Source organism: Lygodium microphyllum, chromosome 5 (assembly GCF_053477565.2).
Source record: "Lygodium microphyllum isolate KBCC chromosome 5, Lygodium_microphyllum_v1.1.10, whole genome shotgun sequence".
NCBI lineage: Eukaryota > Viridiplantae > Streptophyta > Polypodiopsida > Schizaeales > Lygodiaceae > Lygodium > Lygodium microphyllum.
In genome coordinates, this window is record NC_141139.1 from 76,394,160 (window position 1) to 76,538,338 (window position 144,179).

The following is a 144,179-nucleotide window of genomic DNA, read 5'->3' on the forward strand; positions in this document are numbered from 1 at the left end:
TCTAGCTTGTCACCGGTCAATAGAAGGGCATATGGGGTTCCTTAATCTTTTGAGAACTCTCCCACTAGTATTTCCTTAACTTCTCCTTTTGCACAATTTTTGAATTCAACTTTCATGCCACTATAGAGCAGAAGGAGATTGGTTTTGAAGTCCTTCAAGTTCATTCACCTTATAATAACCATTGTGACATCATTGTGATAATACCAGCTCTTCTAAGGGTCTCATTAGTGTAGGTTGTGAAGAAACTGTGATCCACCAACTTTGAATAATGTGCCAATTGGATGAATAGGAGGTTATCAATTCACCATGCCTCCCATGTTTCCTATTGTTAAGCATCCACCACTAGAAGGTTCCAACTCTTCCTTGTTTTTGTGAACTTTCATTAACCATGACTCTTGAAACCTCATCACAATATCCCACTTAATGTTGTTTGGTAAATCCTCAAAGAAAGACAAATCCACCATTGCCAACCATTTTCCTCACTTTTGTTTCTTCGTTTCATTCCCAAATAGTTGGCTATAGAACATGGAGCTCCTGAGGAGAACACCAAGAGAGGGGATATAACTATAGCATATATTATCCTTCATATTCACAAACCACAAAGTAAATAACATATCCACAAGCTAAGATTCAACGAAAAATAATCCCATAGTATTGCAATGATTGTCTTCAATAGAACATTCATAGTTCTCTTCTCTTTTACAATCCATATTGATCTCAAAAATGGCTATCTATATCTCATAATCTCTCTCACATGCTATCATACAATGATACATTAGAATAATAATACATAACCTTTGTTGGTCATGGAGCTACCCTCCAAAGGGTATGTTTGATCCAAAGAGGGACAAGGGGTACTATAATATTCCCTTCACAATGAACTACTATCATTCTCACTTCAAGACTTCAACTCTAATCTTTAGCTACTACTTTCTTCACTTAAACTAGCCAATAAGGGCTTCCATTTTCCTCTTTCCAAAGAAGTAAAACATTTTCTAGCTTTTGGACCATCACACAAAGCCCATAGAAAATGTTAGGACCAAAAATGGGCCCAGCATTGGCTCTAGGCTCTAGCTAGGCTCCTATGCTTGCCAAACCATCCTTGTGGCCTCATGCAGGTGGGAGCGTCTAGAGGCTATATGCTACTCTAATTAAATCATTCATTTGTATCGATTTGTAGTCCAAAAAATTTTTCCATCCCAACTCTAACAAAGGGATTAAACCATACACATAGGTGATCAACACATCGTCGCATATATATACAGAGCACCCCCTAGCCAACTATTGTGGCTCCTATAGCTCTCCTACACTGCGAGGGATTGGCCCAAGGATATGCCATCTTAAACATAAAACACAAGCATACCATTGTCCACTCTTTTGATAAAGAATCCTAGGAGATATTTTTTCTTACTCACATAATCAGTCCCCAAAGAAAATGATTCTATCATATAGCTCGGAGATCCTCGCACTCTCATCATTGGTTAATCATTTTAGCAACCAATTCCAATGCATCCAAGAGACTTCCTATTTCTTGATACCTTGTATAAGAATGCAAATGCAAGGTGTAATTCCATATAGTGCTCAAACAAATTAACCAAAAATCAATCAACACATCGTGTGAAAAACATTCTTTCAATTATTTCATTTCTAATGTATTACTTCATTGCTTAGAAATAATGTCGAACTAATTCGTGTTATTGTCCCTTTAAACTTAAATAAAGTGAGTCATATATGTCATAATATGCACGAAAATCAAAATTTAATTGATACTTAACTTTTCATAACCCCTTTTCCCCTACTATTTAGGTTTTGCAATCGTGTATAAGTAAGATGGTGTCTCATGTCATTTTTTCCATATAGAAAAGTAATAAACATACTTTCATATAAAGATGGAGGTAGGTTGAGGAAAATCCATATGCCCTACCTTTAACATGCATCAACACACATATACCTAATTTATAGTAATGTTTTATGGATAAAAACTAATTTTTTTCATCAAAAATATCTTTTTCATAATTTTTCATCATATATTTTAATATTAACCGTTGTTATTTTAATGTGATTCAGATTACATTCAATATAACTCCATACGAATACCATTTGAACCATAAAAACCCATGAAATTATCATTTTTCTACTGAATCCTGCATTGTAGGTTTTATGGTTTTGCTTTTCATTACATAAATTATTAGAAATTATTGATTATTCTATAGTTTCAAACATATTCAAGCATATTCAATCATTTTTTATCATAAGAACGAGAGATTCATCATAAATTTTAATAAAGACTACTTCCTCTATAATCCACATATGCAATGCATCGTATTTTAAAAATTAGAAGCCACTGGTGCTCTTTTACAACCACACTGACATGTCCACATCCTTCATTCTATGAGCCATTATGTATAAAAATTAGAAGCCACTGGTGCTCTTTTACAACCACATTAACATGTCCATCCCGCATCCATGAATCCATCGCCTTAATCCTCCCTCTCTCTCTCAAATACAGCCATAGAAACAAAGAACAAAGAGGAGAGAAAAACATGAGACACAAAGACTAAATTTCTACCTTTTCATTTACTACACCAAATCATGCATGGTCTCGAGCAATCTAAAGTGAAGAATTGCATGAATCCATGGTGGCCAAGAGGAGGAGCCTGATTCTAATAGGCAAATAAACCAATTTTTTTATAGATTGAGGGATCGCGAAAAAATGGCACCCCCCTCCCCCCCCCCCCCTTCGTCATGTTTCTTGGTTACATGCTTCTTTTAAACACATTAGTCTTTAATCTCTAAAATAATCGATTCACTTTCTTCCGTTCACACTATCTCACAACAAGTGGTTTCGGGTTGGATGGAGAGGCAAACAACATTTGATTTGCGATCCAACTGGATGGGCAACTTCCTGGCAGCATCACTTGCTTTCTGGCTTCCAAATCAGGTAGCTGCTTCATAACACCAAACCTTGTAGCCATTAAATGGGGGGCCAAATGGACTCTGATCGACAAACAGACACTTGCATTGGATTCCCAACATCGAAATGCATCTAGATAAACTCTAGCTCCTTAATCTATGATTGTTTCATTTTTCACCAAAATTGTCTCTTTTACAGCTCTCCTACCATTTTGCGCTTTAAATTTGACTCTAAAATTCAACTCTCATTGGCAACCATGGGATAGGTGACTCTTCCCATCAAACCCAAGAATTGATATGCTTTAAATTTGACTCTAAAAGTCATCTCTCATTGGCGACCATAGGATAGGGTAACTCAGCCCGTCAAACCCAAGAATTGATTTGCACAAATATAAACCATAAAGAGCATTAACTTGCTACAAGTAAAATACACCACAAAGCACAAACACAACCCTCACCTTACTCCTTGACAAAAGCAAAGTATGAAGTCCATAAGGGATAGGCCATAATTGACAAAGATCTGGAGCTAGTTGCTAACTGACTGCTCCAATACAAACCGGCTAAAAAGAACTATCAAAGAAGTCATCCTAAGTAGTGGTCTGACCTACCTACCTGACCTAGGACAATTGAACCAAGAACTCCTACTAGGCGAGAACTCCTATAGCCTGGTCTATAAAAAGTCACATATTTTTCATTTTACCACATTTTTTTTCATCAGTATTCTATACTCATGCATGTAAAAAGGAGAGAGCTAAGCATATTGTGACCAAGGAGAACAAGACATCAGCCTCAGGTACTATCTCAGTACCCAAGAACCTACCAAGCTCTCGCAATGACACGAAATTTTCCTTTTTATTCTCGCTCACTTTTTTTTCACTCCAACCATACTTATTTATTTTTTGATTAAATGCCACCTCCAAAAAGACAAGGCATCGACTGACTCATCCCTAGGAACCTACCAAGCCTTTGCAAGGCAATGAACATCTACTCTTGGAATTCTACTTTCTTTATAATCTTATTTCAGGTATTATAACCCCTTTTTACACACCTTTGTATTCTATATATTTTAAATATATTCACTATTTTTTCCTCTCTTTTTTTAGGCTTCCCTAGCTACCTCACAATTAACAAGGATTCTTCATCCACTTGGGAACTGACTATGGTATGTCCATTTGGAAATCTTGGCTTTTCATTTGACACAACAGCCACACTTTTAGAGATTTTGGGCCTCCAAATCCATCTCATAGTCCTCTTCATATTCTTACACTACTTCAATTTTCCACATTGGTCTAGTGGACTAAATGTGGACTTATTGCTATGATCAAATAGTCTCACACACTTATGACTTCCATCTAGCACAAGTAGACCTTTGGCATTTTGCATCTTCTTCATACGAGATACCTTTACTTGCATTTTTCCACACTATGACTTCTCACACATAGGCACCATGCTCTTACTAAGGAGAATAACATCTATCCAAAAGCATGATTCACTTATAGATGGAAAAGGTCTCTCAAGAACCTTTCCAAAAGTAGAATGGGAACCACTCATCATAGGATGCTCATCCATACTTGTAGTCCCAATGGTCCTATCAATTTTTCCTTCACTCACACTTCCACCTCTCATGGAAGTGTTGTAAGCCTTACTAGGAATTACTTGTCTTGGACTCTTTCCACCAAGAGGCATACTATCACTACACCTAGAATTCGCATTTCTTGCATAGAGATTTTGACTACCAAGATCCCCCGTAGAGGTTGTCTTGCTATTAGCAAATGAATTATCTCCTTGCAAAAAGGTTGGATTCTTGGATGCACTTGCAATGAGTGGGAAAAACTCAAAAAAAATTCCCAATATGTCTGAATATGCTACTCATACTCAAATGCCTACATTTTAGCCTCACTTGGTGACTAAGGGTCTTGCATCCTCACTTGGATTTTCATATTAATCACTAAGCCACTTATAAAGAGCTCACACAGCACATCATTCGGCAACACAATGGCTCTTCTTGGCCAAAGCCTAAGAATATCATCAAAGGCTCTACCATATTCTTTAACCGAGGTATATGACTCTTGTTGAATCTACATAAGTTGCCCTAAGACTTGAGTCATGGGAACCTTCTTCTCATACTCATCTAGGAATTTATCACAAGCACCTCGAAGGTTCTAATTAACCTCTTGGGAGGCTCCAATACCATTTCATGGCCTCCCCCTTTAGAATACTCAAAAACATGACCATCCAATATATATCATCAAAACTACTCATAAGGCAAGTTAAGCCATACTCTTTTAAATGTAGCATCAAATCCTCATACGACAACCCATAAAACATTGGGAGATCCCTATAAGAAGGAGGGCATTTAGTCCTCTACTTTCGAATCAACATTGGATCCTCCAAATCTTCATACTCACCTTAACCTAATCCTAATGTCTCAAGGTCTCTAATATCTTTCATTTCCACCTTTATCAGTGTAGGAAGGTCAATATTTCCACTAGCATCCCTTTTTGCAACTCATAGAGTGGTCTAGGGAGACCTATGCTATGCAACATGAAATCTACTCCATCTCCTACTATTGGTGGCACTTTAGCAAGTCTATTCTCATTTACCATTCTTTCCATAGAACCCCAATCAGTTCATATCTCATGATTACCCAAATGTAATGATGAGTTATTTTCGAAGTGCTGATGATGAAGAAGAGAGCAATGAGCAAGCTGAACAACAAGACTGGGATAATTAGCAACATGATCAACAAGAAGATGAGCAAGAAGACCAAGAAGATGTACAAGAAGGGAACAATGAAGAGCAAGATGTACAAGCTTATGACATCTTAGATTATGAATCACATGAGGCACTCCCAGATGTAGATGCTTATGCGTAAAGTTTTAGACTCTTGGAGAAATCTCATGATGATATTCTTGAGCATCAGTTTACACTTAATCAAGGTTTACAACAACCATTGAATGCATTTGATAATGAGTACCTTGATCATGGTTATGATGACTGGCATATGTCCGATGATGATATAATACATGATTTGGGCATACATGAATATGAAGATGGCATTGTGCTTCCCTATGATCCGAGAGATTATGGATGTGATTATGGACTTGATTATGGGGATACTTCATTGTATCCATTTGATCTGGGTGGATTGGAGTGTGTGGTTGATGGCATTCTCTTCTCTTGGACAATCATTATGACGGAATACCTTTTGATCTAGGAGGTTAATGGATTGCTTGCGATCTCATTTAGACAAGCATCCATCTTTTTTGGTACTCTTTTGGCTGAAGATTGGTTATCTATGGCCATATTTTAGTGCAGGGAAGATTGCAGACAGCTCACTGTTTTACACCATATTTTACTTTGAACTTTGAACAGCCAAACCCAACCTACATGCGCTGAAAGAACTTACCAAGAGCTCCATTTTGATGTGTAGCATTCCTCGATTAGAGTCTCCTACAGAAAGCTATGATAGATTTACTATAGCAGGGCCGTGTAGTAAACTGCTTGATGTCCATTGTCTGCATCTTGCATTTACTCAAGATATTTGGGTCAAATTTTCATTTTTATAATTCTGCAATAAGGCTCATGTATCGTACATACCCCAATGATCCATCATATGCAATAATACCTCTTCATTCATTAGTATACCCCTGTAATAATGTAGCAGAGTAGTACTCTGATCTGCTCCTACCTAGTTATCATAAGTGCCCAAATTGTTTTTGAGGGCAAAAGCATTCGGGTGGAGATGGAATGTAAGAGAGGGGGATTTAATAATGGGAAAATACTAGCTACACTAGTGGCTGGTATATAAGGTGTTAGGGACTTGATTTTTCACCATCAGATAATAATACAAGCCTCCTTTCATCTTCACCTCTCTCTCCAAGCTTTCATGGCTTCTTCCTCCCTCTTTTTGTCTTTCTCTCTCCTTTTCTAGTCTTTCTCTCTCCTCGTCACTCTCTTTCTCTCTCTTCCTGCAATCTTTCTCTCTTTTCTACACTCTCTCTCTCTCCTCTTCTTGTCTCTCCTATCCTCTTCTTGACAAAATCCCTAGCCAAGGCCCACAAGGTTAGATGAAGTTCAATCACACAGAGACAAGGAACAACATTGTCAATTATGGCAGTGTGCTCATCTGGTCATAACTATCAATTTAGGAGTTTCACTTCACAAAATCTTATCATTATAGTTTGCTTGTTTTCCTACACCATCAAGGGACTTGTCTAGAACTTAAGAAAGGAAAAAGAGATAGAGATAAGATATAGAAAATCCCAACCCTAATAGAGAAGAGGAGGAATGAAGCTCAATCTCAGAAGAATCTAATGAAGGGGAAACTGAAGAGTAGGTTGAGAATCTGTGTTGCTAAGAAGAGGTATAAAATAGGAGTGGAAAATTATAGAAGGTAGGATAAAGCATAGCCAAGAGGAGTATGAAAGGGACATTAGGAAATATTTCAAGGAAGCAAGGCACAAAAGGATCCAATCTATCTCATAATAGGTAGCTAAAATCATAGTTGGAAGAGGAAAGAGTGGTTCTAGAAAAAGAAGGAGAAAACATGAGAAGAATCACAATCAAGTAACTCAAAAACTCTCTATGAATTGATGACAAAAATAGGGTACATGCAAGCATATATTATTGAGCTTATCAAAGCAAAAATTACTTAGGAAGTCATGCCTATAACCTAGGAGGAAAGGCATCACCTTGTTGAATCCAACAAGAGTACACAAGAGCCTCCTAGAGGACAAGGTATAGTAGGTGGATTAGGACACTTGTAGAAATTGTGTGAAGAGCTTAGAAGGGACAAAGAAAATACAATCAAGACCAAACAGAAACTTTAAGATGGATAGATGAGACTCAAAAATCCTATAAGAAGTTCATTGTGCAATAAGTTGTCAAGTACAGGAGCTCTAGGCTCAACTCAAAGAGCATGACTCGGTACTTATTAAAAGCTAAGGAGGTAGAAGTAGAAGAGTTATAAAATAGATATTAGAAATCAACAAACGATTGACAAATGTCACATTTTCACTTGCTCAGTGTGAGAAGGCAAAGAGAGCTCTTCAGAGAGAGAAAATTAGTAGCATCAGTAGATTCAAGGTCAATGGAAGGCTGCATACATAAAGCCTACAAAAGAACATAGTTGCTAGCCTAATTAGAGCTATTGGCTTAGCATAAATTGAGACCTAGAGACTTTATGAAGGAACCTTAATGAAGATATCTACTAACTTAAGTGTAGCACTATATAGCGAGAGCTAACACAAAGTCCAAATGGATGTGTATATATACGTCATGACTAAGCAACAAGAACTATAGGGAAGCTACATTCTTGGCTCACACTCCATAGGCAGAGAATCTCAAAGGAACTCAAAGCTTTATTGATGTTGATCACATGAACCTTAGAGAGTATAGAATGTATTCATGAGATCAACCTATTATCTCTGGAGCACACTTAGGAGGACTTAGTCCATCACTTAAGGAAAAAAGGATATGAGGACCAAGACTTGAAGGCAATTAGGTTATGAAAATTGAAAACATCTCACCAAGGATCTTCTTCTAAAGCTATAGATCCATCCAAAATCGTGGTGTCCTAAGTAGACCTATTAGAACCACTAGAATTTGATATAGATAAATGTGAAGAGCATCCAACAAAAGGAGAGGATCAATAGTAGATTGAGACATATGCTACTAAGGTGTAGACCTCAAGTTCTCAAACGCAAAATGTAAATGAATATCCTCTTACCTCTCTGATCTGCTATGATAAGAAGAATAGGAAAATCTAGAAGAAGTTATATAAAGATACCACGAAATACATAGAACGTGATTAAGCTTTGTAATATTTAACTTCAAGATGAATGAGGAAAGCAATTTCAACAGAACACTGACTCTATGCATAGTATTATTGATCATTTGGGTAGTAGCAAGTAAGTAGGTCAACCAGATGGATCTCCTAGCCTATCACAAGACTTGTTGTGCACAAGGAAGTAAGAGTAGATATCTCAAGGAGAAACCAAGAAAAGATGGCTAGGCATACTAGATTGCTAGCAATCACCCATCCTCCAAACCAAAAAAAGGGCATAGAAACCTTACTATTACTCACATCAAGATGAAAAGAAAGATCCATTCTATTACCCCTATCCACGAATGCACATCAAGGAGTATAAAGAAACTAAGCATGGAAGATAAAACTTTCCTAGGATTTCAAATGTAAGGGCTACCCATCTAAACAAACCTACTAGTTCTAGCTTTTAGACTTAGTGCCTTCATTTAGCCACTTTGTGCGAGATTTTAGCAACTACTTGGATCCCTCCTTTATCACAACTTGCAATTACCTCAAGCTTGTAATCAAGCTACTACAATAGCCAGTCACACACCCTACAAAGAAGACCTCTTGCCGTTATTCTTTGATATAAATGTAGGTATTGATTGTGTAGTAATGGTTTGATCCACCTCTAAGTTGTGTTGTTGCCTTATTGTACACAATTGCTAAAGGGTAACCCTAAAAACTTGTATATAAAGGCTTTTAAAAAATGGAACAAGCTATTCATGTGACTTCAAATTTTTATTACTATCTTCTAGTCTTGTGCCTACAACTTTTGATTACTATCTTCTTTCTAATCTATTGTCCGTGTGTGAGAGTGAAGAAGAGAGAATGTGTGGAGTTGAGAGTGTGAGGGAAGTGGCAACATGAAGTTCTCTTCTTCTCTTCATCTCCTCAAGCTCATCATTTGATAACTCCTCTATTTTATGGGCAACAACAATAGAAGCAAGATCATGACCACAGGGACATGCTTGTGGATTATGGAGTGATGCTTGTCAACACATCTTGACTACAACATGCTAAGCATTGATAAATGCACTCGACACGTTCACCTTGAATCGACCTAGCATCTAGCAGATTAGTTCATTTTGCTTATGTATGTGAGTAGACTGTGTCAGAGATAGCTTTATACTTTGTATATTCAACCCCTGGAAATAATAAGGGTGTGTCCAATGGTCGTGTGTTGAGCTCATAGAGTGAAACAAAGATCCTACTAGAAAATATAGATAACTTTACTTTTTATTAACAAAACCCTACCCCATTATAAAATACAAGTTTTTGTGTCAAAGTGGAGTACAAAAATTAGAAGAAACCCTCTTTTTCTTTGGAAATGATGTATAGTCTATTTTCATACTTATACAACTACCTTAAGCAAGATCATCCCCATTGCACTAACCCACTAGAGGAAACCCTTCATGCAACCCCTATCTACTACGACCTTCACAAGTTATACTATCCATTAAATTTCTTAGTCTAAAGATTCTAAGACCCTCAACAAGATGTTACGTAACTACATAATGGTTTCCTTTCCAATTAGGTGTGGAAATACATTTTGGTGTGATAGGATAGTTAGTACTTTCTCAATAGTATTAATGCTCAGACAATAATTAAAGGGTGGTAGATTTAAGTTTTGACTTTAACGTTGTATGAGATTGCAATTATCATGTGTGAATTTTTGTTATAAACAAAAACATGTGTAGGATTTTCGATGTAGATTAGTAGCTCTAATTATATCTCCTGTGCCTACTAGACTTATGATGCTAAAGTGACCAAACAAACTATCTAAATAGGAAAAAGTTGGGAAAACTTTTGTACCTATGCCACTATAAGTTGATCACTAGGTCTCATTCTTGAGATGTATGCATTCAAGTTCTAGCACCAACAATTGATATTGTGATGCAACTTAAAGCAAGCTTCCTAGGTGGAATGAAGTGCAACTATAGGTTGTTTTCCATGGGAGTGAGAAGGAAAATGTAACCAAGAATGAGAGTGGTGCAGCAAAAGTTGCAAGTAAATTGAAACAAAATCAGAAAGAGGGTCTCAATTGGAGCAATTTCTTCATGTTTCTTACTTAGCTACTTTATGATGGACATCACTTGAAAATGGAGACAAAAGAGGTTCATACATTTTGTGCCTAAGATGTTATAATTAGAATAATCTATTTTCAAAGGGTGTTACAAGGATTATAGCGTAATGAAAAATGAAGTTGAAGAGAAACAAAGTAAGGCAATAAGAAGCAAAGGCAAGAACAAATGAACAAAAAATTAAGAAGCGGGCAAGAAGGTTGGTGTATGCATGACAAGGAGATATGGAGGTGGCCCCATTGGACTCTTAACTCTTTTTTTCATTATTTCTTGTAAATTCAAGAATCAAACTCTCTTCCCCGTAGATTTTAATTACAATGAAAAACTACATAGACAAGTTGTGAAGGCCTTGGCTTAGGACTAGGCATTGTAAATACATAAGAGACACAAGAGCGTTAAGGATGCGCAATAAAAAGCCCATGTGTTTAAGGTTCAAAATGAATAGAGAGTGCTTATCCTTGTGTGTGTGAAAGTTTCGGAGTCTACTCTATCTTTTTCTGTTCATCTTCAATCCACCATAGCTTGTAGAGTGTGTGAGTGTGAGTGTGCATCAGAAAGGGATATTGAGTAAGTATGAGAAAAAGGGGAGCTTTCCTCCTCATCCTATTCTTCTATTCTTGCTCCATGGGGATTGAAGCTTGAAGCCAATGAAGCTTGCAATTTGAGAAATTGAATCTTGGAGAAAGAAGCCATTGTAGGCCACACAAGGATTGGGGAGGAGCATTGAATCTTTTCATCCACATCTAGACTACAAAGGAAAGAGCAATGGATTGATATGCATCGGATTTCTCACTTAGGTTGATCTAACTTAACAATAGCATGCTTGCTTGAACATCAGAGAGAAGAAATGAAAAGCATACTAAGTGAGGAATTTACACACTTTAGGTGCAATATGCATTTTACTTGCATGGTGCATACTTGCATTGATGTGTCACAATTTTCTCTTAGTCTTGGCACCACAATATCGTCTAGTTTGCTATTAATATTGTAGTGGTCAAACCACTACACCTCACAATGGACATAATCTTGAAATACCAAAAATTTACATTATTCATTTACTTAAAGTGTTATTCAATTGTACCTCCTTGGTGACTAAAAACATGGTTGGGAAATTGTGGGTATGCCTTAGCCATGCTTGATTTAATCCTAGGTACACTTTATATGAGTATGATATTGCAAGGGATCAAACCATTGTAACATTGCAATAAATGGTTCCAACATCACAATAGTCTACTATGAAAGGATTTTAAGTCACTTGATTGACCAAGGAAGGTTGATTACTTGCTAAAGATTTCATCTTTGGACCTTAAGTCACCTTGGTTGACCAAGGAAAGGTGATTACTTGCTAATTATTTCATCTTCAAACCTATGTAACTTAAATTAGTACATCAACCTCAATTTTCATCAAGATAACTGATAGAGAACCCTCAAAATCTAGCAAGGTGTAAAAATGTGTGATTTTTTGACATGATAGTGAGCAAACCACTATGATATCACAATGATTTCATCTTCAAAACTATGTAACTTAAATTAGTACACAAACCTCAATTTTCATCAAGATAACTCATAGGAAGCCCTCAAAATCCATCAAATTGTGAAAATTTTATGTGATATTTCGACATTATAGTGAGCAAACCACTATGATATCACAATGATGAGCTCAATATGACATCTTAGTGAGCTAGGAAATATTATAATACTAGGGTTAGTAGGCATTAGAGGCCAAAATCTAAGCACCTTAATAGCTAGGTAAGTAGAACAAGCATTTGAATTGATATAGATTTTACAAATCCATAATTGTAAGCAACTGAAATTGACCTTAGAGTATCTTGTAGCCAAAAGCATTCAATTTAATCAATTAGTGTTGAAATATGAGAAGATAAACAATTAACCTAGGTTTCATAACTGGTAAATCTTTAGTGCACCAATATCTAACTAAGCGAGGAACTCCATGGCCCCATTGGATAGGTAGATACCATAATTGACCTAGAGCAACAAAATTCTAGAAATGAGGTTGATATCTTTGTACACTCATGTTGTTTTAGATGAGGTGTAGGCAAACTTGATAAATTAAAAGATCTCATCTTACTCAACACCAAATCCAAGTACTTGGAGACAAAGTAATACACCTCATGAGCACCACAAATAATGTCATTGCAAAGCTTCTCACACTTATCAAAGCAATAAATAAGAAAAATCGTTGGTGTGATGGCTTAAGAGAACTTATATGAGATGTACCTACTTAGGAAACCCAATGAGTAGTGTTGTGGGATAGTCGCCTAGTCACTTGTCCTAAGCATCACCATCTAGATCCCATGAAACATACTAGCTTAGATGGTTAGGCTACTTATGGGTCTACCTCACAAGGGAGCATCTAGCTTGACCAATGAGGATTGACATGAAGTAGTAATGACTCAACTACATGCTCTCTAAGAGTATTCTAGCATTGAGTTAAGGAAGTCACTTATGTGAACAATCAAAACTTGAAGCACGTAAGCAATGCACTTGGTTAAATGAGAGTGAGAAACGAGGGAGGTTAGAATGTTGATCCCTCTACCTATAAGGCATACCAGCCCCCTAAAATGGTGCTATATTGGGTTCTAAGGCTTGGACCCTAAGGAAGTCAGCCTTTAGCTTTGAAGCTAATTGTTGAGAGGCCACTAGATTAATCTAGTCCAGACAACCATAGGATAACTCCCATTAGAGAAGTCATCCTCCCACTTCCCATGCATGCACCCAAAACATCTCTACGACCCTAGCACACTTAGTATAGATATTTAAAATCAAATTTCTCAATTAATCCTTTAGCATAGTTTCATTACATGCATTTAAATCATGCAAACGAAAAAAATTCATTTTATTCCAAACAAGGTGTACCAAGCCGAAAACCACTTCAGATAGACCATTGATATTGAGCATACTGCTTTGGATTGGGACTATTGGCACCAAGAGTCACTACCCTAGATAGACTGTCTGATACTAAGAAAATTGCTCCAAAATAGAACTATGAATATCAAGCCTTCACCCAACTATCCTCTAACTAGTATAGGGACCTTTTAGAATGCATTGGGGCTCACAAGTCACTAATCTCACCTTGGCCCATTAAAGTCTCCCTAGAGCACTGTTAGTCTCATATGAAATATTTTCCCAAGAGCCCAAGAGGTGGCTAGCAAGCAATTGCAACAAGAACTACTGAATATGGTGGAAATCCTTAGTCCAAGACTAATCTACAAGCCTAACACACAATTTAACTACTATCAACAGACTTGCATATTAGAAATTTCTAGAATCTATGAATTAAAGAATTTTTTATAATTGTAGAAGCACAATACGTAGGTATGTGCCTTCAAAATAATTATGACAAAAATTGATATCTAATAAATTAAAAAATTGGTTAGAAAATGAGATTATTACTATCCTTACCAACTCCATTGGAGCAACAACTTAGCATCCCTCATGTTAGATATCAACCCATTAGAACTTTGAGACAAGTTTCCCCAATCACCTCCAATTGATGTGCCTATCCTTTATGTAGAAGAACCTTTACAATATCACTATGTAGAAGAGCCTTTATAAAAATACATTTATACCATCCCATAGATGAACTAGAGGAACCATGGATTATTTATAAAAAGGATGGAATTAACAAGGAAATAATCCTATTAGACATGCAACCAACTCAATAAGATGTTGGGGTGAATAAGGACAACAAGCTCAATAAATGTTGCAAATAGTGACAATTAACTCATGTTAACAGCAATGGAAAAGAGGAATGCAAGTCAAGTGAAAGTGCAAGGTGACAAAACCAATGCGGGAAGGTTTATATTTTTTTAATTGTAATATGTCATTTTAGGCACTATTATCCACCACCATGTATAATCATGATGTAACAATATCTCAAGAGTCAAGCTCGCTCTTATGAAAATTGTAAAAAACGAGAAGAGAAAACCTCCTACTTTCACAAAGGGTGGTTCAAGTGGGAGGAGACACAAGTGGAGGCATGGAATTTTCAAAGATGCACAAAAGAGAATAGAGGCAACTGCTTGCATGGTTGTGACCTTCTTGGAGGAGATAGTGAAACTTGAGAGGTGGCATTCAATATTTCAAGTCTTGACAGAGAGCTATTATGATGTGCGCATCAAAGAAGAGCCTAGGTGCACTTGTCCTGATTTCAAAGAGGAGAATCTATTAATCATGTGGCCATTGTTGAGCCTTTTCTGGTATATGAAAATAAAAGAGTGAGCCTACTTTAAGCTCTCGTTGTTTTTTTCTCTCTTTCTTAGGAGAGTGAGTGGTGGTTAGATCAAAGTGTGAGTCAACCATGTGAGAGAGGCAGTTGAGTTCAAGTGCATTAAAGCCCTTGAAACAATAGGAGTTCCATTGAATTTCAGCATGTCATATGTGTAGACCTCCACACTTTTGTTTCCATTGCTAGAATATGGACAAAACAATCACTCTAGGATGCTCATACTCCCATTGAGCGGCAAATAGGAGGTGTATATATTGAGTTTGGGGATTGAGAGGTGGGACACTAATCTCCCACCAAGCTCACCTAGAACTTGGATGGTTAGGATAGAATAGGGTAGGAGATTTGAATTGGGAGAGAACGAATGAAAATGGTTTAGTGTTTGGAATAAGACTTTAGTGTTTGGAATAAGACAAATTATGAGGGACTTCATAGTCAAGAGAAAAAAACTTTTAAAAACTTAAACAAATGATTCCTTGACTTACTATGGTAGAGCTTGGGGAGGTGCATGTGATTGCTATAGTGTAGCACTTCAAGATTGAGTGCATTAGAGAAGAAGATAAAGTGACTTAGGTTGGAAGAGCATGCTTTAAAATGCTCTCTATATAACCATCCTATAGGTTGCACTTGAGTGCTAACATTTGAGCATGCTTGAGCCTAGGCACTTGAGTGAGAGTGTCAAGAGAGAAAAAGGTCAAGCAAGAGTACCTAAGTGCTCTATCCTTCTAAAATACCAAGAACTTGTTTTGGAAGAATAGGGTATGATTGAGAGAAAAGAAGAAAGGGGGATTTTAATGATAGGGGGCTATAGATGATTGGCATACATGGAATGAGGGTTCACCTTAAATGAGTATCTTAAGGGCATATCCAAAATAAATTACTAACCTAATGCCAAATATTGGCCTCATCATCAAGCCACAATTGTTGACATAAGAATTAAGGTCAGTTAATATATTGTTGTCAATGCTCATAGGATGGGCCTACTCAACTCGAGTGGAAGAGAAATAAGTGCCTCCAGTTTGAGAAAAGTGGGTTCAAGGAGCAAGGTGACTTGAGGACAAAAGGGAGACCTAGTGCTCAAATACCCCCACTCGAGTAAACAAAAAATAGCATATAGCATGTTTGACTCAAAGGTGCCCTAAGTATGGTGCTTGAGCATTCAACCAAAGGGAGGCACTCAAATAAAATTTTCATAGCCCAAGAAAGCTTGACAAGTTGAAGACCAGCAAAGCATGGAAGAGGAAAGGAAGAGTAGAGGTAATGGAAGGTGTTCGGGAAGAAGTGGACACAACTAGGAGAAGGAAAAGAGAGTGAAAGGGGCAAAAATAAGGATTGGGTGAGGCCTTACGAGAGTAGGGTCGAGAAAACATCAAGGCACCTCACCTTGCTTGTGTCTCTCTGAGGGCATGCATAGGAGACCTCTACTCACACATTAAGAGCTCACCCATTTTTTTCCCTCTCTACTCACACATTAAACCCTCACCCATTGTTTCCCTTAGAGACACCCTAGAGAAATAAGGAAAGGAATGTTGGGTTTTTACTTGCTAATTTTAATTGCACTCGATTCATTCCACTTTATCTTATAGCTTGATCAGCTCAAGCCACATCATTCACAAGTCATAGTGGTACATGTCACTCAACTAAAGTCATGTCATTGCACATCCTCACAGAGACTCAAGAGAGGACCATGATTGATTTCCAGCACAGTGACATCAAACCAAATCAAGCATGTTAAATCCAAGTCCCTTTCCCCAATCCATTTAACACTCAAGCTCTACTACTAAGCTACCCAACCTAAGATGGCTCTCAAGTCAAAAACTTGACTTAAGGGAAAGAGGGAGTTTAAAGGTAAAGATGAATTGCAAAAAGGCATGGAAGATTCAAACATAGTAAATGGGAATATGAGGAGACTAGATTCAAGTATAGATAGCTCAAGCGTACATATAATCTCAAGTGTATTTAGTCCAATACATGATGACTAACTCTACTCGATACTAGACCATGGCCAAAATGGACCAGGGGTGAAATAGAGCTTTGATATAAGGCATAGGGTAAACAAAACAAGGACATCTTGGACATAATAATAGGTGTGACCCTCTCAATCTAGAAAAAAGGAGAAAATATATAAAAGGACATGAGGTAACTATATGATAACCCTAGATGGCCAAATCCATAAAGGAGGTGACTACAATATCTTGGAAGAAAAGATTAAGGGGACCCATTGGAGTTTTTCGAACAAAAGTGCTTGTATTAACACTCCACTTTAGAATGGAATGATAGAGGATCTAGTGATGATTCAACTGAAACCATAGGAGGCAATATTGGAGTCTAGAAAATGGAGGCTACCAATGTTGACCCTAAAGATGAAGAGCTTACACCATTGACATATCTCACAGTCAAGTTAATGATAGATCAAGAGGACATGATTGATGGTCTTATTGATGAGGGTGCAAAAAACAATATCCTAAACCATGACACTTGGATTGTAATTGGATGGTTTGAGGTCACTTCCACAAATGCTAAAATCCACCGTCCTCATGGTAGCCTTATGTATTTCCTCTTGGGAAAATGTAAAATCTTGACAATCATTGATACTGAAAGCATGCCAAGCATGCTCTATGTACTAATGCCCAGTCACAAGAACATAGGGAAGGAAGTTCTACTTAGACAATATTTCAAATATCCAACCAAGGGTTGGTTTTGTCAATTATATGATGCGACAAATACACTTGACCTTACCAAATGTCAAGATAATTGTAGCTACTTTTAGCTCAAGTGAAAGCACCCATCCCTAGGGAAAGGGCAAGGAACCGACCCTTGAGTCAAAATGTGAGAGGAAAGAAATTTTGGGATGCAAGACAAAAGCTATGTAGTATGAGAGAGAGAGAGAGAGAGAGAGAGAGAGAGAGAGAGAGAGAGAGAGAGAGAGAGAGAGAGAGAGAGAGAGAGAGAGAGAGAGAGAGAGAGAGAGAGAGAGAGAGAGAGAGAAGCTATAATGGAGACCTAGGAGAGAGAAGAAGAAGAAACAAGACTATAGAGGAGAGAGAAGAAGATAGAGAAATATTAATAGAAGAGAGAGAAATATAGGAAAAGGGAGAGAAAGAGAGGGGAAGTCATGAAAGATGCAAGGAAAATAAAGAGAGACTTGATTATTGATAATTGATACCCTAACAGAGACTCTTGAGACCTTAAATACCCCGCCAATGTAATCGGGTATTCCTATGATAACCTAGCATGTCCTACTTGTCTATCCCACTCTTTTACATTAAATCTAGACCCCTAAGGTCATTGCCCTCAAAAACAAAAAGAGGACTTCTTGGTGTGGCTTATAGTAGGGTTGTAGAGTACTACTCTGTTTAGCATTACAAGGCTAATATATGTATGTGAAAACTTAATCTTATGTGTAATTGGGGTGTATAGATGTATATGGAATATGTACAACATGTAGGAATAGATTGTGTATGAGTTTGACCACCAATTATTGATAGTTAGGATCTATGGACAACATCCTATCTAGAATAGGCCTACTAGAGAAAATTGGTCATAACTTTTTATGGGCAGCTCCGATTGAGACATGTGACATGTCATGAAATGTACTTTCAAGATATAGGTTACATATGACTATAATTAGTGTATGGTCAAAAATTTTCTAAAACAATGTGATGTCTACATGCCAAACTAGGCCAAAATGAGCCAAAATCGCACTCTTTAGGTGGGGGAACTCCTCTAAGATTATTACTCACCTCTAGGAGGCATCTTCCAAGGATTAACCCTACCATTTAATTAGATATTTATGGATGGATCGAGTCTCAATTTATTTTCTCTTTATCCAATGACTACCTCAAGAATGTACTAGATGATACCCTCTTCATCTATGGGTGACAACTCCTCCACATAGTCTTTGGCAGTCCAAAGAAAAGGTTTCAACTTACTCACATGAAAAAAATTATGTATTTTAGTGGAGGAGGGAGGGAGTTCGAGATGATAGGCCAAGTTTCCCACTCTCTTGACTATCGTATAAGGCCCATAATAGCAGTATGCCAACTTATTGCTAGAGCCATCCTTTAGTATGGAGTATCAAGACTTGGGTAACTTTTCAATAGAACCAGCTCACCTTCTTGAAACTCAAGGGAGTGCCTTTTTTAATCAACATAGAGCTTCATGTATTCTTGGGCCTTCCTGAGATTCAACTTACATTACTGAAGTAGGGCTTGCATGTGGTCCAATTCTTCTCTTCCATCATGAGGGTGCAACTTCTCACTGAATATGACCATAGGAAGGGGCATCATATACCCGTACATGGCCTCAAAGGGGGATACTCCAATGCTAGCATGAATGTAGTTATTATAAGAAAACTCAACCAAAGGGAGCCACAAATCCCATACATGCTATAATGACAAAAATGCCTCAATTATGTCTCAATCCACTTGTTTACCCTCTCGATTTGACCATCTCTCTCGGGGTGGTATGCTATAGATAGAGCTAATTTTGTCCCCATGGAACTGAAAACTGTCTACCAAAAATAGCTCATGAATTTGGCATCCTTGTCATGCACAATGACCTATGGAAGCCCATGCAACTTAAATACATGCTTCATAAGCTAGCTAGCTACTTGAGCTGCGATATATTGTGTCTTGGTGGGGATGAAGTGGGCTGCTTTGGTGAGCCAATCCACTACCACATAAATGTTATGTCAACCCTTCTTAGTCATAGGCAAGCTCATGATGAAATCCATCATAATATGTGTCCATTTCTGCTCAAGGATAGGCAATTGCAACAATAAACCCCCTAGCTTAAGAGTGTTATCCATGTTTTGTTGGCATGGCACCCATCGACAGACAAAGTCCTTAACATCCTTTCATAGGCCTTTCTAATGGAAACTCTTTGCAATTCAATCACATGATCGATGCCCAAATAGGTAAAGAATGCATCTCTTCCATTATCTTCTGTGTAAAAGAAGAGGTGTGAGGGATTACAATCTTGCCATGTGACCGAATGAGTCCATTTTTTAGTTGATACTCGCAATTCTCTTCCATGATACCTTATTGTAATTTTTGAAAATAGAGCTAAAGTCAATCGCTAAGCAAGTAGGCCTCTTAAAGTTCATCTATCCAATCATTGTGAACATCAGAAATAGATGATACTTTACTTACCCACATCTGAGAGAGAGAATCAACCGTAATATTATACTTTCCTCTAGTATAAATGATCTCAAAATCATAATTCTATATAGTTGCCGCCCACCTTCTTTGCTTTGAAGTCTGGTTTGGCTATGATAGAAAGTACTTGAGCACTCGATGATCACTTTTCACTCTAAACAAGTTACCATAGAGATACTAATGCCACTTCTTGATAGCACAAAGGATGGCCAGCATTTCTTAGTAATAGACATGCATTTGCCTCTCTATTTCATCCAATTTGCGATGCTTAAATGAAATGCCACCATGTTGTTGCAACAAAACAACACATATAACCCTTCCACTAGCATGACATTATACATTGAATTCTTTAGAGAAGTCCAAGCAAACAAGTATGGGGCTTGAAGTAAGCAATTCATTTAGTTGGTTCAAGTTGTGAGATCACTAGAGCATCCCAAAAGAAGACCTCCTTTTTAAGCTTATCAAGTCAAAGGTGTCGTGATTGTTGCATAATGGCAAATAAATCTTTGATAAAATGAAGAAAGAACAAGAAGCCCTCGTAAAGAAATGGTATTAGTTGGCATGGGCCAAAGAATCACTTAAATACAAATTTACTGCAATATTCAAACTTGCATTTATATTGAAAGTAAATAGATATTTTCTTTAATATTCTTGTAATATATAATTTTATATCTTCTCTTTGTTTGTGTGTGTGTGTGTGTGTGTGTGTGTGTGTGAAGTTACTCATTCATTGTTAAGTTAAAATGCCAATGAACATGGCAATTCGATATCTTCATTCTATAAATCTAGCCTTGCTTTTGACGTAGTGTATATGATAATCCAATATTTAGTATCGTAATAATGTCCTCATTGAGCTGAATATCAAGGTCTACTATAGGATATCTGCTAAAATCCTCAATATTCTAATCCAAAAAGCAACTAAACTACCACCAACATAATGCTATCTATTGTAATAAATGTTAAGGATAAAATTTTGAGTAGCAAGCATGTATTTGCAAGCAATAGTCTTAATCTATCTTGCAAGTTAACTTTTTATCATGGCATCCTACCCATTGTCAAGAAATTGTAAGATATGATCATATATCAACCTCTTGACTAACAAGAAAGCATTTGATCTTATTATCTCTGCATTAAAAAATAAATTAATAAATACATTAATAGAAATAAATAAAGTAATCTTCTTAGTCTACTTGAGATATTATGTTTCAATGTTCTCTATATCTTAGAAAAGATTTTACATCTATAGCTCTTACTAGTGACTAGACTTAATAAAAACCACTCAAGGCTTATAAAATCGTGTTAAAAGAAGCAAAGATATTACTCCCTATTGACCATTATACATAGGAATAATATATGAATGATCGTAAAAAAATATTGCATTCTTTGCGAGCTATATTTTTCTCCTATCTTTGAATATAGTTTTTCTAATCGGACCATACATAACATCAATAAAAAACTCGATTGACTATCATTCCTCAAGATTAAAAGAATAAATATTTATAAATAAAAATAAAATTTCTTATAATAAAATCTAATACAAAGTTTAATTTTAAAAAGTATTGAAAATAAAACACTTACAATTCGATCTATATAATGGAAGCTGAAACTCTAAGTTCCAAATGCAACTCTCTATGTATAAATACATATAATACTAAAACCTTTTTTATGTTTTTCTTATTTGCTCCAAGTCTAAAATCTTTGATTCTACCTTCCAAGCAAAGATGAAGAAACTCTCATGTCTCTATCTTTTCCTATGTTTTTCTTGTTGCATGGTAATCTGGCTATGTATCCTACTAATGGTAAGAATCCATCTTTCATCCATTTTTTAATAAATTAAATACAAATATGGATGTGATTTCAAAGCTTAAGCACCTTATTGAAGGTCAAATTTCTATATACATAGCAAAGAGAGAATAAAGAGAAACAAGCTACTGCCAAGAGAGAAAAAAAGTGAGATTAATAAAAAAGATTAAAAAATAATAAACATTACGATGTTTGATAATTTAAACTTAATTTTAGTTGTCATTATTATACAATCACATATATATTATTAATGTAAAGTAACCCAAACCTTGTCATTAATGTAAAGAATATTATAATCACAATCATGAGATAAAAATAGATACTCATAATAAAAACTCATCTTAATATTATATCCATATCTATTTATAAAATTATTTTTTTACTTTTTCAAAAATAAAACTTTCGTTACGAAAGCTTTGCTCTCATTGGTCTAAAGCACACACTTTCTACATCTTAAAAGGCATTTTTGAGACCTTGAAACTCCCATAATGTCTTACATATGCAATCACCTATCATGAAATGTAAGGAGCTTCATACCCAAAAAGCTATTTTGTAAATAAGAGTCACATTTGCTCCAAGACTTGTATATGTAATATTATCATGGGTGACCAAAAGAACAAACTTGCAAATAGTTTGATTTTTAGATCCATCAACCTTCATTCAAATGGCATTCATAAGACCATGTTTCTACACAGAGAAAATTTTGTACAATAGGGAAAAACAAAGAAAGACCTTTTGTGCTTACTCCAAGTAAAATAATACATCGTGTTAATTCCTTTCAAAGATTATTATCAATATCATATTCCTTATTACTAAACTAACACAATTTATTTTCCTCATGTGTACACATAAACAAGGCCTATAAAGGAGAAGAATCTTAACAAGGTATACATAGCAATAGGTGATATCTACTAATTTGCAATACAAACAAAATTAACCACACCAAACTCTCCACGCAACTAAGAATCTAAGCAAGGTATACAAAGCAATAGGTGATATCTTTTAATTTGCAATACAAACAAAATTAACCACACCAAACTCTACGCGCAACTCTTCAAACCACAAGACCTCCCAACGCTTCATTACACTTAAATACATTTGACAAAAATAAACAAACTCCAATTGCAATATTCTTAGCAACAGTTAAATACGCTTCATTACACTTGAATACATTTGACAAAAATGAACAATCCTTCAAAAAACTGCAAGAGCACCAGTTACACAAGACATTGGCCCGAGCTGCCTTTCCAGAAGGATAATATATATATATATATATGCTCACCACACGCACTTCAAACTTGCTGGGCTGGCTGTTTGAGCAGCATTCAGGATCATGACCTTGGCCCCATGCAAACAGCGCAGTAACAGTTAAAATTGAGAAATTTTGAAAAAGTCCTCTGGATCCAATACAGGACAATTGGCGCTTCAATTTAAAGGGAATCAACAATATTCAACAAGCAGCCGCTTGAAAATATTCAAAGGGTCGAGCTTCTGTCATTCAATGCAGCTCTAGAAAGTGATGTCCTCAGATTTCAGCAATTTGGCTCCAGCCTGTACTCGATAGCAGAAACAACACCAGAAACCCAAAACCAGCATCAAAGATAACTATCTTAGGAGCAGATTTACCTTTGCCAAATGTCCCACGTTGAAGATGTAGCTGCAATGGATTTAGGACCAGAAACTGCAAGTGAGAATTAGGATTTCTTCCCAGTCACCAACTCCGTGAGAGGGCTAAACGGTGATGGTAGAGCGTATGCTTTTGAATCCATTATGCACATATTCCCTGCAAAATCATCTTTGTGCTTCAGATGCTTGAATCAACTTAAACGCTTTGAAGTCTCAACAGCACAAAATAACTTCAAGTGATTTTTTACTGATCCAAAGCACAAAAGATGCCCCGCCATGAAAACGATAGCTAAATTGGGTGAAAATCTGTGACATGTCCACAAGCAACATTTTTACCACCAGCGAGAACACATTACTCGTGCAAAAAACATGGTACCTAGAGACTCCTGATAATCTTCCAAGCCTCTGAACGTGAGGCTCCTAGAAGGTCAGAACCTGCCTACTAGGGAGAGCCTCCAGCCCCACTTCCAGCACTAGACTCACCACCTATAAGAAAGATGGTATCCTACATAGCAGCCAGTCGAAAGCCCCTCTAATGCAATCCAAGCTCAGCATTCTGCAAATTCCTCTCTAAATGAATCTGAACTTCTGTGGCAGCACTACAAATAGAAGCTGTGTTACTTATTTCATTTTTCTACTTAACTCTAAACTGACCCAACATTAGGTTTGGAAACTGCTTTTCTGTTAGTTACAAAAAATGAGTTGAGGCCATTGCAGCACCTTACACAAGTGAAACCGGCCTTTCAGTGTTCATTTCACATATAAGCTTACAACAGAGTAAGTTGAGATTTCCTTACTGCTGTCATGAGAAAATTAGGGTTTGGTGGACAACCCTGCTAGAAAGTCAATGTTCTATTTACCATTGCCTCAACCTAAGTTGGGATCAATAGATACCTTCTCCCACCCCTTCTAGTTAAGGAGGCCTCCTACATAGGCTGCCCCTTCTTGATGGCTATTAGATGCACTCACAGCTCTTTGCTGACGACAATTTAAATTCAGTCTGAGAAGAAGAATGTGGAAGAGCTCTCTGGGTTGGTGATCAGTGACGTAAAGACCGAAATACTAGTCCTGGACCTTGAGGCCCCTCCAAGGTGGATTCTGCAGTTAGGATATAAGGTGGTACAGCCAGGAAAAGTCTTTCACTACTTGGGATGTCTGCTTGGGCTTGGAATATCAGCTTCTCAAAAGATGCAGTGGATGCTGGAGAAAGTGGCGCGCAAACTAGCTAAATTCAGATCCTTTTCCCTGCACTGCTGTTTGCTGCTGCAGTTACACCCTTCTACAACACTCAATGGGAAAAAACTGACAGGTTGCTAAGGAGTTTATATGAAGTTTTGGACCAAATGGTATATGGCACTTCATATCCTAGGAGGTGATCACTGCTGCTAGAAAAGGGGGAGGTCTCAGGCTCAAAAAGGTAGCTCCAAGCTCAAAGGCTTGCCTTTAAGCTGTTGCCACACACTAGTGGTCATGAACGGTGGGCCGTTATTACAAGGCATTTGATTAGCCATGCCAATATTCCCAAGGGCCTCTAGGAAAATCTCACATTGGAGGACAAGATAGCAAAGTTCCACGCTCTACCACTGTGCAGGCTTTAGTGGACCAGTGGACACTGGAGACAGGTGATCAAGCAGCCACATTGGAGACCCAAAGAAAGCCAGAGAGGCCGCACAGCATTCCTGCAAATCTTTAGACATTCCTAAAGCATATGCTGCAGCCTTCACTCCAACTACACATAAACCGGTGCTGTCTAAGAAGCGAGCTGGTAAAGGGTTAGTAAGACAGATGGATATATGGGACAGGGACAGCCAGAAGCTCATGGAACTGTTCTTGATCGTCACCTGATTTAGTCCATGGTAGTCGATGCAGAGATGGAGGATTCCATCCTTCTTCTTTTGGAACAGCGCACTGAAGTTGAGTGGCTAAGGAGGGTGCTGCAGAAGGAGAAGCACTGGCCACCAATACGCTGAAAGGCTCAAACAGGCTTTGGAAATCTCTAGTCGATCACAATGGAAGTATGGCCTGCAAAGTCAAGAAAATATTGGACTTCCAAGAAGTCACAGGTCAAATTTTTGGACGAGTCAGGGAAGCCTGGAAATCTGCCTTCCCCCCATAATACAGCACATGTTGAAAAGAAGAGCAGTTTGTGTATGGACAGCCACACCTAGTCAGCATTTGAACCTACTGCTATGGAGGATAGTTACCAAGAAGCCCACTGCCAAGGAGAGGACTGCCAGATTCAAGGGAATACATTATTGCTGTCCTATGTACATGACCCACAGAAAGATGTGTACACCTTTTATCACTGCAGAGAGGCCAGAGGTACTTGGAAGAGATTAAAGATTGGGTCCATCAAGCAAGCTTTAACACTATAATCAAAACGTGGACGGCTTTGTTTGGAGATATATGTGCTCTTGATGAGAAGAGCCTGAAACTCAAATATAATAAGAGCAGTGGCATTAAAGAGCCTCTGGTCCAATAGAAACAAAGTGCTGATTAGGAAAGAGAACAGAATAGCATTAGATGCAAGTTTTAAAAGTTGCCATCACCTATTTTTAAAGAGGACACTAGGCAACTGGGGGCAGACGGCAGCAATCGGATCGTGAAGGTGATTGGATGAAGGAAATACTTGAAAGGAACAAACCTGACTGGCCCACATCCCCCTTCCTGAAAACATGCCACCCGTTTAAGACCATGGCCACAGAGAAAGGGAAATGTCTCTGGGACGCTGCTAAGAGGAAAGACTTTGAATGCTATGAAAGCAGACATACACTCAAGCTGTCTGAGTATTTGAAGAAGCTGTTCCACAGGCCAAGCTCAGAACGTGGAAGAAGAGAGTGAGGAGGGTTTGGAAACAAAAACCCTCAAGGAGATTAAACTTTTATTTATGGAGGACCTTGCTGAATAAATTCCCAACTAGGGAAAGATTGGCTAAGGCCAGAAACATTTCCTCTATGTGCCCCTGTGCAGTAGGCCAAAGAATCACTGTTACATCTGCTGTGGAAATGCACGGAAACAAAACCTCTTGGGAGGAACTGAAGGATTGGGTGGATAAGGCAGGTTTCCATGGGCTTATTTCCCCACAGTTGATCTTGTTTGGGGCCGAAGGTAAGTTGAATGATGCATCATTGGCTATGTGGGACGGGATCCGTGGGGTTGGCATCCAGTATATCTCGAATTTTAGAAATAGCAGTCTTTCAGGGGACTAGAAGATTTTATGAGCTAGATGTTGCCATTGCAAGCAAGAGATTTTGGCAGCCTTTAGGGGGCTGGGGAAAACAGATAGAATGTTCAAAGCCTTATCTAAGGCAATGAAGGCTAATTGCCACGCTACAATTCATCTCCACTATGAGGTAGAGTAATGTAAATATTTATTTTTTTATATCATAAGTTCTAAAATTTGTAAAGCAGAACTATTAGCTATCTTCAAGCCTCAAGGCCTTTAGGAACAAGGACCCAGTTTCAAAAATGATTTCAGCCACTTGACCAAGTGTTGGGAAGGGTTTTGGGTTATGCTAGTTCATCTACCTTTGATGTAGATATCTTACTAATATTATTTCAAACTCACATTTAAGAAACACAACTAAGACAAGTTTTTCAATAGAGACATACCAAGCCACAGTGCTAGTGCGCAGCTGATGCCAAGAAACACAGGCCCTGCAATACACTGGTTTCTGGTCCAAAAAAAAGTAAAACAACAATTAAATGAAAAACAAACCCATACAGTTTCTTTTTGGTGTAACATAGTGCTCATTTATATTACTATACAAAGAACACTATGCTCAGGGTGAACACAGCCAATGTCAAAAACAGTGGAAAAAAAACAAAAACTGATCCACACATATGCCCCCACCTATGGACAACAGAAAGACAGACAAGGCTTTTAGTTAACTTAGACTTTTACTTGCTTAGAATAACTCAAACCAAATTCAAAACAAGCAAGTCCATATCGTTGACTTGCCTCCAAATGCCAACAAGAACACATACTACCATATACTTACATGTACATGCTTAAGAGGATCCCCCAACCTTGCATCAGCGCACCCCATGAAGACCCCGTGAACCTAAATAGCAAAACAGCATACTTCTCACCAAATCATAACAAAACATTTACACCATTCAACCGTTTTATGACTGGATTTGTTTAACTGTAACAAGGTTAAACCATAGTTTTTTAAGAAGCAAAGGATACCACATCAAATCCCGGGTGAAGAGGGCACGAGGAAGAAGAAGGCTGTTGCCAGCCATGGCCAGCAAGATTGTCAAAACAGATAGCCCTTTAATGTTTGCAGGATTTATAAAATTGGTCCACTGCATAGGCAGAAACATCAGTCGCTTTAATTGCTAAGAAGATTGAATACAACACATTTGTTCTTTCTAATTAGAAGCTTACCATTTGAGCAACAGGACCCCACATGAACAAAAGAGTGGCAGACCATGCTGCAACACCTCCCATAAATTTTGACATTTGGGGTGGTAATTTTTCCAAGCGGCCCTGCAGAGAACTCAATGACACAATTTAAACCAAAGTGACTGCTTGTCAACAACTAGATTACAAAATGCATAAAAACCAAGTACAAGTACATTTGAATTTTGCATGAACACAGATCAATCAGAGGCGCATGTAACTTGCTCTGTAATCTGTGGCAACCTTTTAAGAAGAGGACACAAATTAAGTTGCAAATTCCCCATGTCTAAAGATGCCAAGCTTGCTCGACATTAGAAATAGAGATATTGAAGGTAGCAGGCAAGCTGCCACTGTCATTATCTTGAAGTTGAGTTATTGATTGATTTCTTGACTGGCTTGTCCCCAAAGTGAGGGTGATCCTAGGATGATAGAGTCATGACTGCAGTGAGCATGAATAGTCAAAATGTGCTTCATATTCCATGCAAGTCACATTAGGATGTTGTGGAGGTTGCATAGTTGTTCACTAGAGAGACTTTAAGAGAGCATGGCTTGAAGTTCACCAGCTCTCTTTGAAAGGATATCTTTTACAGGCTTGGCAGGAGTCCTCCACAACTTCTCATCCATAGGAAGATAAGTAGAAAGAGAACTTTTAACTGACAATGATTACTTTCCCTAGGTGCTATTGCAAGGATCATTAGTTGGGGTAGGTGGGATGGGAGGAGTTCTTGCCATTTGTTCAGCAGTATCAAGTGGATGCCTCTCAAGACAGCATGGTCGTTTCAGTCTAGTGGGGGCATTCCACTTCTTGAGGAAACCATACGAGGTACTTGAGGGACAAACTTAATCCCTTTGGAGACTCTCCAAGTCCCACACATAGCTACCACAATATTGGAGGGATTAAGGAGGACCATTACTTCATCTTTCCAAAGGAGTTATTTGAGGTTGAACAAGAGTTTGGGTTCTTGGTAGAGATCCTTCTCTTCTGAGTCAGCATCAGCACACATCTAACACAACTTTTGAAGGGAGGGAGTTTCTCTCCATCCTCCATTTTCAAAGCCTTCTTGAACAATTTCATGAATCTGCATTGAGAGGAGGACGCTTCTTTACATCTGAAGCTTTTTGTGCCTTTCATGTAAATTGCAGCTTCATTTGAGTTTCTCAACATCCCAAAACGTTGCCAATAGGAGAAGTTGAGATAGTTTCTCCAACTTCATTTTGGGCATGCTCATAGTATGTCTGGGTGACCGATTATTTTACCAATTATGTACATGGACACACCAACTCCATGTGGGCATGCCCACATTTCAGGCTAGGTAGCCCACCCAGTTGTGCATATTGACACATGAATGTTTGCTCCCTATCAGTCTATATATATATCACTCAACTGTAGCACTCAAATTACTTAGTCTTATTTTTCACATGTAAATTCACATTCTGTCTCTCCTGCCTTCGTGTTTGTGAACTGAGTGTGGGTGTGTGTTCCCTTACCAATTTTTTTTCATGATCTACAAATATTATCAGTGATTTTCCTTCTCAGCACAAACCCATATGGTGTTGAATGCAAGCCCTCCTCTTGCAAAATGTAGCACCATTCTCCTAACAAGCACGGGGCATCCACGAATCATTTAGCATGTATAATCCCAAAATAGGGGCAAAAACACGGTCAGATAATGCTAACCATGAGATTTAGGATTTCTATCCATTAGATAGCTGAATGGGTGAAAAGGAACCTGAAGCTGTTCAGCTTTAGAATGCTCAACAAATTAGGAAGCAGAGAGGTGGGGGGAAAGTCCCAAGAGACTCCAATTCATAAGATGCAAAGTCTCCCCATCATGCTTTTGATCCGAAGGAAAAGCCGACAACACATGGACCTGCACAAAAACAAGGGCAGTCCCCTTTGACTCCTCTGATTGATTAAAGTCTTCCTTCTAACTTAACCAAATCATAAGACTCCAGTATGCCAAGCATCATTATGTGCCAAATATGGTAATTCTCCCCATCATGCTTTTGATCCGAAGGAAAAGCCGACAACACATGGACCTGCACAAAAACAAGGGCAGTCCCCTTTGACTCCTCTGATTGATTAAAGTCTTGCTTCTAACTTAATGTATTAAATTGTGAAGAGGCTCTCAGCTCTTTGATACCACTCTGCCTCAAGAAAGATCTGTTGGGGATCTCACCCTCCCGCTTCCCTAAATTGGTCAATGCACTGTGCTAGCTAGGGCTTCATCCACTTTTCCTCAGAGAGTTAAACCTCCATAGAGGATGAAAACTCAAAGTCTGCGCCAAAAGGCTGAAAACACAGACCAATATCACACAATGAGCCTCAAACCTCCATGTCTTTGGTGGACTGGAGATGAGGTGAGCAGGAAGAGTTGGATACACTGATGACAACTCCCGGAATGTGTCATACCCAGGACAGATCCCAAAATGCAGCAGACAATCTCTAACGATCTCTAAGAACTGGTGACAGCAAAGTGTCAACCCAAATTGCTGAAAGTCTATCTGGTCCAATGGTGACGTCAGCTAATCATGACAGCAGCTAGTGACTGGGTAGCAGTAAGGCAGCTTGCCAAGCTGGAAAACACAGGGTCCAGCAATGTCAGAGATGAGCTAGTGGTAAAAACACAGCTGTTCAACTGATGCCGACAGCTGGAGAAGAGACATCAACTGTCAGATGGCCTGAAACAGCTGAAAATGCAGCTTGTTATGGTTGGAATAGTTGTTGGATCGTCCTTGACTGATGGCAACAGTTCATGTGCTGAAAATGCAAGCTGGAAGAGTGGCTGGAAAGGTCACCTGGCTCGTAGAAGGATGGAGTCAACAAGGACAGCACTCTGAGACCTCCACAAACTCAAGTATCTGTCGGGAGAGGTGTAGACACTCTCCGTGTTTCCTCTTTTCTACTGTTTTTTCAGTATACCTTTATGTAAATACTAACTCGTGCTATTGTCTTTTACAAAGATCAATTTGGGCAAGCTTGGATAGGTGCTCATTTCTTTCTCTCTCCCGTGTACTCACACACTCTCTCTTTTTTCCTCTCTGCATTATCCCTTTTCTACTATCTTTACAATAGGATTTGATGCTAGTTCTAACTTAAGGAACAATTGTTGTTGCAACACTTAACACAAGGTAGAGCAAAGATTTTGTAGCTCAATTTACAGGTAAATCTGCCATATGCATTTGACATACTGCCAAATATAAGCCATTTAATTTACTTAATCCACATTTTGTGCTTTTGGAGCTGGTTTAAAGACGCTTAATTATGGGTGTAATTAAACTGTATTTTGAGTGGCTCAAACCCTTCTCTCAAGCGCATAAGGATTGTGCCCAAGACAGGATTAGTGTTAGTCTCTACCCTCTTTACAATAATTGAAAGACCCCACCCCAAAGCAACTAGGGTATCCATCCAAGGGTGCACATCAGCTGCTCATGAACCTACCAAGACTACAAAAGCAATCAACATGTTCTTTCAAATAGCCCTATTGAAAGTCCTAATATTTTCCTTTTCTTTTCTTTTCTTCTAATGGCTTTTAATGACAACCATGGAGAAAACAAAACATACTCCATAAACAAGGTAAGGTAGGTTGAAAAAGTATATGATGATGAAAATTGTGAGAGTAATGGGTGCAGGTAATGGGTAACAATGAAGTAATGGTAGAGGTATGTGTTGCATGCTTCCAATATACTCTACCATAGGAGACTACCATGTGAAAGTCACAAATATGGTGGATCCAAGGTTATCCACTCTTTGAGAAAGTTAGAGGGAAGCATGCATAGATGCAAGTAGTTCTCATCCTTGGCTGGGCACCTACAATATAGGTTTTCCCCTTATCCAAAGTGCTCCATTAACAAGGCAAGGGATAATCTAAGGCATTATGCTTAAATAAAATGCTTATACAAAGTGCAATGACAATGCCCTCATAGGAAAATTGTTTCACTTACCCAAGTGCCATTTTACAAGTATAATCATCAATGCATACACAGATAATGATACAAAGAGCATATGTAAATGGAGTAAAGGAGACCAAATTCCTATAAATACCAAGAGAGAAACCATCTCCCTACCACCACCAAATGGTGAAAGGGAAAGCTATCTGACCCCCTCTCCCCATCATGCCAATATCAATGGGGAAGAGTGTCACAACTCTATAGAAACAGAATTTGTATCCTTTTTCATTAATTTGTCCATATAATGATTTATTAAATTTGTTTCCTTTGCACTAATTAGATATAAAGAAAAGTGCATTGGAGCTGGCCACTGATGAGTGGTCACAGGTTATGGTGGACCCACACGGTGGGTTAGAGAAAAGATAGTTCACACTTCCACCTATATGGCCCGATTGGGCGCCTGTGACCAGAACTCACGCATATCAGGGTTAGACTCACACACAGAAAGGATTGATGCCTTGAAGTGTGGGCTAGATCCACTAGAACTGACGGTTACAATCAACAAGATGGCATGATCATGAAATGCTTGTACAATGTGCATGTGTGGGCTGAAAGCTTAAAATGCACATTTCTTTGCATAGGAAAGTCACATGAAGATTCTGATACCGTTTTTGCGATGTACACAGATAAAGCTTTCATATGACACCCATATTGGGGGGTCCCTAGATTTTAGGAGGTCCCTAAATTTTAGGAGCCTCGAATTAGCCTAAAAATGCTAGTCCTAAAAAATAGGGATGTCATTCTAAAAATAGTAAATTCTATACTCTGACTGTGCTTACTAAATTTGGTTGTTTCTATTCTTGACAGTATTCAGCCCACAAAGAAAGGCCATAGAGAAGAGACAATTTGTCCCACCACTTGTCACATGTCATGACATGTGGCTGAACACTTGTCTTGTGCTACTCCACTTTCCCCTTTTGTACTAGCTCTTCCCTCTCCTATAAATAAGAGCTCGTTTTTCTTCATTCAGCATCATTTTTCTTTGCTGTAAACTCATGTACAACACCCACAGATAGCCAAAAGCTGGCCCCATCCATCCCCATCATCATCCCCCACTTCTCCATTATCAAATTCCTCCATATTCCCTCTTCTATCACTGCTGTTTTACAGGACAGCAAGCCTGTAAATTCATTACAGCACCTCCTTCTCGAGCTCTTTCTTCCATTTTAGCAACAAGAAGCAAGCCCTATCCATGTACTGCTGATCAACGACGGAGAAAGGCTGATTTCTCCTCTTTTCTTCTCTCATATTGTAAAGAAATCGGTTCTTATCATTGCATAATAGATAATGCATGTGTGTTTGTACATCTTTGCATGATCTTGTGAGAGTGAGAATTACTTCTCCTCACTCTCAGGTTGATTGTAACTGAGCTCTTCCCTAAGGGACTTGGGTTGAGCAGAAATACATTCCTTCGGGAGGGGGTTGCCCATCTTCAACCCTCAATCTTGTCTCCATTACTTTTACATTTTCATGGTTGTAATTTTATGAGTAATTTTCATTTTCAGCTTTAAGTGTTCATTCTCTTTTATATTAAATCTCGAAAACAAGCGAATTTCATAATTATTAAGCATACTACGTTGTTCGGGGCGTTACAGTGGTATCAAAGCTTTGGCTCGGTCCTCACCTCAACACTGGTAGTGCTTACAATTATAAGTTTATTTGTTTTCAGCCCTTGCATTGAGTGCTTGAGCATATTTTTCTTAAGAGTCTCAATGGATCAGTCGAGTGCTATCCTTCAAGCCATTCAAAGTCTTAGAGAGGAGAATCAGCAAATCCGTGAGCAACTTCTCAAACTAGAAAAAGTTGAGAATCCCAAAGAATTCAAGGAAAGAAGCCCATCTGCTTCAAGGAGACAAATCCATACCAATGAAAGGAGCCGATCAAGAAGTCCAACTACTTCTAAGAGGCAGTCCCATTCTGCTTCAAGACAAAGAAAGAGATCGCGTCGAAGCTCATCCTCTTCTTCGAAGTCATCCGGCGCCTACTCTGATGGACCCTCTTCGAGTGACGAAGAGTCACATCCTTCTCGTGAAAGACCTCATCATCGTCAAAGGCGTCGACATTCTTCACCCTCATCTCCATCTTCATCCCCATCAAGCACTTCATCATCTTCAACCTCAAGATCCGGGCATGGACGAAGGCATAAGAAGAAGAAGAAGACTAAGTCACTATCTCAACTTGAAAAGAAGATCAAGTTCAGTATGTATGATGATTCTTGAAATCCTAATCTTCTTCTGAAGTTTATTCGTCAATTTCAAATTTTGTATGGTCGTGACAAGTATAAATAAAAAGAAAAGATTAAGTTTACAACTTTACATTTGACCGACTTAGCCTATACTTGGTGGACGGGGTTGGAATATGATCATGCTGCCCCAAAATCATGGCGGTCCTTTGTTCGCATGATACAAAGCCAATTTCTTCTTGTTCATTTCAAAAGAGATGTAAAAATGGTATGGGATCGGCTTTGGCAAAGGAAAAATGAGTCACTTGGTGACTATACCAAGAGATTTTGGGAGCTACTTTTGAAGGTCCAATATTTCAAGAAGATCAGCAGTTCGGAAAAGCTTAGGAAGTTTCAAGGAGGTTTGCATTTTAAACTTCGTACTGCTCTTAATCATTATCATTGTTCTAGTCTCAGGGAACTCATTGACCATGCTGAGACATGGGAAATGGAGCACAATGGCAACAAATCATTCCAAAAGAATGATAAGAAGAGAGTAGCTGATGATGAGGAGTATTCAGCCCCAAATGAAGGACAAAAACAGCGGCAAAAGCAGCCATCAAATCAAAAGAAGATGAAGCCCTATGCACCTCCTAATGCTCCTCAATTTCGCTCCAATCTATACCCACAAGCAAAGCAACTTTCCGAAGAAGAAAAGCAGCGCTTCATGAAAGAAGGGAAGTGCTTTAAATGTGGACAAACAGGCCACATAGCGAAGCAATGTCCAAACAAAGGACAAAGTAAGGTTTCTGACAACAAGTCTAAGTCGCCAGTGAAAATCAATGCTATCAATGATGTAGTTGCAAACACAACTCACACTCCAGAGATGCGCAAATTATTAAAAGCTTGGGGACAGTTGCAAGGTAAGCAAGCACTATTCTTGATAGATCTTGGGGCGAATGAATGTCATTTCCTTGCAATTAGCTAGAGAGCTTGGATTAAAGAATGAAGAGATGGACACTCCGGCAGAAGTTCGCCAAGCTTTAAATGCCGATGAAGGTGACACAGTGAAGACTGTGACACCCTACATTGGCAAGCTCAAGTTTCAAATTCAAAGCTACAGTGACAAAGATACCTTCTGTATCGGAGACCTTGATGGTTGCGATGTGATTCTTGGCATGCCCTGGAATCATAGAGTAGATTCAACCATCTTCTCTCAGAAAAAGAAGGTAAACTCACCAACAAAGGCAAGAAGTACGAGATCCAAGCTGGAGTTTCTGGAGACACCATACCTATGGTAAGCCATATGCAAGTCTCTAGAGCAATTAAGGATTGTGTTCAATGTTGTTTGCTTTATGTCACTGATGTAAAAGATAATATGAATGCTGAAAATCAAGAGCGACTTCAGCTCTTGGAAAAGTATAAAGATTGTTTTTCGGAAGATCTTCCTTATCAGCTTTCCCCAGAAAGGCCAGAAGACCATCATATTGATATTATTCCGGGCAGTTCTCCTTCTAATATAGCACCATACCGTGTGAGCCGTCCTCAACAAGAAGAAATCACAAAGCAAGTCGAAGACCTACTCAACCGTGGGCTAATTAGGCCAAGTAGCTCACCATTTTGTTCACCGGTTCTTCTTGTTCAAAAGAAAGATGGCACATTCAGGATGTGCATTGATTATCGAGCCCTCAACAAAATCACTGTGAAGAATTGGTTTCCTATTCCCAGAATTGACGACATTTTGGATCGTCTAGGAGGCTCAAAGGTTTTCAGCCGCATTGATCTAAAGAGTGGTTATCATCAAATTAGGGTAATACCACAAGATGTACACAAAACTGCTTTCTGCACTTCATACGGTCTTTATGAATTCTTGGTGGTTCCTTTTGGATTAACCAATGCACCAGCCACCTTTAATCGAATGATGGAGCGCATCTTTAGAGAGCATCGACAATATGTCGGTACTTTCTTTGATGATATTCTTGTCTTTAGCAAGAATGAAGAGGAGCATCATCAGCACTTGGAGATTGTTCTACAATTACTTCAACAAAATCAACTCTTGGTAAATGGTAAAAAGAGTGAATTTTTCATGCATAAAATAAATTACCTTAGGCATGTCATCTCTTCTGAAGGGATTCAGATGGATCCTGAAAAGATCAAGATAATCCAAGAATGGCCTCATCTTCATGATGTACATGAGGTGCAATCGTTTCTTGGCTTATGCTCTTATTACCGCCGCTTCATCAAGCATTTTGCACATATGGCTTCTCCACTTCATGACCTTACAAAGAAGAAGACCTCTTTCCAATGGAAGGAAAAAGAAAAGGCAGCCTTCACAAGGCTGAAAACAACTCTTACTTCTAGACCTGTTCTTATCATTCCAGATTTGGTAAAACCATTTTGGTGGAAGCAGATGCTTGCGGTGATTGTATTGGTGCAGTGCTAAATCAAGAAGGCCATGCCGTATTGATGCAGTGCTAAATCAAGAAGGCCATGCTTGCGGTGATTGTATTGGTGCAGTGCTAAATCAAGAAAGCCATGCCGTAGCCTTTGAAAGCCGCCGTCTAAATGATGTGGAGAAAAGGTATGACATTTATGAAAAGGAGCTCTTAGCAGTAGTTCATGCTTTGAAGATATGAAAACATTATCTTTTAGGCAATGAATTCCTTATTAAAACTGATCATCAGAGCTTGAAGTATTTCAAGACTCAAAAGCATTTGCAAGAGAAACATGCAAGATGGGAAAATTTATTGTCTATGTTTCATTTTCAAATTATGTACACTCCAGGGAAACAAAATGTAGTTGCTGATGCACTTTCTAGAGTGCCTCGCATTGCAACTATTACAATGGCTCATCATGAAGATTTTCAAACGATGAAGAATACTTATGATGAAGATACTGATTTTGCAACAATTTGGTCAAATTTACAGCAAGGAGGTTCTCATCCAGATTATTCCATCAAAGACGGTTACCTTCTCATGAACAATCGCCTTTGTGTCACTCTTCCTGTTCGACAAAAGGTGCTTAATGAAAGTCATGAACCCCCTTATGCAAGGCATAGAGGGAGGATAGCCACTCTAAGTGCAATTGAGCGCTACTTTTATTGGCCAACATTACGAAGAGATACACATAACTTCATTGAGGCTTGTCTAGTATGCCAAGGCAGAAGACTCCAGGATTGTTGCAACCTCTTCGAGTGCCCAAAGATCCATGGGAATCTATCACAATGGATTTTATCTCAGGTATTCCAAGAACACCTCAAGGTCATGATATCATTTGAGTCATAATTGATCGATTCAGCAAGCAATCACATTTTATTCCATGTCATAAAACATTGAAATCCGCATAAGCTGCAAGACTTTTCATTCAACATATCTTCAGATTACATGGTATGTCTTCTGAGATCATTTCAGATAGAGACTCCAAATTCATAAGTAACTTTTGCCGTGCTTTATTTGAGAATTTGGGAACCACTTTAAAGTTCTCCTCAGCTTTTCATCCTCAAACTGACGGCCAAACAGAGGCGATGAATCTCACTCTTTTGGATATGTTGAAAGCTTATGTTAGTGAACATAAGTCACAATGGGAGAAATATCTTCCATTATTGGAGTTTGCTTACAACAATACAGTGCACTCATCCACAGGAAAAACTCCAAATGAAATAGTACAGGGTAAAGTGATTCCTCCTCCAATTATTCGCACTAAAGATAAGATTTTTGCTACTAATGAGTTTGCTTTAGATTTAAAAACAGCAATGGATCAAGTTCGAGCCACTATCAAAGTTACCCAAGAGCGACAAAAGAAACAAGCAGATAAACGAAGAAGACCTTTGGCTTTTGAAAAATGTCAATATGTCTTGCTAAAGTTTAATAAAAGCAGGCTCAAACAAGGTTTCGGTCAAAATTCGTCTTTTCCAAAGCTCTCCAGTAGATACTTTGGACCCTTCAAAGTGATTGAGAAAATAAATGAAGTTTCTTATCAACTTGAGTTTCCTGCTCATTGGAAAATACACAATGCTTTTCATGTAAGTTTGCTAAAACCTTACATAGGACCAGAACCAAAGGAACCCATTACTGAAGATCCCCCAGAAGTTGAAGAAACAGAGCAACTCTTGGAACCTGAACAAATTTTGTTTCACAAGGATCGAACCACGAGAAGTGGCCTTGTGACACGAAAATTCTTACTAAAATTCAAGGATCTACCCACAACAGATATACAGTGGGTAGATGAAAAATTCATGAAGGATTACCCAGACATTCTTCAGCCATATCAAGAAGCTTTTCAACAGAGGACAGCTGAATAAAAGCCAGAGGGCTGTCACAACTCTATAGAAACAGAATTTGTATCCTTTTTCATTAATTTGTCTATATAATGATTTATTAAATTTGTTTCCTTTGCACTAATTAGATATAAAGAAAAGTGCATTGGAGCTGGCCACTGATGAGTGGTCACAGGTTATGGTGGACACACGCGGTGGGTTAGAGAAAAGATAGTTCACACTTCCACCTATATGGCCCGATTGAGCGCCTGTGACCAAGACTCACACATATCAGGGTTAGACTCACACACATAAAGGATTGATGCCTTGAAGTGTGGGCTAGATCCGCTAGAACTGACGGTTACAATCAACAAGATGGCATGATTATGAAATGCTTGTACAATGTGTATGTGTAGGCTGAAAGCTTGAAATGCACATTTCTTTGCATAGGAAAGTCACGTGAAGATTCTGATACCGTTTTTGCGATATACACGGATAAAGCTTTCATATGACACCCATATTGGGGGGTCCCTAAATTTTAGGAGGTCCCTAAATTTTAGGAGCCTCAAATTAGCCTAAAAATGCTAGTCCTAAAAAATAGGAATGTCATTCTAAAAATAGTAAATTCTGTACTCTGACTGTGCTTACTAAATTTGGTTGTTTCTATTCTTGACAATATTCAGCCCAAAAAGGAAGGCCATAGAGAAGAGACAAGTGTCAAGACACTTTGTCCCACCACTTGTCACATCTCATGACATGTGGCTGGACACTTGTCTTGTGCTACTCCACTTTCCCCTTTTGTACTAGCTCTTCCCTCTCCTATAAATAAGAGCTCGTTTTTCTTCATTCAGCATCATTTTTCTTTGCTGTGAACTCATGTACAACACCCACAGATAGCCAAAAACTGGCCCCATCCATCCCCATCATCATCCCCCACTTCTCCATTATCAAATTCCTCCATATTCCCTCTTCTATCACTGCTGTTCATCATTTTTCTTTGCTGTGAACTCATGTACAACACCCACAGATAGCCAAAAACTGGCCCCATCCATCCCCATCATCATCCCCCACTTCTCCATTATCAAATTCCTCCATATTCCCTCTTCTATCACTGCTGTTTTACAGGACAGCAAGCCTGTAAATTCATTACAGCACCTCCTTCTCGAGCTCTTTCTTCCATTTTAGCAACAAGAAGCAAGCCCTATCCATGTACTGCTGATCAACAATGGGGAAAGGCTGATTTCTCCTCTTTTCTTCTCTCATATTGTAAAGAAATCAGTTCTTATCATTGCATAATAGATAATGCATGTGTGTTTGTACATCTTTGCATGATCTTGTGAGAGTGAGAATTACTTCTCCTCACTCTCAGGTTGATTGTAACTGAGCTCTTCCCTAAGGGACTTGGATTGAGCAGAAATACATTCCTTCGGGGGGGGGGGGGGGGGGTTTGTTTTGCCCATCTTCAACCCTCAATCTTGTCTCCATTACTTTTATATTTTCATGGTTGTAATTTTGTGAGTAATTTTCATTTTCAGCTTTAAGTGTTCATTCTCTTTTATATTAAATCTCGAAAACAAGTGAATTTCATAATTGTTAAGCATATTACGTTGTTCGGGGCGTTTACAAGGAGGAAGCACCAACACTGATCCGAGAAAGAAGGTAGTGAAGGACTAAGCACTTGACAAATTTGGTCAAGATGCTAATGAAGTTATCTAAAAAAGGCACAAACTCTAGTTCAATGGTACCCAACTCTACTTGCTCTCTAGGCAAACGATAATGCACTCCAAGGTACTTTGTCTTCAAGCTAATGATGAGATTACCACTAAGTGATATCATACTCTAGTTATCACAATACATCACTGTCTGTTGTAATGGAATAAGGAAACTGAAGCTCTACCAACAACCTCCTCAAGTAGATAGCCTCTATGGTACTATCATATAGAACTCCATACTCCGCCTCGGTAGAAGATGCAGCAATTGTATCCTATTTATGGCTTGACCAAACTAATCAGAGCTGAGCTTAGGCAAAACATGTTGCCACCATGGTAATGCCAGGTTACTGGGTCTCCAACCTAATCAGGATCAATGTATCCCTATAAGGTTAGTGACTAGTCCTTTGCCAATATCTTAAACACATGTAAGTGGCAAATTCAATGTTAATTTTTTTGTGCCTTAACTAACTGAATGCAAAAATAGAACTCGCTAAGTTTGGCCTGGTGCAAATTAACCATAAGAGCTTTCCTACTACCAATCAATAGGTATGCTCATTGAAAGATATGTATCAAATCCTTCAAAAGCTTCACAATGAAATCTAAGGGAGTCACACTCCCGGCCGTGTTTCATGTGCACAATTTTGATCCAATAACTGAAGTCCATATATTTGCCAAGATACAAAGATCTAATCCTCTATACTCATTGAAAGGATGTGTATGGAATCCTTCAAAAGCTTCATAGTAGTGAAATCTTAGGGAGTCGCTCCTAGATGTGTCTCATGTGCACAATCTTGCTCAAATAACTAAAGTCCATACTTTTGCCAAGATACAAAGATATCATCCCATGTTGGACAACCTCCATGCCCAAAAAATAAGATAATTGACCAAGATCTATCATCTCAAATACTAAGTAGAGTTGTGACTTAAGACCTTCTATAGAACCAGTATTAAGTCTATAATCAATAGAATCTACATAATTGACCCATGCTCAGAAAATAAGATAATTGACCAAGATCTATCATCTCAAATACAGAGTAGCGTTGTGCCTTAAGATCTGCTATAGAAGCAGTACCAAGCCTGTCATGAATAGAATCTACATAGTTGAGCCCCTCCAATATCATTTTTATGTATCAGTTATAGGATCATAAGGGGTAGAATGGAAACCTTGAGATCTAAGAAATCATCCATCCTATGAAACCACAAATGCGGTGCTCACTTCAGCCCACAAAGGCCTTTCTGCAAATGAAAGACCTTATCCTTACAATCTGGAAGAGTAAACAAGAGGAGCTGCTCCACATAGACCTCACCCAAATTACCATTTAGAAAGGCACTTCTGAAGTTCATCTAATAGATAGGCCAACCATGATGAGAGTTGGCCATCTCATGGGCTACCTATTGATACCCTTTCTCCCTTGGCATGGGCTTACTAGCTATACTAACTATCACTCATGACAATTAAGACAGTTTGGTACAGCTGGCACAATTAGGGCTAGGGTTTCATAGGGCACTTAGTGCAACACTTCTAGGGCTTTCTGTAAACAGCTATTTTGTGCATTTTAGCACATCAAGTGTATAGACATGTTTAAAACTCCTATCGAATGCTTGTCATATAATACATGAGATCTCTATGATCCAAATAAATGGAAGCATTTTTGGCATTATATTTACATGATGCATTTGCATATTGCTTGTGTACAAGAGCACAATCAGCATGCTTTGGCTTGTTAGTCAGGGTTCTTTGACAATTATGGTATCTTTGATACCGTTTCTAAACAAAATATTCGTGATGGGCTGTTCTTGTAAGGCATGAACTACAACATGACATTGCATGACTCCTTGGGCAGATGGTTGTCGTTCAATGTCATTTATAAGGTTGAAGTTTTGAATTGCAAGAGTCTATACTTCTCAGCTCTCTAGAGAGCGCTGTATGTGACATGATTTGCAGAAGTGTTGAAGAGGCATAATTGGGTGGAAAAGATAGTTGAACTAAATGCTCTGAAGCTATGGCACCATGTTTGTCCTAGTGATCCAGGCTACACATTTAACCATAATGCTTTCAAACACGTCTAGTATGCTTGGATCATCTATTGCATGTTGGTCAGCATGATGAATTCATGTGCTAACTTTGGATAACCACACTCAGCTGCTTTTGGATCATGCTCCTTTGGAAGTTGGATCTCTTTTTCTGCTATGTCAAGTTCAATTGCTTGGCTCTATTCCTCTCATTAGTAGGGAGAATCTTCAAGTCCCACAATGAGCAAAAGGCATACGCTTCCACTAGTGGGAAAGAGTATAGGTGGTTTAACATGATAGCTTTTCCACCTCTCTCCAAGCTTGACAGGTTCCCACATACGTGCCCAAATGTCACATTTTGTGAATTTCAACAACTTTCATGGACATTCACCTTGTCTGTAAGGCCTTACTTAGTAAAAGAGGGCTTCTGTTAGCTTTGTTCCATCTGCAAGTTGCACCATGAAACTATATTACTAAGTTTTGGAATGCAAGGCTTTGAAGAAATTTTGGTTAAAAGCTAGAGCCTTTATATGTAAAGTTTATTGGACTGAAGCTCTGTGGAAGAAGTTCACGTCAGGGGGTTGTTCTCATCTTGATGGTGATGTTCAACATACTTATTCTTTCCTTGAAGCCCTAGAAGTATGGAAACACATGCCTTTGAGAACAAAACTTAGTGAGGTTAGTTGCCTAAGATAGTTATTCATCTTAAGTGGTGTATAGATAATGAAGTTGGTTTAAACTTATGGTCAAACAGTTGTAGACCCCACATCTCCTTAGGCATTGCCCTGCCACTACAATATTTGTGGATAGGCTCTCTTAGCAATGTTAGCCAAATTTCCTGCATAAATATTTGAGAAATTTTTCTTGCTATGTGGCAAATTTTCATCTCAACTGTGCTCCAAATCTTTTGATTGGATCAAATTTTGAGCTTTGTGGACAATGGCAGATTTTCATCTCGATTGCCATACTCCAAATTTTCTAATTGGATCAAATTCCGTGCTTTTTGGACAATTGGGCTCAAAAGGACAATCCATTTTTGGAAGTTCCATCAACCAGTCCTACAGCTATTTTCAATGAACACTACAGTCTACAACAATCTTTAGATAACAGCTGCCATGTGGGTGACATAGACACTTCTCATATGGATGTGTTTCACCAATGTTTTTTGTTTTTTTCTAAATAGACTTAGTCATGAATACTATTCTCCTTGTAAATTAATGAGACAGTTAACAGAGGTTTCGCTTAAAAAAGTGTCTCTCTCTCACTATACACACATGCCCACATGCATACACATCAAAGTCACTAGGCATGTAGCATGATATAACTTTGGAGCTAAAATACCTACCAAAATGACCATCAAGGTTGCCAGAACCAGAAAGAGAGTCCCTGGCAAAATGCTTGAAGGCACATAAGGCTCAAACGTGGTCCACATAACCTGAAAATCAACAAAACACACTTAGTGCACCAAATGATGCTCTGTGTCCATCTACAAAGAAATACTTGTAGAGTCATGAGTTTGCACAAAACTGGCGGCATCTCCTTATACGCAAACTCGTTTTTGTCTGAAACCAATGTCATCAATCAACTCATATTGCAATTAATGAAGTGCAAAATGCATTTAGTTGAATAATCTCAAAAACTTCAATCAGTACCTGTGGGAGTACAGAAACACCACCAATGCTGATTATTTCTTGCCAGGCTCTCCAAACACCAGCATTCAACATGCTGTAATAATTCAGAAAATTAACGGCAAAGCCTGCTAATACAGCCACAGCTGTGGCTGTGAAAACTGGCCTGGGCATTGCCCCTGCAATGGCAAGTTGAACCAACACAATAAATGTTGATAAAACACCAACAGCTTGCACAATTGTAGCACCCCTTTCCTTCTTTCCAGCAAAATAAGAAAGAAGGGACAAGTTTCCCAGTAATCCTGTGAGCAAACCCTAAAAGCAGAAACGCAAAAAAATGAACTGGTGAGATGCATGCTGCAGTAAACATCTCTTAGAAACATACAGTTTACTATGAAAACATGTCCAACACAAATTACTATGAAAACATGTCCAACACAAACAACAAATACCTTCATACAAGCTGATGTATACTTGAACAATTAGATTTCATGATTTTGAGATCTGAGAACCCTAGGAAAAAAAAAAGAGATGAAGCTTCAGAACAAAAATAAAAAACACTGAAACAACGAGGTGTGCTAACTATGAGCGGCCAACTGAAGTGTCACATGGGACGCTGTGGGAGACACCAACTTCAGCATCATTAAGGTTTCCCAGATTGGACAACCAGTTGAGTTGTTTTCTCAGTTACTCTTTTGCAATGGTGATTTGCCATTCTGATCCTAACAAGCTTGGCATGTTACGCATATAGGAACACTGTCATTTTATGGGGATAAAAATGCACAATTCACATATGCACAAAACCTTTGAAGAAAGTGCCCTTTGCTCTTTTGATGAATTAGAAATGTATACAAGTATCCATCCATGATGATCAAGCTTCTCATCAAAACTAGAGCTGTGATTGTATCCAAATGTATCCATGTCTTGTCTGCTATGGTCACTACAATTGTAGATTTCTTTTTTGCACAACTTCCATAATGCAAGAAACCTACATCCAGCTCATCCACTAAATCAACATTGCTCTTCAAGTTGCACAAAAGTTACCATCTTGATATCCTTGTTATGCTAACCTAGACAGAGGCTTAGGTTACTTGTCACAAATTGTTAGCAATTTTCAATATTTGCATTTTGTTGGTTTTGGACCATCAGAAGGTCAAGCCCAAGATGTCACTATGAGCATACATGTACTTGTTATTGTCGTTAAGTTGCAAGCTATAAGGCAATATCTACTACGGCAACATTAACATACAGAAGTAGCAAGCTATAAGGCAGTTTTTACTACGGTAACATCAACATACAGAAGTTGCACACAGCCCTTCCAAATCTCGTTGCACCTAGTAGGCAGATCTTTCTCAATACATCACCAATTCATTGATAACACCCACATAGATCCAACCTGCATAGATGGTATGACGCATTCCATACCACTATACATACAAAGCATAGAAGGATGAACATCGAACTCCCTCCCAAATATGGACCCGGTAGGAGATCTCCATCAAGCATGGATTGGATTGGTAGCATGTTGGGTCAAGTTTTCATCAGTAGGACCAGTGTCTGATACCACCAACCAACACCATCTAAGTGTGTAGATGAGATCACCAAAGGGCCTAGAGCCCAACTAAGGTGATCACATGAGATGAGGCACAAATGGACCCCTAAGTCCCTTCTATGGGGCTCCTCAACCAACCCTAGCATTTAGAGCCGTGCACACTTGGTTGTATGGATGCTATTAGTTCTTGATATCATCTTTACCTTTTGGGTTAGCCAATGCTCTGCCAACAGATTTCCAAGCAGAAGATGAGTGATTCCTTTCATTCTAGCAAGCTTGAGCGTGAATTTTTATGACATGTTGTTTTTCTACAAAAGAAAATTCTATTAAAAGACACCTCATTAATGATCAGTATTAAAGTAGATAGACATTGTACAAAATATGAATGAATAACTCCTTAGCAATCTACAATAGGGAGCCAAGTTTGTAAGGCCACCTCACAACTCCTAATGATGCAATTTGCAATAAGTAATTCCTAGTAAGTTATTGGAAGAACGAGCACTATAAGTTATAACTATCTCTAAATTAACGTTTAACAAAAGTTCTATGTGAAGAAATCCAAGAGTGGTTTTTTATCCACACAAAGGATTTGTTTCTTGGCCATGTCATTTTGACCATTAGCATCTAGACAAACCCCGAAAAGTGAGGGTAGTGCTCAAAATGGCCTACCCTTTGTACCATACAACAAGAAAAATAGCTTTTAGATTCACCAACTCCTTTCAAAATTTAATCCAAGACTATCCTAAGATTGTTGAGCCCGAACACATTTACTTAAGTGTATAAGCAACAATGAGTACAACATCTTTCTTTATAAGGAGAGAGAGAACAATTATATGTTGCTTGCGATCTACCACATTGCCCTTGAAGCCTTTTCTTCCTCTAGCTTGATCACAATCATTCTTCACTCTTCAAATGCCTTGAATTTGTCATCATTCTTTGTTCCATGTCCCTGACCTGCATGCCTTTCATGCCACCTATTGGCACAATTGACACCCTACTAGGCTGTTCAAGCATCCCATTTGTCACTTGCCACCTTGGTCACGCTTCGATGCCTACAAAGAGCCGACACCACCTTTCTACTCATGGACCTATCACCACATCTTCATTGACAACCAACACACTTTTCAATCTACCACCTTAAGCCCAACACTTTTGTCATGACATCCATCCAAAGAGAAGGATTGGGAACTTGCAGGTTTCTAGGCATGTAGGACAGCCAACATGGCTTCCATCCATTTATTACAACTGGGCTAGTATTACATGGAGTGGGGCTAGTTTGTGTGATCAAGCCTTGTCAGAGAGGGCTGCATCTCCTTGTTGGAAGACCGATGTCCAATAGGCTTCGCAACATTCAAGCTGAATGTTAGAAATAAAGAAAGAAAGAAAGTAAACACAAGACAATGAGCAAGAGTGAACAACAGTTCCACACTCAAAAGATGTAAGTGCTAGGATGATAGAATGAAAGTACAATAGATCTTAAGTAAGTTAGACCTATCTCTAACTCAACTAGAGTTCATTTAACTCTAGAAGTGGTGACACAACTTACTAATGTAGTTGTGTTCACACTACAAACCAACTAACTAAAATATTGGACACTCCCATAGAAATGGCAAATTCTAACACCCCTCTGCAATGCCAATGTGGTAGAAGTGTAGGAAGATCAATAACAAAAGGGTAGCAAGTTCAAGGACTTTTGAAAAGCCTCAAACTTCTCACAAGTGCTTTGGTAAAAATGTCTACAACATTCTCTTGTGCAGGGACATACATCAAACTGATCTCTCCTACATAGCATCTCTCTCTAACATAATGGTTATGTACCTCTTCGCACGAAACACAGGATTCCATGCCACTACAATAGCACTCTTGACTGTTAGAAAGAATGGGCGTAGAACCCTCCAAAGAAATCTATACATTAGCCAACAATCTACGCAGCCATACACATTCCACTATTGCGGTGAAGGCTGCCCTATACTCAGCCTCACAAGACGAGGTAGCCACTATAAGCTATTTCTTACTTAGCCATGAAATGCATGGGCAGCCCAAAAAGAAACAGTGTCCACTAGTAGACTGCCTAATGTCTACATCATCAAACCAATCTGAATCACTATAAGCCTGTAAATGCAAGTCTCCCCCCTTGGGAAATAATAACACATGTGACTAAGTACCTTGCAAATATCCAAAGATCCGCCTAACAGCTTGCCAATGTATGGTCCATGGACTATGCATATACCTGCTCACCTAAGATACTACATACCAAATGTCAAGGCATGTGTTACAAAGATAAATAAGACAGACCCAAAAGCTTGGCTGTAAATTGCAACATCAAACATCTCTTCACAATCAAGCATAGACAGCTTTAAGCTTGGCTCCACAAGAGTACACATAGGTTTGCAACCTTGCATATTAAACCTATGTAATAGTGTATCCACATACTATGATTGTGACATGATGATACCATGCTGATTTTGGATGAACTGAATCCCCAAATAATAGTGTAGCAACCCATATTTGACATAGTAAATTCATGTTTTAATTCAGCCTTAAAATCTGCAATTTTTCCCTCTGTAGGTCTAGTGAGCAATATGTCGTCTACATAAAGAAAGATAATCAACAAGTCCACCCCTTCATTCTTAATGTATATAGAGTGGGATACTATTTTTAAACCCTTTGCTGGCCAAATAAGTATCAATTTTAGAGTACCATGCAGGAGGAGCCTATTTGAGACCATAAAGAGTCTTATGCGGCTTGTATACCATGTGCTCTTTCCCTTTAACCACAAACCTTGGAGGTTGTGACACATAAACATCCTCATGCAAATCCCCATTCAAGAATGTGTATCAATTTTAGAGTACCATGCACGAGGAGTCTATTTGAGACCATAAAGAGTCTCATGCAGCTTGCATACCATATGCTCTTTCCCTTTAACCACAAACCTTGGAGGTTGTGACACAAACATCCTCGTGCAAATTCCCATTCAAGAATGTTGTCTTAGCGTCCAACTGATGTACTTTCCTGCCATAATTTGCAGCCATAGCAATCACACATCTCACCATACTCATAGGATGTAGATGCAATGGATTCCTCATAATCTATGCCCTTCTTCTATGCATAGCCTTTTGCTACCAACCATGCTTTGTACCTATCAATAGTGCCATCACTTATGCGTTTGAGTTTAAAAACCCATTTCGTGCCTACAGCCTTCTTACCAAGTGATAAATCCACAAGATCCCATGTAGAGTTAGTGGCAATGGAGTCTAACTCCTCTTGCATAGCCTGCATCCAATGTACATCTTGCTAAGCTTCATCCAAGGAAGCAGGCCCATCCAACAATGAGTTCATACACACATGCTCATCACAATCATCTACTTCCCTTATATCAATCAAATGCACCCTCCTTGCATCATGTGCTACACATGCATGGCAGCCCTTCTAGTGCCCTGAGCTAATGGGGCTTCCATTTTACTCTCCTGGAGAGTTTGTAACAGCCGTCTCAAGACTATTTTTGCTGCATTTACAACAGCCCTTTCATGCTGAACTACTACCTCTATTGCATGTGACAGACCCTCATCACAATACTTTACTGTTCAGGAACATATGGAGCAACAACAACTTGTTGTAACAAGTCTGTCTTGCCATTTATTTATGATTTACAGTAGGCCCAGACTCCAAAGAAAGTAGGCCTTCAAAAGCATCACCAATGTCATGTGTGACTGGCATTTGAAACTGGTCATGTCAAAATACTGCATTTTCAACAAATATGACATCTCTACTAACAAAAACCTTCTTCGTGCATGGATCATGCGTGCAATAGCCTTTGCTTTCCGAACTATAGCCAATGAAACTACATTTTACAACCTTATCATCAAGCTTCCCACGAAGCTCTTTCAGAACATGCACGTAGGCTATGCAGCCAAACACCCAAAAGTAGTCAACTTTGGATTTCTTGCCATGCCAAGATTCTAATGATGTGATCGTCTTCAAAGCCTTTGTAGGTACACAATTCAATATATGATTGGCACACTGAAGCCCTTCTAACCAAAATTTATGTGGCAGCCCCTTGCTTTTCAACATACAACAAATTGGTTCTATGAGAGTGCGATCCTTCCTTTCAACAACTCTATTTTGTTGAGGAGTCATTCTAATAGTGGCTTGATGCGTAATGCCACCATCCAATAAGTATGTCTCAAATGCAAGAGACATGTGCTCCGCCCCTCTATCTATGCGAAGTGTCTATACTTTTAAACCAGTTTTAGCCTCAAGCTTTACTACAAGATGTTTAAAATGCATGAATACATCAGATTTAGCCTTTTGCCCACACACCCATGCATACCTCAAGTAGTCATTAATAGATGTAACAAAGTAAAGATGACCCACAAGTACACATGTCCTCATGGGACCACAAACATCAAAGTGAATAAGTTGCATTTTTCGGACATGACACTACATCTTCCTTTTTAAAGGCAAACCTGTGCATCTTGCCAAAATACATCCTCATATGCATGAGGGGATGGAGCCTCCATTGGTGGCAATGCATGTATTGTATGACACCTCGAAGGGTCATCAAACTCCCAAAGCTCATATGTCCAAAACGGGCATGCCAAATCTCTACATTCTACATAGCAAATATAAGACCAGTGACTACCAGAGCATCATGAGACTATCGATCATAAGTGTCTAACAAGAATAGACCCTTGTACAAGATACCGGACAGCCTAAGTGCATAGTCCATCTCTGTATCTCTGACAATACATTTGTCATCCTCAAAGATGACCTAAAAGCCATGCTTATTAAAGGCCAAAATAGACAACAAGTTTTTTGTAATGCCAGATACAAATAATACATCTAGAAACGTGAAGTCTAAACCATCTGCAACAGTAACAGTGATTGTCCCATTGACACAAACATCATAATTGTTGCCATTCGCACATGTGACATGCTTCCCAAAAGGGGTTGAATACAAAGAAGTAAACAAGCACTTTCTAGAAGTGATGTGCTTTGAAGCACCATTGTCAAAATACCATATTTGTTGCGTTTCAGCAAACAGTAAATGCTAAATGTGCCATAGAAAAATCATAATTGCATGTGAGAAATGCATAATCCTACTCTACCAAGTTGGTTGAAGCATCATCATCTACTGATTTGCTAGGTAGCTGATGCCTCCTAGATAGCCAAACCGAAGTCTTTCTTCTTCTCCTTGGCCAATCCCTTATGGCACTCATCCATATAGTGACCAAGCTTCTTGCAATAATGGCATTTTCCCTTCTTTTTAGACTTACATGATGTTGAGCTAAAACATGCATTACTTATTGATTAGCCTCTTAAACAACCCCAAAACACACTAAAAAATGCTCTTTTAGAGTAAAACCCTAAAACAGGAAGCGGTTCGAAAGAGTTCAACGGAAACCCTAATTTTTGGGGCACCCTTCCACAACTATAAATAGACAGGCTGCCCCCATTCAGCCATTATTCCATCTATGCAAGTTTCTCACTCCACGTGCAGATTTCAGTCATCAGTCTTCTCCCACATGGCTATCCAGCCCTCGAGACTGCTGCCAATCCATCCGTGTTTGCTTCTGCTGCTGGCGCTTCATCCATGCTGATGTCAGCTACTAGCGACATCATCATCTGCTGCGATTTGATCATCCAGTCATCGCTAGCCACATCAGACACTGTTTCAACCTGCTGTTTACAGAAAACTGTGCACAGTTTCCAGCCTCCGATGGGTGGTACACTACTGCATTTACCAGTTTCCAGCCTCCAAACTGCTGCGTTTTGGTGATCAGTATACTGCCATTCACTATTCAGCACTCCTACACTCCGATTGGTGGTCACAAACTTGGGATCTGTCTCTGATGAACGTCACACTCCGACATTGCTCTGCCCTTGAGCACACTCTACAGTCTTACATTCATTTACAGCATTCATTCACTTCAGAGTTGTGTTCTCTCTCTCCCTTCTTCTATTTGTGTTTGAGTTTTTGAGTTTTGCGTTGAGGATTTGAGTTTTGAGTTTTGCGTTTAGGGTTTGAGTTTCTCCCTTTGTGTCTGTGTCTGTCTCTTTGTGTTTCTGTCGTGGTTGTACACTTTGTGTGTCCTCAGTGCAAACCCTAGCAGTTTTCTTCACATGGTATTAGGGCCGGTGCTCTTGTAAAGAGTATCCTGCAGATATTGTGGAGAGCTAGTCTTTATGCGAGGCACACAATACAACTCGTAACCAAATCACAATGTCCCAAACACCTTGTCCAGATCCTATGATGTCTTATAAGGCTTCTCTGTCATTGGAAGGCCTAAGACGACATTATGGACTCCGTGAGGAGCACGACACTCCACCTTTACCAATTTCACTAACATGACAAAGGAGGACTTTTAGGAGTACTATCGCAACAAGTACGGTGATGTTTATACCCCTCCTACCAGTTTTGCTACCACATTCGGACCGGTTGGTAAGGCTAGCCACCTCTCCGATCATGGAGGACATACAGCATTCGGAACGTCTAGCAATCCATCTTCATCATCTCAGCCAGGTCCAATGTCAGGTTTTTATAATTCTTTTGTGTTGCATGAATCAAAACCCTCCCCTGTTTCTTCTTTTGAGGTACAGGATCCGGATGGCTTTGCGTATGTGAACTTCAATAGAGGGGGCTCACGAAGCAGACGAAATTCAGGTACATCTATAGCTTCTGTTTCATTCGAGCATGTCACACACACTTCTCACTTCCCTCCCATCCCACCCTCTTCTATATCACACCTTGATCACCTCTTATCATCTTTCCAAAACCTTGGATTACACTCCACATCTGCATCACACACCCTAGGGGTTGGATCTTCCATTTCCGCTCCTAGCACCTTTTCCTCCCCACCCCATTCTCTACCTCTTTGCACCATGGTACTTCATTAGGGGGAATGCCACCCTTAAACACAGTGCCTCTCACCTTTCAGCAAATGAGCACACCCATAACTCCTGGGTCGATTGTGATGGGCATCCCCCTCACTATCCCCAACTTCATATCTCACATGACCACTCATACGTAGAGGTTTCCATCCTCAGCTTATGGTGCATCTTCACACTCTCCTTGGGTTACACTTATGCAAGGATTCCCATCTTCTGCTCCCCGTGTTCCCATCCCACCTCCTTGGGTTTCTCATGTGGCTACCATGCCCATGCCTAGTTAGCCCATCCCTACCTATGGATCCACCTTGCACACTACCCACATTCCTGGTGGGCACTCTGGGGCCCATTCACAAGTATACTCCACTCTCCCATCCGACCCACACTACACTTTTTCACACTAACCATCTCCTAGCACTACCACTCCTATTGTAACAGCCAAGAATGCCTTCACGGATAAGACACGTTTTAACGGGTTAAATTTCACCACTTGGTCTAATTTCATGCAACAAGTGCTTGAGTCTCGAGATCTTTGGGACCTCGTCATTGGTCTAGAGCCTATGGCGGACCCTTAACTAGCTCACCCTAATTACATCCATCAATGTAGAGCCCACAATGCCACAGTCAATGTTGAGCTAATGCAAGATTGCTAGGGATTGCTTCTTGAGTTTCACTCCCAATTGCAGCACTTCCCTCTCGCGTCAAAGCGTTGAAGTCACCTTCTCGACCGCTGTGCGGCTCGTGATCGTACTCGGCGCATCAATCTCGACTTTGAGCTTTAAATGAGCCATACTCGGCGCATCAATCTCGACTTTGAGCTTTAAGAGTTCTCTATTAAAAAAGGGGATGATCTGAAAGTCAAGCTGGCTGAATATATGCAGTTACTTGCCGAGTTCGCCACTACTGGCTCTCCAAAGTCAGATGACGATCAGGATACATTCTTCTTGAATAAGTTGCCCGAAAAATACTTCAATTTCATTCAACACATCATCTCCCAACCTCGATTGCCAACCTTCTACAAGTTTGAGTGCCAGTTCTTGCGTTCCGTAAGGCCGCATGATCAAGTCCACAAGAAATCCTCATCACAGCCTTATTCAGAGCATAGGGGGTTGGTTGCCTCTTCTTCAAGAGGGAAAACCACCAGTGGCAAGAACTCACAAGATGCGAAGGCAAGTCAATCAAAGGGTGACTCCTCTTCCTCAAATGGAACCAAAGAATCTAGACCTATCTGGCAACAACTCCCTAAGAAAAACTGGTTTTGCACACGCTGCCAGAGAGCAGGCCATGTGGACGAGGAGTGTCGCTCCAAGGCCCAAGGTCTTCACCTAAAAAGCCTCCACAAACCACTGCGACTGCACAGTCCAGTAGGGCTACACCTTCCGCTCTTGCTTCATCTGCTTCTTCAACACCTGCCGTTCCTGTTGGAGATGTGGCTCGAGTACAGCCTCAGCAACCCATCTCTTTCACTACCCCTGAGGGGCTGACTGATTGGTCTGCAGGTTCCAATCCCGTTGCACTTCATGCATCTATCTCACCTTCCTTCCCACCTGGTCAGGTATTCCCTTGGCAAAGCCCTACTACGGGACGTATGCGATGGTAGCCATCTTCTTAGACTAGCTGTCCTTAGCTTTTTCATTCTTTTGTCTTCTGTTGCATTTACTCACACATACACATTCATTGCAATTATTTTGAGTTAGATTTTCTTTCTATTGTATTTTGCCTTGGAGCATCTCACCACTAACCTCTTTGTTTGCAGATTCTCATCTCTTTTGCAAGGTTTTTTCTTTCAACGTAGAGCTAACTTGCAAATTGCTTTGGTCCTATCCGGACTAGAGACATGGAGATGCGCACCGTTCCTTTCATGGTTTCATCACCTAGAAGTACTTGCTTTTCTTCCAACATGGCAGTTTCCCCTCCTGAGGCGGATCGTGCAGCATCTCTCTCGATGCTATCATGGCGGTGACTTCTACCTTGCTCTTCTAGCAGGGTGCTTCATCCACTTCCTCTTCTTTCATTCATTGTGGTTCTTAGCACCATACGAAGACCGACATTAGGCTCCTCTTTCTTCTTTGGCATCTACATCCAGGTTGAGAGGGGGTTCCTACCCTTCTTAGTATTCTACCAGCTTCAGCACTTTGTCTTTGACATCGGCTTTTTTCCCCTGTTATACCTTACTCTTTGCATTGCATGATTTCATTATCTTTGTACTAGGGCGCTTGGGCAAGTGAACAATTTTCCCATGAGGGACACTGTCCAAGTGGCACCTGCTGCATGAGCATTCTTCAACATGTAGCATACTTTGCATCTCATTGTGCAGAGCACCACTTGAGTGAATCCTAAGCTGTTTCCACCGGTGGCTATTGTTACCACACCACCATCCTTCTTTATCACATGGATACCTCATCACCTATTTTTCCTCGTTATCGACACCCTGAGTGTATGGGTTAGCTTGTACTGTTTTGTGATGTGTTGGATGTACCCTCTCTACTCCCATTTTTTGGGTCACTATTACTCAATCGGCCACACTTATAATGGACTTAGGCATGCCATGATGCTTGAAAGCATGAGCAATGAATAGCTTAGGCTTTGGTTGTCTTTCGCATAGGTATAAAGTGAGCTTACTTACTGAATCTATCAATGATAGTCCAAATTGCATCATTGCCTGCTTGTGTGCGAGGAAGCTCCATGATAAAGTCCATGGCTATACTTTCCCAAGGCTCATTGGAAATAGGTAATGGCTTCAGTAGACCAGGTGGTTTATGCCTATCATACTTTACTTTTTGACATATCTTGCACTCACGTACATATCTTTCAATGTCAGATCTAAGAGTGGGCCAAAAGAAATATATTTCCAATGCTTGAGTAGTGGGTAGAATACCCCTATGTCCAGCGTATGGAGATGCATATGCTTCATCCACTAACTGCTCTCCGTTTTAGGGTTTCCATTGAACTCTCTCAAACCGCTTCTCGTTTTAGGGTTTTACTCTAAAAGAGCATTTTTTAGTGTGTTTTGGGATTGATTAAGAGGCTAATCAGCAAGTAATGCATCTTTTAGCTCAACACCCCCTCTCAGGCCCAAAATTGAGCTGAAAGGTTAGGCCAACCATTGTGATGTTTATTTACCCCAAGGCGTCCCACCCCAAAGCAGCCAGGGCATCGGACAAAGGGTACGCGTCGGCTGTCTAGTGGCCTACCAAGACTACAAAGGCGATGGTTATCTTACCAAGGGAATCCAAGTAGTCACCCCAGAGAGGACAAGGCATCGGACAAAGGGTGCACGTCAGCTGCCCAGTGGCCTACCAAGCCCTACAAAGGCGGATGGAATCACATGGAACTTTTTTTTTGTTTGACAGGGGAAACCCTAATTTTTGGGACACCCTTCCACATCTCTAAATAGACAGGCTGCTTCCATTCAACCATTATTCCGTCTGTGCAAGTTTCTCACTCCACGTGCAGATTTCAACCATCAACCTTCTCCCACGTGGCTATCCAGCCCTCGAGACTGCTGCCACTTCATCCATGTTTGCTCCTGCTGCTGGCGTTTCATCTATGCTGACGTCAATTGCTGATGACATCATCATCTGTTGCGATCTGATCATCCAGTCATCGCCAGCCACATCAGACACTGTTTTAGCTTGCTATTTACAGCAGACTGTGCACAGTTTCCAACCTCCGATGGGTGGTACACTATTGCATTTACTAGTTTTCAGCCTCCAAACTGCTGTGTTTTGGTAATCAGTATGCTGCCATTCACTATTCAGCACTCCACTCCGATTGGTGGTCACTGACTTGGGATCCGTCTCTGATGGACGTCACACTACGACATTGCTATGCCCTTGAGCACACTATACACTTTTACATTCATTTACAGCATTCATTCACTTCAGAGTTGTGTTCTCTCTCTCCCTTCTTCTATTTGTGTTTGAGTTTTTGTATTTGAGTTTTTGAGGTTTGCGTTGAGGATTTGAGTTTTGAGTTTTGCGTTTAGGGTTTGAGTTTTGCCCTCTGTGTCTGTGTCTGTCTCTTTGTGTTTCTATCGTGGTCGTATACTCTATGTGTCCTCAGTGCAAACCCTAGCAATTTTCTTCACACAAGTCTTCCGACAACCTTGTTTAATGGCTGTACATTACCCTTTTTTTGTGCATTTTGTCTAGCTTTACCCTTGCCTTTAAACTTGGAAAGCACAGCCACATCACTTGAACGCAATGCAAACATTCTTTCGATTCTACTCCTCTTGCAAGAAGAGGCCTTCCAACTCCACAAAAGTAAGGGGCTCCTCTCCCCTCTGTAAAGAAATACTCTGACACAGAGACACAAATAACAATCGTACGACAAAGCACAGACTGATAAAAGAACACAGTTAGGGTTAGGGTAACTCAAAGACAACAAAAACAGAAAATAACTGAAGTGATATAATTGCTGAATATACAATGCTCGTGCAGCAAACACACTATGCATTGAATGAATACTAAACCTCGAACTCCTGTATCTCAAGGATCATGGCAGGGGTAATGAGCTCGAGAGTGTGTCGTACTCTGAACGGATCCCGAATCGTAGCAAGGCAACCTCTGGATGTCGGACACCAACAAACGCAACAATGAGAAGCTAGATCTGATGCAGACAGCATTAAAGAGAGAGAAATACTAAAAACGCAAACTGCAAGAGAGACTAAAAACGTAGACATGACAGCTTGCACGAGAGAGAAAGACTAAAAACATAGGCAAGACAACCTGCAAGAGAGAGAAAATTGTCAAACACAGCCTGGCGACAGCTAGAGAAGAAAGAAAACTGCCAAACATAGGCTGCAGATGGCGTGGCAAGCAGTATGGCAGCAGGTCTGTGCAAGAACAGCAGTCGCCTGGCTGGGATCAACTCCAAACTACGAGAAGAGAGCTGGAAATCAAGTGCCAACTGATGTAGATAGCAATGGACAGCTTCGACTGAGATGTCCTCCGCGAACGAGATATGGGCAGCAAGCTGAAACACCTAAAATCTACAAAAACGAGATTGTTAACTGAATGGAGAGCAGCATACGTATTTATAGAAAGTTTGGGTCCTCCCAAGTGGGTTTGTGCTTATGGGACACAGAAACTCTCTAGGATCGCGTTTCTTTTAAATAAAATAGGTTTCTTCATTAATTAAGCAAGTTTTAGGGTTGTTTAAGTAAAGCTAATGTATTTCTAGCTCAACACCCTCTCTCAGGCCCAACACTGGTGCCACGAGAAAGATCTTTTATCCCAAGGCATCCCACCCCAAAGCAACTAGAGCATCGGACAAAGGGTGCGTGTTGGCCGCCCAGTGGTCTACTAAGACTACAGAGGTGATGGTTGTCTTACCAAGGGAGCCCAAGTGATCACCCGAGAGAGGACAGGACATCGGAAAAAGGTTACACGTCGGCTGCCCAATGACCTACCAAGACCTAGAAAGGCAGATGGAATCATCTATGGACTATTTTTCTTCTTTGTGTGTTTTTTTTTTTAAGGTTTAGCATTTAGTGGGGGTTCAAATCAGCTTTTGTCCTATTGAGTATCCGTGCCCCAAATGGGAGAATGATAAAGGAAAACCCAAGACCTTCACAAAACAAGCATACTAGCCCTACCATTACTGGGTATCAGTGAAGAAAAAAAATGTCTGTGGGTATAGCAAATATGTGAAGCAAGCTAAGGAAAATCTGCCTCGAAGACTGCCATGGATAATGCCACGAATATGGTGGATCCAGAGTCAACCACTCCAACAAACCAAAAAGAGATAAATGCGCATAGATACACGTTTACCAAAATGTCAATGCATGGGGTAATGCAAAGGGTGATGCAAGATGTCATGCCTATGCAAGATGCAATGCAACAGTGCCACTTGGACAATGCCCTCGCAAGGGAATTGTTCACTTGCCCAAGCGCCCTTTTACAATCAGGTCATCCTCACAGTGCAGATGAAGTAACAAATGTCCATAATACAATACAGAAGAATAAATGAATAAATGTCTAAAAAACCGTAAGCATCATCACTGTCACTGGCAAGAGTAAAAACCGCCCCTCTCAAACTGGAAGGGAAAGCAAGAGGAAAGCATCCTCTCCCCGTCAAGCCGAAGAAGTAGGGAAGGGTGTACCCAAACCGATGTTGGGTAACAAGTACTGCTAAACCGGCCGGTTGACCACTTTGGTCAAAATATCTACAAAATTGTCGAAGGTGAGCACAAAATCTAGACGGATAGTGCCTAGCTCTCAACCTGCTCTCAGAAAAAATGGAAGTGGACTCCCACATGCCGCAGATGTGGTGTAATGATCGGATTGCCCGCAAGGGCAATGGCACTCTAGTTGTCGCAGTAGACAACAGTGGAAGAGTTGCATGGGAAATAAAGTGCCGCCAGTAAACTCCTCAAGTAGATGGCCTCGGTAATGCCATCGAAGAGAGCCCGGTACTCGGCCTCTGCCGTGGAAGCCGCCACTGTCCCTTGCTTACAGCTTGTGAGAGCCGTGCCCAAGATAAAGAGGTAGCCGCCATGGAAACGCGGAGTGTCGGGATCTCTTGCCCAATCAGAATTAGTGTACCCTTGCAAACATAAACCAAAACCATATGTTAGGCCATAAGAAAAAGTACACCATAAATAACGCAGCACACGAAGACATGCAAGTCAATGTGATATCCTATGTGCTGTGAAATACTGCCTGAGTATGCTAATTGAGTAAGCTAAATCTAGCCTAGTATGAATTAACCAAAGAAGTTTTCCTACAATAGAGTGATAGATATATGCATCGAAGGGTTGTCCTAGAGTACCGTTCGACAAGTGGACAGTAGGATCAAGAGGCGTGGCCACTGGCCGTGTCTAATTCGAAGTGTGTTGTTCCACTAGCTGAAGTGCGTACTTTTGCTGTAACACAAAAATGCAACCCCCACAACGAACTACCTCCATCCCCAAGAAATAAGACAACAAACCAAGGTCTGTCATCTCAAAAGTAGCACTAAGCTTTGCCTTGATATCTACTCAGGCAGCAGAATCTGAGCCTGTGATGAGTAAGTCGTCAACATATAGCAGGATATAGCTAACCCCCTCTACAATAGATCGAACATATAAGTTCAGGTCATAAGGGATAAAATGGTATCCATGATCCCGTAAGAACTCATCCATCGTATCGAACCAAGATCGTGATACTTGCTTCAACCTATAAAGAGCTTTCTGCAAGCGGAATATCTTATCCCTCGGGATCCCTAAAGGAAATCCCGATGGCTGCTCCACATAGACTTCCTCCTCCAAAAAACCATTCAGGAAGGCACTCTTGACATCCATCTAATATATCGGCCAACCGTGATGAGCGACTAGCACGAGAAGCAACCGAAAAAATATCAACCGCGCAATAGGAGCAAAGGTCTCTTCATAATCACTACCATGTTTCTATCAAAACCCTTGCACAACAAGGCAAGCATTGTACTTATCTAACGTCCCATCAACTTTTAGCTTGATCCTAAAAATCCACTTTGTTCCGATGACTTTCTTGTGGCTTGGACAATCCACCAATGTCCAAGTCTCATTTCGGTCAATACTCTCTAAATCCTTCTCCATGGCTTCTCACCATTGAGGGTGCTGAAGAGCCTCCTGCCATGTATCCGGCTCAAAATGTGCTATGTAATCACCTATAAACAGCGATGCAAATGAAGCCTGAGAAGCAAACTGGGCAGATCTTCTAGGTCCCTCTGGAGTAGAATCCGGTGATAGGATCCCTAAATCCTGCATGGTCTACTGGTACTAGCAAGGTAACGGGTCTCGTAGAGGGGACCTAGGAGATGAAGAATCTATAGGAATGTCAAGAGCCGGAAGTAGACCGGGCTCAATAGGCACAATCTCTGATGATGTGAAAGGAGGAATAGGATCAGAATTCTGTGCAGAGGATTGTACGATATTCCTCTCGTCGAAAACGATATCCCTTCCAACAATCACCTTGTTTGTCCGAGGATCGAACAAACAATAGACTTTTGCTTCAAAGGAATATCCGACAAAAATAAGGAGATCAGCCCAGGAAGCGAGCTTTTCTATCTTATCATCAAGCGTGTGTAGGCACAACACCCAAAGACTCTGAAGTGAAAAATGGCAGGCCGAGAGCCAAAAAATGCCTCATACAGGGTCTTCTGAAGAAGAGCCGCAGTCGGGCACCGTTTGAGGATGTACACCAAAGTGTTAACAGCCTCGATCCAAAGGCGCTCAGGAAGCTTTGCTGCGAACAGCATAGAGAGTGTCATTTCCATGATTGTCCAGTTCCTACGCTTTACGACTCCATTCTGAGAGGAGGAGTTCATAGAGATGAGCTGGTAAGAGATGCCATGCTTCAGTAGAAACTCAAAAAACTCGAGGGAGATAAACTCACCATCGCTATCACTCCTCATGCAACAAACACGACGACTAGTCTGGTTATGAATCAACAGCACTCAAGCAAAAAAATAGATAAAAGCATTGGACTTATGCTTCAGAAAGTACACCCACATGTATCTAGAATGATCATCCACTATCAAAAAGAAGTACAACGCGCCATTCAAGGCAACAGTGGTGGATGTCGACCCATAAAGATCAACATGAATCAATCTAAGAGGCTCCTCGGCACGATGTGTGGACTACTAAGGGAATGGGGTACGGTGCTACTTTCCGAGCTAACAAGCTTTACAAACATCACGAGCTAGTTTTAAGCGGAGAACACCCTCAACCGGCTGACGGTGGTATAACTCATAAAGAGAATCATAACCAACATGCCCTAAGTGAAAGTGCAAAAGATGCTCATTGTTCATAGACTCCCGAGATGTAGCTAATGTCTGGAAGCTGTGGAACATGGAGCCCTCCCTTATCAGCTCGGTCACAAAGAGAGCCATGTGGTAAAGGCCATTAGGTTGTGCCTCACCGCGAGCAATCACTAAACCAGTTTGAGAGCCAAGGATCTCGACTATGGTTGCTATAAAGAAAACTACTCGCCCCAATTGGCAAAGCCGCTGAACAGATAAAAGTTCACCCCAAGCTAGGAGACATGGTAAAAACATTGTCCAATAAAGCCAGATCCGGACACTTATCAATGGCAAAACCGATGCTACCTTGAGCCTGAATCTTGACCGAGGAGTTGTTTCCTACGCGGATCCGTCTGACTGCACGGGCTCGGGTACGAAAAATATCCTCTGCATGAGTCATATGATGTGTAGCTCCACTGTCCACAATCCAAACAAGAGCTGAAGTACTCGGCTATGACGAGTGGGCCTCTACGGTAACGTCGTGAGGAGGCAACTCAAATGTTGACGAGACTCGCATCTGATGTCTCTATGGAGACGATGTGGGCCTCTGCAGACCAATCAAACAAGCCCTTTGGAGTTGAGAACATTGTCGACTGAGATGGCTGAGCAGTGGCAGTATGAGTCTGACCTTTAAACTACCCCTTGCCATCATCCTGCTTCCCCTATTGGGGATTGCTCAATTGAGGAGCGAGAGTCTGAGACTTAGATTTAGGTATTGTGCCTCTGGCCTTTGATCAACACTCGTCGTCAAAATGACCAGTCTTTTGACAATGTTGACAATATATATTCTTTTTAGGTATATTCTGCCACCCTTGTTTAAGTTGTGACTAGGAGTTTCCTTGTGATTCCTCGGATTGATTTTGTTTTGGAATGTGAATGGAGGTTTGATTTTGTTTACCCTTTTGAGAATGAGCAACAAGAGCCCTCTCTGAGAAAGAGTTTATATGAAATTGATCGAACAACAATGTGTAATGCAACAGCTGACACTCAAATTCATAGAGAATAGCCATGGTAGGCTTTGAAACTATACCTTCCATAAAATTGAAGTGCTTCTCGGGGAGTTTGTTCAGAAATAATGTGACTCGATCGTCAGAGGACTTGGGAGTCCCCGTAGTGAAAAATTTGGCAAGAAGTCGTCGATACTCAGTCAACTTGACTTTCAAGTCATCCCGGTCAATGATTTTAAAGAGTTATAGCTCATGGTCAAGATTTATACGACGGGTCCTATCAGTCAACTGTGCTCATCACTCTAACGCTAAGACAAAATATTGAAGCTGAGAACGACGGGTCCTATCAGTCAACTGTGCTCATCACTCATCACTCTAACGCTAAGACAAAATACTGAAGCAGAGAATGAAACTCAAACAATAAGCCCCGCATCAACTCGACAATAGCGAAGGCATTCCTAGCCTTCCATGAGCGGATAACCTCGTATGGAACAAGTGAGGGATCAAGTTGGGGTTCCAACCCCTGCACAAGATCCCATAGGTTCTAGGAGTCAAGGACATGTCTCATCAAGTTCGATGAAGTGGTAAAGTTTGACCCATTAAAACGAGTCTTATCATTGAAAGCATGCTTTGCAAAAGATGAGCTCGAACCATGAGGTGTCAGGAAAGTGGAATAAGATGGAGGTGGAGAGTAAGATGGTGATGGTGGTGGGTGTGTCTGATAGGAAGAATGAGGGGAAAAACGTGGATAGGCAGAAATAGACTCGGAGTGTCTAGTGAGTGCCAATTGATGCGGAGGCATTGGAACATGAATGTTTTCATAAGGTGCTGATGGAGGTGGAGACACTGGGACACATAAGCCATGTCCAAAGCTTGGTTTGGGCACAGCAAATGACCAAGAGGTCCACTAGGTAATGCTATAGAGACAAGCTGTGGTACCAACTCATCCACACTCGGGAGAGACTGGGGAGGATACCCAAGCTCCAATGATCCCGAAATTGTGTGTGAGAAATAGATGGAACACCACCCGATGGAGGAAACGATGAGGTCCTAAAGGAGATGCCTATGTTTAACTCCCTAGTGCGGCGTGATGTGGAATATGAGGTGTTTGATAGAGGAATATAAATGATGTGAAGGGAAGTAGCAATGGAAAAATGTGGTGGAATGGGTGGATTTTGAATTTGTGGTGGAAAAGATGCAAATGCATTTTGTTCATTTTTACCATTTAATGATTGAAAATGAAATGATGATCATGATGCACCATGCAATGTAGAAATAGGAACACCAAATTCATTCTGATTTTGAGAAGTAAATTGAAAAGAAGGAAGATTAAAAGAAGAGGTACTTGGCTTTTTCTAATAATCCCCACAACGTGTATTAACATACAAGAATTGGTCCTCAAGAGAACCTTTTCCGTAGTCAACAGATTGTACTCTATCTTCCTCATGATTTCTACCAGTATATTGCAAAACAAAAGAGGTAAAAGATGAAGGAACAAAAGATGAATCTAAAGTACCTTGCACCGGAGTGGTCAGAAGAGGATGAAAGAATGGAACATACTCCGGATCTTTTTCTCCAACAAGGAGACCCATCCCTAAGGAATATCTCGACGGCCTTGTAATATCATCAAATTTATGTGCAACAACTAAATAGAGAAATTCATGCATACCTTCATTGAGGAGCTTTTCCTGAAGGGCAATCCTTCAATCGAGCTTCTCAATGTTCTTTCATCTAAAGTCCATGATCACATGATATTCTTCAAGGGAAAGCTTGTATAGCCTTTCTTCCATGTCGTCAAAAGTGTCTTCCAATATGTCAAAACTTTGTGAAGCAAGCTGTTCTGCCCACTCTCGCTCCGTTCTCAACATAAGTTGTTCTCGAGACTGAATTGGTGTTGATGTATTCAAAGTCATTTGAACCTACTATTGTTCTTGCTTCTTGCGAAGATCTTTCAGATCAAAGGACTAGGTTTCTCAAAGAGTACAAAGTTCTGATATCATATAAAGAAATACTCTGACGCAAAAACAGAAATAACAATCGTACGACAAAGCACAGACTGATAAAAGAACATAGTTAGGGTTAGAGTAACTCAGAGACAATGAACACAGAAAATAACTTAAGTGATATAAGTGCTGAATATACAATGCTCATGCAGCAAACACACTATGCAGTGAATGAATACTAAACCTCGAACTCCTATATCTCAAAGATTAGGGCAAGGGTAATGAGCTGGAGAGTGTGTCATACTCCGAAAGGATCCCGAATCGCAGCAACATAGCCTCTGGATGTTGAACACCAGCAAATGCACTAGTGAGAAGCTGGATCTAATGCAGACAGCAGTGAGGAGAGAGAAATACCAAACGCAAACTACAGGATAGAGAAAGACTAAAAACGAAGGCATGACAGCCTATAGGAGAGAGAAAGACTAAAAACGCAAGCATGACAGCCTACAAGAGAGAGAAAGACTAAAAACGCAGGCAAGACAGCTTGCAAGAGAGAGAAAACTGTCAAACGGGCAGCTTGGTGAGAGCTTCCAAAAGCTAGGTGATAGCTGGAGAAGAGAGAAAACTATCAAACACATGCTACAGATGACATGGCAGACAATATGGCAGCAGGCCTGTGCAAGAACAGCAGTCGCATGGCTAGGATCAGCTTCAAACTGCGAGAAGAGGGCTGAAAAACAAGCGCCAATTGATGTAGACACCAATGGACAACTTCGACTGAGATATCCTCCGCAAACGGGTTGTGGGTAGTAAGCTGAAACACCTGAAATCTACAAAAACGAGATTGTTAACTGAATGGAGGGCAACATACGTATTTATAGAAAGTTTGGGCCCTCCCAAGTGGGTTTGTACTTATGGGACACAGAAACTCTCTAGGATCGCGTTTCTTTTAAGTAAACTAGGTTTCTTCATTAATTAAGCAAGTTTTGGGGCTATTTAAGTAAAGCTAATGCATTTTTAGCTCAACACCCTCCCCACCTGAAATCTACAAAAACGAGATTGTTAACTGAATGGAGGGCAGCATACGTATTTATAGAAAGTTTGGGCCCTCCCAAGTGGGTTTGTACTTATGGGACACAGAAACTCTCTAGGATCGCGTTTCTTTTAAATAAACTAGGTTTCTTCATTAATTAAGCAAGTTTTGGGGCTATTTAAGTAAAGCTAATGCATTTTTAGCTCAACACCCTCTCCCCAATGACAACATCAAAGAGGTGTGAAAACCAAGATATGACTCTGAAAGAGAGTTCAGTGTGATGTTCACTAATTCAACATCCTGAACATTGAGCAGCTACTCATGCAAATCCCTTATCTGAGTAAGGTGATTCATCATGCTATCACCCTAATCCATGTTTACATTTGCCAAATCTCTACAAAGATAGGAGATCCTGGCCTCATTGCTAGCAGCAAACATACGCTTAAGTATGTCCCATGCTGATTTTAAGGACCTGCAAGACCGAATATGAGGAATAATGGCCCTTTTTATTGACAATGCTAGCAAGGAAAGTGTCTAAGCATCCTTCAAATCCCATTTTCTCTAATCCTCCGTAGGAGGGAAAGGAGAGACTCCAGTACCAACAACCTATCCTCGAGCATGACATTGAGGTGTCTAAGATGCGAGACCTCCTAGTCACTGCAAGTCACTTGTAACATAGTCCAACAAGTCCTTCACAACAAGAAGAATGAGGACCATAAAACTCCACAATGGCTAGTTGGAGCCATCAAGCTTGTCCTCCTAAGTGAGGACACTAAGGATGCTGCTCTAATCATTGTTTCCCTAGCATGCCATGCTGTCAAGAATGACCAAAAATCTGTAGCCAAATACTTCGATGCTGAAGTATAGTGTGTATATTCCTCAAAGTACCAGAAATCAGTACAGTGTCACCCAAATCAACACTCAGCCACAAGAATAACAGCAATGAACTGCTGTACACTACTATAGTACACCTACCTCGTAATGCATGCCCACAAAATTACAAATTCCAACAATTTAATGCCAATTCTCACCAAAACTTTTGAATTTTTCCCAAATTGACTGCTCAATCTGAATGCTGTTGTACCACTGATCTCCAGCCTTGGGATACGTGTAAGGAAAAATCTCCAATTTTCATCTGAAATTTCAAAAAAATTAAATTTTTACCTTATAGTCTGATTATTGTTGAAGATGGCTGGCAGTGCATCTACATTTGACACAAAGAATCTCTTTGAGATTCGTATATTCGATGGCAATGGTTTTGATCTTTGGAAAGATCATATGCAGGGTATACTCTTTCTAAAAGATTGTGATGATGCTTTACCAGAACATAAGCTTGTTGCTTTGTCAGATGAGGACTGGGCTAAAATGAATAAAAAGACCATTACTTACATTAAAATGGTCGTCACAGATGATATCTTGGTTGATATAAAAGGGCTTGATACTGCCTATGTAGTTTGGAAGAAACTCAAGGCTACTCATGAGAATACAACTCCTGTCAATCAGGTACATCTCATGCCAAAAAACTAAAAACCCCAAATTTCTCACACCAATGTTGAAGAAATTATACAATGTAGGCAATTTCAATGGAGATTCATGCACGGGAACTCAAATTGGCAAAAGGGCAAAAGCCCCAACTTTTCTCAACGAAATTTCGAGAAAGTTTAGAAATTTGAAAAGTTTGCCAAAAATCCCAAATTTCTTGACACGGAGTGTGAGAAATTGAAAATTTCTTCAAAATTAGACGAGCAAGGCAAATGAGAAACCTCCAAATTTGGAAAATTAAGGTTCTTGTATTTTTTCCCACATCTACAAAAAATGGTGGGCAAGGCTTAGAAAATGACGAGCAAGGCTAAAAAGATGATAGGTAGGGGTAAGAGAGGCTATATGTGCACACATGCATGGAAGACTACGTATGGAACTGCGTGCAAGCTGAAAGCAACAGCACCTCCTCCAAAACAGCAAATTCTCTTCCTTGGGTTGAAAGTCAACTGGCTGCAGTAGGACCTTGGGAAAGAGCGGCACCGAGCTGAGAGTGGCTATTCAAAATGCACACATAGAAGTTGTTCTAAATACCAAATGTTAAATAGAGAAGAGAGAGAGAAAGTGAACACAAGACAATGAGCAAGAGTGGGCAGCGGTTCCACACTCAAAAGATGCAAGTGCTAGAATGATAGAATGAAAGTACAATAGGCCTTAGACCTATCGCTAACTCAACTAGAGTTCATTTAACTCTAAAATTAACTCTAGAAGTGGTGACACAATTGATTAATGTAGTTGTGTTCACAGTACAATCCAACTAACTAAAACATTGGGCATTGCCCATAGAATTAGCAAATTCTAACATTGAAGACACCGTTCTTGATGGACCACCAATTTTTTCATTTCAAGTGAAACCTCTTCTTCTTCCTTCCTTTTCCATTCTTTGATCCAAGCTCCAATTTCTTTCGCAATTTCATCTAGAGGGAAACCATTGAAGATAGTATCTTTCATCTAAGAGAGGATTGCAAATATTTCACCAACTTTCTATCTAAGTATTGCTTTCTTCTACTCCTTGTTAACACTATAAGGCAAGTGTGCAATTTTCATTTTGGCTTCCAACTTCGCGATGAGCTCGACATGTCGTAGCACCTGCAAGAGAAAATTAAAAGTGAGATTGATCTAATAAGAATGTGTATCCCCTCTGAACACTGAGGCGTTCCTTTGAATATAGAGGTTCCATAGGAATTTTCCCCTCAAAGAAGTCCATAATGTAGAGGGTAAACCGTTGGATAAACCTAGTCAAAGCTTCTTCCAATTGAACTAATAGGGCTAAAGGTGTTTGACAACTTTGTACAGCCACTGCATAAGATTCTTATTAGCAAAGCAACTGATAAAAAGGTGAGGAAGAGTTTCGATTTCTTTTACATAGCCAAGGCGTATTCCTATACCAACCCCAATATTCCTTGCTTTTTCTGGAGTCCATTCACCTATATGGAGAATGAGCCACAATAGGCAAGAGATTTTTTATTGGATAGCCAAAGACCAAATTTGACTAAACCTAAACTCCTATTGAGTTTTTGTCCATGAGATTTTCCATCCTTTATTGAGTTTTTTAAGCACCAGGCATTGGAAGGAGGGAAGTTGAGTATAGGGAAAAGTTTAGCCTACATCTGCCAATTAAAAACATTAGGATTACATTGTAAATCAAGCTGAATAAGCAAAAGACTTTGCTATAGCATTTTGTTGTCTAGCCAGCTTTTAGAGGGAAGTCCCAAAGATCCTTCCACACTCGAATACCTTTTTGGTTGAATCGAGCTTCCTATTTTAGTAGGTCTAAGGGGATAGGAGATATAGTTAGACTAAGCCATATGGAGATTTGGGCTGACCAGCTCATTGTTTTGGGGCCAAGTTGGATCTAGAGGAGGGGTTCAAATTTCAGCCATGCATCCCATAGCTGTTTCACCAACGGGGAGGCTCCTAAGGGCGTAAATTTAGTATTTGCAAAGATCACTATGTGAGGGGGGAAGGTTGTGCATTCTTGGGTAGGAGGAGGCTCTAAACTTGGTTAGAGAGTGTGTGAAGAGAATTGTCTAGTCCTCATGGGGATAAGGCATGCATCTAAGGACCCACTTCCTACTAGTTTGTCTTCCAAAGAGCGTACGTCAATTATGCCAAGCCCCCCAAGTTTCTTAGGCAAAATGCAAGTCTTTCATGCAACTTTCGGTGTTTTGAACTTTGAGGAGTCCCCTCCCCAAGGGTAATTTCTGCAAAGGGCCTCCAATTGTGAAACAAGATGGATTTTGGAGGGTGCCAACAGGAAAAAAAGTATACACATGAGGATAGAATGATGTGGTTAAGTATGACTATTCTTGAAGTAAACCCCTTCTCCAACACTAGCACCACCTTTCGCTTCCACATCAAGAATTGGCTCTCATGATGCCAAATCCTCTTCCTTTTCCACATCACTCTCCCACTGAAGAGCAAATTCGATGGGATGGTCATGATACCCAGGCGCATGCCCTGATTGCTTTATCCATGAAGAGAGCCATCATTCTACACATCTCTTCATGCAAGACATTCAAGGACGCATGGGATAAGCTTGCATCAATATATCAAGTGTGCATAAAGGACCTACGTAAGCAAATGGAAAACATCCACATGGAAGAAAGAGGTAACATAGATGCCTATCTCACTAGTATCAAAGATCTTATTGAGCAATTCTTAAACATCGATGAAGAGGTCCCAATAATAAACTTATTTCCATCACTCTTAATGGTCTACCGAAGTCATATCAAGATTTTGCTACCACTTTGCGGTTAGTAATTATGGACAACCAAGTTCCCTACTATTTTAACCAGCTTGTGTCTTTTTTGTTGCAGGAAGAACAAAGCCATCTTAACCGCAATGGTACCATGGCAACAAAAGATGCCTTTTCCCCCCATCATCATGGAAAAACCAAACCAAAAGTAAAAAACAAGGTTGCTAGCCAAAAATCAGTAAACTTTCATGTTGCTCATCTTTCTGCTTGCACACCTTTTCCATCAAAGACATCCTTCAATGTTGGTCCCTCAAAGAGTACAGTCAACAAACCCAAGAGGTGTAGTTAATATCGAAAGACGGGGCACGACATCACTGAATGCCATAAGCACATTGCATCGAAGAAGAATAAGGAGCCCAGTCTCGCTCTCACACATGAGACCATGAACTATTCTCAATTTAGGGATTGTACTTTTTTCATTCAGTGTCAATATAATCCTTCTATTCATGATACTTGTCTTTTCTATCACTCACGCTGCTTCTACTTGGTCTTTTGACAGTGGTGCATCTAAGCACATCCCCTCTTGCCGAGCATTCGTTTTCTCTCTCTCTAATGTACCTAAGGGGGATACAATCATGTGTGCTCACAACGCCTCTTATATAATTAATGGCATTGGTCATCTACAGGTTTTCTCTGTTTTGGGCACTCCTTTGACATTGCACAATATTCTCATGTACCCACTATCAACGGAATCTTATTTCCATTTCAGCCATTGCAACTTCAAAGTTTCGCATCATGTTTTATGGCCCTCAATGTGCAGTATATGATGATCAAGTTTTTCTTCCATTGGCTTGGCATGCACCCTTACTAAAGGTCTCTATCATCTTGATACACATGATCAACAACTTGCTGAAAATCCTATTGAAAGTGCCATTATTAATAACTGAATCTTTCCAAGATACACATTTATGGCATCAAAGGCTAGCTACATAAACTATCAAATATGGATGAAGCTCTAGTCAAAGTATATGGTCAAAGATCTTCCACAAATTCACTTTTGCTGAAGCCAACCTTCCTTCTTGGAAAGGGTAAATTCCCTAATTAAGCACTTAATAGCAACAATCAATAAATAAACATATTTGAAATGTACAATTTTCCTTAATAATCTTGGACAATAGACACCCAGTTGGCCCTAAAACCGGCACCCCTTTTAGTATTTTTTTAACTTTAATTGCTAATGGATTGGGTACAACTTGAGATTCCACAATCTCCTTTGCTGATTCAAAAGCCCCTTGCTGTACATATAATCAGCAAGCAATTTGGGCCAATTATCACTTGATACAAATGGAACCACCAACCAGCCAAATGTTGCCCCGATTCACAATGGATGGCTTGACATTTGAAATCCTTGTCAATTCCACGAATTTGAAGTGCTAATTTTAGTGTACGATGCCTTTTTCTATTGGCACAGGTCTCAAGGTGGCTATTAAACCCTAATTTATATAGAAATTTAGGGTATACAATAGAGATCTCTCTGCTCTACCAAATTTGGTTACTCCGAATGGTTGAGAAATGCTGAGATCTCTTGAAAATGGATTGGAAAAGGTGAGAGAAAGCCAAGATGAGAGAGAAATCTGATTTTCTTTACGAGAAAACCCTAAATTATGTCTGTTGTCTACTCCAGACTGCATTTAATGCAATTGTCTACTGTTAAGCACCTCCAAAATGCTATCATCTTAACAAATATGTTGTTGCTTGCCCTAGAAGGTAACTCCCTGTTGTCCCTTGCCTGTTGAGGCCCCCAGATGGCTGTCTTCCACAGCAAGTTGTTGTTCTCTGATCAAAAAATGGACCAACAACTCTCTCTCCCTCTCCCAAGCTATAAACTAATTGAATGGCTAAGAACCAACCCCCAAAAATGTTTTCTCAGTTTGCATGGGCATTTTTGCCAAGTGCTAGCCTTTTAAACTAAGTTTTTTGCATTATTCAAACATTTAATTAATTTTTAAAATTAAATAATCTTGAAATTTAATTTCAACTCTTCTGACCCTGTCTAAAATTAAATATATCCATCCATAATTAAATTGGCTAGGTCATTTGCAACCTAGAGTGGTCCCCAATCTCTGTGGACCCTTAGACTGGCATTAATTAATTAATTAATGCTAGTCCCTAGTGCCACCACCGACACTTATTGGCCAAATAACTGTCCCAGGGAAATTGGCAACAACTAACTCGCAAAGCCCAACTAGCATAACTTATAGCAACTTTTGTCTTGACACCCACAGTATCCTCAAGATCCTTGGCCTATTACCATAAAATAATCGCCATGTGCATCACATGTGCTAAAAAATCTTACATATTTGATTAATAACTTCATCAGATGTTATCACCAAGATTAAAGCATCTCAAAATTTCACGTCCTCATGACACTTGCCATCGAATCACATTTGTGTAACAAACCTTTTATATATCAATTGTTACCAAGACATATTGGCTCAATGATTCTAAATTCACTTGATGCTTGTGTACTTTGAAAGGTGATTTATATTATCTAAGTGTTTCAAAATATGAGTAAATGTTCAAGGGTGGCCAATGGCCAAAATGCCTAATTATACTTGGGTCGTCATTGACAAGATACCCAAGAGAAATTAAAAGTTTAATCCGACGGTCAAATTAACCAGGAAGCTCAAATGACTAAGACTTAAATACTCAAATTGTCACATTGACTAGAAGCCCATGTAATGAGTGGTTTCAGAAAGTGAAACCAGATGCTCATGATCAAAGAAACAAACCATGAACCGGTGAACCTATATAATGAAGCTCTCCAGAAGCTTAATTTGGCGACTCCTAAAATTTAGGAGGTTACTATTTTTAAAAGTTGCTCAAATGGAAAGTATGTTCACATCAAAGACTCCCAAATTTTGCAAGGAACAATTTTGTATTCAGCAACTATCTCAAATTCTTAACAGTTTGAGAGATTTTTTAGAGAAGGTTTGGAAGCTTCTTTCTCTAGAAAAGTGACATATGGAATCTAAAAGAGGGCATGTGACATTTTGAAGAGACAAGTATATGACCCTACACTTGTCATTTGTAATCTCTATTTTTCACTTTTGAGCACCCAAGCCCCACATCTATATATTGGAGATCTCTCTCTTCATTTAAAATAAGCTCTCATACTGAAATTTCAACCACATGCTTTATATTATCCTATCTATCTCTTATCCAAAAAGCACTTTCTACTTAGTTTGATCTAATCCAAGCACTAAAGAAGAAAATCAACTTATTGTTGCCCAAGTTTGCAAAAATTAGGGTTTCAAAACCCTAATTTTTAAAATTGCAACAAATCAACCTTTTGTATATGGTTCAAGCACCTGGTGCCCGTGGTTTGTGTCGACTCCTCTCTCTCTCTCTCTCTTTTTTCGTAAAAGGTAATTGTATTAATTACGAAAAAGTACATGTTTACATGATTACAAGATACACAATGACTCTACCCCATCGTGTGTAAAGAACACACTGTCTCTCTACAATAACCAGGCGACCTAAGTGTTACAAAGTCATGGCAAAGACATAGAGGAAATTGCCATATGCCAAGGACGTAAGTCCTCCCGAGAGAGCATATCAGAGTGCCGGAGAAGATCCATCTGCCAATACAAGAGACCCTTAAGCCTAGCAATATGCCGCTGAACATTATAGGCAGAATCAAAAAGAAAAGCATTCTGAATGGTCCAATTATACCAACAGCCCCAATATCGAAGAAAGTGAAACACGATCTTCAAATGTGGCTATGTCGGTGTGGGGTATTTGGGCTGCACAAAAACCCAATCAAATGGGCGTAGCGAGAAGCCAACTACCACTCGCCAAACGGCTGACAAGAATGACCAGATTTTCTTAGCGATGGGGCAAGAAATAAATCAGTGACGGGCAGATTCCACACTGGTGGTGCAAAAGAAACAGTTGCCGTTGGAGATTCGACGCTTGGAAAGAGTTGAAGCAAGCGGAAGACCACCAATCATCACCCTCCAAAGAAAGACCTTATATTTGAAGGGTGTCTTGTTCAACCAGCCCTCCATCACAATTGCCCTCCACCATGACCGGGATTTATGCAATCCCCATAGAGTATTAGCTTTAGTAACCAGCCATTAATGATCTTTAATCAGAAGATGATACACCTGGTTAGCTGAAGCCTTATCTAAAAGCAGCCTGCCTGCAAAGTCCCAGTCTTGCCAGGGACGATCCGAAGCAAAGGCAAGAAAGGGTTGTTTGCTCTGGATCACCATCAAAAGTTGTTCCCATAAATGCCTGTAACCACGAGGGATCCTGAAAAGCCTCCTAGCTGTACGAAAGGATATCAACACATTGCGACTGGTAAGGGTGGCATCCATGACTGAAGTTAAGCCCAAATGTGCCATACGGTTGAATTTTGGTTGAAGCTCATGTTTACCTTCCCACGAAAGTAACCGCAAGACTGCCAACAATTCCAATTGAAAAGAATTAGTAGCCAAGCGATCCTCTGTTGGATGCCACTGAGCCTTCCGGAGGACCGGTATCCAGAAACATACCAAATGGGCAAGCAGAGATGAAGGACTGGAGAACCAAGAATCCGCATTGAGAACATGCCACCAAGAACTCCGAATTTGGGTATTTTCATGCAGAAGCCCATGATCCTCAAGAAAATAACGGGCTATAATGACCCATGGGTGATGATTCGAGCGCATGGCGCGGAAAAGAGACCAACGGAGCGCCAGCATATGAGTTCGGGCATCTGAAATAGCCCCTCCACCCATGCGTTTGGGGGTGCACGCATGCGACCAAGAAATCCAAGAAATGCCTGCATGCAAGGAATCCTTCTTCCACAACATGAAACGAATAGACTGAGTAAGAGCATTCAGTGTAGTAGTAGTCCAGGGCAGCAATGGCAAGAAATATGTGAGCATTGGCAACATAATTGTCTGGGCTACTTTGAGGCGCACATGGAAGGGCCAGGCCTGAGACTTCCAATACAGAAACGTAGCCGCCAGGTTGTGTGAAATCCACTGGAGTGGCTGCTTTGGGGGAACATCAACACCCAAAGGGTACCCAAGTTGCCTGACAATGGAGCCACGGGGAACAACCATACCCTGCCAGTCCAATGACTACAAGTCCGACTCCGTGCAGCTGAGAATGGCTGATTTCAAAGTATTGATGCGAAGACCTGAAGCTTAACCAAAGAGAGCCCAAACATCGAGTGCTTTACGAAGGTTATCCTTGTCCGCACACAGAATCATAAAGCTATCATCAGCCAAGGATCGACTAATGAAGTGCTGTCCAGAAGGAAGCGACAATCCAACCAACTGAGTAGAAGCTGCCATATGAGATGACATCGAAAGAACTGGATGAGTCGCAAGGGCAAAGAAGAGAGGACTCAAAGGACACCCCTGTCTGACAGAGCGGGCAAGGACAAATGGCTCGGTAACGCCTCCATTCAGCATGACTTGCGAAGACGCCGCAACACTGATGGTGTAAATCAGACGAGACATCCGAGCACCAAAGCCCATAGCAGACATAAGTTCTGCAATGAAAGACCAGTCCAGATAATCAAAAGTCTTTTCCAGGTCCAATTGAATCAGTACGACCTCGTGATTAGAATGCCTTGCATAATCAATCGCCAGTTGCGCATTTAATACATTGTGCAGAATGTTTCGGCCCTTAATGAAACCATATTGGAGAGGATGCACAATGGCAAGAAGATGCTTATGAAGCCGATTCGCCGTAACTTTGGAAAAGATTTTATACATAGAATCCATCAAAATGATTGGGCGCCAATGTGTCAACATAGACGGCGAAGGAACTTTTGGAAGCAATTTAATAAGTCCTTCTTTCCATGAGGCAGGCATGATCCCCGTTTCCCACACCACCTGCTGAAACAAATCTGTCAATGGTTTCGCCAGTTGGGCAGCAAAAACCTCAAAGAACTCATTGGTGAGGCCATCCCAACCAGGACTTTTATCCTTGGGCAAGTGTAACAAAACATCCATAACCTCCACCTCACAAATATCTGACTCCATAGAAGCTTGCATGTCCTACGGAACCTGATTGCGGACCATATCATAAAAGACTGAACGAGCATGAGTAATTTGGCCTGAAGGTGGAGAAGTGGAACCAAGAAGGTCGAGGAAATAATTCCTACACATATTCACAATAGTCTGCGGATCATGGACCATTTGACCTTCTGCATCCTGGAGTCTAGTCATATTCTCTCGAGCAGAAGAAGCATGGAGAGCTTGAAAGAACTTATGAGTCTCACAAGCACTATCTTGCAAAGTCTCCGTCAGATGTTGCAATTTGGCCTGCTGATAAGATTTCAAGTGAAACTCTTTAATGAGATCAGCCACACGCATTGCCAAGGACAACAGAAATTCATCATCTGGAGTACCACCACCAGAGAACGAACCAAAACCAGCAGGTCCTCGGCTGCTTGTCGACGCCGCCGATAAAGAGAGGCATGATGGATCCCATACTGCCGAGCAAGCCGCTGCACATTAGAGAGCAATTGTTCAAACGAAGCAGTGCCCTGAGAGGAGAAGTCCAATAAGAATCTATCAATTAATTGCTGCATATAGCCCTGAAAGATTGCATGCTTCAAATAAGACGAGTTGAAACGCAAAGGGAGTCTCTCCAGAAATTGCTTAAAGGGTGCAATGGGTCATGTAAGCAACTCAAGCTGTAGAGAGAAATGGTCCGACAAGGCATATTGCTGCAACACTTTCATTTCGAGCATCTCAGGAAGGAAATCATCATTTTGCATGACGTATATGTGGTCCAACCGCGACCATGTTATTGCATACTGGGCAGAATGGAAAGTAAACCCTGTAGAAGAAGGGTGTAGCCAAGACCAGAGATCTTGCTTAAGAATGGCAAGAGCCAACTCATGCCACCTACGACTTTCCGGCGCATCCATTACCGAATGCTCCGATGTGGACTGCGAAGAATCAACACACATACTGAAATCCCCCATCAAAAAACCCTGTCTGCCAAGTGACAAGGAAGTCTGCAAAGTATGCCAAAGCTCTCGGCGAGATAGAGGATCATTCGGAGCATAGAGGCCAAGTAACCATAAGATCTCTCCTTCAAATAAAATTTCGATCACCACAAAGCGGCCATGTACATCATTTTTAATAAGAACAGGCTGATATTTTTCATGTACAATCATGAGCACACCAAAATAATGCATGGCATGTGTCCCTGCATAGAACAAACGAAAGCCATGGCAATCCACAACTTTTCCTGCTTCACCGTGACTCTTGTGCTCAACAACACACAAGACATCCCACCGATTCTCATGCAATACAATCCACATGGCATGTTGCTTGTGGCAAGAACAAATTCCTCGCACATTCCACGTGGCTATTTTCATGTGCATTCAAAAGAAAAGCAGGTACGAGGCACAGCTTGCCTCGATTTGACCTTTTCTGCAAGAATGTCCAGGACTCCGTCATCCAAAAAATCAGCCAACACAGCAAAAGAGTTCTGACGGCCAGATTTGGAGGTAGACGGCATATCCGCTGTCTTGGGGATGGAACGGGGATAACAACGATCCCATGGGGTGATGACGTTACCTCTAGTATCAAAAGCCAGCTTTGCAGGTGGACCCTTTGGACCATCCGAATACACTCTCCTAGTGGGCTGTTGACGGGGAGCAGAGGAAACCATAGCAGGAGCAAAGTGCTCTGGAGCCAACATTTCTTTCCTGCGCATATAAGTACGCATGGAATCTTGTGGGGCAGTAGGCACAGCATCCACCATGCCAGTAACAAACCTGTTGCCTTTTTTTGCGCGTACATCAACCAAGTCATTGCCATGGGAATCCAAACCCGAAACCTGTTGTTTACCTTTATCCAAACCTTGAGGTGGCACGGTGGCTTCCTGCAACTGAGCATCACACACCATATCTTCCATGGGCAGCACAACATGCTCAGCTTCTGAAGTGTGGTACTTCTTTGGGCATTCGGCCATAAAATGCCCCAATTTTCCACAGGAAAAGCAATGTCCTGCAAAGTTACCCCATTTCAAACGGAAGTGTAAAGGATGCATGCCAAAGCAATTAAGACGTAACCAAGCAGGCCTTTTCCTAGCAGTGTCCCATAACATACATAAACAGTTGCGATTCACAGCCCTTAGGCTTGGGGGGACCAGAACAATGCCCACAGCGGCCATGGCGTCCTTTAACAATGGCCAATAGACAGCCGGACAATTTTCCACTTCAACCCACACAGGGCATTCACGTTGCAGCAGGCGCTGAAAATCTGCCATTGGGCGCCATGGCACAACATGGACCAAACGGCGATCAAAGAACAAAGGCAGTTTGGACAGAAGAGCAGCACGGTGCGTCTCAGATTTCAACAGCACCTCAAAAAAGCCTCAGGGCCTAACAAAAACCTCTTCAACACATTCCCCTTGAAGCAGACAATGCAGCCACTGGCGAATATGGGAAAGTTGTGGGATCCTACCAGTGAAGAAGAGTATCACAGCACGTTCATAGAACACTGAAAAGGAGAGCAAGACATTTTTCGGGTCCACAGTGGCTTCCAGAACATCTTCAGTTGCAAAGTCAGAAAAGACTTCCTGATTATGTTGAACATAATCGCCAAGCAAAGTGTTGGCAAACTCCAGTAAATGCTCCCAGTCAACATCGTGAGAGTCCACAGAATTAGAAGCAACCTGAGCATAGGAACGATCCTGACAATCCATTGTCTCTTCTGAAGTATGCTTGGTGCGTTTGCCCACAGGCTGGAAGTCAGGACCAGGGGGCATCTCTTCTGTGCACAGAACCATATCCTCTGGTTCCTCGGTGTCTAAATCTGGACCAAGAGCGGCCACCGTTTGGTCTATAAAAGCCAGATCCAGACCAGCCATATTGTACCACTGCGTATACCGGTCAAAGGCCGAGTGAGGAGCTCCCGGGAGGTAGAAACGCACAGGCCTCTCTCTCTCTCTCTTAGGCGAAGCAGGCCCTGCATTGGACCAGCGGCTTTAGTCGTGGCCTGTCCCAACAACGCGAGTGACAGGGCACAACCCTAACTGTGCAGGTGCAATAGGGCGAACCACAGGGCGGGCAGACGATGGCAGGCTGGACAGTCGACGGAGCAGGGCAGGGACGAGGCGACGTTCAACAAGGCCCGCAGTGCAAGCGGACGAGCGCGGAGCAGGGCGGACAGGCGCGAACGGGCGCGAACCGGGGCGGACGGGCGCGAACCAGGGTGGACGGGTCTGAAAGGGCGCGAACAGGCGCGAACAGGCGCGGACGGGTCAGGCAACGGAGGCGACGGGCCAGACGACCGACAGCAGGTCGTGCGACGGGCCAGACGGCGCAGGCGTAGAAACGACGGGCCGACAGGTCAGACGACCATCGGGGGCAGAGCGGCACGAGCAGGCGGCGCAATCGCTATTCGCCTCTCTCTCTCTCTCTCTCTCTCTCTCTCTCTCTCTCTCTCTCTCTCTCTCTCTCTCTCTCTCTCTCTCTCTCTCTCTCTCTCTCTCTCTCTCTCTCTCTCTCTCTCTCTCTCTCTCTCTCTCTCTCTCTCTCTCTCTCATATTTTCATTGTGATAATTAATCGAGTTGGTTTAAGTTCAAAGTATTATCATTCTCATATTCTTCCCCATGCTTACATTCGTATTAGAGCAAGGACTTCTTCTTTGCAAAAACTTTTCTAGGTGGCAAGATCTTTGGGGCCTAACTTTCTCACCATATCAAAAGGCGACGAAGAGAATTTTGATAAACAATTGAAAGGCTCACAACACTTTGTATTTGTATGTTTCTCTGATTATGAGAAGATACAAAGATAGAAGGAGTTGGAAGCTCATCCAAAAATTCAAGCTTTGATGGAGAGAAGGGCTAAAGCACAGGCTGAAGCGAAAGTCTTTGAAAATTTCCTTACCAAGAATGCTCTTGAGACAAATGGTATTACGTCTCTTTGCTTGTGTGTGCTCTTGAGAGAGGGAGTGTGAGAGTGTGAGGGAGTGAGTGTGTGTGAGAGTGAGGGATCCAAAGGCCTATCTCAACATGAAAGATATAAATGTTATTGATGCAACTAAGTCTATGAAAGGTGACATATCACCTCTCATTCGAGGATCCACCCAAGCGGTGACTTCAAAGTCTCATCATATACACGCTATCTCCTCTTGTTCCAAGAATCCCTCCATGGAAAAAAGCAAGGAGAAAGTCAAAGAACTGACTATTTCCATGGTAGCTGAATCTTCAAAGATGCTTTTAGCAAAGGAAAACGATACTAAAAGAGACTTCAAGCTTGGAGAGAAGTGTTAGAGATCAGTTGCTTGGTCGGACTGCACAGTCCACAGTCCAGTCGGACTGTACAGTCGGACAGCCACGTGGCAGTCCGACTTGCTGCAGCACAGTCGGCTGCATTTAATGCAGCCGACCTGCATATTTTGGCGCCCAGGTTTTTGGCTATTTATAGCCGATTTTTCCAGCAGTCCCCCACATTCTTCTGCTCGCAAATTACAGGCTACAGGCTCGCGCAGGTTCCGTCTCTGTTCACAGATTTCAGACAGGAGATCGTGCAGACTGCAGCGGACTTCGAGGTGAACAGCAGGTTGCATCGTCGAGGTGGAGACACGCAGTCCAGCGCACTGCGCCCGTGTATATATCTGCATATCTTTGTATACAACACACTTTATACAGCAGATCTTCATCTTCCACTCTCTCTCTCTCTCTTCTCTCTCTCTGTGTTCTCTCTCTCTCAGTCCTACACTTCCACACCGCTGCACTCTGACATGGTATCAGAGCAGTGTTGAAGGGCTGACTGAGTGCAGAACCAACCTGAAGAGGAGTTTCCGTCGCGAGACAAGGCTGCGTTTTCAGCATTTGAGGGCAGGCAGGAGGGCTGCGCCTCGGAACAAGGCTGAACCGAGCGTGGGCGCGCGGGAAAGGAGTCCAGGTGGTGGATTTACTGCTGTTTACTGCTGTTTGACGAGGAGGAAGTTTCAGTTTTCAGCTTTCAAGTGCAGGTTTTTCTTTTTCATCGCCTCCGGCGGGTGAAGAAGTTTCGGGACGCGGAAGAGCCCTAGCAGGCTGCGTTTTCACAGTCAGAGGGGGCTGCTTTTGCGTTTGTGAAGGCATTACAGGTGAAGATGTCTACAAAGATTGACTTGGAGTTCCAGACGATTATGGACCGGAAGGTGCCTGTCTTACCGGCTCTTCCCGCATATCAGAAGCTCGATGGCGACAACTACCACATCTGGCGTGTGATGATGTTGGCTATCCTTGAGTCCTACGATTTGGCGGAGCTTGTACAGGAGGAGATCGACCGGCCCTCGGTGAGAGATGAGTCCAAACTCTCTTCCAATGCTCGTACGGAGTTGGCCAAGGCACAGTCTCACTGGGACAAACTGAATGCCAGGATTCGTTCCTTTCTTTTTCTGTCTTGTACTACAACCGTGATAGCTCACATCGAGCACTTGACGATGGCTCGGGAGATATGGCTGGAGCTTGATCAGATGTATAACCGGATGACCCTTATGAAGCAAGTTTCTTTGGAGGTACAAATGCGGACCTTGTCCGTAAACAAGTCTTCTTCGTTGCGGAAGCACATCAACAAGCTTAGACAGCTTCAGATGTAGATTCAGAATGCGGGGAAGCCGATTTTCTCCGAAGACATGGCGATTACACTCTTGTCCCAGTTGCCGCCACGATTCGGTGCTTTCTACTCCGCCCTTATTGCTTCGGGGCGAGAGTCCACTCTTCGGTGGGAAGAATTGGTTCCTATGGTCTTGGACCAAGAGGAACAACTAAAGGGACAAAATGCTTCCAAGTCGGAGGCACTGATAAGTCAAGCCTCTCAGAAGAAGGGGAAGGACCAAAAGAAGAAGAAGGGGGATAATAAGTCAAAGAAGGACAAGGACAAGGATAAAGAATCCACATGCCATATTTGTGGAAAGACTGGCCATTGGAAGAAGGATTGCCCTGACAAAGACAAGAAGGACACCAACAAGAAGGACACGAAGGATTCTGGAGCCGTGGCTGCACCCTCATCAGCTGCATTTCTTTATCTAGCTGTCATTGAGGACTCTACACCGAATGCTTCTGATACTGCGATGACAGCTCCCTAGGCTCGAGAGTGGATCGTTGACAGTGGTGCCTCCCGGCACATGACTCCTTCATCAGATGGTGTTGCCCAGTTGCGACCTTCACGTGGGTAGATTCTCATTGGAGATAGCTCTTCAGTGTCTATTGCCGGACGCGGTGAGATGCAGCTTATTCCAGTTGGATGTGGTGGTACCCATACCTCAGAGGTCTTGCATGTACCAGGTTTAGGGTATCATCTTTTGTCAATTCATAAGATTTGCTCCCTTGGACTTTTGGTGGAGTTTGACAGTGATTCGGTGCGAGTCCTTGATCGTGCGTCTAGGAAGGTACTCTCATCTAGATATGAGGAGAACGGCATCTACAAATAGAAGTCTTCCACCGCCCTCTCTACTCTTCTTCTTACTTCTCAGGTACAGTCAGAGCTATGGCATGCTCGGTTTGGTCACCTTAATTATGATTATCTTCGGAGGGCGTCACGTGGACAGCTTGTTCGAGGGTTGCCGGATATAGTGGTGAGCCAACAGCCATGCATCTCCTGCATTCGTGGGAAGCAGCATAGGGATGCCATTCCCCACAAAGCTTCGCGACGGTCTACTTCACCGATGGAGCTTGTATCTACGGATCTTTGTGGCCCTATGAGGAACGAGTCCTTGAGAGGAAGCTCGTACTTCATGTTGATCGTAGATGACTACAGCAGGATGACATGGGTCCATTTCTTGGCATTGAAGTCAGAAGCTTTCTCCCACTTCAAGGATTGGCTTCTCTTTGAGGAGAACCGATCAGGCCGGAGATTGAAGACCTTGCGATCCGACAAGGGTGGTGAATTTGTTTCTAATGAGTTTGCTCGTTTTTGTGCAGATAAAGGTATTCACCAGGAGTTTGCTAATACCAACACTCCTAAAGAAAATGGCATTCTTGAACGGAAGAACCGAAGTGTGATCGAGATGGCGCGCACCATGATGGAGCACCGACAGACACCTCAATTTCTGTGGGCCGAGGCTGTGGCTACTGCAGTCCACATTCTTAATCGATCCCCCACTTCGGTCGTTGATGGGATGACACCTTTTGAGGCTTACTTTGGGACTAAGCCCGATGTTTCTTATTTTAGGGTTTTTGGGTGTGATTCCCAAGACTCATCGTGATAAATTTGAAGCAGCTTCCCGAAGATAGGTATTTGTTGGCTATAGCTCCCAGTCCCAAGGCTATCGTTTGTATGATCCCGTCAAGCGAGATGTGTACACCAGTCGAGATGTGCGATTTGTGGAGGTTCCGGCCATAGCAGCAGGTGAGGAGCATCCCGTTCTTGGAGATCCAGGGGAGAGTTGGGCTCCCGCGACAATTCCTTTGGAGCCCGCGCTTTTTGATTCAAATTCTGTTTCTGATACAGAGTCTACTGTTCCACCGGTCACCCCCGAGGAGTTACCACCGGTGGATATCCCAGAGTCTTCAGCTGATGGAGAGAGACGAGGCGAGGTCCGGCCTCCTCCTCGTTGGGCCCGTGACACACTCCGTGATTCAGGGATCGAGGGGGTCCCTGAGGAGTGGGGATCGGAGGATGGTCCGCGGCGGTCACGGCGGCACCAGGCACATTCTTCGGAGCTTGTTTACTCTAACTATTGTTTGATGACCCGTGTTATGCAGGATCGAGAGCCCACCTCCATGAAGGAGACTTTACAGTCCACACCATGGAAGAAAGCTATGGAAGCCGAGTTGGAGGCTATTGAGAGGAATGGCACTTGGTCACTCGTGCCATGCCCCCCGAATAAGAAGGTGATTGGTGTCAAATGGGTCTTCAAGAGCAAGTGCCTTAGCGATGGTTCTTTGGACAAGCACAAGGCTCGCCTTGTTGCTAAAGGTTTTGCACAGCGCCCAGGGATTGATTGTCATGATACTTTTGCCCCTGCTGCTCGTATGGCGACTATTCGAGCTGTTCTTGCCTTAGCTGGCCATAGGAGATGGCCTGTCTACCAATTGGATGTGAAGTCGGCCTTCCTCAATGGTGGTCTGAAGGAGGAGATCTACGTAGAGCAGCCTCCTGGCTTTGGATCTTCAGATGGGAAAGTCTACAGGTTGAAGAAGGCCTTGTATGGCCTCAAGCAAGCTCCGCGTGCATGGAATGAAAAGATTGATTCGTTCCTTCAGTCACAGTTGGGATATTGGCGTTCTAAGGCCGATCCACAGCTTTATGTACACACTTCCGCGGTTGGTTGTGTGCTTTTTGTGTTGTATATTAATGATTTGATTGTCACAGATGATCATGCACAGAAGGTCCAAGAGACGAAGGCAGCTTTACATCGGACGTTCGAGATGACGGACTTGGGTCTACTCCATTTCTTTTTGGGCCATGAGATTTATCAGTCTCAGAGGGGGATCTTCATCTCTTAGCAGAGATATGTACAGGAGCTCTTGGTTTCTTTTGCGATGGAGGATTGTCGGGCCCTTTCTACTCCTATGGATCCAAACTGGAAGGCTACTTCCCATTCAGCTTCTCCCATGGCGGATGCTTCCCGCTATCGTCAGTTGATTGGATCATTGATTTGGCTCTTCAACACTCGTGTTGATCTTTGTTTTGCTATTGGGCTTTTGGCAAGGTTCATGAGTGAACCTCAGACGGTGCATTGGCAGGCTGCTCAGTGGATACTTCGGTATTTGAGGGGGACGTCTGATTTAGGGATTCATTATCCCGCAGGCACAGGTGGTTCAGATCTTGTTCTTGCAGGTTGGAGCGACTCCAATTGGGCCGGTGATGTGGACCACAGGAGGTCTACTACAGGTTACTGTTTTACCTTGGATGCAGGTGTTATCTCACGAAGTAGCAAGAAGCAACCCACGGTAGCCCTTTCGTCTACTGAGGCGGAGTATCGAGCCTCGTCTTCCACCACATGTGAGGCTGTGTGGCTTCGGAGATTGTTGGAGGAGCTTGGCTGCCCCCAGACTCGTCCTACTTTGCTGCAATGCGACAATGAGAGTTGCATTGCCTTGGCACGGAATCCTGTTTTTCATGCCCGAACAAAGCACATAGAGATCTAGTATCATTTTATCAGAGAGAAGCTTCTGGATGGGACCATCACCGTGGAGTACTGCAAGACGGAGGACAATCTTGCAGATTTGTTTACGAAGGCACTTCCCCAGGCTCTACTTCGGAGACGTTCCAGATCCCTCAGGCTTCTGCCCCGCCCAGGCTCTGAGAGGGGGTGTTAGAGATCAGTTTCCTGGTCGGACTGCACAGTCCACAGTCCAATCGGACTGTACATTCGAACTGCCACGTGGCAGTCCGACCTGCTGCAGTACAGTCGGTTTAATGTAGCCGACCTGCATATTTTGGCGCTCAGGTTTTTGGCTATTTATAGCCGATTTTTCCAGCAGTCTCCCACATTCTTCTGCTCGCAGATTACAGGCTGGAGGCTCGCGCAGGTTCCGTCTCTGTTCGCAGATTTCAAACAGGAGATCATGCAGACTGCAGCGGACTTCGAGGTGAACAGCAAGTTGCATCGTCAAGGTCGAGACACGCAGTCCAACGCACTGCGCCCGTGTATATATCTGCATATCTTTGTATACAGCACACTTTATACAGCAGATCTTCATCTTCCACTGTCTCTTTCTCTCTCTTCTCTCTCTCTGCGTTCTCTCTCTCTCAGTCCTACGCTTCCGCACCACTGCACTCTGACAAGAAGAGCGTCACATTTGACGTTTTCTATGGTAAGAGAGATTCTCAGAAAGCTATGTCTTATACTAAACAATATGATATTGCTTGTGGTGGTAAAGATTATATAGAAAAATCAAATATTAGGATGGTTAAAATGCAACTGAAGGATGTTGCTTTAAAATGATGGCTCAAAGTTATTCAAGAGAAAAAGGAACCCAAGTCTTGGCAAGAGTTTAAGGAGATGTTCAACAAGAAGTTTCTGCCTTTATCCTTTGAAGCCGATATGCAACAAGAATGGGATGAGCTGAAGCAAAGCCATAGAGACAATACTAAAACATATATCAACAGGTTTGCAAGCTGTTTCTCTTAAATTTACTTCTCTTAATGAAATTCCTTCTAATATGGAGATAAGAAAGCTTATCCATGGATTACATCTGGCGATGCAACAAGCTGTCAAGATAACAAAGTTAAATACTTTAAAAGCAACCCAAGATGCAGTCTTACAAGCTAAAGGACTGCATATGCCATGGATGGAGGTGGACCACCTTTGCCATCCAAAAAGAAGCTAACGTATCAACAATTAGCAAAATATACAAGAGAAGGATGATGTTTCTCTTGTGGAGAAAAAGGGTGCATAGCTAGTCAATATCCTAATAAGGCAAAGAAGAAAAACCAGCCCCAAAAGGTAACTCAAGCAAATGTTGTAGCTAAGGAATCCTTACAACACGATGAAACTCCATTAGAGAAAAGGAAGCTTTTTATGGCTTGGGATAAAATTGCTAATCAACCTATTCTCATTCATTTTGATACAAGGGCTACATATCATTATATCGATCCTCAAATTATTAAAGCTCTGCATTTATCAAAGGAGAGGTTTGGAACACTAAAAATGTCAAGTATTGTTTTTCAACGAGTGGAGTCTAAAGTTACTCCCATTCTTGGGAAACTATACATTGAGATAGGAGATTATGTAGATCATAAGAAGTTTCTCATAGGAGATCTTGGTCATTGTGATGTTATATTAGGAATACCTTGGCATAGAATAATAGATCCAGCCATTGATTGGAATCAAAATAAGTTTAGATTCTCTTTCAAGGGTAAAAATATATCTTTTGATATGGGAATGAAAGGAAACTCTATTCACATCTTATGCCATGTACAAATTTGTAAAGCAATGAAAAAGTATATTTCCTTATAATTTATTTTTGTCAATGATTCTAACAAAGAGTCTAGAATTGAAGACTCCATCTCCGATATAAACGAGGACTTAATGAGTTTCTTAAAGAAGTATAAAGGTTGTTTTGCAGAAACTTTACCAAATGTGTTACCACCAGAGAGGTCAAAAGATCATCACATTGATCTTATTCCTGGGAGCTCACCTCTAAATAGGCCACCCTATTGTGTGAGTCCAACACAACAAAAGGAGATCATGAAGCAAGTGAATGAGCTCTTGAAAAAGGGTCTAACAAGACCCGGTCCCTTACCTTTTTGCTATCTAGTCCTCTTAGTGCAGAAGAAAGATGGATTTTGGCGCATGTGTGTGGACTACAAAGCCCTCAACAAAATTACAATTCGAAATAGGTTTTACATTCCAAGAATTAATTATATCTTGGATAGATTGGATAGATCCAAAGTATTCAGCCACATTGACTTGAAGACTGGCTACCATATCAAATAAGGATTGCTCCTCAATATATTCATAAAACAACATTCACGATAACTTTTGGTTTGTACGAGTTTCTTGTGCTACCATTTGGTCTCACCAATGCTCTTGCAACCTTTCATAAAATGATGAAAAGAATCTTTAGACCACATCAGAAGTTTATGAGTACTTTCTTTGATGATATTTTGGTTCATTCAAAAGATGAAGAAGAGCATAAGTAACACTTGAAAAATAGTGTTTCGAGAATTCCACAAACACAAACTTTATGTAAATGGCAAAAAGAGTCAGTTTTTCTTACAAGAGATTCACTACTTGGACCATATTGTATCCAAAGATGGGATTCGGATGGATCCAAAAAAAGTCAAGGCTATTGTGGAATGGCTAGAATTGACTAGTGTTCATGAAGTTCGAAGTTTCTTGGGATTATGCTCTTATTACAAGAGACTCATTAAATGGTTTGCAGTGGTTGCTAGGCCATTGCATGATTTAGCCAAGAAAGCAATGGCATTCCAATGGACCAAACTAGATAAGAAAGCTTTTGAAGCTCTAAAGTTCTATATCAACAAAGGACCTATTTTGATTATAGGTAATTTGTCAAAACCTTTCTTTGTGGAATGTGATGCTTTAGGAGACTACATTGGTGCGGTCTTAAACCAAGAAGGACATGCAGTTACTTATGTAAGCAAAAGGTTGCAAAATGCTTTAAAAAATACTACCATCTATGAAAAGGAGTTAATTGCCATCATTCAAGCTTTCAACGATTAGATACACTATCTTTTAGGTGGAGAATTTCTCATCATGACGGACCATGACAATTTGAGACATTTTCTCAACCAACCAAAGATTTCTGAAAAGCATATTTGATGGGCCAATTATTTAGCACAATTTAGCATTCAGGACAACTTTTGGTTTGTATAAGTCTCTTTGCTACCATTTGGTCTCACCAATGCTTCTACAACCTTTAATGAATGATGGAAAGACTCTTTAGAGCACATCAGAAGTTTACATGTACTTTCTTTGATGATATTTTGGTTCATTCAAAAGATGAAAAAAAGCATAAGCAACACTTGAAAATAGTGTTTCAAGAACTCCACAAACATAAACTTTATGTAAATGGCAAAAAGAGTGAAATTTCTTAGAAAAGATTTACTACTTGGGCCATATTGTGTCCAAAGATAGGATTTGGATGGATCCAGAAATAGCAAAAACTTCTGATCCTGCTTGGACAAAGCAAAAAATGTTATCAATGAATAATAATGCATCTTGTTTGTTGACATCTCGAAAATACTCGGGCATTGTTAAAGTGGTTAAACCGACTCTCATACGAGCTCCTGGAGGTTCGTTCATCTGACCATAAACTAAAGCTACTTTTGACAAGGCTATTGTAAAATGGGAAAATTTGACTAGTGTTCATGAAGTGAGAACCAAAGCGGCTTTCGCATTCAAATAGTTCACACTGACAAGGGGGGTGAATATCTTTCCAAATAATTTTTCTAGTATCTTGTATCTCAAGGTATTCATCATCAATGCACCATCCCTTACTCCCCACAACAAAATGGAGTAGTAGAACCGAAGAATAGGTCACTCATGGAGATGGCAAGATGCATGCTAAAGAATAAGAATTCACTTGATTCTTTTGGTTTGATGCTATTCTATGTGCCACTTTTGTTTTGAACACGTGCCCCACAAGACCTTTACACATCATCACTTTCTATGAGGCATGGATTGGCTCCAAGCCTTCTCTCTTCTATATGAGGATTTTCAAATAATTGGCGTATGCTGATGTGCCTTCTCAAAAAAGGAGCAAGCTAGATGATAAGACTATTCAAGACATATCTATTGGATATAGTGTTGAAAGCAAAGGGTACTGCATTTATCACCCTCTACAAGAAAGATTATTGTCAGTCGAGATGTTATCTTTGCTGAAAATGCTTCTCACCCCTTGTTGGACTGTCAAAAACAGCCTACTATTGATGCTTCAAACATCTTTGACAGCCTCCTACCACTTTTCAATAGTGGCTCCATGGCTGATCCTTCTTCTCAACCTTCATCTCCACCACCTATAGATACTTTATAGCAGCCTACTCACACTGATTTACAGCCATAACAACATCATCAAACCTTGTCCAATGAGCAGCCCCCTATTTATGATCACTTGGAGCACACATGGGCTGAAATTCACCAACCTAAAAGAGTCCCTCATTGGCTGCCAGTCAACAAGCAGCCTCTTTCTTTGCCTACTTGCACACGAGGCTCCGCTCGGAAGTAACAAGGTAATCTTCTTACATGTGTGGTGGCTCCTGAAGAACCTTTACACTATAAAGATGCTTTTTCAGATGATCGTTGGGTGGAAGCAATGAAGGTAGAAATTGATTCCATCCATCAGAATGGCACTTGGGAGCTATGACTTGCAAGCATGCAATAGGTACAAAATGGGTTTATCAAATTAAAAGAAAGTCAGATGGTTCTATTGACAAGTACAAAGCCTGCCTTGTTGCTAAGGGCTATCCCCAACAACAAGGAATTGACTTCGAGGAGACCTTTGCTCCTACCTCTCATATTACTACCATTAAGAGTATTATTGCCCTTGTTGTCCACTTTCATTGGCAGGTGCATTAGTTGGACATCAAAATGGCATTTCTCCATGGATATCTCAAGAGATATATGTTTCTCAATCTCCAACATTTGCAATCAAGGGCTTTGAGCACAAAGTTTGTGGTCTCAAGAAGGCTTCATATGGTTTAAAGCAAGCTCCATAGGCTTGGTATGCATACATACATTCTCACCTATTGCATCTTGAATTTCAAAATAGCTCTACTGAGGCTACATTGAGAGGGGCATCATCATGACACTATCCAAGTATATTGGGCAGCTTCTTCAACGCTTTTAGTTGGAGGATTGCAAGCCTATGTCTACTCCCTTGGAGCCTAGTTTCAGAATCACCTTTGATGATGGTAGCAAATCCTTTGACACTACCTCATATCAACAAGCTAGTGGATGCTTGATTTATCTATGTCACATGAGGCTTGATCTTCAGTTTGCTGTCTTCAAGTTGAGTAGATTTATGCACAGCCCTTCAGTACTCCATTGGCAGGCAATGAAGCGTGTTTTTGGGTATCATAAAGGCACTTAGAATCGTGGCCTTTTCCACAAGGTTGATTCTTCCCTCTCTTTGCATGGATATTCTAATAGTGATTGGGCTAGATGTTCAAATTCCAATGTCTCTCATAGTGGCAACTACTTCTTGGGCACATCTCTTGTTTCTTGGTTTAGCAAGAAACAAACTACAGTTGATGCTTCTAGTTGTGAAGTTGAGTACAAGCAGCATTCACAACCACAATGGAGTGTGTTTGGCTCTGCCAGTTACTTACAAATCTTCATGTGTTGAGTGTCACCTCCTGCCATGTCAACAGTGCCACGTGGCAACAGTCGGACTGTCCGACTACACTCCACTGCATTAAATGCAGTCGACCTGCCTATTCTAGACATTTTTCAGGCATTCTTTTCAGCCTTTTTAAGGCTGAGTTTCCAACAAACTTCCTCACTTGTATCTGACACATTTCAGCCTGCCAGAGACGGAGACAACACTCGGGGCTAACGGAGATCGAGGTCCTCAACGCGGAGACATACACGGATATTCTCTCTGCACCTGCATATAATTATGCATCCTTATACAGCATTCTTCACTGCAGATTTTCTGCATTTCACTCTCTTTCTCTCTCTCTCTTCTCTCTCCATTCACTCTTTGTCACGGTCATTCGCTTCCGCATTGCTTCACTCTGACATGGTATCAGAGCATTGAAGGACTCTGACCTGAGGTGGACCTATCTTTAGAGGAGTTTTCAGCACAACACAAGGCTGCATTTTCAGCATTCAAGTGCGAGCACGTGGGCTGCGCATCAGAACAAGGCTGAGGCGAGCGTGGGCGTGCAAGAAAAGAGAAGATTTGCTGAATTTGCTGCTGTTTTTTTGCTGTTAGAGATGGAAGAAGGCTGTGTTTTTGGCCTTCAAGTGCAGACTTTACCTTTTCATCGCCTCTGGCGGTTGAAGAAGGTTCAGGACGTGGAGACAAGATCCCTAGCAGGCTGCCTTTACACAGTTAGAGGGGATTTCTTTTGCGTTTTTGCAAGCATTGCAAGTGAAGATGTCTACAGAGATTGACGTGGAGTTCCAGGCGATCATGGACCGGAAGGTACTTGTCTTACTGGCTCTTCCATCAGATCAAAAGCTCGATGGTGCCAATTACCGCATATGGCGTGTGATGATGTTGGCCATATTGAAGTCTTATGATTTGGCGGAGCTTGTGATGGAGGATATCAACCGGCCCTCGGTGAGAGATGAGTCCAAACTCTCTTCAAGTGCTCGGGCGGAGTTGACCAAAGCCCAATCTCATCAGGACAAACTGAATGCCATGATTCGTTCTTTCCTTTTTCTGCCTTGTACAACAACCGTGATAGCCCATATAGAGCACTTGACAGTGGCTCGAGAGATATGGCTGGAACTTGACCAAATGTTCAACCGGATGACCCTTACGAAGAGGGTTTCTTTGGAGGTGCAGATGTAGACCTTGTCCATGAATAAGTCTTCTTCGCTTCAAGAACACATCAACAAGCTTCAGCAGCTTCAGATGCATGTTCAAAATGCGGGGAAGCCCATTTCCTCGAAAGACATGGCAATCACTTTATTGTCCAAGTTGCCACCACCATTCGATACTTTTTCTTCCACTCTTATTGCTTCAGGGCGGGAGAAGACTCTTCGATAGGAAGAGTTGGTTCCTATGGTCTTGGACCAAGAGGAACAATTGAAGGGACAAAATACTTCCAAATCGGAGACATTGATTGGTCAAGCCTCTCAAAAGAAGGGGAAGGACCAAAAGAAAGAGGAGGAGGACAAAACCAAGAAGGACAAAGAGAAAGAAATGATATGCCATATTTGTGGTGAGACCGGCCATGGATTGCCCCGACAAGGACAAGGACACCAAGAAGAAGGACACGAAGGATTTTGGAGTTGTGGCTGCACCCTCATCAACTGCTTTTCTACACTTAGGAATCATTGAGCACTCTACACCGAAGACTTCTGATGCTGCAATGACAGCTTTCCACGCTCGAGAGTGGATTGTGGACAATGGTGCCTCACGGCACATGACTCCTTCGTCCATTTGCGATCCTCACGTGGGCAGATTCTCATAGGAGACAGCTCTTCTTTGTCTATTGCTGCACAGGGTGAGATGCAACTAATTCTAGATGGATGTGGTGGTACCCACACTTCCGAGGTGTTGCATGTGCCAGGGTTAGGGTATCATTTGCTTTCAGTACATAAGATTTGTTCTCTTAGTCTCTTGGTGGAGTTTGATAGTGATACTGTTTGAGTTCTTGATCCTGGATCGAGGAAGATTCTCTCTTCAAGGTATGAGGAGAATGGCATCTACAAAATTGAAGTCTTTTTCTGCTCTCACCTCTCAAACACAATCCGAGCTATGGCATGCTCAGTTTGGCCACCTGAACTATAAGTATCTTCGGAAGGTGTCGTAAGGATCGCTTGTTCGAGGTTTGCCGGACATAGTGGTGAGCCAACAGCCATGTGTCTCTTGCATTCGTGGGAAGCAGCATAGGGATGCGATTCCCAACAAAGCTTCGAGGCGGTCTTCTTCACCTATTGAGCTTGTATTTACAGATCTTTGTGGCTCAATGAGGAATGAGTCCTTGAAGGGGAGCTTGTACTTCATGTTGATCGTAGATGACTACAACACGATGACATGGGCCTACTTCTTGACACTGAAGTCGGAGGCTCTCTCCCACTTCAAGAATTGGCTTCTCTTCAAGGAGAACAGATCGGGCCGGAGATTGAAGACCTTGCAATCAGACAAGGGTGGTGAATTTGTTTCTAATGAGTTTGCTTGTTTTTGTGCAAATAGGGGCATTCATCAAGAGTTTGTTAATACCAACACTCCTAAAGAGAATGGCATTTTGGAGTGGAAGAACCGAAGTGTGATCGAGATGGCACGCACCATGATGGAGCACCGAGACAGACACCTTAGTTTCTATGGGCCGAGGTAGTGGCTACGGCAATCCACATCCTAAATCGATCTTCCACTTCGGCCGTTGACAGGATGACATCTTTTGAGGCTTACTTTGGGACTAAGCCTAATGTCTCTTATTTCAGGATCTTTGGGTGTGACACCTATATGCACATCCCGAAGACACAGCGTGACAAATTTGAGGTGGCTTCCCGACGACAAGTCTTTGTTGACTATAGCTCCCAATCCCAAGGTTATCACTTGTATGATCCTATAAAGCGGGATGTCTACACGAGCCGAGATGTGTGGTTCGTGGAAGTTCCGGCCACAGAGGGGGGTGAGAAGCATCCCGTAGTTGGAGATCCAAGGGAGAGTTGGGCTCCCGAGACTATTCCTTTGGAGCCAAAGCCTCTTGATGGAGATTCTTCTTCAAATTCCAAGTCTTCTCTTCCACCGGCTACCCCACTGGAGATTCCGCCAATGGATGTACCCGAGTCTTCAATCGATGGAGAACAATGAGGAGAGATTCGACCTCCTCCTTGTTGGGTCCATGACACACTCCATGATTCACGGATTGAGGGGGTCCCTGAGGAGTGGGAATCGCAGGATGGACCGCCGAGGTCACAAAGGCACCAGACACATACTATGAAGCTTGTTTGCTCTAACTACTGTTTGATGTCCCATGTTATGTAGGATAGAGAGCCTACATCAGTGAAGAAAGCTTTGCAATCTCATCCTTGGTGGAAGGCGATGAAAGCCGAGTTGGAGGAGGCTATTGAGTGGAATGGCACTTGGTTCTTTTGCCCCATCCCTCTCATAAGAAGGTGATTGGTGTCAAATGGATCTTCAAGACCAAGTACCATAGTGATGGCTCCTTGGACAAGCACAAGGCTCGCCTTGTTGCTAAAGGTTTTGCACAACGCCCAGGTGTAGACTTCCATGATACTTTTGCCCCTACAACTCGCATGGCGACTATTCATGCTGTTCTTGCCTTGGCTAGTCATAGGAGATGTCCTGTTTTTCAATTGGATGTGAAGTCGGCCTTCTTGAATGGTGACTTGAAGGAAGAGATCTATGTAGAGCAGCCTCCTTGCTTTGGTTCCTCAAATGGACAGGTTTACATGTTAAAGAAGGCCTTGTATGGCCTGCAGCAAGCTCTGTGTGCTTGGAACGAGAAGATTGACTCGTTTCTCCAGGCCAAGTTGGGATATCGACGTTCTAGGGCCGATCCGCAGCTTTATGTGTACAATTCTGAGGGTGGTCGTGTGTTGTTTGTTTTGTATGTTGATGACTTGATTATTGCAGGTGCTCATACCCAGAAGGTCCAAGAGACAAAGGTAGCCCTACACTAGAAGTTCGAGATGACGAATTTAGGACTTCTCCATTTCTTTTTGGGCCATGAGATTTATCAATCTCAGAGGGGGATTTTCATCTCTCAACAGAGATATATAGAGGAGCTCTTGGTGACTTTTGAGATGGAGGATTGTCAGTCCATTTCTACTCCTACATGGGTGGTCTAGTACAATATAATGATACAATGATAAGAACCCATCAAAGTCCATACAACAATAAACACCAAAAGTGAACCATGGATAGCCAAGTAGTGAGTGGCCAACCTACCACCAAGACGCCTCGAATAGAATCTAATGTCAATGTTGATTGTACCAGCTCTTGAAAATAGAGAAGAACCAAAAGTGAACCCTGGATAGCCAAGTAGTGAGTGGCCAATCCACCACCAAGATGCCCCGGATAGAATCTAATGTCGATGTTGATTGTACCAGCTCTTGAAAATAGAGAAGAACCATAGCAGCTCTCAATATTTGTCAACAATGTCTCATAGTAGCATACAAGATCATCCTGTCCAAAACTGCCTCTGAACCTATGTAACTATGGATTCCCCAGCAGACCACCAAAGTGACCCCTCATGTGAGCTCAAACTAGGAGTCAATCCTACTCTCTATCAAACAACCAGCTCATCATGAACCCAGGTATCAATCCCAGCTCCAAGACTTGAACCTTTGAGAACTCGATCGATGCATCAAGGAAATCCCTCTCTAGAACCTATATACCTGTATAGATGAGGTTCATTGACCCCATCTCACCACACTCTCACATTCCTGTACTAGCAACCTGGAAGGGAGGCCCCTACAGCCATCATCAAGGCCACATAGTTGGAGCCTAAACCTAGACCCAAAGATGAGGAAGACTTGCCAAGAGAGTTGTTACCCTTTGTCACCGTCCGTGCCTGCTCCTTTCGTAAAGCTACTAATGTCCTGCAATCCTTCTAGAGGTGTCCCTTCTTGCCATAATAATAGCATCAAGACTTCTTCTTTTGATGTTATATGTCCCCCCTCTCTCAAACTGGAACATCTGAAGCACTAGGAGATAGCATCCTCACAAAAAACCTGAAGCTGAACACAAGTCGCCCACGTAATACTTGTAGATGAGTAAAGAATATCAGCATGCTAACCAATAGGAGGAGATGCTAGAGGTGCCATGATGAGGGGGATACAAAGAAGATGAGAAAAGACAAGGGATCTTCAAGGAGAAAAGTATGGCAAAAATACAGACTCACAAGGATTGCACGAGTTCAAAGCAATAAAAGAGCACATGGAGAAAAGATAACTAGGAACTAGAGTGTAGTGATGAGAATACGACAACCAAATGCACATGAACCCTCTCTAAAGTTGAGCAGTGTACCACAAAGTGGAAAAACAGACCAAACACAGCCAAGAAAAAAAAAACAGCCTGAAACCTGTCACCCAGCCCTGCATAGAATCGAAAAAGTAAAACGCAGAGGCTGATCAATATAAACGTAGATAGTAGCTGCAGTAAATGCAGTCAACCTGCAAAAAAACAGGTCGCCTCGGCCAGCAGACACCAAAACACTGATGTGGAAGGGCCAAAAACAAGTCCCTAGCCCTGAAACAGCCCTAGAAAGCTGTAAACACAAATGGAAAACTGCAAAACACTGAGAAAAGAGCAGAAAATAGGCCAAAAATTAGCAGAGGATGGTCATCCAAGCTGTAAATCAGTCGCAGCAGTCAAAAACAGTTCTAATCATCAGACAAAAAGTCAAAACGTGGACCTGAAATAGTAGAAAACAAAGAAATGGAATCCATATACCAAGATATAAGACAATCTCCTCCTCCAGTTGCTCCCTCCCCCTGCAGCAACTCCCCATTCAGCAGCACAGCAGCGCGATAGGTAGGTTCTCCCAGAAGGGACGCGCAATGGAAACCTTTGGTCAGACGCCAGCGCACTCACCGAGTACCCCCCAGTCGAACACCTTGCGCGTAGTCCTCCCTGAGGAGCAGCTCTTAGCCGCCCGAGCTAAGGAGCTGGAGCTTATGGAAACAGCAATTTATGGTCAGGTAGTAGGACATTCCCCAACCAGGGCCCAGCTTCAGGACTGGCTCCACTCCACGCTGAGCATCGGCACAGCGCAAATCATGGTGGCGGTCCTGTTAGGCCAAGAGATCTTCATGGTCCGCCTCAGTTCGGCAGACGCAGCCCGCAAGCTACTCGCCAGTTCACCATATGCATCCACAAAGGGGGTCATATACATGGTCCCTTGGTACACTGGCTTCACTGTGGAGGCGTTTGACCTCCACAACAGGTTTCTTCGGCACCCGGTCACCCTTCTCTTCCCCGGCTTGGCGATTGAATACCGCTAGTTGGTGGAAGACTTTGGGAGGCTCTTCGGTACTGTCCTTCCCACGTCCTGTGTGGATGCAGTGACAGCGGCAGGGGTCCCAATGGTACGGGTGGCAGTGAAGGAGGTCAAGAATATCCCACAGTTCCTAGAGATTGAGGCAGGCGGGCATTCCTTTAGGCAACAGGTCATTGTGACTGGGAAACCGGGGCAGTGCTTGCGCTGCCACGACTTTGGGCATCAGGCAGCAGTTTGTACACGGTTTGGAGCCAAGGCGGCTCCGCCCACAGGTCCGCAGGTGGACGCTCACGGGTTTACAAGGGTCCAGAGGCGACAGAGACGGAGACGGCAAGGGGGGGCGCAGCCAGCCCCTCAGGCCCAGCCTCGTCAGCAGGGTGATGGCGAACGAGCGGCCCCCTTTCAACAGAGCACTCCACAGCCCCCCTGTCCGCCAACAAGACCGCTCCCCCCCACTTTCTCCACATGCGCCACAGACTGCCTCGCCTGAGCCCCCACAGGCCCCTCACCCACATCCCATCCCCCCCCCCTCCCTCCACTGACCTTGGCCCATATTCCCCCCTTGCCAAGGCCACCACCCCCCCCCCCCACACCCGCCATGCATCTCTAGCCATCCCACCATAGCTCGATCCACTCCACTCCCATCACCCCCCCTACCAAGCACCCCCCCTGGCCCGCACCCAGGTCAAGTGAGCCCCCCCTAGACCAACCCCCCCTCCTCCCACAGAAGGTGATGAGCCACACACACCTACCTCCTCTACACACCAGCAGTCCCCCCCGTCCACACAGCCACCAGCTCATCTGCCCCTGCCACCCGCCATACTTTCCCGAGACAGGTACAGTTGCTGCCACAAGAGTTTTTCCACAATGGCCCATGGTCCTACCTGCGAGTTGCGGAGCGCAGAGAGTTCCCACTACCTCTAGAGGTGGTGATCTTCGTGGTTCATAAGTCAAGGAGGGGCAAGGTCCACCTACTAGTACCACCGGATGGACCAAATTACACTTTCTTTTTTCAGTCATCTTTCTCAAAGGAGTGGACGACTATACAGATTGAGGAGGAGTTGAAGAGTCAGGTGGCGGATCACATCTCCCAGTGGATGGGAGATGAAGGATTAGCACTGTTCGCACAACACTGGCCAGGTTGCATGATGGACATTAACTGGTGGGCTGGCGCCGACGTCCCGCATTTGAGCATTATCTTTCGAGCCCCCCCACAATGGAGAGCGCCGAGGGACGTGATCGAGTGGCCCCCGGCACAGGCGGCCCGCTTCTACCAATGTACAGAGTCGCGTTTCTCAGCATGGCCGATAGATGCATTGATAGTACCACCTGGAGCATCTATCACCCCTATGGTCCGGCCGAGGGCCACCGTGGGGGACTAGAGCTCACCATCCAGACCGGCGGCAAAACGTACCTGCATGCCTCATAGTCTCTCTTCCTCATCTACAGCATCCACACCGTACAGATGCCTGTTCGGTCAGTCACAGGTTTCCCCATGAGCCTACATCTTGCATCCTGGAATGTGAACAGTCTCCACTTCAGTGGGGTGCGTGGCTGGAGGAAGCTGATTGTCCGGCAGGAGCTGCAGCCTGCCCTCGCCGGGCGGATAGACATCTTGCTATTGTAGGAGCACAAGCTCACTCTCGCCCAGGCTGAGTGGGTTGGGAAGGTACTTCCGGGCAGCTCGCATACTTACTGGGAGCAAGACATAGGTGCCCACGGCAGGAGTGGAGGCATATGCACCTCTACTGGCTCGAGTCTCACCACTTGTGTACGAGACCACGGGACGATAGTGGCAGGAAGGGCTCTATGGATCAAACTCGATATTGGGGACTCGTGTATTGGAGTCCTCAATGTCTATGCCCCTACGGAGGTTAGGGCACGCAACAGGTTCTGGGTGGAGATTGTAGATGGACTCCCAGAGGTGGACTCCTGGATTGTTGGAGGAGATTTCAACAATTTGGAGGCTTTGGAGGACCAGCAGGGCAGAGGAAGAAACTACCAGGGCATGGCTGGGGAGGAGCAGAAGGCATGGGAGGTCTTTTTGCTTGCAGTCGGAGCACGGTATGCCTGGAAAGACCCTGCCTTCCACAGGAGGGAGAGATCGTTGGACTTTTCCTGGGGATACACACGGCTAGGTGGAGCCTTGCTGGAGCGGTTGGACAAGTTTTATGTGGGAGAGTGGGGAGGTTCTCATGGAGGCCAGATTGAGCAGTTGGTAGGCACCACATTATCCGATCACTGCCCGGTTCTACTGGCACTTGATCCCCCAGCATCCGCCCTGGATACACGATCCTATAGGATCCCTGACTCGATCTATAGGAGGGAGGAGGTGTAGAGACAGATAGAGCAGATCTAGACCAGAGAGTGGGTCAGGAGGGACAGAATAGCAGAGGAGGTTGCAAAGGTCCTAGCCGAGTCAAGCAGAATTTGCCAAGAGGCAGCCCTACAGCCCAAGCAGCAGTGCTGGGAGGAGGAGAGAGCACTCCGGCGGGACTTGGCAGCTACGTAGAGATTGTTGCAGGAGGCACCAGGGGACCCCACCCTCCACGCACAGGAGGTGCGCACGCATGCAACCATTGCTGGCCTAGAGGACAGGCACTCCGAGTTCTCTTTCTGCACTTCAGCAGCCTTTTGGGCGTGGAAGGGAGACACGATGTGCAGGGAGTTCTTCCATGTGCACCAGCCCCGCACTGCGGGAGAGCAGATACGCAGCCTTAGGGATCAGTATGGGAGGACCCCTTCTAGCCCTGATGAGGTGATGGAGATTGCCACTGACTATTACACACGCCTCTTCCAGCAGGAGACAGCCTCAGTTAGAGGACAGAGATGCAGACATCAGATATGGGATCACACCCCGTCCCTCGTCACAGAGGAGACAGGACACGCCCTCCTAGTCCCCTTCACAGAAAAGGAACTAGAGGAGGCTTTCCATACACAGGATGGGCAAAAATGCCCGGGGGAGGATGGCTTCTCTAAGGCCTTCTTCACTACCTACTGGGAGGTGGTGAAGGATCCCCTACTGAGGGCTTTCCAAGAGATATTCACCTCAGGACAGATGCCAGGGAGGCTCTCGGCAGCCTTATCAGTCTTCTCCCCAAAGGGGGAGACCGGTTGGAGCTATCCCAGTGGAGACCGATCACCTTATTGTCTGTGGCCTATAAGGCTCTGGCAAAGATGATTGGTAGACGATTACGCCATGTGCTTCCAAATATCATTCATGACACACAGACAGGCTTTGTCCAGGATAGGAGCATCCTAGACAATGTATTTACATTCTTTGAGGCGACAGAGTGGGCCCAGCACAATGGGCAAAGACTAGCAGTATTACTCTTGGACTTCGAGAAAGCCTATGACAGGGTGGACTGGGATTTCCTAGAGGGTACCATGGTGAACTTAGGATTTCCCCACGCTTGGATTCACGGGGTCTTCGGCCTGTACAAATCAGCCACCAACAGGGTTTTCATAGGCGGAAGGCAAGGGGAGGAGTTCCAGCTGGAGAGATCGGTCCGATAGGGCTGTCCCCTGGCCCCATACCTGTTCCTACTCTTCGCAGAGGCAATGTCTCACTTCCTCAGGTTACGTGTGAGCGGACTACGCAACCTCCGACTTCCAATGAGAGAGGAGACTGAGTTGTTAGAATCAAAGTACGCAGACGACACACGACTCTACATAGAGGACGATGAGGTGATGTTGGAAAGAATGAGGCTGACTCTTGATGTGTTCTGTGTTGCAGCGGGTGCGAAAATCAACTAGCGAAAGTTGGTTGGTTTCCTCACAGACCCGGACTCCAGCAGGGAGTGGGGAGTCCACTTGGGATTTAGATGGGTGAGCAGAGGGCAGACCGTCCGATACCTAGGGTTCCAGGTGGGACTTGATATCACTCCTGCCCAGCAGTTTCTTCCTGTTCTAGATTCTATTAGGAGGAAACTAACCTACTAGAGCACGGTTCGCCTCTCACTAGCCGATCGAACCCTGGTGGTTAACCAGGTCCTCCTAGCGACGGCCTGGTACATCGCCTCGTGTTGGTGTTTCTCCTCATCGTGCGTAGGGCAGCTTCGCCGCCTGGTGCGGAATTTCCTTTGGTCGGGATCTGATGGCTCCAAAGACACCAGAGACAAGGTGGCATGGGCGACCATCATACAACATCGATCAGAGGGAGGGCTTGGGATCATAGACCCAGAATATCAGAGCATGGCCCTCTTGAGCAAGCTAGTTGTCCACGGTCTCACACCAGGCAGGCAGACCTGGAAGGTCTTACTGCAGGAGGGCCTTCAGGACTGTAAACCGAGGCTTGGCGAGGAGTGGAGGCCGTCCCTGAGATGGATCTTGCTTCAGCACAGATTACCCCGCCCAGATCACCTTTCCTGCGGAGCCTACTCCGCGTGTGGCAGGGCCTCTGTAAGGCCCTAATCCAAAGCCCCCCAAGTTGCCAAGAGGAAATAGACCGTCAGCCGGTGATCTGGAACCTCCAGGTCAAAGATAGGGAAGGGGTATAGATAGGTGAGCGCCCCCACATCCAGTGGGCTGGGTGGGAGGCCAGCCCGGCTCGCTCCATCAAGACATGGCGGGAGGTGTACAGGATGGCAGACGAGGAGGTGCTACAGCGAGTATCAAGGTGCACGAGAGGAGTGGAGTTGAGGAGAAAAGAGATAGACGCAGCAATACCTCCGGAGTAGCTTGCCCCCCCCCCCCCCCGATACGCGAACCGATAGAGGCCGGGGAGGTATGGGCAGCCAGGTTCTCTCCAGCAGGCATCCCTCTTCAGGTGGCAAGTAGAGTGGGTGGCACCCCCCAGGGGACCTTTTTTGCCGTTCAAGAGGGGGGACGTCTAGCCCTTGACAGAGGGCAACAGGATGAGGGGATTGCCACCCTTTCATGGAGGAGGATTTGGGTGGTGGGTCTTCAAGGGAAGACTTGGCGACTGGACCCCTATGTTTTCTGGATGGAGCTCAAGGAGTGGCGCCTTTGGATCTTGGAGGGTAGACCACTTGATGAGCTGGAGTGGGATCCAGGAGAGTGGCTATGGCCGGCTTCTGCGGTTGCCAAAAAGCCACCTAGGTTCCTAGAATACACTGCCAGGATTGGCAGACATGTACTGATGCAGGAGGATATGGACTGGGCGCCGTCACGCAACAGGCACTGAGCGGAGCACAGCATCACGGAGCCCTTCCGACGGACCTTCTGGTGCCGCCTATGGGATAGCTGGAGGCCGAGGAGGGTGTCGTATTTTTTATGGCGGGTGGCACATGGAGGTTTGGCGATGGGAAGCTGGCTTGCCCAGATGCAGAAGGAGGGAGGTTGTAAGCACTACACACAGCAGTCTCTAGAAACCCCAAAGCATTGCCTTTGGCCCTATGAGGAAGCGCAGCTTGTGTGGAGAGGAGCATGCCGTATCCTTCGACGTATAGCCCCCAGCCTCGGGTGTATTTCAAGGGGAGCTTTCTGTTGGCAGGCAATTAGCCAGGGCCGTCACCTTCTGTATGAGGCCGGGATGCAGGACACGATTTTCATGATCGAGACAGGGTCATGCGCAATGGTTGGTCTGGAGGCTTTACCCATCCGCCAGGTACTGGAGCCCACAGCAGACCGCTCAGAGATATGGGAGATCATAGGGAGTCTTACTGGATGGCATATCTCGAAGGCGCGATGCGAGGTGGCTTTCGGCGGAGAGAGACTTTCAGCACTTGCGACCTTAGCAGAGCTATGGACCTCCATCATTCACTCCCTCCGCGGCCGATGGGAGCAGGTGCAGGGCAAGTCCAGGGCTTGTCAGGAGCTCCGCGGTCACTTCATGCGTACTTGGGGCGGCCAAGGCCTATTCTTTGTGATGTAGGCAGGCAGTCCCGTTTGGCGATATACCCCTCCCCCATGGCTCCTTGCCCCCATCCCCATAGACCACCTTGAGAGGCTTGTATACATGATGTAGTGGTGACTTTGCATCACCTCCAGTTTATTCTGTTGAGCATGAGCACTCTGTTGTAATCAATTTTTTTGAGTAATATAATCAGCCACATTTTACTTGTAAAAAAAAAGATATAAGACAATACAAATCCATCTGAGTCACTGGCTGTGAAGGCACCAGTACCGGCTACCTCTCTCCAACCAAAACATGAGGAGGTGAATGACAAATAATACAAAATGACTGTGGAGGAGGGGTGCCCAATATATAGGCCAAATCAATGCCATAAATGATGTCAGGTCAGCCAACAATAAATGCATTTGTACACAAGGAGGGTGTGGGCTGGTAGTATGAAATGCCAACCCCTAGGATGTGGTCGTGACCCCAAGTGTTGCTAGCTCCCAAGCTCAAGGGTGAGCCCATTTGGCTCTATGGCTAGGAGATGAGTATGATGTCTAGTCCCTTTTATTGTGAGTTAGGCTTGCATAGTGTCTTGTGTGCAGGTTGAATCCTAGAGAGACATTTCATTGGTATTACAACACCAATCAAGAATTGGACACAAGATCCGATGACATGCACAAAACCAGTTTTGATCATGGAACCATGATTGTTCATGCCTGACAAGTATGCCTTTATCTCATTAAGGGTGGTATGGAACACTATTGGCAAGAGGGGCATGCACGAGGGGCACATGTTACAAGTGGTGGATACAAAAGCAAGGTTCTGAAACCTTATGGCCTAGATAAGCATTAGAATTCCAATTGACAATAATTTTTGTATTTAATGTTAATATTATCATTAATTTTAATGTTAATGTGGCATTAAGTGTTAGTTTGATTTTAATATTTAATGTCTAAGTTACTATTATCATTAATTTTAACGTTGACATTATGTTTACTCTTAGTGCAAACAATACTGCCAAGGTTTGGTATTGAGTTGTGGAGAGAGTACTCAATTCCTAGACAATCATAGAGAGGGAAAGGGGCAGATTGCGTGGAAAGAGAGAGATGAAGGATAATCTCTCTATAGTCATGGAGAGAGAAATGATTGTGAAGAGAGAGTTATCTATGTGCGACGGTGAGAGAGAGAGATAGAGAGAGAGAGAGAGAGAGAGAGAGAGATTTCATTTAGTCGATCCTTGGTGGAGGGGGGCCGTTGACTGTACACAAGGGACAAGGAATAGCCAAATAGACAGCAATCAAATAAGGCTGTTGGTCAATCAAACGAATTATGTCCAACTCCATGGAAGTCAAACACATCGTCCGCCATCTATGTAGCAAGCTCTATCCTTTCTCAACTATTAGGCATGGCAGTTCACTAATTAGCATGGTACTCCCAAGGGTGTGCAGATTGAAACTTACCGTTGACTAACATGTCCTCTAGTGAGACAACGTGGTGTGTGAACTATCTCACTTCTTCTTTGATCTTTTTATTACCTTGGTACCAAGCATTTTCTAGAAACCATTCAATGTACAATCTCTCAAGCAAGATGGAGATTCATCCCTCATGACGATTCCCAAGATCAAGTCAAAGAAATGCAACACCAATTAACCAAGCTACACACTCCCCATTTTCCATTTGTGCCCGCGGCCATTAGAACATTACCTCTTTAATTCCAACCCAATCCTTTTAAAGGGGAGAAGAAAGAATGTGATGAGACAAACATCAATTCATGGCTGGCTAAATGGGCAACATATTTTGATTTATATCAATCCAATGTTACTCAGTGCATCAGACAGATACAAATCATGTTACAAGGGAAAGTGTATGCTTGGTGGGCAGGGCTACACCCCAAGCCGATGACATGGGCTAATTTTAAATCCATTTTTCAAAAACATTTTGTGAGTGATGCTTAGATTGAAAATTTTCGAAAATTATTTAAGCTTGATATGGAAAAAAAAGAGCTTGGATACATATTCACAGGAATTTAAAGATTTGTTGCATAAAACAAAGGCCTTGGATGATCCTCAAGCACTACTCTACATGTGACACCTTTTCAGATTGTTGTTGAACTACTTAAAAGAGATGCTCCCCAATCCACTTCATTCACTCAAGGATGTCTACACGTACGCAAAGAATTTTGATAATACTTTGGTTGTGAGTACGGGCAACCAATCCACCGGGGATTCCTATCGAGTTGTCTCTGTCTTTAAGTTAAAGAAATCAACTACCCAAGCAACAACTCATCAGCCTTTGGAGTTGCATGAGAAAAAGAATGGTAAGCACAAGGTCACTCGCAACGAGGATCACTCGAAGAGCCCTTGCTTTGTTTGCTAGTAAATGGGTCACTTTTGTGGGCTGTAATCGAGAGTGTTCCCAAAACAAGAAGAAAAAGTCTACTTCTAAGACTTCAATAAATACTCTTAAAGCTCCATATATATCTTCTAAACTTTTATTCGAAGGTTGTTTTATTAATGCTAGTAATAGCAATAGTAGTTTCATCAGTATAACTATTTTTGGCCTACATGACCTTTTAAAGGTCACTAGGCATAAAAAATGGCCAAGAGATTACAATTTTATTTGATATGTCTCTACTTACAATTTAATTTCTTATCGCTGGGTGCAGAGGCTGCGGCTCCGTTCGATGCCCACTAACCAAATTTATCGTGTCGGATACATGAAGGATCCTATTGTGGATCGTTGGGATCAAATGATACCGGATTTGGATCTTTCAATCCACCAATACCATTAGCTTATGGATTTTCAACTCATGAGCCTTAACCATATCGATATCATTCTTGGCGTGTCATGGTTCTTTGACAAATAGTTTTCAATGTACTTTTTTTTAAAAGCTTGATCGTCATTTCCATGTGATCGAGGATTGCCTATCCTCTAAGATAATAGAAAATAATGTATATATGATTTTAGCAATGGACTTTACTCAATGTTTTTCTAATCCAAGTATTACTAATTACATTTGTTTTGATTCAATCATTTAATTCTCAATGTAATTCAATTTTTTTAATAATAATCTTAATACAAATTCGAATGTAAGTGAGTATTTTAATCTGATATTACATGAGTATGTTGATGTCTTTCCATCCTAGCTATCGGATGAACTTCTACCATCTCACGAAACATTGGACTATAGGATTGAGACATTTCCTAGTAGCTATCCCATCTCTCGATAGCCCAAAAGAGGAGTACGAGATAGCTAGGTAACTTCAAGACTATTTAGCTAAGGGATTTATTAAGTCAAGTAAGTCCCAATGGGTTGTATTTGTCCTTCTCCCTAAAAAGAAGGATGGCACAAACATCTCAATAAGGTAACCATAAAAAATAAATATCAATTACCTAGGATTGATGACCTTATAGATCAACTTTGTGGTGTGTGATCTTTCACCAAAATCGATCTAAGGTCCAATTACCATCAAATACAGATAGCTTCCAAGAATGCCCCAAAAAATATGTTTTGAATGTAATATAAACATTATCAATTTTTTGTTCTATCTTTTGGATTGACCAATGCTCCGATAACTTTTCAACAGATAATAAATTACTTATTTCATCCGTGCCTTGGAAAGTGGATAGTCGTTTTTCTTGATGGCATTCTTATATATAGTAAGTTATTGGAGAACCATGTAAAATATTTGTACATCGTCTTACAACTCTTAAGACGAGAGCAATTATTTGCCAAACTATCCAAGTGCAAATTCTTTCACAAGGGATAAACGACTTATTACGTCCATATCTTGAAAAGTGGTACTGTGTGAAATGCTTTACGAAAATCCACAAAGCAACAAAATTTCTCTTGTTTCGAGCCCAACCCTCCTCAATGATTGCCTTGAGTATGAGTATATGATACAATGTGGTGTATCCACATCTAAAACCAGCTTGCCCTTGTGCTCTTTTGCTTCGTATCTCAGCCCATGTACTAAGCTCATACTCGAATATCGATTCATATATTTTAGTCAGTGTGTGGTTGATCAGGATGGTCCTATAGTTATTGGGTACCAAAGAGTCGCCACTTTTAAAGAGTGGAACTATAGTATGGTTTGACCATATTTTAGGGAATCCCTCGCATATTGCCCTATTGAACATACATGCCAATATGGGTGCCAATGTGTCACATACATGAGAAATGCTCCGGCACTAGACCCTTCTCATCTTGTGCCCTTTCATTTTCTAGTGTATAATTGCCTCTCTGACCATCTCACTCGTTTTTCTCAACTACATCATGATATATAGTAAGTTGTCGAAGAAACATGCAAAATATTTACGCATCATCTTACATCTCTTAAGATGGCATTCGGATTGATCCCAAAAAAATACAATTAGTATTTGATTTGTCTATTCTGGGGACCATAAGATAAGTAAAATATTTTTTAGATTTTATTCGATTTTTTGAAAATTCATAAAGGACTATACTCATATTATTAAACCCTTGATATGTTTACTTAAGGATATCCGAAGCAAGAAGAAGCACGTTAATCCGCAACTAGTGAGCTCGATGAATGTTTTCAAACTTTACAACTCATTACCATTGCATCGATATTGCAAATTATCAATTCAAATAAACCTTTTGAGGTTCATACAGATGTGAGCAACTACACCTTAGGTGATATTCTTTATCAAGACGGCGGACCTATCGTATTCGAGAGCCGTAAGCTCACCCAAGCCCAAACACATTACACCACCCAAGAGAATGAATTATTGGCAATCATCCATACACAATGCTAAGCATTCAACTACTAGTCATGGCCCATTTATGATATATATGGTTATGAGCCAAAACTACCAATTTCCACTGAGCTCCAAGGGATGAAAATGCATTCCATGGTCAAATTTTTACATAATATGCAACAGATATTGACGATTACTAGGGAAAGTATTAAAACGGCCCAAGATTGTGCCATAAGCATCATACTCCTCGAGAGCTCCAAGAGAGCATGTGGATTTACCTTAAAAGTCCCAAAGGACTAGGATTCAATGACTACCAACAAATGCTATTATCTTTGAGGTATTGTAGTTCTTTCCAGATTACTAAAAAGATAAGTAGTGTACCCTATGAGCTGGATTTACCTTCCAAAATCCAAGTTCACCTTGTGTTCCATGTGAGTCATTTAAAAGAATGATTGGGACAAGGTGAATTGATTGTTCCGATTGAGCAAGTCCTGTGGCTTGAGGATACTATTCATTATGTTCCACTCAAGCCCAAATTGGTTCTTAATCTCGTGACTAAATGATCCCATCGAACTATTTATCCCAAGTATTTGGTCAAGTGGAAAAATTGCTCTGACGCGGAGGCTACTTGGGAGTCAATATGTTCATTAAAGAGTTATTTTTCTCACTTCATCTCTAACAATATTTCTGAGGACGGCAATCATTCATAAGAAGGGAAGTGTTATATCCCTAGACATCCGAATGGGTGCTAATAGAGTTGGTCACACTGGACCTGAAGTAACTTAGTGCGAACGCACTAAGGGCGCTTTGGAATTAAGACAACCAAGTCTTATTTATAGGACTCAAGGCCCTATTGTGCACATTCATTGTGTGATCACCACTCTTAGACTCTTGGCTTGTTAACCAACACATCTATACACCAAGATAGTATAAGCTAATGGTATGGGACACCAACCCTTGGGATATGGTCGTAACCTAGAGTGCTGCTAGCTCCCAAGGTCTAGGGTGAGCCCATTTGGCTCTATAGCTGGGAGGTGAGTCTAATGTCTAGTCCCTTTTATTGTGAGTTAGACTTCCGTTGTATCTCATGTATAGGTTGAATCCTAGGGGGACGTTTCACCTTACCTTCCCCCCCCCCGCCCCCCCCCCCCCCCCCCAAAAACAACGCAATCCACAATACCACCCTCAACACTCCCCCCTATCTTTGAGGTAAAAATTTATTACATACTAATTAGCTCTTTAAAAGAGCCCCAAAACATGTAAATTACCAAGTTTCTATGTATCACTTGCAAAACCCTAATTTGAGAGGATCCTTTTGTATCTACAAATATGCCCACCATTTAGCCCCTATACTCATCTTGCAAGTTTCAATCATTCAACAAGTCGTTTTTGTATTTTCAGCACTTTTCTTTATCAATCTATGCTCCGACTAGTGGCAGTTGCACTCCAGATCCGTCTCTAGTGGATGACACACATCAACACCTCCCTCAGCCCGCTCCCACAAGAGCCACTGGTTACTGGACAACTCTGCCATTGAGCATTCTATACATTCTCTCATTCAATTACAGCATTGATTCATTCACTTCAAAGTTCTTTTCCTTCTCTATTTGTGTTGTGTTTTTGCGTTTTGAGTTTTAAGTTTTGTGTTTTGTGTTTTGCGTTTAGGGTTTGTGTTTATTACGTTATTGTCTGACTTATTGTGTTTTAGTCGTGTTTGTACATTCTACATGTAGAGTAGATGGACACTCCCAATTCACCGTGGAACAATCCTCCGTGCACACTAGAGGGGGGAAGACCTCCCAAACTCTGACAAGTACCTTGCCACTACTAGACTCCTTGAGCTAGAGCCCAAGGCACTAAGTGCTCAAACCTTTGATCCACACATCTCTAATAGTAATAACATTTCCATAGATCCAAGAGACTATAACAAGTGAATAAGGCGTCTAGCTATACAAAAGTGAGCTTGTGACTATTACTATAGGGAAAAAGAGAGAAAATATTGGATTCCGCCAATATCCACCTACCTCCACCAAAGCTTTAACATTCCGATAAAGCTAGGAAATAAAGTCACAAACCCTTTGAACCTAACCATTTTCAAGTTTATAAGTATGTTGACTTGTATTGAGCCACCTGATGTGGCATTTATCACACTGACAATGGCAAATAAAACAAGAAGAGCAGCTCCACTCCCCCTATGAACTTTATCGCAACATTGAAACCAGACCAATTACATGCATGTGGCTTGCTATTCATTTAATTTCAGTCCCCTAGCTAGAGCAGTAACTCAAACAAGTAGACAACCAACTCCAGAGCTTATATGCTGCATGAAGAAAGTGTAATGACGATGAAAGAAACAACATGCTGCTGACTTGCTATGAACAGCCAGTGATACAAATTCAAATTATATTTACATAAGAAACCTGCCATCGGTAACTGAGCACCCTGGATTGGATCTTTTTCTTATATTGTTCCAAAGAAGGCAGTAGGACTTAAGGCTTCAAAGGTTACTTCTAACTGACCAATAGTTGTCGTCGAACATTTACTAATTTCAAATTAATCAATCCTTCATGTCTTTAGGAACTTGTCATTGGCAATTATTACCTTTTAAAAAAACTGCTCTTGTTTATCAGCATTCACTATTTACAAACTCAACATGTCCACTAAGAGCAAAGGTTCAGACAGAATAGTTACAGACCGTCCATGGAACAGCAGAAAGTGCAGCAGTGTTGCCAGCTACAAGGTTCTGATAGTTTAATATGATCTGAGGAAGTTGAAGCAGAAGAAAGGCAAAAGTTGCCGATGCAGAAAGCTGCTCAGTAAAGATGTCCCAGAAATTGTATGTTGCAGTTCTGCTGTCACCTTCAGACCCCAACGCTTTACACTTCAAATCTCTGTGCCCTTCATTTTTTATGGCCTGTATGGACAATTCAATGTATGAGTTGAATTGATTCTGTAAGTCCTAAGATTCAGGGTGTCCACAGTTTGTTTCATTTAGCGTGAATTCGGTGCTGATTAAAAAGTCAAAGTGCATTACACAAAGGGAAACAAACAGCACTGCATCACTGTCCCATGATTATCCTTTTCTATGCATCACTTGTTCCTAGCAATTTTTAAAATTCCGATTACAGAACAAGACTATGTTCTCACTGGTGAGATCCTCATTCAGCCAATGCAATGCTAGAGCATCCAGAAAATTGCAATAAGGCTTTATTCCTCCCATCAGCAGTTACATATGTTCAACTTAGATTAGTAGATCAGGAGAAATGCGATGCAGGTGACGAAATAGTTTTCTTAAAGCTCATCAGAAGGCTCTCTTGCATCAGAATCCTAATAGGCAGTGCTGGCATTTAATGTACTATTAGAGAAAATGATAATGAAGGATAGTCTCTCTCTTGCATTCGCAAAACACAATAGTAGTCGACACCTCGACCATGCCAGCCGTCTGGAATACCTGGTCCTCAAGGAAAGCGCGCACACAGTTGCGTCTTAAAAATGGTCCCGAACGCTTACCTTGAATGACGAAGCTGCAAACGGAAGAGGTTTGCATGGAGACCGGTTCGGCTCTTTTGTAGGAAGGCTGCTGCTGCTGCTGCTGAAAGTGGAGGAGAATAAACGCTGTCTAACAGAGAGTTTCCTTAGTGCGATAAGTGACGGACTCCATTGGCGAGTATGGAGGATGGGGGAGAGAGATACGGCGCCGTTTAGCCTTCCCTGAATGGAAGAAGCCATGGAACAGGAAGGCTGATGAAGAGAGGCCATACATACGCGAGGCCTTGTGACTAGACGCGCTTGGGATAAATCGAATGTTCAAGATTTAGAAGCAGCTACTAACTAGCTGAGTTATGGAGGAAGACGACAGATGATTGATTGACAGACCGTAGGTGATTATGAATGAGGTACGAATAAATTCAACTGTCAAGAGGCACGGCGTCCGGTCACACGAGGTGTTGCTGACGCCACAACAGGCGAGATACCATTGGTCCAACGTCCATCGTGAACGATCTTTTTTGGGCCTGCCCTCCCGAGTCCCCATAGTGATCAGTTTAGGCGACGATTTTCCTTAGCACCTATATTAGAAAAATAACTAAAAATTATACTATTTTACTATTTTTGGATTTTGACCTTCAACGTCATTGCATCGTTTCCATTCTTGCATTCCCCCCACCCTTTCAATTCTCGCATGCCCTGGGCTGTGGCTCCTCGCTAAGAAGAAGAGTAACATGCTATATATTGTGTCTCTTCTTCTTCTTGCTCTTCTTGTCCTTTCATGCCTCCCCTTCTTCTCATCAATCACACTAGGCGTTTCGTGCCTAGGGGTGCTTCACGCCTAATGTTCTTCACGTTAGGGCTAGTGCTATATGCCAGCTTACATTTGGTGCTTCAAAGTTTGGCACTTCATGCCAATGTTCTCTTGGTGTTTTGAAAGCAAGTTTCATCTGGCAAGAGGGATCATGAGAGGTTATTTTCCCTTATAATGCAAGTTGAAAAAGTTAGGTCATCCCATTTCTTTGAAAGGAAGATGGCCCTCTCTTTTAAGAGAATATGTGCAAGATTGGCAATTGGACCCACAGAGAACCTAAGTAAGGAGATTGAAGTATCATGCAATTTTAAAGCCATTTAACAACAAATTACACCTCTTACCAAAGGTACCAACTAAAGGTTTGGATGACATAGGATGATTGAATGGCTTGATGATCATCAACACTTTGTATAAATCATCATCCCTTCTTTGATATGCTTATTGGAGACCTTTGAAGTTATTGAGCCTTCTATTAGAACTCATGCACCTCATTCATGCTAAGAAGTTTGAGGTAGAAGCTTGTGGAGTCATCAGATTGAGAAGTTGATAGTTAGATCCATGCGTGGATTAATGTGCATACCAAGGTTGCCACTTTGAGACTCATGGTGGAGGTTGAGAGGAAGCTATATTGGGTGGTAGGGGGACAAAGGGCGGCCTTTAAAAGTAGGTGATTCAGTGTGCAAATCACTGTGGTACTACAATAGCAAGAAAAATAGCTCTTTGACTTGCTTATGAAGCCCTTCGTGTTTTAGCCATACACACATTTATAGCAAGCAGCTTGTGAGTTAAGCTTTGGGGACTCACTTCCTCCATACCCTTGATTGAGGAACAACCAAAGTAAGTTCTTTTCGATATGAGATGCACCTTTGTGTATTTGAGATAGATGAAAGATATAGTTAGCCTTATTTTTAAAAGAGAGTGACATAATGTTAGGTGACCTTTAAGCTTAAGAGATCGATGCTCATTGTTGTTACTCTTAAGTGCTCATTTCTTGTTGGACTAACAACTTTGATTTTCTTGAGCTTTAGGAATTTGGAAAGAAAAGGATATATATCATACTTATTTAATGTAGTTAAAGCAATTATATCATACTTACATCAATTATATCGTAATTAACATATATAATTGCATATATATTGATATTAACATAAATAATAAAGTATATATCATACTAATTTTATGTAATTGTAGTAATTATATATATATATAAATTAACGTAACTATATTAATTATATTATAACTAACGTCAATAATTATGCATGTAAATATAATTTGTAAATAATTATGTATATATTTTAATTACATATGAATTATAATTAACATAAAATATTACATATGAATCATAATTTTATATATAATTATTTATATTGTAATTAACATAATTATTATAAATTTATGTAAATACTTATATCATATTTAATATAATTATTATATTTAACATTATTAATGTAAATAGTCACATGTAACTCATAATTATTTAATGTAAATAATTGTGATAATACATAGTATCATATTTATGTATATTACATAGTATAAATATTTTTATATATGTATGTCATTATATTTGTATCATATTTAGTGTGATTATTTAATGTAATTATTATATCCATTGTAATTATTATACATAATTATTTAACGAGGAGCATCCAAGACCTCTTTTGAGGAGGCAACATACAATAATTACTAATTTTGTCATGATCATGGTTATGAACATAATTGATTATATTTGATTGTTGTTGGTCAAGTCGTAGGGAGTTATTATGTGGATGAGAATGGTGCATCACTAATCTTTTGTAAGGTGAAAAGTTTCAATCCCTTTGATATGGCACATCACTAATAATTACACTATTCATGATATGATGGTGATGATAGTAGTGATTCCTTACAAGTAATAAATTATAATTATTTTTTTAGTGACCTTGGATAATAGGATAGCACAAGAATGCTTGGGTTCCTTACATTTTGAAAAGAAGAAAATCCAAACACACACTTGACAAGCCAAAAGCACACGATCTACCATTAAGCAAAAGAGAATCAGATCCTAGGGAAATTCTAAATTATGCTATTCTAAAATAATTTTAAATTCATGTAGCCATATACAAACTTGCATGCTCAGACCACTTAGACTACAACCCCATTGGCTAAATATTGATGTTGAATAAACTCAAATATTGAGGAAACTCATATAGTATGTCTTACAAGAGTATGCATTCTACCTTTATCCAATGTCCATAAGACTCTCATACAAAGCACCATCAATCTTTAGTGACTATTCCAAATTTCTTGCCCATTTAGCATTACTTGTTTGTTTAGCTTTAGGTCTTCACAAAATTGTTTTCCAAAAAGAGACGACTTAGACAAAATCTAAGATGCTAGCCATGTTAGGTGGTTGTTCTCTCATGCAGGAAACTTTAGGGTTCTTAGGGATGTTGTCCCGCAGAGTAAATATGCAAAACCCATCATTCAAATATGTTAAAGTATCAATACATGGACATGAAGGTATGTTTTATGCATGAAAATGGTAGTACTCATTTTATGTGATATTTAAAATCTGAATGTTGATGTATAATATGTTCTTTAAATCTTTTTTTTTTCTTAGATAGATAAATATATCATCATAGATCTTAATGAAAAATGTTCACTGACAAAAAAAGTACAGGTTCTAAATTGTATTGATAAAGTCAAATAGTAAGTGAATCACATGCCTAAATGTTTCATCAAAGATAATGAAAATGGTATGGCTAAAATATCTCCAATGGAAAAATAATTAATAAAAATGATTACTAATGATAACAAGTATATGATTGTTGGCGATGATGATATTACAAATATTGGCACTTCATATAATAATATCTCAAGCATCTTTTATATAAGACCCAAAATTCAAAGTGTTTTTTTTTTTTGGAAGAGTTCTAGCAACATATGGTAGGTATGGCATTCCAATGCTAGTTAATCAAGTTAAATTTGATATTATAAATGTGCACGGAGAGGGATCAATCATATTTTCTATAATATAACATCACTTTAAAGACTTTATAGATATTTTTGACTTGGATGATTGCATAAAAATTATGATTTCGAAGTCTTCTTAAAAAAATCAAAGAGACAATGGAACAAATGAATATATTTTATCTTTTAAATCATTAACAAATATAGAATGTGTTACCAAATTTAATAACTTTCCATTGTTCTATCCTTTGAATAACGTCAAAATTTATAGAAATATTGTATCATAATACTTTCTTGATTATGAAAATAAAGAATGTCCAACAAAATGAAGAGACACAATTATTGTGTGTGTGTGTGTGTGTGTGTGTGTGTGTGTGTGTGTGTGTGTGATTTTGGAGTCTCCTTTAAAAAATTGGAGAGACAATGGAACAAATGAATATCATTTATCTTTTAAATCATTTACAAATATAGAACATGTTACCAAATTTAATAACTTTCCATTGTTCTATCCTTCAAACAACATAAAAAATTAAAGAAACATTATATCGCAATACTTTCTTGACAATGAAAATAAAGAATGTCTAACAAAATAAAGAGATACTATTACTTTTTATAATGTGTGTGTGTGTGTGTGTGTGTGTGTGTGTGTGTGAAATGTTGAAACTAAAAGTAAAAAATAGGAAAAAAATCTACTAAAATCAAACTTGAAAGTGTTATTTGTAACATATTACAACAATATCACATACACATATGCAAATATATATTTACTTCCATCATTGTTATATTATATATGCATATATATACTTTACACCTAATAAGATGAATGATAACAAAATGTAGAAAAAAACATAAAGTTAAATAACAATATTGAACAAATTAAAAACCTAAATGAAATTCAAGAGATATTAATTGCTCCTCTGATTTATATAAATGCATGAACCTAAATATAATCAATAATATGATATTCATGGTTCAATAATTAATGTACTGGCAATAAATAATAATATTATTATATATATTTTATCAAAAATTTTAGATAATGAATCAAGTTTCACTACAAGGGAATGGGGCAATAGCGACGGCCATTTGCAATGCAAAAAAGCGATGTCGCTAAAAGCGCCGCTATATGCGTTGCTAATAGAGACGCTATTAGCAACACAAATAGCAACGCTAATAGCTTCTCTATTAGCGACGCTAATAGCGACACCGGTCTAAGAAAAAAGTTTTGAAAACCTGAGCGTGACCTTTGCCAAGAAAACATTTGCGAGAAAGAATGAAAGAGAGAGCGAGAACTTAAAGCTTTGAGAGAGAGAGAGAGAGAGAGAGAGAGAGAGAGAGAGAGAGAGAGAGAGAGAGAGAGAGAGAGAGAGAGAGAGAGAGAGAGAGCTCATCACCATCGTCACCGCCGCTGCCGCTATACACGAAGAAGAAAGAGAAGTGTGCAAGGGAGAAGGGAGGGAAGGTGCAAAGAGAAGGTACAAAGGGTTTCATCTTCAGGCCTTTGAGGTAGGTACATTGCCTCTTCTTGCTTTATTTTTGTGTTCTCTTGTTTTCTTTTTTTGTTTTTCTTTGCAAAGAGATACATGGAAAGAGAGGGAGGGAGGAAGGGAGGGAGAAGAACGAAGGGAGAGGAAGAGAGAAAGAGGGAGAGAAAGGAAACAAAGAGAAAGAGGAAGAGAGAAATGAGAGATGAAGGGAGGGAGAGAGGAGGATGAGTGAGAGAAACAATGTGAGAGAGAGGGGGAGAAACAAAGAGAGAGGAAACAAAGAAAGGGAAAGAGAGAGAGAAAGAGAGGGGGAGATAAATAAAGAGAGGGAGAGGGAAGGAAGAGAGGAGAAGGAGGTAGAAAAGAAGGGTGAGGTAAAGAGAGGAAGGAGAGTGAAAAGAAGAGAGAGAGAGAGGGAGAAAGAGAGATAGGGAGAAAAAATAGAGAGCGAGAGAGAGGAAGAGAGAAATAGGAAAACAATGAGAGAATGAGAGAGAAGGTTAAGAAAGAAAAGTAAAGGGAGAGGGGGGAGAGGTGGGGTGATATGTCTTTCAATATCTTTGTTTTTTAAGCTTTTTATTTTCTACCTTTGATTGTCTTTGCAATGAGATGAGTTAAGTGAGAGTAGGGAGGGAAGGAGGGAGAGAAATAGAGAGAAGAAGGGAGGGGAAGGAAGAGAGAGATGGAGAGAAATAAAAAAGGGGAGAGAGAGGGGCTTCATAAAAAAGTGTCGAAACCTGAGCATGGCATTTTACAGGTTTGTAAACAAGCGAGAGAGAGAGAGAGAGAGAGAGAGAGAGAGAGAGAGAGAGAGAGAGAGAGAGAGAGAGAGGGTCGCTGCCATCCACGAAGAGGGAGGAGACAAGTGTAAAGGAGAAGGAAGGAACTCATGAAGGAGAAAAAAAAGGAGAGAAGTACGAAGGGATTCTTCTTCAAGCTTTGAGGTAAGTGCATTATCTCTTCTCTCTTTGTTTTTCTATTTTCTTTACTTCTCACTCTCTTTTTGTTGATGAAGAGTGTATAGAGAGAAGAAGTGAGAGAGATCAACGTGCACAAGGGAGATTGAGAGAGAGAGAGAAAGAGAGGCCACCGCCACCGCCAATGCACCACAAAAATAGAGGAGACAACTACAAAGAAGAATGAGAAAAGCGCGAAAGGTTTCTTCTTCAAGCTTTGAGGTAAGTGCATTCTCTCTTCTCTCTTTGTTTTTCTATTTTCTTTACTTCTCTCTTTCTTTTGTTGATGAAGAGATGTATAGAGAGAAGAAGGGAGACATATCAACACAAGAGAGAGAGAGAGAGAGAGAGAGAGAGAGAGAGAGAGAGAGAGGCTGCCACTGCCACTACCATTGCCACCGCATCCACTAAAAGAGAGGGGGCAACTACAAAGGAGAAGGAGGGAACCTATGAAGGAGAAGAAGGAGGAGAGAAGTGCAAAAGGATTCTTTAGATGCCAAACTTCGAACCAGGGGTCTGTACGCCTTTTTTTTTCCAATAAAAAATTTGGGCTCTTGGCCACCTAACAAGTGCGCATGTGAAGTTTCGTCACGTTCCAATAAAAGGTTATGGATTTACGATCACACGATGGACAGTGCGTATGAAGCTGCATTAACCTAGTTTTAGAGTTTAAATGGGTTAAAAGTTCATTTTTCTTCTCATTTTCACATCTTACTTTCTTTGCTTCCTTCATTCTCACACCCCCAACCTCTGTCTCTTCTCCATCTTGCCCTCCTCAAGCTTTCATGGTAGGCACCAAGCAAGCATGTCCCTGTTTCTCGGCCATGGGAAGGCCTCATGCCAAAGCCCGCCACCTAGAGCACAAGGTGGAGCCTCCTCTAGTGCAACAACAGGTGCTCCCCATAGAGCACAACGACCACCAGAGAAGAAGAGGAGATGGAAACCGAGCACTATCGCCCTTCGGGAGATAAGGAGAATCCAGCGCGGATACGAGCTTCTCATCCCGAAAAGATCTTTTCATAAGGTTATTCGAGAAGTCATGCAAGACTTGAAGATGAAAGGGATGGAAAGATTTTGGTCATGAGTGTAGGATGGCCCACCAATAGGAAGGTAGACTGCTGCAGCTATGATGGTAGAAAGAAGAGCCTACATAATGTACTACATGTACCTACTATTACCAAGAATCTATTGTCAATTGGACAGATGGCAAAACAGAATTTGCAAGAATCTATTGTCGGTTGGATAGATGATTTCAACTGATACACATGCTTGTACATTCGAAAGTACAAGGATGAGGTACTCGATGTCTTTAAGAAAATAGGTTTATAAAGAGAAATGTAAGTCAGATGGTTCGTTGGAAAGGTATAAAGCCCAGCTGGTTGCAAAGGGATATGCACAGTAATATGACCTAGATTATGAGGAGACTTTCAGCTCGGTTGTTGCTAAGATGGAAATGGTGAGAATTGTAAGAAGATGAGAATAAGGAATTAGTGTAAATAACATTGATATTATGCCATGTCACACTGACATTGGTATAAAAGGAGAGGACATGTAATTTTACATATCTTTTTGACACATTAATACAATTACAGTCTTTCTCTCCCTTCTTGCTCACAACTTCTATGGCTTCCCCTTCTTTCTTGTCTTTCTCTCTCTAAATCTAGTATTTCTCTCTCCTCGTCACTCTTATTTTCTCTCTTCTTGCAGTATTTCTCTCTCCTCTTTCTCTCTCCCTGGTTCTCTCTCTGACAAGTGGTATCAGAGCTTGAGTCTTTGATCCATTATTTTCTTTCATTTTTAGTCCCATTTTCCTATTTCAAAATCAATTTCAGACAAAAATGGTACAAGACAGTGACTAGTGGAGTACTACAGGACACCTACAGTTAGCAAGAGACTACATCTAGAGATATCCAAGGTCAGATATGGCGGATAAATGCTTAAATGGCTAGACGTCATCAAATTTTATGCAAAAATGGAAGTACACATGTACAGACATGGCAGGCAGCATTGAAAGCCAGTGGACATTTCCAAGAAGCAAGACAGGAAATATTTTGGCACGCACATCATCAAGTTGATGATCAGCCCTTTGCTTCTCCAAAGTCTCTGCAAAAAGTGTGCAAACACTCGGAAATTGTGGTAGCCTCGTGAACCAAGTTGCAACAAAAGGGGACACTCTAAGCATGCTATAATTGGTGCCCTTGCAACCTTTACCAAACTGCACGTCATCTTCCTTGCACTTTCATGAAGTCATTCGATCAGGTGTATTCAGATGTTAGATCTACCATGGAGTCCCTACTACAAGGGATCTTTCAAGTCTGCTCCTGACATGCTTGTTTGCATTTGACCGCCCGATGCGCTGAAGAGCAATAAGCGATACCTGCACACTGTTTTGCACTGTAATCACATCAGGAGACCTGCTCGGAGAGCTCTCGTCCAGAGGAAACTGAAGGGATGCAGCACGTCTGCTCTTCCTGCCTCCATTAAAGGTAAATGAGATGCAGCTGTTGGCTAAGGCAGGATGGCGAGGAAACTGAAGGGATGCAGCATGTCTGCTCTTCCTGCCTCCATTAAAGGTAAAGGAGATGCAGCTGTTGGCTGAGGCAGGATGGCGGTAGCGTGCGATCCACCTCCTTACGCGTCTGCACATTTGCAAGCTCAACCTTAATTTTCTTGCCATGCCTCTACTGCACGGACAGCATCCTCTACAACAGCAAATTGGACAAATCCAAATCCTCGATGTTGCTTTGAATTTTTTTTCCTTTACTATGAAACTGCGCCGAACTGGTTCGATTTCACCAAACACCTCCTGTAGTTGGGAATCGCTACTGCAATAAGTCTGTCATAGGACTACTGGAAGGGAGGCAAGGAGGAGGCGACTCGCCATCTGCGCTTGAGCTCGGGGTTGCGGAACTTCCAGGAGGTGGATGTTTTGAGCTTTGGGCAGCCAGCTGGCTTGGCGCCCGCTACAGGGTCCACGAAGCCATATTGATCTGCAGGGGGGTACGAAAACACATCTTCAACAGCCATCAAAAATGGAAAATCGACTTGTCTAACAGGTACTGGAATGTTCTCGTCTACAGCATCAATAAGCTGATAGATTTTGTCCACCCTGCGCTGTGAGCATAAGCCACTTGCTCCACTGATGATCTCGTGAGCTTTTGGCATAATCAATTCCCATTCTTCTTCATCCTGTGCTGATTCTTCATCCTTTTGGCATAATCGATTCCCAGATACTCCGCATGTCTCCTCTTAGCCCTCTACAGACGAGCCTCTAACAAATCCTTCTTATTACGTGACTCAAGCTCCCTTGTTCTCAACACTTAATTGTTCTCAGTTGATGAAGGAGGCCGCTCAGTTAATGAAGTTGCCAGCTGCTGCCATAAGCGGTCCACAGGGTCTGTACCACCACTGGGGAGATTCACAACAGTTGCCTTGATATGATGCAGTAGGGAATGTATGATGTTGCAAACCAACTGAGATGCCAGTATCTCCTAAACATTTAGGAGCTCCAAAGCCTTGACCAACGTGTCAAAGATTCAAAAGGGGAGACATGGTTTCTCAAAGAATACATAGTTTGAGGTAAGCCAGTTGGCTTTGAAAATGAGCCTTGGTATTCATTATGGTATGCAGCAAGTGTTCTGCTGTTAAAATCCCAAGAACAAAAGCCCCAGCTTTATTCTGAATTGAGGGTACAGAAGAGTCAACTGATGGAGTTTCATGCTTGGATTCAGTTAACACATGAGCTTTGCCCTTGCCAACAGCTCCTTGGGCTTCAGATATGTGTGTATTGTTCCGAATGCCTGCAGATGTATTGCTTTGGTACTCTAGTTGGTCAGATTAGTTAAAGCTGCACGTTTCTTGGACTGCTGGACCGAGGCAGTGATGGCCATGTGCTGGCTGTCATCATTTGCTGCTCGCTTGCTTTTCTTAGACCTTAGCTCCACCATTCTCATCCCTCCTTTCAGGGCGTGGCACACCTGCCTGTTGAAGATTGTGTTTTGTAAGAAGTCTCTGAGCATTTTTTAGGGCCTATTGAGCTTCAAAATCAGGAGTATCTGGATGAAGTCCTAGCTCTAGTATCTTTCGTATCCTTCCTAATAAACCCTCTTCTGCATGATCTTGGTGTGGCTCAGACATCGTGTCTTTATCAGCACACTCTTCGATCAGATCGTCTGCATCCAAAAGAAATGCTTCAAGCATTACTGAACCTTTCCTGTATTTTCTGGTGCCATAAGTCTCATCATCTGCACTAGTATCTTCTTCACTACTGAGATCATCTTCATCTTCATCTTCCTGGCTTGAAGAAGAGCCCTGGTTTGCTTGGGACTGGAGTGATCTGAGTTTCACTCCTCCCCAATGACTTGCAAAGATCGATTCCGTGGTTGGAACAGTCTTCTTAGCAGACTGTGGCTTTGGAATCTGTATACACTGAAGAAGTCACATTGTCTAGAGATTAAGCAATGTTTCAGCATAGGGGATAAGCATTTGGTTCTTCTTCAACAAGCTATGGTTCATGGAGAACCATTGGAGCATTATTGAGTAGAGTATGATGCTGGGATATACTACTATTTTGGTTCAAGCGTTCTTACTACAAGATTGGCTTTGAGGAGTTCATCAAGCAAGTTCAAGTAATTGGGTATCTTCTCACCTTTGAATCTACTTGGTATGATTCAATTCATTGGGTACTTTGAAGCTTGCAACCAACTCAAGATATATTGGAGTTTGTTTCTTGGTTAGCTCCATTTTGAAGCAGCTATTGGAGTTCTCAATGCTTATGGGTTTTGCTTGATCAAGTGGTTGAGAGTATGTAGTAAGGATCAGTTGGGCTATTTGTAGAGCACTTCTTGGATGTATCAAGGAGGTATTTGCAGGGTTTGTGCATGTCTAATCAGTGTTCTTCCTGATCTTAAGTGCCTTACAACTTTCCCTAGATGAAAGGTAATGATTACGAGGCAAAATAGGGTCATTACAGTGCTAAACAGGGTGCAGTCCAAACATGGACATATTTGGAAAAGTTGCTACAGAAATTAATAGCATCATTTTAACGACAAAGGAACAACTGGAATTGATATTAGACATCATAAGCTTCGAGTGGAGCCATCAAATGTCTCATTTGGACACATATTTCTCGAGCTAGAGCCTATTTAGTACCGGTAGTTCACTAGCAGTTCACTGTGGACAGTTCTAGAAATTCTTAAACAGAGAGGGGTATTGCTACTCCTAAATTCAAACCAGGATTTCTACTTGATACTAAACATCCTAACCTTCGAGTCAAGCTATCATACACCTTATTTGGACTTATATTTTTCAAGGAACAACATATCTCTTCAACTTGATTGCAATGGCAGCTGAGATCAGTAGCTCCAGCTCTAGTGAACAAGGTTGGCTTCAAACACAGGCTAGAATTGACAAACTTGGAGTTTTGACTGATTAGTGTATTTCTCTTATAAAGGCGGTTATGGAAAAAACATTCACTATAAATATGAGGCATGGGAAGGCACAAGAAGCATAAGGAGACCCCGAGAGGCTGCGAGAGAGAGGTAGAGAGAAGGATACTCTCCAAGAGATTGTGAAAGAGAGCTTGAGAGAGAGAGAGAGAGAGAGAGAGAGAGAGAGAGAGAGAGAGAGAGAGAGAGAGAGAGAGAGAGAGAGAGAGAGAGAGAGAGAGAGAGAGAGAGAGAGAGAGAGGAGTTACCCCGAGAGACCGCACAATTCCCTCTATCTCGATCCTCAATTTAACCATCTTCTCTTACACTCTCCCATCTTGAATCTATTCCACCTTCTTAATCTCTCGAGTCTACTTGCGGACAATGGCCCCTAAGCGAAGAATGTAACGTGTAGATGGCAATCCCACAATTGGAAACGAAGCTTCGGGCAAATGCATCACTGTCAATCCAACTACGATTCTGGTCGTAAGTAATGTATTTTCAAATTGATAGATGCTTGTTTTGATTCTCGTATGAGATACGTTAGGCCCCATACTATGATGCACGAGTATAGGTCATCGGAAGGGATAAATTTTATTTCACATATTCAAAAGATCGAGCTTGTAAAGTGCATGTATTAAGGAAAGTTAATTGCACCTAGTTGCATATGACTTATTCGTTGATAGAGCAATTACAAGGAATAATTGGTTAGGGGTTATGGATGGCATAATCATGACATTAAAAATTTTGCATACAAGTGTTAAGTAAATTTTACATAGAATCGCTCTTTGATCCCAAGGGGAAGAATATATATGCAATGGTAATGTTATCATGACTATTCTTGCATTGTTTGGCAATAATACAATTGGTTTTTTGTTGGTTGATCTAACAACATCCTAAATGATTTTACATTCAACTAGTTGTTAGTTTGTTGTTTGGATGATTGTTCCAAGTGCTTGTGATTTATGCTTAATGCATGCCAAGGGTCTATGATGACAAGTTACCATGGGGATAAAGGAATGTTTTCTTAGAAAATGATATTAGAGTTGAATGCCTTGTTGTGCTAGATTCCTAAAGGATTTAATTAAGGAAGGATATATTGTACGAATGGATCACCTCCATGATCTCACCCTAGATTAACCCAAAGAAGGAACTGCTTGATTCATGGGCCAAAGGTCAAGTGGTTAAAAGGCCAACTATGGGAATGATGTTTCGCTCCTAGACAGCTTGCGGGTCAGGTGGAGCTCTGGACACCCCTTGCTAGGTCTAGAATGGAGTTGAAGACCTCCGTGGCCCCCAATGTCTGGCCATGTTGGGAGATCCTATTCTAGATAAAGGATTGAATTTGTGGTGCCATGTGATTTGGACCAGTTACTTCTACAGGGTAGAAGGGATACTTCTGTTGGACAGAAGGGATACATAATTCTCCTGTATGGGCAGGAGACAAAGATTAACTTGAAGATAATTTAAGGAACTTGTTGGAACTTGTTTGTCAAAAGATTGCTTGCTTTGTTTTCGTGTTTGTGCTATAAGTTATGCGGAACGAGCTATGTTCCCTAAAAGGCTTAATTAATGAAGTTGACTTTAAGTGTCACACATAAATGTGGTAGGACCTAATTAGAAAACTAAAGCTATTAAGGGAAACGGGTGGGCGAAACCCCCGACGGGTCCATCTTAGGGCAAGGTGGTCCCAGAGAACTGGGAGGCTTCTCACAAGGTTTACCATCTTCGACCTTAGAAATTGTTAGGATAGAACCTTGATTCATGCCGTTTTAGGTGACCGAAATGGGACTATGCCCTACAAGGAGAGAGGTTGAGCAGCACATCCCTCTCGTTTCCCATTCTCTTTAAACCAAGTGCGACATGGGTCTACTTCGGCTTGGATATATCTGTGTAAAGTAGGATGTCCAGTATCCGACGCTAGAATGCTGTTAGGAGACCTTGGCCACTAGGAGCCCAAAATCTAGGTCGATCCTAGTGGGTTCGGCCATGAACGTTCCGTTGCGAGGTGGATTCAGGAAACCTTAGGCGACAAAACTCAGAACATTCCATGGGAGTGACAGGCAGCGACACTTAGATTCATTTCTCGACAAACCGTAAAAAGCATGCCTGGACAACCAATGAGTGGGCATCTTACATATAGTTAAGCTATAGAAGCAGTTAGTAAACCCAAGGGAGTCATAGCTTCTGAGCTACCGCACCATCAGTGCCTCTCTACATGATGACCAGTAGTTTCATCATCTCTATTACTTACCATGTGCCAACTAATAAACTTAAGCTCCATGGAATTCTTGAGTATCTAACTAGAGAGTTAGTTGGTAATTGACCTGCAAACTTTAAACCTCTTAAGGATCTCATGGAGAACCCAGAGTGGCAATGGATTAAGGTACATGACCTAAATCTATTGTACAATTGGACCCTCATTGCGGATCAAAAAATTCCTAAAAATGAAGGCCAAGGGAATAATGAACAATCTGAGTAAAAGAACTTAGATGATGAATACGAAGACTATTGTTCCAATGGTGAGGAAAGTGAGGAAGAAGCTAAAACCATAGAATACGACACAAATGGACAAGTGATTGAGCATATAAGAGCAGACTCCAAACCCCAAAAGGATAGTTCTTTTAGAGTGGAAAGAGGAGTTATCAAGGTCAATTGTGATCATTCTTGGTTAGAGTACCTACACGTGGTGAAGTATGAGCAACCTGAACTAGTGTGATTAGGCACTACGCCACTACTCAGAGTAGAATCAATCTCGGAGCTATGACTACCAAGGGAAACTCCTTCTTCTAGTAAAGGTTGTGATTTCAACTCTTAGGTAGAAGTCAACTTTAAAAGTGATCCAGAAATCCCATGACCACCTAGGACCAAAAGCATCAAAGGGGACCTCCCAATCCATCTAAGGCGCAAGAGACTCAAAGAAGAGAGAAGGAAATAGTCCAATTCCTTAGAAGTTGAATGAAAAAAGAAACCACATGAGTTACCCAAACACTTCACTAAGTATAGGAAGGGCAACCACATATTGGTGTTAGTAGGAACCAAATGAGTAGGATGGGTTAGTGAACCCATTGAAGAACTCACTAAAGTTAAGGAAGTCAACTTGGCAAGGTAAGGGGACAAAGCCTTAGCCCGTGTACATAATTGATGATTTAACTGAGCAAGAGGAGCATAGTCTCATTAATGTCTTGTAGAAGTATCTAGATGTGTTGGCTGGTCCTTAGAAGAGTTGAAAGGAATTTACTTGAGTATTGTGACTCACAACATTCTTATGACCCCCAACATGGCACCAGTAAACAAAGACCGTATGTAATGAATCCAAAGCATGTTCATGAAATGAAGAAGGAAATAGACAAGCTATTGAATGCTAGATTCATTTTTGAGATTGAGCATATATACTGGGTATCACCCATAGTACTTGCCCTAAAAAAGAATGGGAAGATTTCAGTATGAGTGAATTACAAAAAGGTTAATGCAGTGATAAAGAGAGACAATTATCCATTACCATACACTGAGCACATGCTCGAGAGAGTGGCAGGAAAGAAAGCCTGCAATTTCTTGGATGGCTTCTCTAGCTATAACCAAGTGCAAGTGCACCTAGATGACATGTATAAAATGGAATTCACAATAGAATGGGGTTTGTTTGCCCACATAATCATGCCATTTGGGTTGAGTAATGTGCCTACTATCGTTCAATGTCTTATGTGTGCTATTTTCAAGGACATACTTAGAAAGTGGCTAGAAGTATTAGTAGTAGATGAACTATGTATTCACTTGAGTTGGGAAGAGCACCATAGCAAACTCTACATAGCCTTTGAATAGTGTATGCAATACAATCTCTCTCTGAATCCCTTAAAATGCCAATTCTAGGTAAAGTAAGGATGTATCCTAGGTCATGTGGTCTCAAAAAATGGTATTGCTGTTAGCTTTTCCAAAGTTAGAGTGACTGTCAATTTCCACCACCAACCAACTACAAGGGAGTTTCATGCTGGCTACTATAGATGGTTTGTGTTGAATTACGCACTCATTGCATGACCACTTTACAACTTGTTGATTGTGTTTGAGTGGACTAAGGAGTGTCAATGTGGTTATGAAAAACTAAAAAAGGCTCTTACGACCACACCTATTCTACGAGCCCCATATTGGTCCATTACTTTCCATGTGCACATTGATGTATCAAAGTTTGCCATTGGAGCAATATTGTGCCAACCTCCTAGAGAGCATAACTTGGATTACCTAGAGAGCTTTGCAAGCAATCAACTCACTAACATGGAAATAAATCACTTTGCAAGAAAGGGAAGGACTAAGTATGGTGTTTGTTGTCAAAAAAATTTGACATTACCTTCTAGCTACACCTTTTGCATTCTTTGTGGATCATCAATCATTGCTTTATCTAGTGAAAAAACCCTATGCAATAGGACACATTGCTCAATGGTTACTTTTGCTATTAGAATTTGACTTCTTTGCAGGAATCAAATGCTTATGCTTATGGACAACATGTATGTGCTGATGGTACACACTATGATCTACATGCATCTTATGAATATGAACAACAACAACATGCAAATGAATACGAGCAGTATGCAAGTACATCTGGACAGCATGTTAATGCTTATAAATATGATGTACCATATCATAATGTAGAGTATCAGTCCATTGAACCTTGGCAGCAAAATGGTTATTATGGTCAACATGCTTATGCTTATGAGCATCCATCTCTTCAGCAAAATAGTTATGATTATACTTGTGAAGCTCTCTTGGTTGACCAACCCAGTTCTTATGGATGTGACAGAAATGGTTATGCTTATCAATACACTTCTAGCTTTGATCAACAGCAAGCAAGTGATTATGACCGATGCTGTGGGACTAATGATCAAAGGCAGCATGCTTATGTATATGAGCAGCAAACATCAGTGGAAGCAAATGCATATGCTCAACCAAATTGTCCCTCTGATGTGCAGCAGGGCTATTATCACCATATGCAGTATGGACAGCATGAGCAATATGGTCATGAGCATGGACAGCCATCTGTTATACATGATGAGCATGGACAGCCATCTGTTATACATGATGAGCGTGGACAGTCATCTGTTATACATGAGCAGCATGTCAAAACTATTATAGAGCTGACCAATGGTGATGAATAGGTGTGTAAATTGCTATCTAAGGCTAAACGCGTTAGACACCTTACTAGTGATACGATACGGGAACTGCATGCTGCGGGCTTATGCTATCGATGTGCTAAGCCACTATCTTGTAATCACCAAGCCACATGCAGGGCAAAGTCTGCCAAAATATTCTTGGTATTTGAATATTATGATGCAAATGATGGAGAACATCTTGTTGAAGACCATTTTGGTATGAGTCCACAACAAGAAGTTTAGTTCAAGAAGGCAGATCATGGACAGCATGTGGATTTGGAGGATCATCATGCAATGGTGACTTCGTTAGTGAGTACCATCATGATGATCGTGCTTCCAACAATATTAAAGAGAGAGAGAGAGAGAGAGAGAGAGAGAGAGAGAGAGAGAGAGAGAGAGAGAGAGAGAGAGAGAGAGAGAGAGAGAGAGAGAGAGAGAGAGAGAGAGAGAGAGAGAGAGACCTTAATTAACATGGGGGAGAAACATGGGAGGGGACGGTAGTGGTGGAAGTGGTAACGATAGCGGCAGTGGAGGCGGCGGTAGAGGTGGTGGCGGTGACAGTAGTGATAGTGGTGGTGGGAATGGTGGTAGTGGTGGTGGTGGAGATGGTGGTGGCAGTAGGGGCGGTAGTGGTGCTTGATATGTGCACAAGAGAATAGGAGGACTAAGTGGAATATGTGGAACAAGAAATGGAGGTTGCCCAAAAAAGCTCGCTCAAAAAGCTCGCTTCTTCCCCTTCCCCATCTTCTATAAGATTTGTATGGAACCATTTCCTACTATATTGTAAGGATCTGGAGAAATATGATTTCAAGCCGTGAAGATGCATCTTTGATGAAATGACTATACTCTCCCTTAAAATTTGGCAATGGGACTACATTTGCTGGCATGTCATCAATATTTCCAAGATGAATCTGACTAGGAAGGGGACCTTGAGTCACCATGGGGACTTCTGTAAAGAGTGATTTTAGGGCGTCAAAGGAGGCTTCTGCTGCAAGCTTGTTCTTAGTCTCGATTCTTGCCTTCTGGGCTCCTCTACATAGTGTATGGGAGCATCGCTCGGTGGGTAGGTCACATAGGGACCAGGCGGTCTAGGAATACCGGTAGGATTTATGTCCAGCCTAGGGACCGCTGGTTTCATATCATTAGGCGCTGGTAGGGCTAGCGGGGCTCCCCTTCCGAAGAATGGCTGTGGCCTGTTAGCCGGGTAAAGTTGGTCGTAGGGTTGCGTGTATGGTAGTCTTCGTGGTAGTCTACAGTGTGCGGCATCGTGGCCGAACCTACCGTAGTTAGCGCAGGGACTTGAGCTAGGGTCCTGACATTCTGCGGGCTGCACTAGATTAAGGTTAGATTAGGGTAAAACCAGAGAAAATAGAGGTTCTGGCTGTGCTGCTAGAAACAGGAAAACAGGGACTAGATTCAAGTTTCTGGGTGAAACATGGACAGGGAACTGGCTGTAGGGCATTGCAATGCTGTGAGAGAACCTTAAGAGGCATGGGAGGCCAGGACAGACCTCATTTTCTTAGTTGGCTTTGTTTGTGAGAGAGAGAGAGAGAGAGTTTTTGGTTCACAGAACGAGGAAATGCGACTCCGATTCTGGGCGCATTCGATTCATGCTGCTTCAGGTGAGTCCGATGTGTTCCATTGGCTCTCTAATCGGTCATGGGAAGTTTGTGGTGATTGAGTGTAGCGGGCATTAGTAAGGATTCAAACGCGCCGGAATTGCGCCTGCCACCGACGCAGTCGGACCAACCCGCAGTGGTCCGATCCCCAGAATCGAACCACTCGAATTCTAGAGTCGGACCGTCCGACTCCCAGGATCGGACCGTCTGACTGAAAGAGAGTCTGACCAGACTGGTCTGATTTCCAGAATCGGACCGTCCCGATCGGACATGCCACGTGGCACTCGGATTGCCCCTTATAATTGGACGCTCAATCATCCGATCCGACCACTCGGACCAGCCTGTCCGATCAGACACCTCGTCCGATCGAAGAAATCGGACCCACCCCTGTCAGAATCGGACCAACCCCCATCCGACTGTTAGAGTCGGACCAGACTGGTCCGATTGCTAGAATCGGACTGTCCGACTCTCAAAGTCGCCCAACCATCCCGGTCCAATTCCCAGAATCGGACCATCTTGCCAGAACAAAAAGATGAGGATCTTTTGCTGACTTGACCACAGACTTGACCCCAGGACGCAACCCTTAACACCCCCAAAACCCAATTTGGCCATTAGAACCTCAGAGATTAATCGAACTCAGGGTGCGGAAAGACCATAGAATAGTCGCGAACCGAGTTGAAAACTCAAATTAGGCTAAGAACGTGGGTAAAAACAAGGTGGAGTTTGCATTAAACTCTTTCTGCATTGACATTTCACTTTTGTGCTCCACTAAACCTGCACAACAAGAAAAGAGAAAAGCCTGTTTTTGCACCAAGCACCATGAAAGCACAACGTGTGAGTAAGGATCGACGCTGCTTTCCAATAACAAGAAACACATCTGGATACCTAATAACATTAAGGAACCCACTAGTAGGAGGAGACCCCAAGACTTAGACAGGTGCATGAGCGCCCTACTAGTAGTACCTGGAGAAAACACAAAGACACGGGAAGCAACAAGATAGAGGAGTGGAAGCTGCCGGAGATGATTGGATTCATCGATAACCTCGTGGAGCTGGAAGCAGAAACAATGTCGGGATCAAGAGGTGATCAAGGGGAAGACCAATTAGATTTAGGAGAATTTCCAACTTCGGTCTAAGAACTGGTACACGACTAGGATCTACTCACCAGGACTGAGATCCAAGGTAGACCTGTAGAGGAAGTGGTGGCTAACCTGGAAGAAGAGAGAAGAGCTATCAAGAGAGCGTTGGAAGGCATAATTGCCTACAACCATGAGCAAAGGGCTAGAAGGCTGCAGCAGGACGTGGATATATACGAGGCTAGACGAGTACTAGACTTAGCTAGAGCAACCAAGTCCAGACCGAATGAAGAGAGGGAACGGGCAGCAGATGCTGGCATGACGTTGAGTGAACTGGTGGCAAAGCGACTCATGGACAATACATCCATGGAGCAAAGTGCTACTGCCCTAGCCACCGCGCTACTGTCAGGATTGGGAGTCACGCAAGGGGCTAAAGGGCAGGCTAGAATCCCCATAGTAGCGAAACAACTAGCTTGATACGAACCTAGCAGTGACCCGTATAGCTTCATGGAGCAGTTCAAGCAAGTATGTGAGGCGAACGGTCTTACTGACCCTGCGCAGGGAGCTCAAGCCTTCGGCCTGTGCTTAGGCGACAAGGGGAGGACCTGGTACTCTAGTCTAGATGACGTAGAACGTACAAACTTCGCTCGTCTTAAGGGCCTCTTCATCAAGAGGTTTTCGGAGGCAGGGTATTCGGACAACCTCATTGTTAGGTTGATGAATATTAGTCAACGGGAGAAGGAGGACGTTAGGGATTACGTTACCCAGGTGTGTAGACTCTATAAGAGAATCCTTGCCAATGAGCGACCTACCCAGAGAGCAGTATCTACAGTATTCATGAAAAGGATTCGAAGCGAGGAGCTCTATAGGGCTTTGGCCAGTAACTCCGCCTTACAACGAGACATGCCAGCTCGAGTCTTCGAGGAGGCAATACGCATAGATGATCAACTCAGGGAACATAGCATGAGGATCACCAACCGAGATAGTGTGAGCCAGAGGGACCCTGAGAGATCAGTCATCTTAGGGGAAAAAGTAACTGCTAGCACGCAGGACAAGGGAAAGAGTGTAGACCACGACCAAGGGATGGCAGAGATGAGAATGGAGATTGCGCGATTGCAAGAGCTCGTTAGAAAGCTTGTGAGGTCGCATGTACAATGTGTGTACTGTGGTGGCAATCACCTCCCAGTGGAGTGCCAAGATCCTAGATCTCGACCGTGCTCAAATTGCGGTAGATTCGGACATGATGCAGTGCATTGCAGAATGCCGAGGAGACTCCCATATACGCACATCAGTACAACCCTCCATACTTAGGTAATAGGCCACCTAATTTCTTTGGCAGGGGAACCCAGTTAGCTCTTCCAGCACCAACTGACCCAAGACCTGTCGTGCCTAGGCTGGAAATAAACCCAACTGGTATACCCAGGCCACTAGGACCTTTTGTGACTCACCCACCTAGTGATGCTCCTGTTCACTTTGTGGAGGAGCCTAATGAGGAAGAGGCATATATCAATCCTTATGTATCCTACAACGAGGAGGGCAACCCAATCCTGATGGACTATCGGCCAGTGCCGGTGATGGCTTTAGAAAGAGGACGAGGCAGAGGCAGAGGCTTTGGAGGGCCAAGCCAGGATCCAGTCACATGCTGGACTTGCAGCCACCCAGGCCACATTTCATCATGCTGCCCAGAGCGAGAACAAGCTAACAAGGACAAAGCGGATCTCCGATGGATAGAGTGTGGAATCACACATTTGTTTCCTGACTGTCCTAGGCGGAAGCCATCAACGAGCGCTGCCAACATGCCAGCGGTGCCTTTGGGGCTCTTTGGAGTTGAAACTTTCGGTAGTGAGGATACGCCCATCCCACTACATGCTATGATGCGAGCTCAAACGAAACAAGCAGGCATCTCCTTGCCAGGGCCAAGTAACCTTGATGCAACCTCTATAGGGAAGAAAAGCCGGAGGAGACGGAAAAAGAGAACCGATGTGAAGATAACCCTTAAAACCGAGGAAACGACTACGCTGGTAACGGGAAAGAGGGTCACAGATGCAGAGGTAGAGACCTCGGATCTTAAGACAATAGAGCTAGGGAGTGCCAAGGTAGGGGAATATCCCCATCCCAAACGGCAACTCGAAGCTATAGCCAAGGTCAAGGAGTGGGTCAAGGACGCCCAAAAGCACCTCGAAGATGCTGAACCCATATTGGAAGACCCTATGGACGACTTCTCCAGTGTTAGCACGCTAGTCTCACCCTCAAAACCACAGGCTGGGAGCATGCCCGCACCACTAGGAGCGACTCAGCAGCAAGGCCGGGGGGAAGCTTACCAGGGCAGACAGGGTGCATGGCCTAAAACTGCCAGCCTAAGAGGAAGACAAGGGTCCAATAGCCTCCTCACAACTTTGCTGTCCACCCCAGTAACTCTAAGCCTGGAGGATCTGCTTAGACAAAATCACTCCTTGTGGCAGGAGTTAAAAGACTCGATCGAGGGACACGCAGAACTTGCGGGTCCTGATCCGCAAGATCATGATGCAGTTACACGGATCCCAAGCCTAACTACATGCAGATCCTAAGTCCTTACACATCAATGCTTTTTGGGAAGGCACTGAAATGCACGCAGTTTTGCCCGTCCTAGCCTTAGGAGACATGACTCGGAAAGGAATTGTAGACACAGGCGCCGGTGTTAATGTGCTAAACCATGCAATCCTAGAGGCATGGGGAAACCCTCCCGTAGAGACTGCTAGATTCAATGTCACGCTAGCAAATGGAATGAAGGTAAAGGGTCTTAAAGAATTGGTCGGTAAAGATTGCCGGTGTGCAATTCTCGGTAAACTTCATTGTCATGAAGGGAGTGGATTACGACATACTATTAGGCCGACCTTGGATGAGGAATGCACGAGTCATAGACGATTGGGGCAATGGATTGATTTTCCTAGGGAACAGAACTAGTGCAGTGAGGGTAGAGATGGACACTTGGACGACGACGCCTGTTGACCTGGCCGCCATCTCAGCCATGCTAAAAGGCGATACTCAAATGACCAAGCCCTATGGATCGCTAGCTAGATATATTCCTTGCCCTGAGGATGAGAGGGATTGGATGCACGTGCTGGCAACCATTGACCTACCATTCTCGAAGGAGGAAGGACCACATCAGCAGGCTGCTAAAACCGCTACCGTGCCGACTGAGGAGCCAGTTGTGCCGCTTTGCATGATGGTAGGAAGCTCGCTCAACCCAGGCAAACCGGCCTCGTCCCGCATCCCCAACAACAAACTAGAGCTTTAGGAGATCGTAGAGTATCTGACTGATAAATTGAACGGCAATTTGGCCGCTAACTTAAAACCTCTACGTGACCTTTTAGCTAAACCAGAATGGAAATGGAACAAAGTCCATGACCTGAACTTGTTATATAACTGGGCTTTAGTTACTGACGACAAGGAGAGTGAAGAGGGAAGCTTAGGGGATGATGAGCAGTCAGAAGGACAGGACTCGGACGATGAGGAGTATGAGGACTGTTGCTCTACGGGAGAAGAGAGTGAAGAAGAGGTAGATACGATAGAGTACGACACGGAGGGAAAAGCGACAGAGCAAATCAGGGCAGACTTAAGGCCTAGGAAAGAAGGGCTCAGTCAAAATGAAAAAGGAGTCATGCTAGTAGAATGTGACAGATCCTGGCTGGAACGAATAGAAGCCGTAGATTACGAGCAAGCTGGAGTGGCACAACGATGGGTAATTCCAGTGCTCAAGGCAGACTCACCTACGGAACTGAGACCCCCTTGGGGAAACACCTTCCTCAAGTGAAGGATGCGGGTTCAACTCAGAGTCAGAAGTTAGCACTGAGAGTGATCCCGAGATACCGCAACCCTCTAGGGTCAAATGCACCAAGGGAGACTTGCCAGTCCACCTGAGGCACAGGAGGCTAAAAGCGGAGGCCATGAAGAAAGCAAGAGGCTCGGAAGCGGAAAGGCAGAGGAAACCACAGGATCTACCCAAATGGTTTATGAAATTTAAAAAGGGTGACAGGGTGGTGGTCCTGCTAGGTGCAAAAAGACAAGGTCAGACTAGTGAACCGATAGAGGGACCCGCCAAAGTCAAAGAGGTTAACTTGGCTAGGAAAAGCAAAAAACCAAGACCGGTGTTCGTCGCAGATGACTTGGCGAAGGAGGAAGAGACCAAACTTGTTGCACTCCTGCAAGAGTGCATTGGTGTGTTTGCCTGGACATTAGAACTTAAGGGAGTCGACCCTAGGGTCGTGACTCATAACATCCCAATGATTCCAGACGTGTGCCAACAAAACAACGACCTTATCCCATGAATCTTAAACACGCCCATGCAGTGAAGGAGGAGATTGATAAACTCATGAGGGCAGGTTTCATATATGAGATCGAGCACACGGACTGGGTGTCACCTATCGTGATTGTCTTAAAGAAAAATGGAAAAATCCGAGTGTGTGTAAACTACAAAAAAGTGAATGCCGCTACGAAAAGGGATAACTATCCTTTACCTTACACCGAGCATATGCTGGAGAGGGTAGCAAGGAAGGAAGCCTACAGTTTTCTGGATGGTTTCTCGGGTTACAATCAGGTGCAAGTGCACCCCAATGATAGGCACAAGACTGCCTTTGCCATGAAATGGGGCGTACTCGCCTATTTTGTCATGCCTTTTGGGCTAATGAATGCACCTGCAACTTTCCAGCGCCTAATGTGCACTATCTTTAAAGACATGCTTAGGCGCGAACTGGAAGTGTTCGTAGACGACCTATGTTTACACTCTAGTTGGGACGAACACTTGAAGAAATTGAGAGCTCTCTTTGAAAGGTGTAGGCTGTACCACTTCTCGCTAAACCCCTAGTAAACTTTCAGACTCGATGGAAACGACCACCTTGAATTTCCCTAGGAGTGGGTACGCGGTACCCCCAAACGGGGTGAGTTTAGCATTAGTGGGCTGTAGTTGTGGTTGACCAATGTGTGTCCAATGGTCATGTGTTAGGATGTTGTAGTCAGCACCTTCATCAATCAAGGCGTCGAAAGAACACACCGCTCCTGCTGCAACTATGATCCGCAGGTATGCCAGTGCCACTACTTCTTCGTCCTAGTCTGTCAGGTCAGTTACAGTAGCCATGCGGACGTTTAGTGGGGGTTCTAGCATGGGTGGCTCGTGTAACGGATGAGGAAGTCACAACTATCTAGTCCAGTTGCACCAGCCCCACCAGAGGGTCTTAAACCTTCATATGCAATACGACCTTTCCTCTCTTTGGCTAAGGACCTTGCCGCAACTTCTGGGGATGATTTAATAACCTGCATTAAAGTGTTAGATGAAACTTTCACTACATTTGCTAGAAGCTACGAGAGGCTAGACCTAGGTCTTCTTGACGAAACACTTGCTTCGGATGTTCGTGCATTACCATGCACTTGGGAGGAATACGAACTTATGGCCACTAAAGTTCCCAAAATTGCTGCCGAACTAATAGCAAACGATGAAATCTTGAAGGATCAGGCTACACTCAGAAGACTTATCACTTCTTATCGTAAGCCTCTGCGTTCTGCTCCTAAATAGGAGCTGCAAGAGCTCACACAGATGGCAAGCTCACCTTCCACATTCTTGCAACAGTGGTTTACGTTAAGGATCCAATGGGAGAAAAAAGGTTGTCGCATAATGACCAATGCTGAGCAATGCAGGGCAATCAAAACTATCGAATATGACCCCACTTATGTGGCACCTATCTCGTTTAGGGTCTTGGTCATCACCCGTGATGAGCATTTGGACGACCATGTGCTCGCCCACCCCTACATTGACCAATTCCTCACCAAAGAGGAATTACATGTTGCCACTCGCCTCAGTACCGGAGATCTCTTCCATGACGATTTGACCTACATTTCCCAAGTCTCCATCCAACCATCTACTCTAGATTGTCATGCCCAACTCGAATACAACCCAAACTTCTATGATTGGCTATTGGCTAGGTAAGTCAACCCACGCGAAACAGTGCTTACCTCGCCCTTCTTGTGCTAATCCTAGGAAGGATTCTTTGAAAGATTCCTGACGGAGGGGGGAGCAAGGTGAGCAAGAGCAGAGCAAGGTAAGCCAGAGCAAAGCAAAGATGAAAAGTTATGTTATCTAGCTAGCAAATTGTTATAATTAAGAAAGTTTCTAAGGAAGAATATTGCAGAATAAAACAATAGCAATGGTCAAGCCTCTAAGCAAGTGTATCCACTTTGGGCCCATATATTTTTCTCTCAAACTTAGTTCTAATTAGAAATAAGCCGATTGTTAGGCATTAATGTTGGCATGGTGTGTTGACAGGTCACCACCATGGCAGGATAGGAGAAAGGAGGCAAACTACCATTCTCAGAAGAGGAAATGACCAAATTCGGCATCACCATCGAGATGCGCGAATTCAGTCACTTCACTTTCAAGCACACACTGAATCTGGACGAAGCCATCATGGAGGAACCTGCGATCAAAGACTTGGTGGACAGATGCCATCTCCATAAGTACGTGGAGAAGGTGGGGCAGGCGGTGGATTACAACATGTGCGCAGATTTCCTAAGGAATTTCGACAAAAGCAGGAACTGTGGCACCGTCACAGTAAGGACAGGGGAGCAAGAAAGGAGAATCGAAGTGCCCCTCAATGCAACGATCATAGAAAAGGCCCTGGGGCTTGTACCAAAGAAAGAGAGAAGGCCAAGGCGAGACGTTTACACCATGCTGGGGGTCAAGAAAGAAGCGGTGCATACTGTGGATGGAATCAGCTTGGCTGACATCTCAGACCCAGCAGTGAAACTACAAGCAAAAACGATCCATACCCTCTTCTCGGGCCAACGTTACAATGCGCTAATGAACAGGATCAGGGTCCCACTGTTGGAAAGCATAGTAGCAGGAGCCCTTGAAGAAATAGATTGGAATGGATTCGTACAGAAGACCATTCAAAGTTTAGCTGCCCTCCTCACTCCGGCGGAAGCACTAGCAGAAGGAGAGTCCCCTGCCTCAACAGCGCGCTCCACAAGGAAGAAACCTGCGTCAAAAGCAGCTACAATTAGATACGGGGGCATCCTGACAGCTATCATAGATGAAGCAATAAAGAATGAGGGCGTCATGGAGGAGGAAGCGGCGCATCAAAGCTCAGCTCACCACGAAGGAGGGGAATCAAGCGAAAGAACAGTAAGTGACAAGGGAGAGCAGGAAGTGCCGCCTCCACTAGCGACCAAACCCGCAGAACAAAGCAAAAGTGATAGGAGACAGAAGGAGAAAAAAGAGAAATTAAGTAAGGAAGAACGGGCTGACATCAAAAAAGCTAAAAAAGAGTCTTGAAGGGCCGAGGAAGAAAGGAGGAGGAAATAGGAGGAGGAGCTCGCCAGAATAGGAGAAGAGTCGAAGAACGCGGAAGAGGACAGGAAAAGGAGGGTAGAGGAAGAAGCCGAGGAGCAGCGACTCAAGGAACTGGCCGAACTGGCGGAAGCTACCTGAAGGTTGGTGGAAGAGACCCATGGGGGCGGAGAACTCAAACCCACAAGCCCTGGCCATAAAGCCGAAGCTAGCGCAAGTGTGGAAGCAGCACCGGTGGTCGTAGGCAAGGGCAAGTCCCTCCTACATCCACTCCCTCTCTCCTTTGTGCCAACAACAGCTAAAATTACGACCGCAACCGCTGCACAATCCACGCCTCCTCTCGATGCGGCACAGCTCATGACCATGATGCAGATGCTCGTGAGCAAGGTGGCCGAAATTGTCCCTGAAACTCGATTGAAAAGGCCCGCCGCTGCACATGCAAAGTCATTGCAAGACCCCAAACAACAAAGGCTGGAGGCATCGACCACCACGCCCAATACTCCCATACATGCCGCAGACTATGACGCATATGTGGCCGAGTTACTGACACAACTGGACAAGGCAAAAGAAGAAAAGAAGGTGGCCCTGCTGGAACTAGAGAAAGAAAAGGAGACATCAGCGGCCCTCAGGCTAGAGGTCTCAAGGCAGGAAGTTGACAGACGGAGAGAGATAAAGGCCCTGCAAGACTAGCTAGAAGAGAAAACGAAGCAAGCCCAAACCAATGAAAGCCGCCTTAGGCAAAGGATGGAGGATGAGGAGTAGAGCCTGGTGGTGGAACAAAGGAACATAAAACTCTTGATGCAGCAATACAATGATCTCCAGCAAAGGGTGGCCCAAGTGGAAAAGCTCCACAAGAACATGCCGCGGAGCCCTAGTCATGGCACGAGCAAGAAGAACAGAACACGCTAATCAGAGAAATCAAATTCCTGAAAAATGAAGGGCTGGGGGTCTCAGCAGCTGAAGCAAAACAACTACAGGATGAAGTGCAAAGATTGCAAGATGCGCTGGAGACCTCCCAGGAAGATGTGGAAGCCCTCATGGCCATGACCTTTAATCAGAAGAGGCTGCTCCGCGCTGAAATCCAGAGTCTAGAACAGTTGATACAAGAGAAATCAGAAATCCTGGCCAAAGTGCACCACAGGCTCAGCATTGTTGATCAAGCAAGAGGGATCGCTGAAGAACAGCTCGCTCAGAAACTAAGAGAAAGAAATCAGTTATGGTTCTTATCAAATGAGCAGCAACAAGTGGTAACCACCCTGGCGGGCCAGCTAGAGGAACAAAGGCAAAAGATGGAGGAGAGAGCCATGGAGTGGGAAAGAAATAACTTTGATAGGGTGACAGACCTAACAGAATGCCTTGCGGTGGCAGAATGTGAAAGAATGCTGGCCGAAGCTAGGGTTGAGGCTGCAGAGATAACCACCAAGACCCAGCGATAGGCTTTTCTCAAGACGGTGCTCCACGTGACGCAAGCCGAGGGCGATGATACAGTGGAACATGTAAAAAGAAGGTTGGAGCTAAGCACCCGGGCGCTAAGATACAGCCTTTAAGAGCGGGAGCTTCCAACAAGTATAGGAATAACTAAAGAGCAACAGTTCTACTACCTGCGTTGTACGGGCCTTTCCACTGCGGAGCTTAAGGAGTTGGGTTTTTAGGAGCAGGAGCAGTCACCGCCACCACCACTAGTCGTTCCTCCTGTGGTAGAGCGAAATGTCGAAGAGGGCCTGGACTTCGAGCAAGATGATGACGAAGAGCCACAAAGGATGCCGAGTCCGCCTCAACCAGAGATCCAATAGGAGGAACCTGTCGATGCCGAGCTACCTGAACACATATTTGCAGCAAGGAGAAGGAGGCAAGAGTTAGCAGAGGAGGCCCAATGCCGAGCGCGCATACTTTCACGATAACTTCCTGAGGAGCCCATGCCACTGCGAAATGATACACATCCTGTAGATTGGTCCCAGGAGTTGATCATATGGCACCAGAGAGAGCTACATAAGAGGCCATTCGAGCTTTCATTTGCTTTTCCACGCTCCCTGGACCGGGCCCTACCTTTAGGAGTCGTAGCCAAGATCAAAGATCTGGCTAACGAACTCGCAAATAGATGGATGGAAGAGAGAAGCATGATAATGACTAGGTGGAGACAAGAGCCACGAGAATACTAGGAAGACAAGGTCGATCTGGTTCCCAAATCCGTCCAAGGCTACAAGGCACAGCCGAAATGGCAGAGGAGGATTTGGGACACCAATTTTGATGCCTGGACCGCATTTTGTAGCTCCCTCCCCGAAGAGCGTAATGATCCCATCTACATGCCCTACCCCCGTAGGCATGGAGTGGATTACAACAGAGATTTGCATGGGGATTTTGACTTCCCGAGAATCTATAATGTAAATGCTAGAAGCCCAAAGGAGTGCTTAGTATTTAAGGTAGAAGATATACTTCCCTCCATAAATCGTTTCCTTGTAGATTTCTCTTTCTGCCCCGATCCAGCATTCTTAACCACTTGTAATTACCTCTGACTTCTCAAATTCCTGCTACTCCAGAAACCTGCAGTAGAGGAAGCCCATCTCCCTCCACTCTTTTTTGATCTTAACCTAGGAATAGATAGTAGAGCCATGACGAGGTTGATGATGCGCGCTACTCTCCTCCCAGCCTTCTGCTTAGAGCTACTAGAAAATATGAGTGACACCCGTTTTGCAAGGTGTAATCACCCCTTTTTGTCCACCACTCCTCTAAGAGCTAGAGCCGGTATTAAGGAATACCTACAAAGTTGCGCATTTTTATCACAATGCCTGCGACCACCCCATGACTAAATACGTGCCCCATACCTTGCCCAATGTACTCTCTCTCATTCACAAAAAAAAAAAAAAAAAAAAGGAAAGAAAAGAAAGTGCTTGCAGTCTTCATTCACTATTATGGTGCACCATACTCACTGCATCTAGAGTCCTCTCTAGCCCCTCCCCCACTTCACACTTAGGGCACATCAAGGGCAGGACTTTCAGACCTGTCACCTTGAGTTTTGCACCACACCTCAGAAGCCGCACAAACTGGGTCCTCAAGTGTGGGACATTACCAAGGGCTTGCCCAAGGTTGCCCAAGGTTAGACCCATCTCCCAGTTCCACTGGCACGGGCACCATGTACTACACAGTGAGACAGACACACCCCCTAGGAAGTGCACCACTTTTCTTGCAGGTTATGTTCATGTTTCACCACAAGCCTGAAGACTTTCAACTCAAAACTGAAGATCCTCTACTCCCAGACAAGGGTTTTCAACCCAGGCCACGGCTTTTCAAGGCAAATAGCGTTCGGGGGGTTTCTCCAGAATAAATCCCTCCAATACCATCCTCCTAAGGGACTGCTTCTTGTTTCAAGCGTTTCGGATACTCAAAAGACGACCGGCTCCATAGGGGTGCTAGAACAGTGAGAAAGATGCCGAGAATCGTCAGGAAGACTAAAGCACGCTGGAATCTCTCCTGATCATCGTCATCAAACTCCATCACCTCTCATTCACAAGCCTTAGTGTCCTCTATCCACTAGTTACACCTAGCAATAACATCATCTATCCCACTACTTCCCACCACAGTGCCATGGGACTAGCACTCGTCTAGGAGGGGGGTAATGTTAATCCCAACACGAAGAAAGCAAAAGAAAGCGGAAAAGACGCAGGGCAAAGGTGGAAAAAAGGTAGCCCGACTGAAGCCCATGGAAATTAGGGCATGTATATAAAGTTAAAGAGTGAATGAGAAGCTCATTCTCGTGTGTGGCAAAAAGCTTCTTCTTCTTCTCCTCCTGTTTCTTGCCTTCTTACTTGTGCTTGAGAGAGGGATTGAGAGAGTGTGAGGGAGTGAGGGAGTGATTGTGTGAGAGTGAGGGATCTTGGACAAGAAGCTCTCCATCTTCTCTCTTCATCTTCTCCTCCTCTCTTCTCTTCTCTTGTCTCGTGCGTGGCTATGGAGGATGAAGCTCATGGGAGAGGGATTGAGGTTGCTTGAGCTTGCCTCAAGGATCGTGGAGCTGCCGGTGTGCAAGAGAGAGGAGGGTAGTCGATCGAGCATCAAGGTAAGCTCACCACACCCTTAGGTAGGCATTGCGCGTCGGCTATGTGAGAGGTAGCCATGGCTGCTCGGTTCGAAACACTTGAGCAATAAGTGGTCCGTAGGTCTCGGGGTAGAGCTTGAAGAGCTCCCACAATTAAGCTCAGCAAATGGATTAATGAGAGAGATTAAGAATTGAAGAAGAGTACCTTTAACATGGTTGATGATGACTTGATCAGTCTCCAAATGCTTGATAAAGCCTCTGGTGGTCCAATGTTACCAAAATAATCTTCAAGACTTGTGTATTTAATGCTTGAGAGCAATCTTGAAGCTTCAAATACTTAAGATTAAAGCATTAAACCCGTTTCCCCCAAATTTTGGCTCCATGGAAACTCTTTAGCTTCAATCTTTGACCAATCATGCTTACTCCTTGCAATTTCTTCAAGAATCCTTACTAAAATGATCCCACGGGATGAAATGATGAAGAATCTTCAAGAAATTGATGAGAATTGAAAGCTTGGGCTTAAGCTTTCATGGCTGCCCATGGACTTTTCATCTAGGATTTCAAGAGAGTGGAAGGATGAAGAATAGAGCTTCATTTGAGAGTCCAAACATCAGAGAGTTGAGGTAAACAATGCCAATGATAATTTAGAAGCCTTAGTGCTGAAGATTTGTTGAGAAGATTGAAGCAAAAGGCTGGAAAAATCAGTGCAAATTTCAATTTTCTCTCTTGCACATGTGGTTGTCCACACGATCATGAAAATGGTATTCTAAATGTTGGATTTGATGCCTAGAAGGTCATTATGCATGCCATTGTTGAATAGGAGCAAAGATCAATGTGAAGGAGAAGAAAATCTTTGCTGAAGACTCCATGGAAGCTTGACCAAAGTTGGAAGAAAGAGGAAAGAGAAGCCTTTCTTGAAAAGTAACCACAGTTTAACTCCCAACTAAGCCTGGTTAACTCCCATTTTACCTAGTTACCTCCAAATTTCATGAAATTTTGATGATGATCTCCTATTTTAGCCTTCCATCACCATATGTGACCTTGAAGATCTCTAGATATAGTCTCTTGCTAACTATAGATGGTCTATAAACCTTTGCTAGTCACTGTCTTTGTCAAGTACCTATAGTACTTATTTGAAATTGATTTTTAAGAAGAAAAATTGGACTGAAATAGAAGGAAAAATGGATCAAAGACCAATGCTATGATACCACTTTTCAAGAAGTCAACTAGAGAGAGAGAGAGAGAGAGAGAGAGAGAGAGAGAGAGAGAGAGAGAGAGAGAGAGAGAGAGAGAGAGAGAGAGAGAGAGAGAGAGAGAGAGAGAGAGAGAGAAGGTTGCAAAAGAGAGAGATGGAGTGCAGAAGAGAGAGAAATAGAGTGACGAGGAGAGAGAAATACTAGAATTGGAGAGAGAAAGAAAATAGAAAGAAGCCACTGAAGCTGAAAGCAAGGTGAAGAGGAGAAGAACAATAATTGTATTAATGTGTCAAAAGATGAGGAAAATTACATGTCCTCTCCTTTTATACGAATGCTAGTGTGACATGGTGTCAATATTATTTACACATTAAATCCTTATTCTTCCCAGCTTCTTACATTGATATATTTAATGTCATTTTTTGGTTTGATGAAACTAACACAATGACTACTTATAAAAATATAAAAATTCTATAGATACAATTTATTGATAGTAATATTGAAAAGATTATATCATGCAAAAATCAAAATTTATATCTAGATAATATAGATGAAAATTGGACATCAATTTTTTAAATAAGTAAATAAATTAAAATGAATAAAAATTCTCAATATACATTTATTAGAAACAAAATTTCAATAAATTTTGTGCACCTTGAATAACATATAGATCATAACACCCAATAATAGACAAACCCCTATTTGATTCAGTTTATCTTGAAGGACATGATATCTTATATGCCATATTATCAAAAATAAAATATCTAAAAATCTTAATTTTAATTTTGAAAGTAAAACAAATTTATCACCAATTGACTCAAAAGATTAGTTAAAACGAAAAATAGAATCTTAATATTTTAAATTTTAAAATACAAAATATAGATTTAAAAATCTATTCTTTAAATACACATTCATTAAATAAACATATGTTGAAAACCAAGAAATATTCTTTTTAATAAAAAATGATATATTTCTTGTATAAAAATTAATATATAATATATAACTAGTAATTTTAAAATAAGTAAAAATATTATATAATTTTTAAAATATGATTATAAAAATACCAAATTTATAATCAACATAATCTAAGTGTAATTTAGTTAATTATTTTAAAAACAAAATATCATCTTTATAACACACACACAATGCACATAAACTAAATGTAAACTTATTAATACATTGTCAGATTCTTGATCATTATCTTTCAAAAAGCATTGATATTGATGTTATTTTCTTAGGAGATCTTAATATGACTTTTTCTTAAATTAATAATAATATAATATATAACTCAATAATAAATAGCTATAAACTATTAAATTAGTTACACTCTAAAATAATTATATATTTAGCATAAATAAATAATTATAGATAAATATAAATATAATTAAAATTAAAATAGACTCAATAAATTGGTCAATTTATTCAATAATCTAACACTTTAATTTATATTTATTAAATTATTTTAACTCATAATTTCATATCAAATTATTATATATACAATATTAACATAATATAAAATGTGTGTATTTATTTTATATGAAAATAAATTATAATTATTTTTGAATTAAAACTAATAAAGATAAACATAACTAATTGTTATATCAAAATATTTATTACTTCTTAAATTTGTTTCTTATTTTCATATTTTTTAAAGATACTCAAAAATCATTATAATTAAGAAATACTTTGAGAGATTATATGCACTAATGCAATCAAAAAAGATATAAACAATCAAGAAGCAAAACTATAATCAACTTTGGATGGTCTAACTCTTGTTGAAGAACTACCAAATAATGTAAAATGCAATATACTAATAAAACTTAAAAAGTCTTGGTCAACAGAAGTTCAAATCAAAGATAAAATATGAAATCTCCATGTAGATGTTTTACAACAACATACATGGGATACTTGGTTCATTGTTAATCTTCTATTCATCCCATTGGCAACTC

At 42.0% G+C, this 144,179-nt stretch overlaps 1 protein-coding gene across 2 annotated transcripts; it reads right to left on the reverse strand.

Moving 5' to 3' along the window:
* Positions 1–23,183: 23,183 nt before the first annotated feature.
* LOC148036010 (maltose excess protein 1-like, chloroplastic) lies at positions 23,184–110,699 on the reverse strand. 2 transcript variants are annotated; one of them, XR_015690885.1, is made up of 10 exons: positions 110,247–110,698; positions 109,432–109,650; positions 43,793–44,083; positions 43,486–43,575; positions 28,034–28,135; positions 27,833–27,951; positions 27,642–27,704; positions 27,253–27,314; positions 23,641–23,797; positions 23,186–23,565 (listed from the first exon to the last, which is right to left on the reverse strand). XR_015690885.1 is itself a non-coding variant. In XM_087678011.1 (9 exons), the coding sequence occupies exons 1-9, from the start codon at positions 110,493–110,495 to the stop codon at positions 23,709–23,711; spliced, it is 1,284 nt and encodes a 427-aa protein (XP_087534137.1). In that variant the 5' UTR covers positions 110,496–110,699; the 3' UTR covers positions 23,184–23,708. The 2 variants fall into 2 exon arrangements, 1 of the variants encoding a protein (XP_087534137.1); XM_087678011.1 differs by having other exon boundaries at positions 23,184–23,797; positions 110,247–110,699.
* Between the last annotated feature and the right edge of the window lie 33,480 nt (positions 110,700–144,179).

What these genes read in the sequence shown, in the direction of transcription:
- LOC148036010 (XM_087678011.1), bottom strand. Translation starts at nt 110,495, where the DNA reads ATGGCCTCTCTTCATCAGCCTTCCTGTTCCATGGCTTCTTCCATTCAG. An exon ending in TTTCTGCTGTTCCATGGACG is followed by an intron (nt 44,084 to 109,431) that starts GTCTGTAACTAT and finishes TTCTGCTTTTAG; the next exon opens with GGTTTGCTCACAGGATTACT. An exon ending in GTGTTTCTGTACTCCCACAG is followed by an intron (nt 43,576 to 43,792) that starts GTACTGATTGAA and finishes GTTGATTTTCAG; the next exon opens with GTTATGTGGACCACGTTTGA.